General features: G+C 44.7%; 3 protein-coding genes and 2 long non-coding RNA genes across 17 annotated transcripts in view; 3 read left to right on the forward strand and 2 right to left on the reverse strand.

Moving 5' to 3' along the window:
* The window catches only part of GEN1 (GEN1 Holliday junction 5' flap endonuclease), an 88,341-nt gene extending 65,620 nt beyond the window's left edge, over positions 1 to 22,721 (forward strand). The window contains exons 3-15 of the mRNA XM_083495558.1: positions 4,452 to 4,646; positions 5,804 to 5,990; positions 6,643 to 6,819; positions 7,202 to 7,312; positions 9,935 to 10,008; positions 10,633 to 10,724; positions 11,944 to 12,094; positions 13,858 to 13,894; positions 13,991 to 14,071; positions 15,006 to 15,136; positions 16,229 to 16,290; positions 17,097 to 17,240; positions 17,489 to 22,721. Coding sequence (XP_083351684.1) covers positions 4,486 to 4,646; positions 5,804 to 5,990; positions 6,643 to 6,819; positions 7,202 to 7,312; positions 9,935 to 10,008; positions 10,633 to 10,724; positions 11,944 to 12,094; positions 13,858 to 13,894; positions 13,991 to 14,071; positions 15,006 to 15,136; positions 16,229 to 16,290; positions 17,097 to 17,240; positions 17,489 to 18,879 — 2,799 coding nt within the window. The 5' untranslated portion in view covers positions 4,452 to 4,485 and the 3' untranslated portion in view covers positions 18,880 to 22,721. The remainder of the gene's footprint in view (positions 1 to 4,451; positions 4,647 to 5,803; positions 5,991 to 6,642; positions 6,820 to 7,201; positions 7,313 to 9,934; positions 10,009 to 10,632; positions 10,725 to 11,943; positions 12,095 to 13,857; positions 13,895 to 13,990; positions 14,072 to 15,005; positions 15,137 to 16,228; positions 16,291 to 17,096; positions 17,241 to 17,488) is intronic.
* The window catches only part of LOC310703468, a 155,531-nt gene extending 131,005 nt beyond the window's left edge, over positions 1 to 24,526 (reverse strand). For 2 of the 3 annotated variants that reach the window (XR_014524158.1, XR_014524159.1), the window contains exon 1: positions 24,506 to 24,525. This is a non-coding gene — a long non-coding RNA (uncharacterized lncRNA). Of the gene's footprint in view, positions 1 to 24,505 lie in introns of all 3 variants that reach the window. The other variant, XR_014524160.1, reaches the window with a different exon arrangement.
* LOC310703507 lies at positions 13,039 to 13,871 on the reverse strand. Its single transcript, XR_014524203.1, has 2 exons — positions 13,800 to 13,871; positions 13,039 to 13,394 (listed from the first exon to the last, which is right to left on the reverse strand). It is a non-coding gene; the product is annotated as an uncharacterized lncRNA (long non-coding RNA).
* A 16,845-nt stretch (positions 24,527 to 41,371) lies between the features above and the next one.
* On the forward strand, positions 41,372 to 42,856 carry MSGN1 (mesogenin 1). The gene has a single exon (XM_083495001.1). It carries the CDS (start codon positions 41,690 to 41,692, stop codon positions 42,437 to 42,439), a length of 750 nt encoding a protein of 249 aa, XP_083351127.1. The 5' UTR covers positions 41,372 to 41,689; the 3' UTR covers positions 42,440 to 42,856.
* An 11,961-nt stretch (positions 42,857 to 54,817) lies between these two features.
* KCNS3 (potassium voltage-gated channel modifier subfamily S member 3) lies at positions 54,818 to 121,132 on the forward strand. Of its 11 annotated transcripts, none has more exons than XM_083495634.1 (4): positions 62,914 to 63,112; positions 88,646 to 88,818; positions 97,775 to 99,301; positions 101,264 to 102,208. In XM_083495634.1, exons 3-4 carry the CDS (start codon positions 97,831 to 97,833, stop codon positions 101,335 to 101,337), a joined length of 1,545 nt encoding a protein of 514 aa, XP_083351760.1. In that variant the 5' UTR covers positions 62,914 to 63,112; positions 88,646 to 88,818; positions 97,775 to 97,830; the 3' UTR covers positions 101,338 to 102,208. The 11 variants fall into 11 exon arrangements, 5 of the variants coding, with proteins under 5 accessions (XP_083351760.1, XP_083351762.1, XP_083351759.1 ...); XR_014524082.1 differs by lacking the exons at positions 62,914 to 63,112; positions 88,646 to 88,818; positions 101,264 to 102,208 and adding exons at positions 96,216 to 96,291; positions 120,415 to 120,599; positions 120,843 to 121,132; XR_014524083.1 differs by lacking the exons at positions 62,914 to 63,112; positions 88,646 to 88,818; positions 101,264 to 102,208 and adding exons at positions 96,216 to 96,291; positions 120,415 to 120,599; positions 120,997 to 121,132.
* Positions 121,133 to 121,896: the final 764 nt, after the last annotated feature.

Here is a 121,896-nt window from a genome sequence, read left to right on the forward strand (position 1 = left end):
ACTGCCAAGTTTCCCGGGGACATTTAATGAAATCTGGGGATGGAATTTGTCCAGGGACAGATTTGCAAATCCGGGGACTGTCCCCGAGAACCAGGTACATCTGGTAACCCTACCCTAACAGGTTTTTTATGGCATAAGAAGCTCTCATGGTCTAGAGTCTGCTTCACCAATGGCACTGCAAGGGGGTGGACTAAATTACCCTGGGGGGTGTCCCTTCCAACTCTACAATTGTGTGATTCTCAGATGTTACCCTCTTTTGGCAGATGCAGCAGGGAAACGACTCTAAGAGCGGAGGGGTGTTTGCGTGTGTTAAGCTGGCAAAGCTTTTGCCCAACGTTTTTTGAATCGCGCTACTGGGCTGCAACCTGATGTGCACTTACGGTACTTGGGAGTAATAATAATAATAATACCCTGCCCATCGGCTGGGTTTCCCCAGCCACTCTGGGCGGCTCCCAACAGAATATTAAAAACATGATAAAACATCAAATATTAAAAACTCCTCTAAACAGGGCTTCCTTCAGTTGCCCTAAACAAGTTAACACAGCCTTACGTGGCAATCTTCTGAACGCAGCAGGGCTTGCTTGTAGGTAAAAGCCATAGGATTATGCTGCCAGTTATGGATCCTCAAAATTGCAGTCTCCACGCTCGCATTTTACACAGTATTTCCAATTACACAGAATTCTCCAATGGAAACTAAATGGAGTTGACTGCCTGCTACATGCATTGATGTGGGTATCGTTGTTTTCTTTTAAGAAGGGCTAGGCACTTGTATTATTGTTATATGATGGGGGGCTGCTCTAGATATCATCTTAGAAGAAGAAGAAGAAGAAGAGTTTGGATTTGATATCCCGCCTTTCACTCCCCTTCAGGAGTCTCAAAGCGGCTAACATTCTCCTTTCCCTTCCTCCCCCACAACAAACACTCTGTGAGGTGAGTGGGGCTGAGAGACTTCACAGAAGTGTGACTGGCCCAAGGTCACCCAGCAGCTGCATGTGGAGGAGCGGAGACACGAACCCGGTTTCCCAGATTACGTGACTACCGCTCTTAACCACTACACCACACTGGCTCTCAAATCTTAGGGTTCCTCCTAAGCCTATGGTTTACTGTTCGTGAGGTGGGGCTCTGTAGAAAGAGAGAATATGAAAGTTGCCAAGCCAATCTCTTTGTCGAGTTAAGGGTTCTCGCCAAGTCCACTGAGTAGATCTTGTCATGGCCACACTGAAGACTCTTGAGTAAGCTTAGCAGTCAAGGAATAAGAGGAGAGATCCTCTTAGGAATCGCAGCTTGGTCAAGTTGAAAGGACTCTATGAATTGAAAACAGAGATGTCGTATGTACCCATGTTAACGATGAAAATCCGTTAATAAAAACAAATTTAATAGTTAAAGTTGCAGGAAGCAAAGAATAGGAATAAACAGATAGTTCTCCAAATGAATAACGAGAGGTAGAAAGTTGATTCCCACAAGGATTGGTATTGGCACTTACTTTGGGAAGTCAATTCACACAGGTGAATCATGAGCAGGCTGGTCTAAAAGCAACACCCCAGCAGGCCATGTGAGAGGGATGCCAGTCAATTCCTGTGCTTTTCTGTAGCTCTAATGCTATACACATTTGCGTCCATTAGATGGCACTGCTTCTATTTTTTTTGGTCTAAGGTGTCCTAGTGAATTCCTTTTTCACCAAATTTCATTTGTTTCAGTATACCAAAAGTTGGCCTCATGCTTAGACCCTGGGGTAAGGCTTGCTTGCAATATTGTATTTAATGTTTAGGATGATTTCTTATATTATGTGTTTTATGCACATGCATCAAAATGTGGTTTATTCACACAACAAAACACATGGACTACATCTCCCAAAGCCAGCAGTGCCAATAGTGAGGGATGATGGGAGTTGTAGTTCACAACATCCGAAGCATTGGCTGCTCCTGATTTGTAGGCTTGGCAAGGTAATGTTGTGCTGCTTTGTGACAATGTCCTGTAAAGCCCAAAAGCCTGGCGAATGGGAAAGTTTTCATTTGAACAGTTGCACATCTTAATTGTACTGTATTGTTTTCTGACCAACACAGCTACCACAATCGGGAACTTCTGGACATAACAGTTTAGGGAATGAGCTGGAGGCTCCCAGTTCAAGACTCAGCTCAGCCACAAACTTCCATGGGGTGGTTTTAAGGCAGCTGTGGGGAACGTTTGGCCCTCCAGATGTTGCTGAACTACAACTCCCCTCATCCCTGGCCATTGGCCATGCCTGCTGGGGCTGATGGGAGTTGTAGTCAGATGCATCTGGAGGTCCCACAGATTCCCCACACCTTGCCTCAAAGAGATGGATGCCTCTCATCTTCCACTTGCCTCACTCAGGATTACTGAGCTATGCATGCTAAATGCTTTATCCTTCTGTTTTAAGAAACCCCTGCTCTGTGCAGTTTGTCACAGTACTCGATTCATCTCCTGATAATCAAGAGTTTCTCAAAAGCAGCGATTTCTTGAAAGGCAAAGAGCCTGCCAGACCCGCCGTTCTAACCATCTTCTGACATACTGTCGCTAGTTTCAACAGGATGCTAATTGTGTGTGAGAGTTTTGTCTGCAAAGCTGTAATATAAGAAGTAATCATTCAGACTGTTTGCATAATAAGGTCGCTTGCAGTCTCAGGCTGCAGTCCTATACACAGAGACTTGACGGGAATAAGTTCGATTGAACTCAGTGGGGCTTAACTTCTTCGTGGTCCCATATAGGATTTCACTGTTACTGTAGTTTCTTCCCATTCATCAACTCTTAAGATCCTGTGCATAAATACAAAGCTGTGTTAACTTAAAAATATGTATATTAAAGATTTCCTTGGATCACAAAAGTGCATACATCATCTCTGTTTTCAGATCATAAAGTCCTTTCTACAGGCCAGTTCTATTCAATGTGAGAGACCAATGTTGTAGACAGTATAAGGTGGGCGGGGGGAGACGTTGAGAGGAAGAGACAAGGGGGATATTAAACTTTTATCCTTTCACATAGCGTACGTGCAAGGGTTTTGTGTCAGCGTCACATGGGTAGGTTCTCTTGTTTTTAACTACATTATTTCTGGCACAATGCAGAAGAATAGCCACACTTAGAGCAAGGCAGAGGAGAAAGAGAGCCCTAAATTAGGCTACTAATAAATAGGCTGCTATAAGAGGGTGGGAAAGGGTGAAGTGAGAAAAATAACAAGGGGAAATGGGCATCATCAAAGGCAAAAGGGAAAGTGCCAGAAAGGGAAATCAGGAATAGGAAGGGACTATTGCAAGGAAGGGTCAGGAACAGATGAAGGCTGCAATCCTTTACATATCCCTGAGTTCAAGCACCAATTAATATAGTGGGACTTACTTCTAAGTAAGCATGCATAGGGTTGTGCTGTAAAATCAGTTGGTGAAAGCCAATTCAGATTGATTTCACAAGTTATGCTTTAAAGTTTATTATGCTACATTTAGAATGGGCTGGGTGACAAATGTGCAATACAGAAGAAAGGATGATGTAGAGTAAGAAGCTCTGTTTAAGAAAAGCAGTTCAGAGATTGAAGGGAGGCGATATCAAGAGTTTAAAAGAGCTGTAAATGGAGATTGCTAAAAGAATGCTGAGAATTTTAAAAAAATATAATAATTTTTATTAATTTTCAATTACAATAATCCAATAATAGCCTCATTATAAAAATGCCAAATTATAATACAATTACTGATACCAATTGTTCAGATGCCAAATTATGTAATTTAGGTAATTTAAGTGTCTCTCCCCCCCTCCCACTTGCTAGAATTGATGGTTTGATTATTTACTTCATTTCCTCATTCCAAAATCTTATTAATTTCAATTACCTCCAGTCAAAATAGCAATCCCTTATACAACAACTGCAGTATTAACGAATTGCATTCGTAATGACACATTAAATGATTTATAAATCTACAGGTGAAGCATTAAAACTACCGTATATCCTTGTTCTTCCTGTGTGTGGCCATTATTCTGTCTGTGATGTTTCTTTCTGTCCTTGTAAAAGTATTATGTCTATCTTTTCCCAGTTGTTGCTGTTCTCCTTCATGCCTTGGGCGGAGCTACTATCCCATTGTTGTTTCAGAAGTTTGCTCGTTTGCTGCTTGTTATTTTTTATCATCAAATGCTATTTGAATCATTCGTACTGAACGGAACAGGGATTTTCCGTAGCAAAGTGTGCTTTGTCAATGTACTTTGGCACAATCCTGTACACGTGAGAGAGCCAGTGTGGGGTAGTGGTTAGAGTTTTGGACTAGGACCAGGGTTCAAATCGATAAGAATCCCATGTGCTCAGATTTCAGTCCCATTGTGTTCAATGGGGCTGACTCTCATGCAAATATATTTAGGATTGTAGCTTTATAATTTTTATTTCCTTAAAAATCCTTCTTTATTGTAATTTAAATTTCATCACAGGAGACCTCAATTATATTTTATGTTGATCTTTGCAGCTGATGTCCTCGTACTGCCAGAATATTTGTGACAATGGGAGTGACCAGCTTGTGGCAGATTCTGGAACCTGTAAAACAACACGTCCCCCTCAGCAGCCTTAAAGGAAAGACCCTGGCTGTTGATTTAAGTCTCTGGGTGTGTGAAGCACAAACAGTTAAAAAGATGGTTGGGATAGTCAGAAAACCTCACCTTAGGTACGTACAACGCTGCTGTCTTACATTATTGTCAGCGGCATACAGATTATTAAATTCTTTGCTTAACTGCTAGTGTTTTCCCAAATCTAAGGTATAGCTTTAATATTTTTCTAGAACTTGGAAGGAAGTTTATTTCCCTGTTCTCCCCGCTCCTCACCCAGTTCTTGAGCAAAACTCAAGGAGAAAACAGTGAATGTAACCAATCCCATATTTATTTGCTTATCTTCATTGCTACCTAGCAAGATAAGACAAGATGATCTTGGACTCTGCCAGATTGGTTAAGAAAAAGCAGTTTATATGCATTATATATGCAATATAATTGTGACAACAGATGGCGCTGTGGAGGCCTGTCTTTCCCTACCGGATTTCCCTGTATGAATTTACAACACGTTTAACTGAAGCGCGTCTTTGACGTGTCTAGATCCAGCCCTTGTTACTGGTGAAATTATTTTTGTTGTGCAGAGAATCCATGGCTCCCACAGCCATTAATGATAAGGAGTAAAGGACGAAGTATAGTCAAGGATGGATCACTCTCAGAAGCCTCTTCTCCAGTGAACTCCAAATACGGCTCTCAAATTCTTGCTGCGTGCCTCCTTTCCCAGCCCATATTTCCCTATGAAGTTTCACATTTCCATATGTAGTGATTGCTTCACATATTTGGGCGTGTTTGATAGGCAATATAAAAAATGGACACAGAGATAGTGACTGTTGATCTTGCATGAATGTTGTACATCATGGTTTTTTTGTTTGTTTTTTTTTGTTTGTTTTAAAAAAGTTAAATATAATTGATCTGTCTTAACAAATATTTGGCCAACTTTAAATCCATTGTCATCGTCATCATTATTAATGCTCATATCCTACCCTTCACCAGATGGGCCCAGGGTGAGCTACAAAAGCACCCACAATTAAAAGCAAGTACGTACGATATTAAAAATCTCAAAAGAAAACCACAAAACTATCCAATAGTAAAGTTTGTTAACAGCAGCAGGGAAAAGCGAGGCAGCAGGAGGCAAGATGTCAACTCAACCAAAGCCCTGGTGGGTCTTGACCAATAAGTAAACAGCACGTGAGACCGGTGTATGATGTACGTCCGAAGGGAAGCGATCCCACAGTTGGTACCCTTCCACAAAAGTGGCTCAACTCTCTTGCTATTGCAGGAATCTTTATTTTCGAGTCTCTCTGTTAACGCTAATGGGAATCCATTTGGTGTTTGTCATGGAGGGAGAGTCCCCAGAGCTGAAAGCAGACACAATGCGAAAGAGGACAGAAGCTCGCTTTGGCCCATCCAGCAAGCCCAGGAGGGCAAGAACAGGGAGATCTCGTTTTAAATCTCTACTGAAAGAGGCAAGTGTCCATGGGTGGCTGAATTTCAGTGTTCGGGGTACTGAATATTGCTGCCATTACCTTTATATATTCACAGGCATAAATTTATTTATAATAAATTTATTTATTAATAATATTTAATTATTTAATATTTATTTACTTTGTATAATGTTTTAAAAATATTTTAAAATAATATATTGTATTTGACCAAGTCTAGTTTGATTTGTTAATGTTTGTGAACTGCAGAATAAATATGCTTAATTGACCATGAAGCATTTTTCATTTTATTTTTTGGGAAGGCATTGTTTCAACGTTGCATGTCAATTTTATAGCTCCAGACCCGCGTTTGTAAGATTTAGGGTTTGTCCTGACTCTTGTCTATCGTTTATGAGCTTCACCTCCTATTGATTTAATGACATGAGAAGATGTTCTCTGATTTTATAGCGCTGTGCTTTCATACGGCTTGTCTCTTTTAAAGAACTTATGAATTATTGCAGAGCAGCGATCTGCACCTCAATGAAGTGTTTACGGAGCAGAGCACAGGGGGAAAGCTGGTTCAGAAGTTTGTGGCGATTCTCGTGACCATTTGATGGAAGCATGCATAATTTTGCAAAGAACTGAATTTCTGCTTTAGGTCTAACTGCATCTTCTTTTGGGATTTTTGCTTCCTTAGTGCCTTGAAATGTTGGAGTGCTTAGGGGTCCCGTGGGTTCAGGCAGCCGGTGAAGCAGAAGCCATGTGTGCTTATCTGAACTTGAACGGCTACGTGGATGCCTGCATCACCAATGATGGTGATGCCTTCCTCTACGGTGCTCAGACAGTTTACCGGAATTTTACCATGAACATAAAGGTACTTTATCGGGGCTTTGTTTCAAAGAGCTTCTTTGTGTAAATAAACTAAAAGATGAAAACCAAACCGGCCTAGAATCGTTCCACGGTCTGCTTAAAATAAGATCCAAAGCCCAGGTAAACAATAATGTTGTTTGCTGTATGCTTAAAGGCTGACTGGCATGTGGCAAAATTCTCTGGGGAAAGAGTTCTATAATTGGTTTGGAATAGAGTAGTTGCTTTGGAAGACGATAATCAGGCATCAGAACAACATGACCAGTCCAACGAAGTTGATGTTGAAGAATCACTGCTTCGACACTGATGATCTTTGCTTTTTTCCAGTGCACTGGCATTAGTCTTCCCAATGCCAGAGGGTGTCGCCATCTGACTGTGTTCTTTTGCAGGACCCGCACATCGACTGCTATTCAATATTAGCTATTGAGAAGACACTGGGCTGCAACAGAGAATCACTGATTGGATTAGCAATTCTACTCGGTTGCGATTATCTTCCTAAGGTAACAAAACGAAACAAAAAAATGTTGACGTTCTGGAGTGAACAGCTGATCTTTTTTCATTAGCTCGTAACCTTCCCCGGACAGGACACTGATCAGATTCTCCAGTTACAGTACAGATTGCTTCATGTCAACTGTCTTTGTATGCTGGTTCCTAGTCGTCGTTTCCTAATAGATTTATTTCCCTTCCCCCATGCTTTTCCAAGGCCCTGATCCTAAGCTCTAAGGCTCTGCTGAAATACTTGAGACTAGCATCCAAGTAAACGTGTGCGTAGTGTTGAGAAATGAGATTCCCAACCCATCTTTTGTTCTTAAAGGCGGGGAAATGGGGGTGGATCCTGAAGTGTCCCTTTTGTGAATGAAAGGACTCCTTCCATTCATTGAACAGACCAAGATGCACTGGAGCCTCTTGCTGGAGAGAGGAAGGAAGGTGATTTTCTCTGATTCAACCTGCAGTCCACCATATCGTCTCCCATACTCTTTTGTGGGCTCCTTCAGTCCTATGGAGCAGCTTCTTGGTGGGCTGTAGGCAGAAGGCGGAATCCACGAAAACGTTTTCCCCTCCACTTTCTCCAGCTGGGGTATCCCAAGAGACATTCATGGGGACTCTTGATCCAGCCAACAGACGAGTGCTAGTCAATAAGGATATTTTCATAGAATTGTAGTGATGGAAGGGACCCCAAGGGTCATTTAGTCCAGCCCCCTGCAATGCAGGAATCTCAACTAAAGCATCCATAGCAGGTAGCCATCCAACTTATGCTTAAAAACCTCCAAGGAAGGAGAGTCCGGAACCTCCCGAGGGAGACCGTTTTGGTGGCATATAGGTAAAGGTACCCCTGCCCGTACGGGCCAGTCGTGACCGACTGTAGGGTTGTGCGCTCATCTCACTCAAGAGGCCGGGAGCCAGCGCCGTCTGAGGACACTTCCAGGTCACGTGGCCCCCGTGACGAAGCTGCACTGGTGAGCCAGCACCCGTACCGCACACGGAAATGCCGTTTACCTTCCCGCTATAAAGCGGTACCTATTTATCTACTTGCACTTAGGGGTGCTTTCGAACTGCTAGGTGGGCAGGAGCTGGGACCGAACGACGGGAGCTCACCCCGCCGCGGGGATTCGAACCGCCGATCTTACGATCAGCAAGTCCTAGGCACTGAGGTTTTACCCACAGCGCCACCCGCGTCCCATTTTGGCGGCATATAGGGCTTAACATTTGAAGCCAGGGCATGTACATTTGGATTCAGAACAAATTTGCTTGTTTGTTCCTTTGGCACAAGCAGTTCTTTGGACTGTGTAACTTTTGCTGTCTTTAGTCGGGCTAAAAGGGCTCGGCTCTCATTTGTGAATCAGGCCAGCATTGAAAGGGAGTATATGCTTGCTGGAAAAAGAATTTATAAAGCAGGAAGGTGACTGAGCCTATACCCAGTTGAACAAATAAGTCACATTGGGTGAATTGCAGCCCATTCTGCAATTCCCTAATCGTTCTTCCTGGCCACACACACATTTTAATTTTCCATTGCTCTCTGCTTTAAAACAGCGATAATTGCAGTCAGACTACTCTGCTTTGGTCATGTGCGTACAGGCAAAGCACAAACTACTGCTAATTCTGTCTAGAGATCTCAGTGAGCCATACTGCGTGAAAGCTTTTGCAATGCCGCTGTTTCAATGCAGGCATACTCCTGCTGCAAACATTTGTGTCTCCTTTGACTCCCGCAACCTCCCTTCAGGTGATGCAGCTGTCTGAACAAAATCTTCCAATGTTTTGCTGCCAGCTTTCAATTGCTGCCAGCTCTTCATCCAGCCAGCTACTTGCCCTTCCTCCTGTTTCAGTCAATCTGGTTTTTGGGTTTTCTAGCATCAGACCCATGTTTTACTGCAAGATCTCGGGCATGCTTTAACAATCTGATTTGTGAAGCTTTTAAATCTGTTTCTTCCAGGAAGTTGGGTAAAGCAATTCAAAGCTCTTCTGTCTGCCACATGTTTGAAAGAGAGATTGAGCATCCTTTAACGTATTGATTTTACAAAACCAAAAAAATAAGCCTTTGCTTATAATAATTCTTTGCACATTCTCATAATAGTCACCTTCCCTGACCCTGTAAGGCTGTAACTGATTGCACTGTTTGTGAGCAATGCATCTCTCCAGTAATCAGTGTGCTTTTGTGAGAGGATGTTTGCCTTTTGATTCTCTTTAGTATTTGTTTCACTTTTGACCTTCCACCCCCATTTTAACTTTGCGTAGCATCGGGGAGTTGGAAAGGGACATTGGGGGTCATCTGCTCCAACTTTACAACATCCCAACCAGACAGAGGAGCTTCACACATAATTTGCTACAGGTCAAACCAACGTGAATGTTAGTCGCTCCTTTCCATGTTGACCACATTTTGGCTGCTGCAGCAGATAAATGTCAAAGCCGCCCATTGCATTTTAAAAAAATGTGTACAGGCATTTTTTTCATTCAGTCATTTGTTGTTTGGACCATCACTGTCATTTCAACCACCTGCCGCGTTGATGATTTAACAGTTTGTATGAAAGATACTGCAGGAAAAGTTTCGTATTTGCACTGCAGTGCTCAAAATGCTGCTGTAAATTGCTACATCAATGTGTGCGATATTCTCTTGTCTCTTAAAGGGAGTTCCTGGAGTTGGAAAAGAACAAGCTTTAAAGTTGATTAAGACTGTGAGGGGAGAGAGCTTACTGCAAAGGTATATTTTATCTTATCTTGTAGGCTAGAATTTACAAATTGTCAGCTGTACATTTGTGTGAGCAATGTGCGTCATACAGGCCTAATGCTGAGTTGCTTAGTGAAAATTAGCATCCTATAAACCCTGCATGAGTTTTCAGATACATTCCCCTGCTATGGATGACATCCAACATTAGTCATACTTCAAGCAGACTTATTGAAATCAGTGAACTAGCCCACTGATTTCAATGAGTGTAACAGTGGTACCTTGGGTTACAGATGCTTCAGGTTACAGACTGCTAACCCAGAAATAGTACCTCGAGTTAAGAACTTTGCTTCAGGATGAGAACAGAAATCGTGTGGCGGCGGCCCGGCGGCAGTGGGAGACCCCATTAGCTAAAGTGGTACCTCGGGTTAAGAACAGTTTCAGGTTAAGAACGGACCTCCAGAACGAATTAAGTTCTTAACCCGAGGTACCACTGTACTCATTTATACATCAGTCTTTGTCACCAGAGTTCACAGCAGTTTCTAGGTTGATCTCCCGACATACTGGAATACACCTACTTGCTTCAGCAGCAGGTGCCTCTGAGCAAATGTTCTACATGTCTAGCACTGGTGTACTTTCATCCTTTAAATATTATTTTAGATTTGCGTACTGGAAAGACCACTTCCAAGATGATGACATCCCAGCCCTGGCAGTAAACAAGGTGATTCATTGCGCCGTGTGTCGTCATCCAGGTGAGTCGGCCTGTGAACTTTAGAAGTGCAGTGCACAGAGGCCTCCCCTTCAACAGGTGTGCAGTAGCATTAAATGGTTTCTTAAAAGGAGACTGGATTGAGCCAGCGCCAATCCATGAAAAGTGAGTGATAACCAAATCCTTTTCTCTCTACAGAAAATCATAATCAGCCTCTCCCCGAAGGAACGTTGTGTAGCGCAACTGGCGTGTTGTTTGTTATTATTGTAATAATAATCTATATCCTGCTTTCTCTCACCATGGATAACTCAAAATGTCTGGTTTGTGTGACACGCTAAACCAGGCATAGGCAAACTTGGCCCTCCAGATGTTTGGGGACTACAACTCCCATCATCCCTGACCATTGGTCCTGTTAGCTTGGGATGATGGGAGTTGTAGTCCCAAAACATCTGGAGGGCCAAGTTTGCCTGTGCCTGCACTAAACCAAACCATAGTTTAGTGCAAGCATGCAGGCTATCAAGAGAGGGGTTCAGGGAAGCTTAGCTTCTTTCTGGTCGTTCTGCTGTTGTGGTGCCAGTGGGAAAGCCATGGTTTGGGTTAGTGTGTTGTCAAACCTGGGCTTGTCGTTTAGCTCTTCCACAAGCTGCAAACTGTAGAACAGACCTTGGTTACACCTTGTGGTTTGCCTGGCTAGAGCTAAACCATGAGTTTGGGTTTGAACAACAAGCTAAGCCAAGCCAGCACAGCAACCAAACAAACCCCTATACAGTACCTGGTATTTGGTTTGGTTTGGTTTGGTTTGGTTTGGTTTGGTTTGGTTTGGTTTGGTTTGGTTTGGTTTGATTTGGTTTTGGTTTTGGTTTATTGTTTTGGTTTATTGTTTTGTTTTGTTTTGTTTCATAAAATGTATATACCATTGATTGTAAGAAAAAACCCTCAAAGCAGTTTACAGATAGAATGAAACCTACAGAAATCTTCAGCTACTTGTGCTATTATACCTCATTCAGAACTTTATGGGACACAACTCTCCATTTTAAGAAGCCTGCACTCTCCTTTCCATTTTCTTTTCTTTTTTATAAATTTATTACAAATTTACAAACAATCCCCAAGCGCCCAAAACACAAAGAGAATTCCATAAATCCCCATGGACTTCCCTCCTCTCTTTTGTGGGTCCTTGGGTTAACTTTTTTTCTCCCGCATCTTCTCTGTTGATGCAACACTATGAAATCTCCATTACAACCGCCGTCACCATTTTCTTGCAGGAGCTTATAAAGATCATGAGAGCGCCGGGTGCCGTCTCTGCGGCAGCGCAGCATGCTGTGAACCCCACGATGCGGAATTCTGCTGCCCTTGTGACTGGCACTCCTCCGAGCAAGACCGGCGAGTCAGCGCAGTGGAGAATGGCATTAAAAAGTAGGTGCGCTTCGATGTGCATTTCTCTGATTTGCTTCAGGAAAAGGACGCCAGTTCTCTGGGGGTCTCACCTGTGCAGTCACACAGGTGGGTTCTGCACGTGTGCAGAGCTCTGTTTTGGAACTTTCTGATGCTTTAGCAGGAGGCAAGGGTGCCAACTTGAATTAAATTTGTTGGGGGGATGGGTGAGTTAGGAATGTCCTGCCCATCAGTCACAAGATGTGGCGCACGGGCACCAATTGATTGGCAATTGTCTCTATGGCAGTTGTCTCTGTGGCAGGAGGCCACAAACGTACACTCTGTGGTGTGGCTCTTGCCTTTTCACACAGCTCCTTTCCTTTCTTTTCTTGAAATAATTTTCATTCGATTTTACAAATACAGTGGTATTTTGTTGCTGTTTTTATGTGGTAAGAATTCAGCTCTACACCACCTTATTCATTACCCAGGTGAGGATATAATAATATTTTTTATTAAATTTTCTATTTTACAATTTCAAATAAATATTTTACAAACTTTAAAATATCCAATGACATTCCTTCTTCTCTTTCCATACTTCATTTTACATATCATGCATCCCTGCATATTTTACTATAACCATTCAAATCAGTTTCCCACTTTTACATCCTTCAAAAATGATTTACTCTGTTGAATTTATCTTAATGCTGCCAGCGTTTTCAGCTGTATACAGTTATTTTCCATATATTCAAAAAATGTTTTCCACTCTTCTTTAAACATATATTCTTCTTGTTCTCTTATTCTATATGTTAAATCTACAAGTTGTGCATATTCTGTCAACTTAAATTGCCAGTCCTCTTTAGGCAGGATCTCGCTCACTTTCCATTTTGGAGCTAACAAAGCACGGACCACAGTTGTTGCATACATAAATAATCTTTTCTTACACCGGGGAATTTCAGTCTGGGTTATCCCCAACAAAAAGGACTCTGTTTGGGGGGGGGGTAAGTCGTTTTGAACATTTTTTTCATTTCATTATAAATCATTTCCCAGAACCCTTTTACGTTTTTACATGTCCACCACATGTGGAAGAATGTTCCCTCCCCTTCTTTACACTTCAGGCACTTACCTGATTCTGTTTTGTAAATCTTAGCCAACCTATCTATGAATCATTTTCAAGTACTTCTCTTTCAGTAAATAGCATTCTGTAAATTTCAAGCCACCTTTTGAATAAACCGCAGAACCAAGGAAACTATTTCCGAGCCCAGAATCCAGACTGGTTTAGCTCAGTTGCCTGTCGCTTCACCTCTCCTGCCCTTTCGCAGGATGCTTACAGCTCTGAAGGCAGCTCCTTTTCACGCTTCACATTTCTTTTTTTCTTTTTTTATATAATTTTTATTGATTTTAACATATAAATTATAAAATGTACCACAAAACTTATCACTTATACAATCTTTTAAGACTTCCATCAGCACCTCTGATGGTCCACCGTTTTAACCACTTCTTATGCATTTCTTAACTTTATATTGCCTTTACATCTCTTAACAAATCATCTTTCCCCTATCCATTTTTGCAATACTTCCAATAATACTCCTCACAAATTTCTTGCAAACCTACAAACGTCTGATCTTCACAAATACTTTTCAAATAGTCCATAAATTTACTCCAGTCTTCCGTGAATTTCTGGTCCCGCCGGTTTCGAATCCTTCCTGTTAGTTTATCTAGTTCTGCATACTTACCTGGGAGGAGAGACACCCTGATCACACTTCACATTTCTAACCTCTTTCTAATGTATGCATTTTTATTCACAGGAAGGCTAAAGCATGCAAAGGATTTCCATTTCCTGAGGTAATTAGACCCGATTTGAAAATTTGAAAATAAATGCTTCCTAGAATCATCTTATCCAGAACCCTCCTTTTCACTTGTTCTTTTTTTCCTGCCAAGGTTATCCAAGAGTACCTAATCAGCAAAGATAAACCGATGAAGTTAAATGGGTGCCGGAGGCCAAATTTATTGTCCTTTCAGGTACAGATAGTAGATTTTGATGATTAAACCGATTGTATGCATTAGCATTTAGCCCAGCTAGTAATGATGTGTAGTTGCCATTTTGTTGGTTAGAAGAATCTTCATATAAATAGAAAAAATATGGAAAGTAAGCACCAAAAAATAGTAGGAATTATTGCGATGTCGTTTAATTTTTTCTGCATCTGAGCACTCAAATTAAGGAGAAACTTAAGCAGTTTTAGAAAATGAAGTACTCTGGGTGACTTTCAACAGATTCATGGAGTAACAAGCCACAAGGGCTATATTCTAACTCCATTGTTTGAGGCAGTTGATGGGAATCACAAGCACGGAGCATGCACTTGTGCTTAAGACTTTCTTTCAGGATAATGGTGGGCTTTTGGTGGTAATAATAATAATAATAATAATAATAATAATAATAATTTATACCCTGCCCATCTGGCTGGGTTTCCCCAGACACTCTGGGCGGCTCCCAACAGAATATAAAAATTGCAATAAAATATCAAACATTAAAAACTTCCCTAAACAGGGCTGCCTTCAGATGTCTTCTAAAAGTCAGATAGTTGTTTATTTCCTTAACACCTGATGGGAGGGTGTTCCACAAGGTGGATGCCTCTACTGAGAAGGCCCTCTGCCTGGTTCCCTGAAACTTCACTTCTCACAGAGAGGAAACCGCCAGAAGACCCTTGGAGCTGGACCTCAGTGTCCGGGCTGAACGATGGGGGTGGAGAGGTCCAGGTATACTGGGCCGAGGCCATTTAGGGCTTTAAAGGTCAGCACCAACACTTTGAATTGTGCTCGGAAACGTACTGAGCCTCTCTCATGTGCTAATGGCAAGTGAACTGTTTCATACACGGCACTTGAAAAGGTTTTCACCAATAATACTGTGGCACCAGTTTTAGAGGACACATGTTTAAAGCTTTTCTCACACTTACAGAAATTTGCTTTTGAGAAAATGGACTGGTCCAAGCATTACGCTTGTGAGAAATTGTGCATCCTCCTCACATACTATGACATGAACAGAAGGAAGTCTGGCCATTTTGACGCACAGCAACTGCAGGCACGACGGTAATTTTAGTTGGTATTTGGAGGAATTCTCACCCCCTGTTTCTTTTCATATCTGTTGCTGGAGAAAATCTGTATTCCTGATAGCCTTGTGGAAGTGGAAAATATATGGGGGTTTTTATACATGAGGGTTTAAATCAGTCCTATATTTCTGATGTAGTGTAAAATCCCCAGAACGTAACCCCCACATAAATGGTGGGATTGTTGTATTCTTTTACATATTGCAGCCACGTGGGAGATTAGCTCCATATGTGGTGGGTTTTTAAAGTTTTTATTTATTTTAATGCCATTCTCATATTTCCTAAAGAATAGTCAGTTAGCTTTTTCTGTTCTTAAATAAGCACTGGATTCACAGAAGATTGAACCCCCCTTTTTTTTAGTAACTTAAATTCTGAATTTCACACAAACTTTTAATTGCTTGGGCATTTTTCTGTTTGCATTCTTCTATTTTAAAATGGTTTATGTTTTTGCTTTTTGTGGAATATTGCAGCCAAATATAACCAGCAAGCACAGTGCTAGTTAGTGTATGAAGGGGTAAAGGACCACAAATAGACTCAGCCAGGTCACCACAAGAGGGAGGAAGTAAAGCCTTTCTTTCTTTCTTTCTTTCTTTCTCCCCCCCCCCCCCCGTCTCACTCTCTCCCTCCACATCATGTAATGGGATGGACATGTGTGACTTTCCTCACAAGGTTACAGCACATGTTTGGAATCATATTCTGTATTCTCTACCAAAGAGTATTTTGCCTTTATTATTGTTGCTGCTGCATGGCACAATGCATGACTGAGACCTTGAATCTGTAAGTAAAGCATTTTAAACTTACTTAACATTGTGTGGGCTGCTAATTGCAAGAGGGGAAGAGGTCAGTTGCTGTGTGTAGTTGGAACGGGATAAGAAAAGTAACAAGCTATATTCCTAACGCTATACTGCTGCTTAACTTTTGTGAGTTTCATGCTCTGCTTCTGGGGCTCTTTTGTGCAATCCCTGCGTTTTGAATCTAGGCAACCCAGCCAATTCTGTTCTTGTTCACCCACACATGTGGATCCACAGGGATTCCTATATTTCGATTTCCCCTCATTTTTATCTTTGTTTTACAGGATAATCAAGACACGGACTAAAAATGGCATTCCTTGCTTTGAAATAGAGTGGCAAAAGCCAGGTTGGTACTGTTTTTTTCTGCGTTCTTTGGGCTTATCATACAATGCCGCTTTAAATGCTGGTTTAATGAAAGGTTTCCTTACCACCTGGAAGGAAGGAAGGAAGACAAGGGTGATGTGATAAGAAACTAACTTTAGTAGTATTGGAATGTTAAAAATAAAAGACGGAATAGCCCTGTGTGTCTAGTGATCGCTGGTTGGGAGAATGTTTTTATATTTATTTTTAACTCTCTCACACACACAATTAATATATGTGCTTGCCACCCTGGACCCTGGATGCATATAAATGTCTATATGAGTAGCAGGGCAGTAATAAATGCATACATACTGCATTGTAGGGGGTTGGACTGGATGACCCTTGAGGGTCCCTTGCCCCGCTACAATTTTATGATGCTATGGAATGAAAACTCCAAAGCAGAGTCAACCAAGCCCTCCAAAAGCCTGGGAGAACACATGTCTTTTTACTGGGCAACAGAAGGCCATCAGTTACTTCCTGCCTGAAAGTCCTACCTTGGTGATGATACTTTTGGAGCAGATTGCATCCCCTCCTGACAATTTTTCTCTCTCTTAGATATTCATGGGAGGCGCAATGCGGGGGGGGGGAGCAATGTGGAGACCGGGGGGGTGGAAACAACCCCCCCCCTAAAAAAACAACAACCCACAGGGCTTAGGAAATGACAGTTCATTTGCTACTCCCTTGGGTCGCACAGTGCCTAAATGAGAACAGAGTTATCTTTTCTGCAGCCCTGAACCTGCCCATTTGTATCTGATAGTATTTTGTTTCCATGCTCTGGATTCATTGCTCCAGATCATTACGCTACAGCAGACGATCAGCCTGCAGAACCCTTTTTAATAACAACAGAAGAGGCGTCACTATTTCAGGCTGCGTATCCAGAAGTGGTTGCTCGGTACCATATGGAGAAGCTGGAAATATGCAAGGAAAGGAACAAAGGTAAATCTGAAGCTTCGGGTTTTGATTAAATAGACACCGTGCTCCTTTCGTTTTGTGAAATTGCCCATTATCCTCCCGAGATGTATGCATCTTAGTCAGCGAGGCATTATAATGTAAGCAGATTCTCAGTCACATTCCCCAGCCCTTGCTTAACTGCCCTTTAAATCACAGATTGCTTCTGTTAAGTTCATCACAAGGAACAAAGCCTCATTTTTACAAGGTGACTTTGTTTTGTCTGGTTATTTTAGGTAAGAAGAAGAAGCCTAAAGAGAGAGAACGCTTATCTGGGGACAGTGAAATTGCAGATCTTCTTTCTCGGCTGAACATGCGATCTGATGAGGAAGCCTTTCCCGGCAAAGATCCTAAGCCCCCATTTACAACTGTTTCTGGTTTTCAAACAGTCCCAGAAAAGGGCTCTAAAATTCAGGGCCTACCTGTCTCTACACATTTTCCTACTGCAGTCACGCAAAGTCAAAACCCACCATCTACCTTGCTTGCGACTACTTTGCAAAATACAGAGTATAATTGCATTCCTGACGGTTCTCTGAGCTCGCAACCTGAAAACTTGCATGCATCTTCCCAAATTGCCCATCTGCAGCTGAGTGACATTGACTGGGAAGGAACATCCTTCAGCATTTCTCCAAAGCGGGTTAATATTGCTTGTTCGGAATCTGAGTCAGATGCGAGTAATAATTTTCCAAATCAACACTCTTCACTGCACTGCAAAACAGCTGAAATCATTCCCCCGTCTTTGAATTCTGTGCGATATGATCCAAATCTACCAGGGAGTGAGGAGTGCTCTGTTTCCAAAATTGACCTTCATAAAGGTCAAAATGATTTATCTTCACAAGAGCGGGCAATTCTGAAGCCTTCTGCTTTGGAAGCTTCTCCCAGCCTTTCAGATATGTCTCTATTAAACTCTTTGCAAATGGTAGAACAAATCAATGTTACATCTAGCCCTGAGGGAAAAGTTCCATCTCTTTCAGCTCAGCTAAATGACAGTGCTCAGGAAGTTGAAAGTATATTACCAGGAAAATGTCTGCGGGGACTTGGCTTGCCAAACTTGCTCAAAAACTATGAAAATCCAGCCCAGGCGTCAGATAACCTCACCAGTCCAGGAACTTCAGTGTCTCTGGGCGCCGGAACACTAAAACCAACTTGCTTGGGAAACAAGTCACCAAGATTGTCTTGCAAGTCAACGGAAGTCCTAGATAGCTGTCAGGTGAGGGGAAAGCCCCTGCCGGCCACTCATAAAAGCTCGCTGAAGAAGAGCGTGTGCCAAAAGATTTACTCCAGTGAAGACAGTGATGATGAAAATGTGAAAGGTAGAAAGAAGGCTCACAGAAGCCCTAAGTGGCGAAGGAAGGGTCGCGTTGTTCAGCTGAAGGACAAGTGTAGGGACAAAAGGAGCAGCCATGAATTGGTGGCTGAAGTTGTGCCAGGAGAGAACTCTCTTAAAGGGCCTGCCATTAATTTACCAGTGGAAGAGCTTCCTATTGCACACATTCACAATTCTCTGACACTCTCAGAATCTAAGCTTTGTCGATCCTCTCCTCTTCAGGCAAGTGAGGCTGCCGCCTGGGCTGATAGCCCCCTTCCTTTGGCCGAACGTCTGAAACTAAGACTACAGAGCAGTTGAGGATCCCTTGGCATTCTGCTCTTCTGGGCATTTCTTAAACTCTCTTCTCCTTCTCCCTCCGTCACCTTTGTAAAAGCTCAACCGACAGATCTACGTAAAGAGACACAACTTTAATGAGTGAGGACGCAGGGAGAGATCCGGAATGAGCAGAACTAAATGCTGGTATGAAATTAACTAGTCTCTTCAGTCAGTCTTTATAGCTCTACCGTGGTTTCCTGTAGAACTGGCTGTGGATTGTGCTGATGGCTCATAAGCGTATTCTTCTTTTGTTGATGTACATCATATCTTCACACTTCAGATATCTTCACGCTTCAAGGTTATGCAATATGACTGGGTCTTTTTTAGAGCTTTCCATGGACCAAATCACAGAACATACCCCTACGGGTCTGGGATCTTAGACTGGGTTTGCAAGCAAACAAGAATGCTGTGGTGTGAGATACCGCTCTTGAATTCTGCCCCGTGTAAGAACCTCAGTACTCAGTTATTGCAATGTGTTCTATGTGGGGTTATCCTTGGGCCTGGTCTGGAAGTGGCACAAAAGGCTGTGACTAGACTTTTGATGGGGAAAGTCTATCAACAGTCCATAACTGTTCCTCAAAAGTTTGTACTGGCTGCCCACACACTACCGAGCCAGATTCAAGGTCCTTGTATTAATTTTCAAGTCCCTTAACAACTTGGGTCCAGGATTACCTCAGGGACCGCCCGATCCCTTATATCCCTGTCCAATTCCTGGGGTCTTTGGGGGCGTCACTATTAGTGGTTCCCTGTGGCTCAGAAACATAGCTCATAGACACCAGGGACCATGCATTTAATATTGTGGGCACAGTTTTTATGGACCTCCCTTCCATTTGAGATCAGACAGGCCCCCTCCCTGCTGAACTTTCAGCCCCTGCAGGCAACCCCATTCCAGCAGGCATTTTAAACTGATGTTTTTTATTTTATAGTTTTAACTGATTTTTATTTTTTGTATTGTATCCTTGTAAACCGCTCAGAGGTTGTTGTAGTTAAGCAGTATAGAAATTGTTTAAATAAATAAAGAAGAAACTCCCTGCAAATTAAAAAAAAAAAAAAGCCCGACACAACAAGGAGAATGAATCTTACCTATCCCTTTGCCTGTTGTGTTGGTTTTCTATTTGCAGTGAGTTCTTAACTTAGGGAGAAGGGACATAGGTTGTACCGCTTCAGTATACAGTGGTACCTCGGGTTACATACGCTTCAGGTTACAGACTCCGCTAATCCAGAAATAGTACCTCGGGTTAAGAAGTTTGTTTCAGGATGAGAACAGAAATTGTGCTCTGGCGGCGCAGCGGCAGCAGGAGGCCCCATTAGCTAAAGTGGAGCTTCAGGTTAAGAACAGTTTCTGGTTAAGAACGGACCTCCGGAACGAATTAAGTTCTTAACCCGAGGTACCACTGTACATCACTGCTTCTTAACCTGAGGTACTACTGTATACTGGATGCTTTGTGATGCTGCAGGCCACTGAAATAATACACGGGTAAACCAGATATAATGCCTTCAGTAATCATGGCAATCCCAGTTGCTGTAAAGATGCAATCTGCTCTCTTCAGTAGCTGGAAGCTGGGAGAGCGTTGGAAGAAAGCGAGATGTCATTGTTCAGGCAGCTTCAATGCAAACAGACAGTGGCATCTTGATTATTCTCTGCTTGTCCACTGTCACCCCCCCCCCCCTTTTCTCCAAGTTCAGCTAGATGCAGCTGTAGCTACTCACTTATAGTCAACCCTTTTATTCTCGGAGCGTACTGTAGCTCAGCTGAATTTACTGCTATGCAGTATCTTTCCCTGGAAAGTGTATACTACAAGTATATCAGCAGCAAGTCAATGGATCAGTGTCACATGTTGGCATTATATATTTACCACATCAATATTGTGCCCTTTCTTTTGATTTTGTGAGCTCTGGAGCCAAAAGCCTTTGAATTAAACATCAAAAAGAATGGCAGTTCACCTCCGGCCATGGGGTTAAATCAAGGCCTAAATTAAATCTAGGCAGTATTATGTAATAGCCAAACACCTCAACCCTTTTGATGATTAAAGTATTTTACTTCTTTATACTGGAGTCCTAAGTGCATTTGCCGGGAAGCAAATCCTATTGATTTCAGCTGAACTTTTCATATTAGAGTCCCTAGGATTGCACGCCTTATCCTACACTGCAATTCTGTACACGTCTACTCAAAATTAAGTCCCATTGTGTTTAATAGGGTCTGCTCCCAGGTATGTGGGTGTAGAATTGCAGCCCAAGAGAAGTGTCTGAAGCCCGTGACTATCTGTGGTTTTAACTGCCTAACTACAGCCTTATAAGCATTGTGTAATTGTATAAACCTTGTGTATAAATGCAGGGCTAGCTAATCTGCGGTTCTCCAGCAATTCCTAACAGCCCCAGCCAGCCCACTTGTCCCAAACAGAATTAATTAAATGGTGAAATGATGTGCAGAAGAATTTATAGTGCACTGTTACTCATGTTTACCTGGAACAAGCGTTGCTATGTCCATTGCACTCTTTCCCCCAGCAAAAAATTATCTGGTCCCAGATATTGCATGTCTATCATGTCACATCCAGCTGCAAACCACAGGTTATGGGAGGGAACCGAGGCAATATATATTTCTGCATTCCTATAAAGCAGGGGGTTTGCTGTAAAGTTTGCTACCTGATATATTATTTTGTAAGGTGGGAGAATTGCATGGCATTTTAACCTATAGACATGCACAGAAATGGTTTGTGGTGTGCCTAGGATGGTCGTTGCAAAAACTAGGAATTAAGGTGAAATCTACGTAAAGTTAATTAAGGTACTTTGAAATTGCACTGGAAGAGACTTACGGATGTATTTAACTCGCCCATTGAAAATATGGGGCTTGGGCATGCACAGCTGTGGCTGGGACATGCCCTAAAACCGGTTTGTAAGAAATTGGGAGGACTTGCTGTTTTAGATGTAAAACACACTAACCTGCAATGCAGGAATCTTTTGTCCAGTGTGGAGTTCAAACCCATAACCCTGAGATTAAGAATCTTGTGCTCTACTGACTGAGCTAGCTCAAGAAACAGCTGCACAGCTGTGGTTTGTGGGCTGTAGGCCCTCCAGAGAAGTCGCTGGAGAAGTCCCTTTTAGCTGCATGACCTGTCGGAACACGCCTGGGGTCACACGCAGCCCCCGGAATGAGACAGACCTCTCCGGGCGTCTTCCTGATGAAGCGCAGCCCGGGACGTTCACAAATCAGTCCCAGTGTGCACCAGCGACACATATCAAAAGACATGTGCATGCTCACTCAGGAGAGTATAGCAGAAACGACCGTGGAGCACGAGTATAGCATTCTAAGTGGTTTATTAAGCAATATATACAGGACAAAGCAACCATGGCGTCCTCTCACATCTTCTCCAAGAGAGAGAGAAAGAAAAGTACAAAAGTACAGTACAGCAGAAGACGGATAAGACTGACTTCCGTTCTCACACTTTCCAAGCCTAGAAAGTAAACACTAATGTGATGTAACAATCACACACCTAGCAACGGAGGAATGAAATGCTAACATTTCTCCTGAGATTGGGAGAAACTGACCATCGCACAAGGCAACAAGTAGCAATGTCACTACATCCCATCCTAAGTGCTCCTTTTCCAGCGCAAGGTATCTCATGAGTGGAAGCATCTCAAGCCTTCTGCCACTTGTGCGTTGTTGAGAAGAGTCTTGCCATGCAGAATTCTGCTCAGCTTAGAATAGTGAATTTTATCTGCTGTGGCAAATCACACTGCTGTTGGGCCAACAGACCTGCCATTAATGTTTGGCTGTGTAGTTCGCAAGTTTCAAATAAAAATACATGTTATTTCAGATACCTGTATCCAAGTTGTCTACTTTTTCTGACTTTTGCTATATGCGCAAGTTAGTTCGTCTTATTGGTCAGAAACGTGACAAAGCTGTGAAGGAAATTTAAGAACTTGGCACTTCTTAAACCTTCTCTCTAAACTTCTATTCATTACCCAGGTGTGTGTGTGTGTGTACACACACACACACACACACATATATATATATATATATATATACACACACACGAAATCTATTGTGGCACTCTGCAAATGTGAATATAAAAGCCTGAAAGCAGCTTAGCCAGCATGGTTTACCTTGTTCCCAAGGAATCTTAAGAAGGGATAACATTTTCTTGAAAACTGCATATCACAGGGTCTGTTAGAGAAGGTATTATATTTGTGTTTGCGATGTAAACGTGTCATGTTCTTTTAGGGTTTTGCCATAGCCTAGAATCCTATTTCTTCAAATAAATGCTGGGATTCTCAGTACTGTAACAACTATGGAAGGCACTGATAAAGCCTTGCAGTGACTAAATAAGATTGGCTGTTTTGTATTAGCAGATCAGTATATATATCTAGCAATGCATGCAAGTTTCATTTTCCTATAAGCCTTACTACTGTACAACTTTCCTCCGAGATCTAAGACTATTGTCCTCTGAATTCTTGGGGTTAAATCAGTGAGACTTTACCACATTATAATGAAAACTAAGGTTAAAGCTACAATTCTATGCACATTTACCAGGAAATAAATCCTACTGAACTCAATGGGACTTTTGAGCAGACGGGTCTAGACCCGTGCTGTATTATTATTATTATTATTATTATTATTATTATTATTATTATTATTATCATCATCATCATCATTATTGCTATTATTATTTATATACCGCCCTATTCCTGGAGGTTTCAGGGCAGTTCACAGAAAAGATCACAACATATATAAATAAAAACAACAACCCACTAACAACCCCCCCCCCCAAAAAAGAGCCACATTTTTAAAGGGCATAGGGTGTCAAACAGATCAACCAAAGGCCTGGTTAAAAAGGAACGGTTTTGCCTGGCGCCTAAAGGTGTCCAATGAAGGCGCCAGGCGAACTTCCCTGGGGAGAGCATTCAACAGATGGGGAGCCACTGCAGAAAAAACCCGTTAAAATGTGAGAAATGGGACTCGCAGTACACTCCTGATCTACATCCCTAAACTGGTTTGGGCATTCAGGACTCAAAGCTCAAGATGAATTCACTTTCCTAGGCATATCACAATGGGTATCCTGTGAAGAGAGTGCTTGAATACTGTAGCCAGAATAACACCCTCTGGATGTTATAAGACAATTATCATCTCATTGAAAGAGGTGGGTTTGCTTAGTGTGGAGAAGGGACATTTAAAAGGAAAACCTCAAATACCACATACTAATATTATTATAGAAGAAACATCAGCATGCTGAAGGGTTTTGTACCTTGGCTGTCCTTTGAAAGATGGGCCCTGGGAGGCAGGAAGGGGAGGAAGACAATTCAAGATATCACCCTCTCCAGAGGGCATGCTTAATGCTCCCATGGCAAGTTATCAAGCAAATCTTGTGTCACTGCCTAAAAAGAATACCCTTTTCCAAGACGTGACATGTTAGTTTTCCTTTTCCTAAATTGTAAGCAGCATCCACAGTCACTTCCCTTCACTGTTACAAAACAGTGGGTGGAGTCATAAAGATGCCGAGAAGGGCTGGCCGAAGCCTTTAAATTATTCCCAATCTTTTAATTGTTCCCTAAGACTCTCATGGAGCGTTACCAGCACAGAATGCAGATGCTGATGAGAAAGTCTACTTACATCTCCATCCACTTCTCTCTCACTCTCTGAATGATCAAACCAAAGGAGATGGCTATGCCTCTAGAGCCCTAGTGACCAAGGAGCCAGCAGAGGGAGGTGTCACAATGAAGGGCGTGTCACAAGGACCTCCGCAACCTAGCAACCACCAGCACTCAACTGACACTACTCTCAACTGACACTACTAAGTTTCCTTATATGGATTTTAATCCACGTTCAGCTTTTTACAAATATATAAAATCAAATTTATTCCTTTATAGTCAAGCTTCTGTTGTTCCTGCACGTACTGAGCATTAGCTATCTAATCTACCTATCTGCCTCTTTGGTCCTATACAGTGGTACCTTGGGTTAAGAACTTAATTCATTCTGGAGGTCCCTTCTTAATCTGAAACTGTTCTTAACCTGAAGCACCACTTTAGCTAATGGGGCCTCCCGCTGCCACTGCACCACTGCTGTACAATTTCTGTTCTCATCCTGAAGCAAAGTTTTTAACCTGAGGTAATATTTCTGGGTTAGCAGAGTCTGTAACCTGAAGCGTATGTAACCCGAGGTACCACTGTATTGCTGAACAGTGGAAAACCAGAAATCGCCCCTTTTGTATTTATTCATTTTATTACCCTCCTTCACCAGCAGGTCCTAGGGCAAGTTACAACCATCCAAAATTATTATTGTTGCTATTAATTAAATATGTATACTGTCCTATACCCAGAGATTTCAGGGCAGTTCACAGGATAATATCATAATATAAAAATACAAAATACATAATAAAAACAAAAACAGCCCAATAACACCCTCCAAAACAAAGGGCATTGGATGTCAACAGGGAGAGTTTGAAAATACAACTCTGGTGTCAAAGGCCAGGTAACAGACCCCCTAAGTGCCCCTATTTCTCAGGGACAGTCCCAGATTTACAGAAGCTGTCCCAGTTTCTGATGTGATCCCGGAATGTCCTGCTTTTCCTTAGGACCTCCCTATTTTAAACATTCCCTAAGACTGTCAGGGAGCATTACCAGCACAGAATGCAGATGCTGATGAGAAAGTCTACTTACATCTCCATGCACTTTCTCTCTCACTCCCTGAATGATCAAACCAAAGGAGATCGCTCTGCCTCTAGAGCCCTAGTGACCAATGAGCCCCCAGAGGGAGGTGTCACAATGAAGGGCGTGTCACAAGGACCTCCGCAACCTAGCAACCACCAGCACTGAACTGACACTACTCTCAACTGACACTACTAAGTTTGCTTAAAAGGTAAAGGTACCCCTGCCCGTACGGGCCAGTCTTGACAGACTCTAGGATTGTGCGCTCATCTTCCGGGTCACGTGGCCACCGTGACGAAGCTGCTCCGGCGAACCGGCACCAGAGCAGCACACAGAACGCCGTTTACCTTCCCGCTAGAAAGCGGTACCTATTTATCTACTTGCAGTTAATTGTGCTTTCAAACTGCTAGGTGGGCAGGAGCTGGGACCGAACGACGGGAGCTCACCCCGCCGCGGGGATTCGAACCGCCGACGATGCGATCGGCAAGTCCTAGGCGCTGAGGTTTTACCCACAGCGCCACCCGCGTCCCTAAGTTTGCTTATATGGCTTTTAATCCATGTTTAGCCCCAACACATTTTAAAAGGGCATTGGATGTCAATCAGATCAACGGAAGGGCCTGGTTAAAAAGGAACCTCTTTCCCTGGCGCCTAAAGGTGTATAATGAAGGCGTCAGGCAAACTTCACTGGGGAGAGCATCCCATAGATGGGGACCCACTGCAGAGAAGGCCTGTTCTCATGTTGCCACCCTCTGGACCTCTCAAGGAGGAGACACACAAAGAAGGGCCTCAGAAGATGATCTCAGGGTCTGGGTAGGTTCATATGGAGATAGGTGGTCCTTGAGTTATTGCGGTCCTGAGCTATTTAAGGCTGTATAGTGTCCTCGATCTGTTAGGAGTTGGTATGAAACTGCCTGTAGCTAGGAAAATGTCTACTGTGTTTAAACAAGTGAAACATGAAAGTTTCCGAAAACCTGAACTGTTGTAGATGTTACCTTTGATGTGCTGAAAGGCAACTTAGTTTAATATCCAGGTGCTAGACGGCTTTTCGCATTCCTTAGCAAATGATAAATATGTGGTAGCTATACTGCAGAAAATGTTTGTACGTTACAAAATCCATCATAAAAGGGATGTCTTTCCAGAAAAACCTTCCTTGGAAGGGGAAAAGAAGCAGAAATGTGGAGGTATTTAAAAGTGCCACTAGACTTTAGGGGTTTTTGGGGGGCTATACATAACTACTTTCTGGAAACTCCTTCCCAAGCCTTGTTTCCCCAAGCAAGACTCTAGAATTAAATTCTTATCAAATCTAGATGACCTTTCTTTTTAACAGAAAGATTTATGGGTTTTTATATACATATATAGTGAATCAACACTCTCTTTGACACAAAGGGAGGCTGGGTTTAGAAACTAGCATAGAAAGCTGCACTGCACATTGAGACAGTGTTAGAAATAAGACGTGTTTTCCTTCCTGAAGGGCAAAGTGCTAAATCTACCACTGAGTTTTATTATTTCACCAGTAGCACTTAGCCTATAACAGATCTAGTAATATTGCTAACTGCGGCTTCCTTTCATCTGCTGATGTAAAATGGCAGAGCTTCGACACCTCCTTAGACATGAAAAGATTTTTACCTTGACTCGTGATAACAGCTCCCATTAATCTTTCTCACTGTGAGCTGTCTGCATTTTATCCTAAAAGTGCTAATGCTAAAGTTTTCAGAGAAGGCTTCGAGATAGGAAAGAGGAGCCAGTCAGAAAATTCTTTCTAAAAAGATTTAAAATTCTCTTTCAGTCAATAAATGTGGTTTTCATTTTCTGCTTCAGCAAAATGCAATCAACTCTTTCAAAAAAACCCCAAGATTAATTATTGTTTCTTGGAGGTACGCAAGACAGCCTCCTGGTTACAGTAGCTTCCCTATTTATTTATATTTTTGTAGGGGGAAATGTTTGTAAGATAGCTAATTAGTTGCTGATGGACCTTCTCTTCACGTTTGCCTCTGGGTGACAACATAGAGCTAAAGAAGAATACAATAGAATTGGTAAAGGTAAAGGACCCCTGGATGGTTAAGTCCAGTCAAAGGCGACTGTGGGGTTGCAGCACTCATCTCGCTTTCAGGACAAGGGAGCCGGTGTTTGTCCACAGACAGCTTTTTGGGTCATGTGGCCAGCATGACTAAACTGCTTCTGGTGCAATGGAACACCGTGATGGAAAACAGAGTGCACAGAAACGTTGTTTACCTTCCCACCTCAGAGGTACTGTACCTATTTATCTACTTGCACTGGCATGCTTTCGAACTGCTAGGTTGGCAGGAGCTGGGACAGGGCAACGGGAGCTCAATCCGTCACGCAGATTTGAACCGCCGACCTTCTGATCAGCACCACCCGCACCTCCTTACTCTGTCCCAGCTCCTGCCAACCTGGCAGTTCAAAAGCACACCAGTGCTTACACAGCCCACTGCTCCATGGATGGAAGGAATGCATAAGGGCCCACCGGCCCCACCAGTGCACTTCCCATTGGGTTTGATGCATGATGGTCTATAGCTCCACTAGTAGTGCTTTGTCCACAGGAAGTCCCAAATTGAATCCCTCTCAGGAGAGCTGGGAAGGGTTCCTGCCTGAAACTCTGGAAAGATGGTACCATTGTTGGCAATGGATGGCATCTCCAGGGCTGAAGTCATCCAGCTATGTTAGCAGCAGCCAAGTGACCTCCCTAGGTAGTGCGTATGGAAGTCCTGGACTGCCCAGGCGGCCTCGCTGATGTTGTCCCAAGGAAAGCAAAGCAATATGTTTGGCAACAGTTGGGCTGCAGGAGTTGCCACAAGGATGCCTACAAGAGTCCACTCTGGATTTGTGTAGGGTTTACTCCTTAGCCTTTTTTCCTCCCAAATATACCCCACAAAGCGGCCGAGGTTTAGGATCAGAGTTTCCCTTCTGCTAGATGGGCTACCTTCCCAGGTGAATGAGCCCCATCTGCCCCTTCCTTCCTTCTACAACACAGGCAGAAACTGCCTTCTTGACCGCTGGACACACTACACTGGTACCTCAGGTTACAAACACCTCAGGTTACTTTGGGTTACAGACTCCGCTAACCTGGAAGTAGTACCTCGGGTTAAGAACTTTACCTCAGGATGAGAACAGAAATCGTGTGGCGGCAGCGGGAGGCCCCATTAGCTAAGGTTAAGAACGGTTTCAGGTTAAGAACAGACCTCCGGAACGAATTACGTTCGTAACCAGAGGTACCACAGTATTGGTTTCGTCCACTAACTCTGACTCCATATAAGGCAGATCTTTAAGTTCCCAGGAATAGGAATTGAATAACGGCCTTTCCCACACAGGTGGCAGAGAAACATTTCCATGGCAGGGATGTTGGCACAACATTATAATCCCCCATGCGTTCTTTCAACACATGGGAGGGCTGCCAAATATTTCCTGGTAAAATCGACATATAATGTCAAGCTGATAGAAATATAGCAGAAACACTTTCCAGCTACCTATGAAATGCAAGTTACCACACACAGAAAGTTATATACATCAGGAGCAGCTAAAAATGCCAGATCAAAAATCTTCATGATGAGTCGATGCCTTTGGAGAAATATGGAATATGTCAAAGTATAAGAGACATATTTTCTTTGCTGCTTTATGTGCAGTGGTGGTTTTCCCTCAAGCCCCAGTCTCTCTTCAGCAATTGCGTGCAACTTCACCATGAATGGATAGGTCACTTGACAAACTTAGGGAGAGATAATTCGGAATGATAGACTTTCATGCCATTGTCCAACTCAACTGGGGAGATAACAAATCTGAATAGGCGATAAATATGTTGTCTTTGGCCTTTTCTTTTCCATCAGTTCAACCTAATTGGAGCCTTTGACACTAAGGTGTCAATGCAGGAATTGCTCCTTCAACTTTGTGGCAGGTGATTTGCATTTCAGAGTTTGACACATTTATAGTCTTTGATCTTTTAACCACCAGCCTGCATCCCTGTTTGGGTGTTTTGTTTTTTAAAAAACAACAGGTGAAGTGATCAGCTCTTCTTAGGAACAACAAGAAAAACCTAGATCAACCTTCCATATCCAGATCCATATTTACCTGGAAATGTCATTCTTTGCTCAACAACACTTAATTATGTGAAGAGGATTGTAGGCTTTATACTACAACTGTATACTCGGAAGGAAGTCTCTGTATGTTAATGTTGCTTAAAGGTAAAGGGACCCCTGACCGTTAGGTCCAGTCGTGGCCGACTCTGGGGTTGCGATGCTCATCTCGCTTTACAGGCCAAGGGAGCCGGCGTACAGCTTCCGGATCATGTGGCCAGCATGACAAAGCCACTTCTGGTGAACCAGAACAGTGCACAGAAACACCGTTTACCTTCCTGCCAGAGCGGTACCTATTTATCTACTTGCACTTTGACGTGCTTTTGAACTGCTAGGTTGGCAGGAGCAGGGACCGAGCAACGGGAGCTCACCCCGTCATGGGGATTCGAACTGCTGACCTTCTGATCGGCAAGCCCTAGGCTCTGTGGTTTAACCCACAGTGCCACCCTCATCCCATTAATGTTGCTTACTCTCAGGTAATAAGGCTGCAAGCTTAATCTGATTTATATCAAACAAAGCAGCTGATTAGTAGTGATGCCAATCATGCTTTTCCAAACCTGGTTGGACTACAACTCCATCATCCCTGACTATAAGCCATTCTGGTTGGGAGTTATGGGAGTTGTAGTCCAAAATTTTTGGACTGGCCCAGAACACAAAACCACACGTTCTAACATTATGGTACTGTAGATATCTTTATTTTAAATAAAGTTCACAAAAGTTTAATACAACAACAAGGTACAAACCAAAGGTGTACACCGGTTCCTGTTGATTTTAACCCTCCAAGGGATTTAAAAAAAAATATTTCCGAAAGATAGGTCCCATATGATTCACTTAGATCGCACAATTTGTTCTGCAATGTGTACAATGAGGCACAATTTATTTTGGTTTTCCTAAGCATGAGAAGGAGCTGTACAGGGCACAGTACACTAGAACTGCTGTAGCTCAACATGGATGAGAGCATGAGGAAAAGGGGACTATTGTCCTTCCTGCTGTAGTCCTCTGTTCCCTATACAGGACATTCAGAATGTCCTCTGGGTGACGGCTTTTGGGTAGTGCAGAGATTTGCAGGAGAAAGAGAAAGTTCCTGTCATTAGTCTTGTCATCTGGGCAGGGACACAGGTGGAGCTGTGGTCTAAACCACTGAGCCTCTTGGGCTTCCCAATCGGAAAGTCAACAGTTCGAATCTGTGCTATGGGGTGAGCTCTCATTGCTCTGTCCTAGCTCCTGCCAACCTAGCAGTCTGAAAGCACATCAGTGCAAATAGATAAATAGGTACCTCTGCAGTGGGAAGGTAAACAGCATTTCCATGCGCTCTGGTTTCCATTACTGTGTTCCGTTGTACCAGAAGCGGTTGAGTCATGCTGGCCACATGACCCGGAAAGCTGTCTCTGGACAAACGCCAGCTCCCTCAGCCTGGAAGCAAGATGAGCGCCGCAACCCCATAGTCGCCTTTGACTGGACTCAACTGTCCAGTAGTCCTTTACCATCTGGGTTGTCCTGGGCTCTTGGCTTTGCTGATGTGGTCCAAAGGAAAACAGAGCAATACGTTTTGGACCAAGCTGGACTGCAGGAGTTGCCAGAAGGAGGCATACAAGATGCTATCTGACCGTCTTAGGGACTCCACTCCAGATTTCCATCGGGTTTGCTCCTTCTCCTGAAGCTATCCTGCAAGGCAGTGGAGGTTTACAGTCAGAGCTTTCCTTCTCCTAGACGGGCTACCTTTCCAGGTTGATGAGCCCCAACTGCCCCTCAAAAGAGGAAGACTGTACAGTGTATTGGACCCCAACATCAAACTGCTGGTAATTTTATCCAGCCACCCTTCTGGCTTCTGAGATCTCAGCCTGCATTGCCCACACATTTTCAAACATATCTTCAAAACCGTTCTAGACTAGAAACTGTTTCCCCCATAAATTAAGAGTAAGATTATCCAATATCTTCAGAACTGTGTCCTGGCGCACAGTCCTGACAACCATGTTAGGTGCATAGAAAGTTGCCTTATGCCAGGGGTCAGCAAACTTTTTCAGCAGGGGGCCAGTCCACTGTCCCTCAGACCTTGTGGGGGGCCGGGCTATATTTTTTTAATAAAATGAACGAATTCCCATGCCCCACAAATAACCCAGAGATGCATTTTAAACAAAAGTACACATTCCACTCATGTAAAAACACCAGGCAAGCCCCAAAAATACCCCAGAGGTGCATTTTAAATAAAAGGACACATTCTACTCATGTAAAAACACACTGATTCCTAGACCATCCACTGGCCGGATTTAGAAGGCGATTGGGCCGGATCCGGCCCCCGGGCCTTAGTTTGCTTACCCATGCCTTATGCTGAGTCTGCACAATGATCCTTCCAGATCAGTACAGTGTTGTCTTCATGTACTGTCCGTGGTCCTGAAGGGTTTCAGACAGAGGTCTTTCCCACAACTCCACTAGAAGATTGCAAGGATCAAACATGGGGGCCTTTGGCATTCAAAGCAGAAAGACCTATGGTCCTACGGCATCAATTTCTGGCCTATGTAGTCACACAGCACCCAAAGCTCCTTCACTTTTTAGCAGAAGTCCCTTCCAGTTCTGCCTCCAGGACATTACCATCACTAATTTTGATCTCCGGAAGACTGATGCATCTGTCTGTGTGGTTTCACTTCTAACCTTTTAGTGAATAAGAGAGCTATGATTGCCTGCCATGGTCTGATAAATATGTGCGGCAGAGCCTGGCAGATCAAGTCAAAGAAATTAGAGTTGAGCCAAGCTGTTTTTCATCTGCGTCTTCCCCCACAGCTGCCAATACTGGCATTAGTGAATTGCATTTTGCGGTGAATCTAGTTCCAGGTATATTAACAACAGAGCTGCCGATTTAAATGCAACTGCCTCGGGTTTCTCTACGAAGTGAGCAATTCGGGTGCAACCTCTAGGTATGAGACCAAAACTCAGGTATCAACCCAGATTTTGGCAGTACATTCAGACTCCTGCCTGACAAATGGAACCAGGATTACAGGAATCACAGCAGCCTCTAGCATGGCAGATGGGTCAAGGATGTCACTGTTGTTGTTTTATGCATTTGAAGCTCCCATCTGATTCCAAAACCAATGCAGACATTGCAGGAGGGTTCTGAGTGTGGAAATCTGTCTTTTCAATCACTATCCTCTTCTATGAACTGACCTTGGAAATCTATCACCACAGAATCTTCTGAGAAGGATTCTGACAATGTTTGGACTGGGGCTTTCAACTCATTAAATAATTTTAGCAGATCAATCTTTATGAAAGAACCAAGCTTGATTTTTCTAACACCACAGAAGCCCCTGTTGGAATGACAGTATATCATAAGGCAGCGTCATTTTAGGGGGCTGGGAGGGGGAGGAAATGTCCTAGATCATGCTTGGAAAATACATTTTTAAAATAATTATCAGATCTGTTTTGGAAGGCTGATTCTTTCGTTTTAAAAAGTTACGGATGGATTTGGGAAAGCTGCTTCTCTACAAAGCCCAAACAACTTGTCATGTAGCTTCCTCATCTGACAAGATTGCAGAAAGGAAAACAAATGGGAGACGATTGTTATTCTGAGCATACGCTTTATAAAAATGAAATGTCAGGGTAAAAAACTTTGATGGCAATAGGAGAGTACGTTTTGGAAGACAAATTCCTCATTTATATGGCAGTAGCCGCCAGAGGTTGTGGGGAGAGTGGAGCTTGCATTTTGTTTGTTTTTTGGACACACTCATCAGCATAAAATAGTGGCATTTTTTTGCATTAGGGAGAACTGTGGAACACAGCAATATCATATGCAAAGGCATCAGTCTATGCCTAAAAGACGAGAAGGAAGATCAGATTCCTACTCGTACTGCAACTTCCCACTATATTGTATATCAAGCACATTCAGCAGGGAAAACTTGCATGTATGGGGGCGTTTCTCATTAATCCAAGGGAAGCTTTGGCCCTCCAGATGTTGCTGAATGACCCCTCCCATCAGCTCCAGAAAACATGGCCGACAGCTAGGGATGATGGGAGTTGTAGTTCAGCAACATCGTTCAGCCCGGACACTGAGGTCTCCACCCCATCGTTCAGCCCGGACACTGAGATCCAGCACTGAGGGCCTTCTGGCGGTTCCCTCATTGCGAGAAGTGAGGTTACAGGGAACCAGGCAGAGGGCCCTCTCGCTAGTGACACCCACCCTGTAGAATACCCTCCCTTCAGATGTGAAGGAAATAAGCGGCTATCTTCTTTTTAAAAGACATCTGAAGACAGCCCTGTTTAGGGAAGTTTTTAATATTTAATGTGGTATTGTTTTTAACACTTGATTGGAAGCTGCCCAGAGTGGCTGGGGAAACTCAGCCAGATGGGCGGGATATAAATAATAATAATAATAATAATAATAATAATAATAATAATATATTATTATTATTATTATTATTAATATTAATAATAATAATATCTGGAGGAACCAAAGCTCCCCCACACCGGCGATAATTCCTTGCAAATTGCAGAGTGGATTTCAAGAACTGGCTCCCATGGGCATTCAAATCCTTTCTCACCATTTGGTCAAAAGGTAAACTGACTCCACTATAATGGAGCTGCATTTTAATGATATTTTATGCATTCATATCCATTCCCTTAAGGATTTGTTGTTACTTTTAATATTTAGATATCAATATCTGAGCCGCTGTCAACAAATTCCCTGCCCTTGCCCTATGGTTAATACATTGTATGTTATCTCATCCAGTCTCCCTAATGATGGCTTTCTTGGTTGTATTATGAATGTATTTTCCATAGTATTACCAATTTCCTTAATCAGTCTAAAATGCCTGTTTTAGTTGTAATAAGAAAATTGGCTTTAATTTGCAGCCGTGTAAACCCTGTGGTCTAAACCACAGAGCCTAGGGCTTGCCGATCAGAAGGTCGGCGGTTCAAATCCCCGCGATGGGGTGAGCTCCTGTTGCTCGGTCCCTGCTACTGCCAACCTAGCAGTTCGAAAGCACGTCAAAGTGCAAGTAGATAAATAGGTACCACTCCGGCAGGAAGGTAAATGGTCTTTCCGTGCGCTGCTCTGGTTCACCAGAAGCGGCTTAGTCATGCTGGCCACATGATCCGGAAGCTGTACGGCGGCTCCCTTGACCAATAAAGCGAGATGAGCGCCGCAACCCCAGAGTCAGTCACGACTGGACCTAATGGTCAGGGGTTCTTTTACCTTTACCTTTAAACCCTCTGCAAAGACCTTAATACAAACTAAGAATTGCTGTAGAATAATTATTATTAAATAAAAGCTGGAATGAAAAGGATGGACATTTGAGGTGACAGGGAGTGCTATGAATCTTCTAGCTGGGGTGTTAGATCTCTGATGACACAGACATGCCAGTTAACAGCTAAATGTTGCCATTACAAAATGGTAATGTGAACTAGATCTAAGCTGATCTGTATTGAGGTACCGGCATGGCCTTTAATTCCTATAACATTATCCTATTTACATTTGTGCAAAAATTGAAATGATAACTTACTTATCAAAACAGATGGGTAGCCGTGTTGGTCTGCCATAGTCCAAATAAAAAAATTCCTTCCTGTAGCACCTGAAAGACCAACTAAGTTAGTTCTTGGTATAAGCTTTTGTGTGCATGCACACGAAAGCTTATACCAAGAACTAACTTAGTTGGTCTTTTAGGTGCTACAGGAAGGAATTTTTTTATTTACTTATCAAAAGACACCTATGCGTACCATTCATACCAAATAAAATTTCAGACTATTCATCAGCTCACTTTAGCAAGTATTCCAGTTATGTAAAGGCAAGTGAGGAGACAGGATTGCTAAATTTGAAACCCTATACAATACATACTGAACTCTGTGGGGCTTACGTCTGAGTGTGTGTTTCAAAGATCGGGAGAAACTGAAGCTATTTTGTGAAGCAATGAAAGCTGGTGATTAAGTGTTTATACTGAATTTACCGTAGGTCTTTAAATCAGAGACGCAATATATCGTCTTTGGATTTCTTTGTTGAAATTGTGCTTGAAAAAAAGTGTACATTTTGACAGGAAGGAAACCTCACTCTTCTCTGCTCAAATAATAACAAGCTTGCACTCTGTACTATTTCTGACCCTTTTCCGTTAGTTTAAAACGAGAAGCAGACATTAAAGAAGACCAACCACACGGAGTCATCTCCTTTCAACTTCTGTTAACAGGGGCATTAAAAAGACCCTCCTCAATATCAGCTGGAAAATGCCAAGTCATAAAAGTTGTACTTAAAAGGTGAGTAGGTGTAAATTCGGCACATGAGACTGTTTTCATCTAGGAAGCCAGTTGATTAGAGGCCAGTTGTCTTAATGAATTGGGAAGTTGCTGTCACATCTCAGTCAGTTGAGATTGCCACTTCTGGGGGGATCAAATGTTCACATGGGAGGTTCTCAGATATGGCATATTGGCCCTGATCTTGCTAGTGTGTGACCAGAGGACACCGCCTTTGTGAGACACCAGTCAGGTCAAGAAACCCAACCTGCACGGTTGTGCGAATCAGATTCTGGGGCTGCTTCACACATGACCCTGAGACATTCATCTGTCCAAGGAAGAGGGTTTCAACCTTTTTGAGTCCACGGCTCCCTTGATCGGCTGAAGATTGAATGTTGCTTGGCTTGAAATTGCTGAATAAATTGTTGGAGTCATAAAAAAAAAACCAAAAACCTATCACTCAGGCAGGAAATCTTCTTGTTTTTTTATGGTGTCACCGAACGCGCCTACGATATGAGCTCCATGGCTCGAAAACCTTTAACATTATGAGATTACTGAGTGACCGAAAAGGTCTTTCCCCCTTCCTGCCCCAATTTTTATGAGGTGGAAGAAAATTTAGAGACCCCCAAATATGAATTCTACCTAGATATTATATATTAAAAACCCCTTAGGCCACAGGAAAACGGAATGAGTCTGTTTCTTGGTTCTTTCCTAACACCGACAGTGAAAAGAGAATGTTATGTTTTTATCGTGTGATAGTGACTTCAGTGGTGAGATGTACAAAGGGCAAGAGGGATCCAAGTGGCATAATTTATAATGGTAAGTATTAGATCATTTTTCACAAGCACTTTTCTTTTTCTTTTCTTTTTTACAAAGTAATAATCATAAATAAATAAGAATAAAAATGTGCGCCCCGCCACTGAGACCATTCCATTATAACTATCCAACCTCCCAAATTTTCAGCACCTCTTGCAATGGTTTGACCACTTTCCGTTCTAACAGTACAAATTCTACAAACAACCTCCATATTTCCTCAAAATAATTTCTCTTGCATATTCCCCATCTTACCTTAATGGCACATTAATTTATCATTAATAGCTATATCCCACACCTCTTTATACCATTCTTCCATTTTACAGTGTTACCTCGTGTTAAGAACTTAATTCGTTCCAGAGGTCTGTTCTTAACCTGAAACTGTTCTTAACCTGAAGCACCACTTTGGTTAATGGAGCCTCCCGCTGCTGCCATGCCACCGCCGCGCAATTTCTGTTCTCATCCTGAAGCAAAGTTCTTAACCCAAGGTACTATTTCTGAGTTAGTGGAGTCTGTAACCTGAAGCACTTGTAACCTGAAGTGTCTGTAACCTGAGGTACCACTGTATATTCTGCTTGCCCCTTCCACTTCTTAGCTATAATAACTCGTGCAGCTGTAAATAAATTTGTGAGCAAGTGCTTTGTAGCCTGTGAACCTTCCACACCATCGTAAATTGATAATAATGCTACCTCTAGACTTTCAATGAGTTTCAACCCAGTGGTTTCTGTTACCTCCTTAAAAACCCTTTGCCAAAAAAAATGTACACGTTTACACCTCCACCACATATGAACATAATTCCCTGTTTCCTGGTATCCCCTCCAACATAACACCAAATATTCCTTGTTTATTTGATTTAATCTGACTGGTGTTAAATACCACCCCCAAATTAATTTATAATAATTTTCTTCTTGGGAAGTATGAAACTGCCTCATACCAGGTTAGACTATTTGTGTCTCTAACCATCAGTGAAGGCGGGCCATTAGGGTGAATAGACACTGAACCACCAACCTCAGCTTGCCCTCAGCCAGCACCTAGTGCCATGCATTCACAGCAGAAAAAAGGTATCAAGACAATTCCTCCGTGTGAGGTATTTGGGGGGGGGGGCATTACAGGCTTCCACATTCTTCTGCTGGTTTTTCTATGTACATTTTGCTTCGTGTTCCACTAGGAAAGCCAAATGAGGCCTACAATTTCAGGAACGCTTTGTCTCTGCGTTCATATAAAACGGCAATCAAAGTTTAATAACCACAACCCCAAATGCTCAGATTTTAATTAGTCCATCTATTTTGGCTTATAGCTTGCTATCACAATTCGAGAGGAGTTCTGAGAAGCCTGTGTCATTGAAATTAACTCTTGCCCTGCACTGCCTGTAGTCCAAGGGATACATGACCTCCCACATTTCTCCATTGAAAGTAGGAACATCTTATTCCATAATAATAAATAATAATAATTTTATTATTTACACCCACCGCCCCCCATCTTACTGGGTTGCCCCAGCAACTCTGGGTGGGGTGGCTTCCAAAATATTATTAAAAGCATAATAAAATATTAGACATTAAAAAGAATACTTCTCTATACAGGGCTGCCTTCAGATGTCTTCTATTTTTTAAATAGAGATACCCTCCAAGTATCTCTATTTTACAGGGACAGTCCCAGATTTAAAGAAGCCGACCTTGTTTCTGATTTGATCCAAGAATGTCCCGCTTTTCCTTAGGACATCCCTATTTTCACTGGAGAACTATTGGAGGGTATGGAGTTATCCGACTCCCGAGCTGTCTGAAGGCAGCCCTGTATAGGGAAGGTTTTTTAAAAAATGTTTTATTACATCTTAATGTATGCTGGAAGCTGCCCAGAGTGGCTGGGGCAACCCAGTCAGAAGGGTGGAGTATGAACAGTAAAATTATTATGGAACAGAGTGTCTCTGTTTTCATTGTAGAAATGTTGGAGGGTATGTACTGGTACCTGCTCAGTATGAGAAGGGCAACACAGTCCCCCTCCCCAATCTCTCTCACTGCCAACAAAAACCAAGAAACGAATAGAAATAGAAACTACTTGCGTGACACTGACGCACAAACCCTATACATACACTATGTAGAAGAATGAAAGTTAGCCACCATCCCATTCTCTCCCCCCAGCTCTCGCCTCCCCAACTTTATATTGTCTATAATGTCTGCGTCTCATGCCGAATATGAACGATCTGTAGAAAGAAATCTATGAACTGAAAGCAGAGACGCTGTACAGACCTTTGTAACCCAAGAGAATATTTAATAAAAACAATTTTTTAAAATAATAGTTTTTTTTAAAAAAGGGCAACATGGAGAGGAAAGACCACATGAAAATTATTATTATTATTATTATTATTATTATTATTATTATTAGGACAGGAAGTAGGAATCTGTTGCACCTTTATCCCACCCATCTCAGAATGCAGCCACCCCTCCCAGGCCACATAACTAAGTGAAACTAAAACAGGAAAAGAAGTAGCCATGCTTAGCTTGAGACTTGCAGTCCGGCAATAGCTTTTAAAAAAATAATCCCGAGGAAAATTAAAATCTCCACTAATATTCCAAATCAATCAGATTTGCCTTTTAGCCTGGAATGGAGGAAGGTCCACTCTGATGTCAACCTAAGAGCACACCCAACACCCAACTGGTAAGCACCCTATTGGGAAACTGGGAGCTCTCCAAAAGGTAAAAGGGTCTCTATAGAACTTGCTAGCCAAGACTTCCTGCTTGGCAGGGGGTTGGACTCGATGGCCCTTGTGATCTCTTCCAACTCTATGATTCTATGATTCTATGATTCTATGATTATTAGTGATGGTGTTGATGATTATGATGATAACTCCGGCATTTCAGCTTGAGAGCTGCTTTTTGGTAAATGCCAGCAAAGGAAGGCTGCTTTCATAATCAGCTCGCTGAGTTCTGGCTGACCCCTTCCCTTACTTTTGAGGACTTTAGGTGGAACTGCTGCCTGGCTATGACACTAGGGAGGAGCAAGGATGAGCACATTACTTTCCCCCAGAGAACCCAGGAATTGTGGTTTACCTCAGCATTCTCGGGATTCCTGGGTGCATGCTTTTAATGCATGGTGTGTATGGAGACAGCGTAATTTTTGTTCCTGTACAAGGTTTCATTTTGACAGCCTCTCAGGGCCCTAAAGCGGGGTAGAAGTATTCTAAATAAATGAATAATCTAAAATCCTTGCAGCAATTCCGGTAGGTAAGTTATTATTCTCATGCCCGCATTGCAGATGACGGAGCTGTAAAAAAAAAAAAAAAAAGTTAATGGAAGCCCTGAATGAGCTCAGAGCAAAGACACAATTCCAACCAGAGACTTCCCAACCTGTAGTACAGAACTATGCACGTCTACTCAGAAGTAAGCCCCATTGAGTTCAGTGGCACTTACTCCCAGGTAAAAAGGTTAGCGGCTGTAATCTCCTAAACCATTATGCTACATCCGCTAGAAAGAGTCAGCTAAGCTCTGTCTAAATAATGTGACACTACTGTTCCTGCTAAATGTAGATAATGGGATTGATTGAAATGCCTTCAGAAAGAATTCCATTATTTTACCAAGCCATCCCGACCAATATGAGAAAATTATTCCAAGTAGAACATCTGTACTATTCTGTGGTGGTGGGTAGGCAAAAGGCAATATTGCCTCTAAAAGCTAATATATTTGCATATTACGATATTGTTTTGTGCAAGGAGCTGTAAGTGCTGTATAGGGGTTATAATAATTTGGAAGGCTTTTAATGCTTGTTTTTGGTGTGTGCTTTTAAAAGGAATGTTCATCATAATGGACATTTAGAATGTTTAGATCTACAAAGAAGACAATGTGAACGTTAAAAATCTGAAATACATTTCTCCAGCCCTCCATTTTGGTATATTTGGGGAGTAAAATGTGGGAAATCAATTCTGCGTTTGTGGGGTGTGTTTGTGTGTGAGTGTGTGACATAGTGGAACACATTTTATTGGAAGCAATTCCACGAGGAATATTTTATATATAGCATAGCATAATCTCCAACATTTCTCCAATGATAATAGAGACATCCCATTCCACACCGGGCATCTTCCAACATATATAAAAACATAATAAAACAGTTTTAAAAAACCTTCCCTATACAGGACTGCCTTCAGATGGCTCAGGGGTCAGATGACTCCATGCCCTCCAACATTTCTCTAGTGAATATAGGGACAGCCTAAGGAAAATGAAGGACGTGGGTGGCGCTGTGATCTAAACCACAGAGCCTAGGGCTTGCCGATCAGAAGGTCGGCGGTTCGAATCCCTGCGATTGGGTGAGCTACAGTTGCTTGGTCCCTGCTCCTGCCAACCTAGCAGTTTGAAAGTACGTCAAAGTGCAAGTAGATAAATAGGAACTGCTCCGGTGGGAAGGTAAATGGCGTTTCTGTGTGCTGCCCTGGTTCGCCAGAAGCGGCGTAGTGATGCTGGCCACATGACCCGGAAGCTGTCTGGGACAAACCCTGGCTCCCTTGGTGATTAAAGCGAGATGAGCGCCGCAACCCCAGAGTCGTTCGCGACTGGACTTAACTGCCAGGGGTCCTTTACCTTTACCTTTTAAGCCCTACAAAATAAATTCCTAACACTGATTTATTCTTCATGAAGCACCATAGTCACTTTTAAAATATATATACTATTTTGTTAAAGTCCGCAACTGGACTTAACAGTCAGGGGTCCCTTTACCTTTACCTTTAAGGAAAAATGGGACATTCTGGGATCAAATCAGAAACTGGGATGGCTTCTTTAAACCAGGAAATAGGAGCACTGGAAGGGTCTGTAATAGGAGTTTGTTGTCGTCCTGTCCTTGTCAGCCAAATTACCACTTTAAATCCAATCCAGTCAAATAAAATTGAAACCTAGGTGTTGATCCTGCAGCCCTGTTTTCTATATTTCCTTTCCCACTGCCAGTTATTCCACAGGACACTGTTAAATGTAGATAAGAAGGCTAGATTGGTTTTGCTACAAGATGATAATCTCTCCCCCTCAACCACCACCACTTTTCTTTCTCACTATGGCCTGTTAGCTTAAATGGGTTTTAGCCAAAGGTTGATAATTATCATAGAGAGGAAAGTAACACCGCCAGGAGTTCATTTTCCATTTTGGCACTTGCCTTCCTTTGAATCCTCCCCACACCTTGGCCCCCTCCCCGTTTCCCATTTTGTCACTTCTTACGCCACCCCTCCCTCTATCATAAAAGGGTCTCCGCAGACTGGGGAGGCCCTGCTTGCAGCTTTGACAGGAAATCGTTCCTGCTTTTCCCCTTGCCACAACTCGGGCCAGGCTTTGGTGAGCATGGAAGGGAGCGCGGAGTCAGAGAACTCCTCCTACTTCTCCTCATGGGACTGGAAGACTGGGCCTCTGGAGCTCAGCCAGAGCTCCTCTCCCCACAGCATCTCTCCATCCCCTTCCTTCGAATCCTATGCATCCTCGCCTTGTCCCCTTGTGATGGAGATGCCCTGTGCCAGCAGCAGCGACAGCAGCAACAGGAGCTATAACCTGATGGACTTTCCTCCTGTCTATCTCCCAGGCCCTGGCCAGGGCAAAACCCTCTCCAAGGGCTCCAAAGTCAGGATGTCCGTTCAGCGCAGGAGAAAGGCCAGCGAAAGGGAGAAGCTGAGGATGAGGACCTTGGCCGAAGCGCTGCACACTCTTCGCAACTACCTGCCTCCCGTCTACAGCCAAAGGGGTCAGCCTCTGACCAAGATACAGACGCTGAAATATACCATCAAGTACATCAGTGAGCTCACAGACCTGCTGAACAGCGTCAAGCAAGTATAGAGAGACCTGGGAGACTCTGGGAAGGTTTCCTCACCGAGAAAGCGGGAGTCTTTTCTTTCTTTCTTTAAGGAGTAACTTTCCACCGGGCAAGCGTGGACCTGTTCAGAAGCTGCTCTGCAAACAAGCTGATCTAAAGGGAGCTGCCCACAGTTGCGTGTTTGTATCGGACGTGGCAAAGGAGGACCAGATCTCAGTCAGGAACAATGGTGACAGTTGTGGTTTTGAAAGGATCATGATTCCACTGAACAATTTTTTTCAATTAATTATAGCTAACCAAATTTCTTCTGCTTAGGTATGCTTTTGAGTTGGTGTGTCTGTGGACTTCTTTCATTTTTTTTTTCTTTTTAAACCCTGTATGTTTGCTATCATGTCTCTTTGCAGTTTGTAGGCACTTTATATTAGCAGCAGGATAAATATGTGTATGATTATTTGGAGAAATGCTTCTTCGCTTATTTTCTACGGTAGCTTTGGTGGAGGAAAGGAAACAACAACTTTGAAATAAAAAGCTGCTTCCATATGGGTTTATTATATCCCTGAAAATGATTAGAGTTGGAATTCTAACCCGAGATTGTTTTTAGTTTTTACTATTTAGAAAATATTTTTCCCCTGCTGTCAAATAGTCCCAGGATGGTTATATTTCCAACACAGAGTACATTGCTATGGTTCATTTCAATCTAAAAGCATCTGCGCTTCTGCAAATGTAGAACTGCTGTCTATTGGACAGAGCTCAAAGCAAATGTATGGCAACCAGGAACAAAGGAAAGATGATTAGTCTATTGCATGGGTAGGCAAACTAAGGCCCGGGGGCCGGATCTGGCCCAATCGCCTTATAAATCCAGTCCGGGAATCAGCATGTCGTTACATGAGTAGAATGTGTCCTTTTATTTAAAATGCATCTCTGGGTTATTTGTGGAGCCTACCTGGTGTTTTTACATGAGTAGAATGTGTGCTTTTATTTAAAATGCATCTCTGAGTTATTTGTGGGGCATAGGAATTCGTTATTCCCCTCCAAAAAATATAGTCTGCCCCCCCCCCCACGGTCTGAGGGACAGTGGATCGGCCCCCTGCTGAAAAAGTTTGCTGACCCCTGGTCTATTGGTATCTAAACGAAAATAACTGATGCAGGAGGCATGTGTCCTCAGGGCGCATAAAGTAAGCTTAGTTCCAAGCAACGTACAAATTTCCTGGCAAGCAGTTCATGTGCTTTACAGTTGAGATGTGTGAGCTGTTAAAACAGGACGGGGCCCCTGTCTCAAAAGGGCTCCTGTGCAGACAGCATTGCGCAATCCATGTCTAGACCATCACATGTGGGGTGTGTGTGTGTGTGTGTGTGTGAATGTACACGTGTCCCCAGTGTGTGTTTATGCAGTGATATACATGTACACTCAGCAGCTGGCTCATGTGATTACCTGCACACTGCTTCCATGCTATCCCTGCATTTAGGCTGCAATCCTGCACACACTTGCCTGGATTCACAGGGTTGCCATATTTCAAAAGGTTGTTGAGCTTTTCTGGTGCAAAGTTCTTGCAAAATCCACACACACCCTCCCCCATGAATTTTTTAAAAGCCATTTTTTAAGGAAATCATTACTTATGATTTGGGTTGCCACATACCCAGGTTTCCCCAGGCATTTTTACTGATTTTTGGAAATTCCACCCGGACGCTACTTCCGCTGGAAAAATACCAGATATGTCCAGGAATTTTCCAACGTATGGCAGCCCTAGCCTGGAAGCCGGTCCCATTGAATTCAATGGGTTTGGCTTTTGAGTAGACTGGGCTGAGCTTAAAAGTTCTTTGTTGAGTAGCAACTGCATTGCATTTGAAGGAGACCCCACATACCTGGGTGACCAGAAAGCCTTTAGTATTACAGAATAAGGATTTTAACTGCTGAGTGATAAAATGTAACAGGTTTGATCCCCGTCTGGGACAACTGCACATTCCTGAATTGCAGGGGGTTGGACTAGATGATCCCTAGGACTCTTTCCAATTCTACAATTCTCTGATCCCTTGGTGATCTGCTTGCTCCATTATTAGCCTGTTGGACCAGTGATCTGCTCTTTGCAGAATCTGCAGCTGGGAAATAATGCCTTTTTGGGACCAACTTTGGGGCAAGCTTTGTGTTCTCCTGAATTCTTGGATCAAGCAAGATGTTACACAAAGCAGGGCAACTAAATCTGCCTGTGTCTTTTTAAAAGTTGCTTCCTTCCTTTCTTGTTTTTTCACCTCCTTCCCCCATCCTGTTTTGTGTAACACCTTGCCTGAAGAAACAGTCTGGGAAACTCGGAACCTTATCGCACTTTTGTGGTGGAATCTACACACATAAAAACCGTTCTGAAAAATTTTTTTTATTATTATTATTTTAAAAAGCGTTTTTAAAAATACACTGAATTTTCCATAAGACTCACCATCACCATCTAGTGTATCATACTTAAAACACGCTTGAAATGTTTTATTTGCAGCATTATAACTGAGTCCTGTGACATTTCCATGAGGGTATTGCTCAGCTGTGAGTTTTGACTTCCCAACTCCTTAGGGGTTAGTACAGCTACATTTGGTTTTATATAATCTTCTCTGGCTGCAATCCAGATTGTTTAGATGCCTGCCACTGTTGTGCTTTCCACTGACATCAAGGAGCTAGGGATCTCAGGACTGCATCCATAACAATCTTGTGATTGCTACCCAGAGTCCAGCTCAGGAAGGCAGGAGCCCAGTGCAGAGGTTCTCCAAAGTGCATGGCTTCCCTTTCCTTGCATGGGTTCCAATATAACAAATGTGAAGTGTCCCATCTTCCTCGGTGCTCTGTATTGTGATGGCTAGCATATGAGACACAGCTCTGTCACACAGTCAGTCATTCCACAGGCCCAACCACAGAATCAGAATCAGAAGAATGTTTATTTTCATCAGCCACTAGCCATAGCAATAAAATAAAACACAACGTACAGTGGTACCTCGGGTTACATACGCTTCAGGTTACATACGCTTCAGGTTACAGACTCCACTAACCCAGAAATAGTACCTCGGGTTAAGAACTTTGCTTCAGGATGAGAACAGAAATCGCGCTCTGGCGGCAGGGCGGCAGCGGGAGGCCCCATTAGCTAAAGTGGTGCTTCAAGTTAAGAACAGTTTCAGGTTAAGAATGGAGCTCCGGAACGAATTAAGTACTTAACCTGAGGTACCACTGTACTGAAGATAGAGGCAAGAAATTAACTATACAAAATACATTTTGGAGGTTTACATCAATAATCAAATAATAGATCTTATTCTAATTGCCCCTGCTAATTTTTTTGCAGTTTTGGCTGTCACCTGATTATCTTGATCCGCTAGAATAAAGGACACAGTAGCAAATGGTTGAGCAACCTGGTCTGGATAGTAGCAGAGGGGTAATAACCTCACTCCTCAAATCGTTATAAAGAGAGCAAGCCAAAAACACACGAGCTACTGATTCAATACTGCCATCTCCACATGGACATAAGCATTTTTCTAGCAGGATTTTTTGAAATCGACCCTCAAATACAACCAAAGACAGTATATTTAAGACCCAACCATACTGGGGTGAGAGGAAGGATTTATCAAGCAGGTCCATTTTGTGTTGTGGTAAAGTGCTTTTGGGGTAGCTCGCTTGGTAAAAGGTAAAGGGACCCCTGACCATTAGGTCCAGTCGTGGCCAACTCTGGGGTTGCGGCGCTCATCTCGCTTTATTGGCCGAGGGAGCCGGCGTACAGCTTCCGGGTCATGTGGCCAGCATGATTCAGCCGCTTCTGGTGAACCAGAGCAGCGCACGGAAACGCCGTTTACTTTCCCACCAGAGTGGTACCTATTTCTCTACTTGCACTTTGACGTGCTTTTGAACTGCTAGGTGGGCAGGAGCAAGGACCGAGCAACGGGAGCTCACCCCGTAGAGGGGATTCGAACCGCCGACCTTCTGATCGGCAAGTCCTAGGCTCTGTGGTTTAACCCACAGTGCCACCTGCGTCCTAGCTCACTTGGTAGGGCACTCTTAATCTGAGAGTGATGGGTTCGAGCCCCACATCAGGCAAAAGATTCCTTCATTGCAGGGGGTTGAGCTAAATGACCCTCGCGGTCCCTTCCCACTCTCCAATTTTATGATTCTCTGGTTCTATGTAGGCTGGAATTCAAGACATCCCTACTTAGAATAAAGGCCCGTTTATTTCAGGAGCCCTTACTCCAAGGTAAGTGGGGTTATGATTGCAGTCTAATTCTTCAGTTGTACAAAGAGAATCAAAATTTAAGGGAAATTTACATACCTGCGAATAAATCTCCACCCAAGCATACTTTGAAATACTGGGATGTTCCTTTCTTATTTATTTTATTTGTTGCTTTTGCTAAATAATTTCAGTTGCAAGCAATCTTTACACGTAGTAAGAACAGAAAAATGCAGGATGGCATTCAACTGGATTTTAAACAGAGTAGAGCCACTGAAATTAATGAGCGCGATCAAGTCAGGTCCATGAATTTCGGTGCACCTACTCTTGAGTAAAATTGAGTTGAATACCACCCACTGTCCTTTGAAATAAAGTGTGCTGTAACGTTTTAGTATCCATCCATCACTTCAAATTATAGCAGTGCTCAACACATCCCCCCAAAGTGTAGTCAGAGCCTAGGAGGTCTCTCTAGCCTTTGACAATGTTGTTGTAAATTGCTCTTTTTATTTTCTCCCTAACCACCCACTATCACCCTGCAAGGAACCTCTGCATGCAAGTCTTAAGTTCCTGTTAACTTTAAGTTAATCAATGTCAAAGGCTGCATCAGGCTGCAACGCGCAAAAGAAAACATTTGCATTGTCAATTTTGCTTGAAATTGATTTCGCACGACCCTGTTCTGCCCTCTGAGAGCAGAACATGGGGAGGGGAACGAGAAGGATCTGTATAATGCTGCAATGCAGATACGAAGAGAAGGATGCCAGGAGTTCACCTTTCCTTTTGCCTGGGACATGGCACACAGGGACAGGTACACAGAATAGCTTTGAAATGCACACCGCACAGTGTGAAAGAAAGGTTGGGAAAGGTACTAATGAAGACACAGTCTTGGATTGTCTGGTTTGCAAATAATAGCATGACTTTAAAAAATCGGATCACTTGTTCCTCCACCATCAAGCCTTTTTTTTTTTTACATGTCAGTATATGGGCACAGAAATGTAATTGTCCCTTATTGTCTCAGCTCTAGAAATATTTACATGGAAGGAGCGTCTTTTAAATGGCATGGAGGTACGTTGAAAGCATGTGGCTCTTCCTTAGGTTATCAGCAACTGCTGTACAAAGAAATAACCCCCTCTTCCCAAACACTGTTAATAATGCACAACCTTTTTACACTTTAATGTTGGCTATATCTTAGAAATATCGCTTTTGGCGCTGATACCTAATGTGAATTTAGAATCCATACTAACAACAAACTCTATCTCCTGAGCGCCTAGTCTTATGAAGCCAAAACAGCACTATCCACAAGGGGGGCAGGAACGCGGGTGGTGCTGTGGTCTAAACCACTGAGCCTCTTGGGCTTGCCGATCAGAAGGTCAGCAGTTCAAATCCCTGCGACAGGGGAGCTCTGCCCCAGCTCCTGCCAACCTAGCAGTTCAAAAGCACACCAGTGCAAGTAGATAAATAGGTACCGCTGCAGTGGGAAGGTAAACAGCGTTTCCATGGGCTCCGGTTTCCATCACAGTGTCCCGTTGCACCAGAAGCGGTTTAGTCATGCTGGCCACATGACCCAGAAAGCTGTCTGCTCCCTTGGCGGAGATGAGCGCCTCACTCCATAGTCAAGTTTGACTGGACTTAACCTTCCAGGGATCCTTTACCTTTACTTTTTTACCTACCCACAAGGGGGCAATGCTATATGTCAGCAGGCTAGGGGAAAGGCAAAGTACAGGAAATCATTAGGGTCTCGGACACACCATCTGTTTGTTCAAAGCACATCTGAACCACATGACTTTCCCCCAAAGAATCCTGGGAATGGCAGTTGGTTAAGGGTGCTGGGAATTGTAGCTCTGTGGGAGGTGAACTACAGTTCCCATGATTCTTTGGGGGAAGGTATATGCTTTGGATGCATGGCATGGACATGACCTAGTCCTAGGGGGAGAAAAGTGGGGGAATGTTGTGGATAGTAGGGGAGGATATATGGATTAAATTCAGTGGTACCTCGGGTTACATACACTTCAGGTTACATATGCTTCAGGTTACAGACTCCACTAACCCAGAAATAGTGCTTCAGGTTAAGAACTTTGCTTCAGGAGGAGAACAGAAATCGTGCTCCGGCGGCATGGCGGCAGCAGGAGGCCCCATTAGCTAAAGTGGTGCTTCAGGTTAACAGTTTCAGGTTAAGAACGGACCTCCGGAACGAATTAAGTACTTAACCCGAGGTACCACTGTATTATATTTCCTCACTCATGCTAGAGTGTCAGTAGCAGAGTACATACCCCAGTATATTGCAGCAAGCTAGTTGGTAGACTCAACTAAATCTCTTTAGTTAAACAATCCAGTCTGGCTTGTCCAGATTGGATTATTCCTGGTAAATCCCCTTTGTTCCCTCTTAAAAAGAATAAAGACACAACAGTCTTTTCTTAAAAGTAATAAGAAGTTTACTTACATTCAGTTCACAGTAGGATCCTGAAGGCAGGCTTTAGCTTGTAGTTACAGATACAGAGAAAGGTGTGGAATCATCCTTTTGTGAGGGATGAGCCCATGCGCTGTTGACCGAGAGCCAGCACACAGCAAATGCATCAGTATTAGAAGAGAGCAGCAAAAGAAAAGAAGAGCAAGGGAAGATGACTGCGTGACTGGCCCTTTTGCAAGGGTCTCACAGGGTCACACCCATCTACCTGGTCACATGCAGGAGGAGGATGCTCCAGACCAGGTGTGACAGGAAGTCCTCCTGGCTGGAGTAACATCCCCCTGTGTGTTCGGGTTCCGAAAGGTTCGGCAATGGAGATGTTCAAGAGCCGAGGTACCACTGTATTTATTTGCAAATTTCCTTTAACCGCTTGCCAACGTCAAGACTTTCCTCAGGAGAAACCTTAACCAAAAACACACACAGAAAAACAAACAAACAAAAAACCCAAACAAATCCAAAATTAACTATATCGGTTGCTTTTGTAATCGGCGGTTGTTGTTTTGTTGTGCCTCATTTGACATAATGTGAGGAGAATCAGGTGCTTTTACATTACTGGACATGCTGGGTTGCATTTCCAAGGACGCCCACCAGAGAGAGCACAAAATCTCTTGAAATTAGTGCGTCTAGCGCTGCTATAGAGAGGAATCTCCCGTTGTTTGCTTTTATACGAATCCCCTTCCCTACCAAGCCAAGCATCCCAGACAGAGCTTGCTTTATGATGGCTGGTTCTGCTTTAGCAGTGCATCTCTCATTTTCTCTCTGGGTTGAACTTCCTCCCCCCCGGTTCTTGGGACACCCCTCCAGACTATCACTGTCTCAGAAGCGATGCCAGCTGAATAATACATGAAAATAATTAATAATTCTCTTCAGACGGTTTACATTTAATTATTGAATAGTTCAACAGATCCATATCGACGATTGCACCCGAGGCATTTATTTATTGATGACTGCGCCGCCCGTTTGGAATGTAATGAATTGTTTTAATTTCCACATCCTTCTTCCGAGTCCCAGGGGTCGGTTGGGCGTGGGTGGCTGTGGTCCTGTGCAGAGCTCATCTCGTGGGCTTAGTCTGAATGGGAAACTTAAGGCGCATCCACATTGCAGTGAAGCTCCGGTTCATGCGCAGAGGGCACCTTCGTGAACCAGAGTTGGGCAAGCTCAGGTGAAGGCAAACAAAATGGGCAACGCGTGTCAGGGGAAGACATGCTCTGGTGTGGACAGTAAAATGCAAATGGGAGTTGGACACAGCAGAGAGAAAAACAACCTTGCAGCATTTCAAGCCCGTAATATGTACATAGCCGATTTGGAAGCTATGTGGTCTAAACCGCTGTGGTCTCAACCACTGAGCCTCTTGGGCTCGCCGATCAGAAGGTTGGTGGTTCAAATTCCCACAACGGAGTGAGCTCTCGTTGCTCTGTCCCAACACCTGCCAACCTAGCAGTTCGAAAGCATGCCAGTGCATGGGTAGGCAAACTAAGGCCCGGGGGCCGGATCCAGCCCAATCGCCTTCTCTATCTGGCCCGTGGACGGTCCGGGAATCAGCATGTTTTTACATGAGTAGAATGTGTGCTTTTATTTAAAATGAACCTCTGGGTTATTTGTGGGGCGTAGGAATTCATTCATATTTTTTTTTCAAAATATAGTTCAGCCCCCTGCAAGGTCTGAGGGACAGTGGACCAGCCCCCTGCTGAAAAAGTTTGCTGACCCCTGTGCTAGCGCAAGTAGATAAATAGGTACTGCTGTGGTGGGAAGGTAAACAGCGTTTCCATGCGTTCTGGTTTCCATCACAGTGACCTGTTTCGCCAGAAGCAGTTTAGTCATGCTGGCCACATGACCCAGAAAGCTGTCTGTGGACAAACATATAATATTATTATTGTTATTAATTAAATTTGTATACCGCCCTATACCCACTGGTTTCAGGGCAGTTCACAGGATAAGATCACAATATAAAAATACAAAATACATAATAAAATTAAAAACAACCCAATAACCCCCCCAACACGTTTTAAAAGGGCATTGGGTATCAACAGGGCAAGTCTTGAAAATACAACTCTCTGGTGTCAAAGGCCAGGTAACAGACCCCCGAAGTGCCCCCATTTCCCAGGGACAGTCCCAGATTTACAGAAGCTGTCCCAGTTTCTGATTTTCTCCTGGAATGTCCTGCTTTTCCTTAGGACCTCCCTATTTTAAACATTCCCTAAGACTTTCAGGGAGCATTACCAGCACAGAATGCAGATGCTGATGAGAAAGTCTACTTACATCTCCATCCACTTTCTCTCTCACTTGCTGAATGATCAAACCAAAAGAGATCACTATGCCTCTGGAGCAGGGGTAGGCAACCTAAGGCCTGTGGGCCGGATGTGGCCTAATCGCCTTCTCAATCTGGCCCGCGGATGATCCAGGAATCAGCGTGTTTTGACATGAGTAGAATGTGTCCTTTTATTTAAAATCCACCTCTGTGTTATTTGTGGGGCATAGGAATTCATTCATTTTTCTTTTAAAAATATAGTCTGCCCCCCCCCCCCGCTGAAAAAGTTTGCTGACCCATACTCTAGAGCCCTAGTGACTAAGGAGCCAGCAGAGGGAGGTGTTACAATGAAGGACGTGTCACAAGGACCTCCGCAACCTAGCAACCTCCAGCAGTGAACTGACACTACTCTCAACTGACACTACTAAGTTTCCTTATATGGCTTTTAATCCATGTTCAGCTTTTTACAAATATGTAAAATGAAACCTGCATGTGCTGTAGAGGGAAGTGAGGAGCAGATGGGGCTGGTCCACCTTGGAAGGTAATCCACTTAGGAGAAGGAAACCTCTGACCCTAAACTTCCACTGCCTTGCGGCTATACACATCTGTGAGAAAGGCTTCAGGAGGAAACTCCAAGGAGAAACCCATAGCTGCTGCCTTGTGGGACATCTTCAGGAGAAGGAAAAGCTAAGGAGTAAGCCCTATAGAATCTGGAGTCCCTAAGATGGTTGTATGCCTCCTTCTGACAACAACTGCCACAAAGCTGGGGCCAAATGTCTTGCCCTGCTTTCCTTTGGACCACATCAGTGAAACTGAGAGGGTGGTCTTGTTGCTAGGGCTTCCATATACTATGGCCAGGTGTGCTGGTTCCGGGGGGTTACCGTGCGGCATGGTCCGAGGCAGAAGTGGGGTCCAAGGTAGGGAGTCGGGCGTGGTCAGCAACTCTGGCAGAAGAGCAGGAGAGGGTGCAGGCAGGAACAGGCTACCAACAATGTTGCTCCCGCAACCTGGGACTGGGCTGACTGGCCTTTATCTCCTCTGAGGTCTGGGGCGGTCCCGGCCCACCGGTGACTCGCCTCCCGTGGCCTTAAGGCGAGCACTCCGCCTGAGAGAGCTTAGTTCCCTCCGCCTCTCTGCCCTGAGCGTCTGCAGCTCAGGAGAGGCTGGAGGGTTACCGGACCCAGAGGCAGCCTCACCTTCCCCTGACAGGGCTGGGAAAGGAGCACCTGCAGGCAATGGGTCCTCGCTCACCTCCGGAGCCAGAGCGGATTCAGCTGGTGTCTGCTCCTGAGGATCTGGCACAGGTGAGGGCCCTTCAGATTCAAGCCCCTGCCCCGGCTCAGCCGGCCCTGGAGGCGTGGACTCCTGTGCAGGCTGGGATTCCTCTGGTTCAGCCTCTGAATCAGATTCCCAGGCCATCACAGCAGGCTTGTGCCCGGGCAGGTCACTTTGGTGCTACTAATGTAACGTTACCAGATTTTTTTCAAAGAATCGGGGGACTTTGAGGTCTCTTCCAAGTCTTACAGTTCTAGGACTTCAACAAAAACTTTTCCTCTGCACTTCTCCCATTTATTTGGGGATATATATATATTCTCACTACATACATCATTACTGCAACAGCCGGAGTACATCAGCGGAGACAAATTAGCTGAACGTAAGCAACACTTAGATGAATAAAGTGACTGAGTGGCAATTAAGTCGAAAAACACACGGAGCCCATTAAGACAACATGCATATCTATTGCCAATAAGCATCCCTTCTGCTCGGCCTGAGTGGCAATCTTTGAGCGATTTTGCAGCCGTCTAATTTCTTTTGTCTAGTCATCACCGGCTTCGTTGGCTGGGAAGTATTAGGAAGTCTTCACGCCACATTTGGCAGTGTCTCATTATGGCGCATTGTAAACCAATCCGCAGAAAACGAAGGCTGAATCTCGTCGGTGATTGGGGTGGTTGTTTTCTCCCTCGCTCGTCTGTTCCTCGTGATTTAAGTGCACCGTTGTAAAATTCCGCCTGGCGTCATTGCTTTTGTCGCCGTAAAGTTGCTTAATGCCCCATTGTAGAAGATGGCTCATGATCCTGGCCGAGAGCGAACAGGCCAGAAGGACAGCCTATAAAGTCCTTGACGCAATGGTTTTGTATACAGGTGGTTGTCGTTGAAAACGGAGACAATTGCCGTGCTTGCTCCCCACACCCCATTGTCTGAGAGGCTCCTTCTATGCTATTACACTCCCTCCCAGCCCCCTAGAGTAGGGGGAAGAAGAAGAGTTTGGATTTGATATCCCGCTTTATCACTACCCAAAGGAGTCTCAAAGCGGCTAACATTCTCCATTCCCTTCCTCCCCCACAACAAACACTGTGAGGTGAGCTGAGAGACTTCAAAGAAGTGTGACCAGCCCAAGGTCACCCAGCAGCTGCATGTGGAAGAGCGGGGAATCGAACCCGGTTCACCAGATTGCGAATCTACCGCTCTTAACCACCACACCACACTGGAACCGTTTGAGCCTGCTAGGCCAAGATACTTATCTCTGGCAGCCCCATGAACCACGTTTGACAGGTGGCAGGCATGCCAACTCCAGAGGGTCTTCAGCCTTCCTGGAATGCCCAGTGGCAACCTCAAAGGAACAGGGGGCCTTGCAGAAGAGGAGGAGATCCAGCGTGGCACAGTGGTTAGAGTGTCGGACTAGGACCTGGGATATCAGGGTTCGAATCCCTGCACCTCCATGAAGCTCACTGGGTGACCTTGGGCCAGTTGCTGCCTCTCAGCCTAACCTACTCCACAGGGTTGGTGTAAAGGTTAAAAAGGACGCGGGTGGCACTGTGGGTTAAACCACAGAGCCTAGGACTTGCCGATCAGAAGGTCGGCGGTTTGAATCCCCGCGACGGGGTGAGCTCCCGTTGCTTCATCCCTGCTCCTGCCAACCTAGCAGTTCGAAAGCACGTCAAAGTGCAAGTAGATAAATAGGTACCTCTCCGGCAGGAAGGTAAATGGTGTTTCTGTGCGCTGCTCTGGTTTGCCAGAAGCGGCTTAGTCATGCTGGCCACATGACCCGGAAGCTGTACACTGGCTCCCTCGGCCAATAAAGCGAAATGAGCACCACAACCCCAGAGTCGGTCACGACTGGACCTAATGGTCAGGGGTCCCTTAAACCTTTACCTTTAACCTGCCCTGGGACCTGCTGATGAAGGAGGGTAATAAAATGAATAAACACGCAAGGGGTGTTTTCTGGTTTTCCACTGTTCGGCAATATAGGACCAGAGAGGCAGAGAGGTAGATTAGACAGCTAATGCTAAGTAGGTGCAGGAACAACGGAAGCTTGGCTATAAAGGAATAAATTTCATTTTACATACTTGTAAAAAGCTGAACATGGATTAAAAGCCATAAAAAGAAACTTAGTCGTGTCAGTTGAGAGTAGTGTCAGTTGAGTGCTGGTGGTTGCTAGGTTGCGGAGGTCCTTGTGACACGCCCTTCATTGTGACACCTCCCTCTGCTGGCTCCTTGGTCACGAGGGCTCTAGAGGCATAGCCATCTCCTTTGGATTGATCATTCAGTGAGTGAGAAAGTGGATGGAGATGTAAGTAGACTTTCTCATCAGCATCTGCATTCTGTGCTGGTAATGCTCCATGACCGTATTAGGGAACATTTAAGAGATTAAGATCACGAATAATTTAAATGCTTCAGCCAGCCCTTCTGGGCTTCTGTATGACTCCACCCACTGTTCTGTAACAGTGAAGGGAAGTGACTGTGGATTCTGCTTACACTTTAGGAAAAGGAAAACTAATAAGTTGTCACGCCTTGGAAAAGGGCATTCTTTTTAGGCAGTGACACAAGATTTGCTTGATAACTTGCCATGGGAGCATTAAGCATGCGCTCTGGAAAGGGTAATATCTTGCATTGTCTTCCTCCCCTTCAATCAAAATTTATTTGATTGATATCCTATGCCCTTCTAAAATGTGTTTGGTGGGGGTTATCGGGTTGTTTTATTTTGATTATATATTTTGTGGCTTTATATTCTGATTCTATTCTGTGTACCGCCCTGAGACCTCCGGTTGTAAGGCGAGATATAAATTCTAATAATAATAATAATAATAGTAATAGTAATAGTACTTGTGAATCATTAGAATTGCCCAACTCCCCATGTCTAATACAGATACTTGATCTTTACAGTGCGAGTTATAACTAAGTACAATATACAGCTGCAGAGTTTAAGTAAGTGGAAGGCCAACATATATTTTTTTAAGCAAAGGAGGCTTGCTCCTAAACAGCACTGTGCGTGCCTCGTGAGATCAATCTAAGTGTTCTGTTTCCAGTGTTGTTTTATATGAATATCGCAACAGTTCCTAACCAGTCCCGGAACTGCTGACGCAGCACTTAAAGCTCGCCGTGCATCCCGAACATATTCCGAGCACGACCGCACGATTCCCAAAGCCACTCTTACAACAGTTGCGAGATGTCAGTGAATCCTGTATTGTTACAAAGAAGTCTGTTCTCAATTCCGCCGAGGTCTCTTTAGAGAACAGAACTTATTACAGCACCAATACCTTCCAGGGGAAAAAGCAGTACAAATACTAGGAAGATTGATTTTTTCCCTTCTTCCCTTGAATGCCTTCTGCACTTCTGGGCTAAGAATGAGCCGCGTCAATTATTATTATTATTATTTTCTGATTAAGCAATGCTGCTTCAGTGCTCAGCGAGCTGCTTACTCATGAAATGGGCTCACAAGGAGAGGTGGTTTGCCTTTGTGGCATATTGTGGCCTTCCAGGTCACATCCGTGCCATACATTTAAACCAGGGGTTTTCAAACTCTTCAGCAGGGGGCCGGCCCACTGTCCCTCAGACCTTGTGAGGGGCCAGAGTACATTTTTTTGGGGGGGGGGAGGAATGAGAAAGGGACGATGAGCTGCTTTAAATGGCAGCTGCTCGGGCACTCAGCCAGTGTGGTGTAGTGGTTAAGAGCGGTGGACTTGTAATCTGGTGAACTGGGTTCGCGTCCCCACTCCTCCACATGCAGCTGCTGGGTGACCTTGGGCTAGGCACACTTCTTTGAAGTCTCTCAGCCCCACTCACCTCACAGAGTGTTTGTTGTGGGGGAGGAAGGGAAAGGAGAATGTTAGCCGCTTTGAGACTCCTTAGGGTAGTGATAAAGCGGGATATCAAATCCAAACTCCTCCTCCTCCTCAGCCAACCGCGGCTCCTGTGTCTTGCGAGCGGCGGGGGTTGGCGGTGGTGGAGGAGGGACGATGAGCAGAGAGCGAAAGGGCACTGGAGAAGGGCTGGTACCAACAAAGCCCAGCTCCCTTTCTCCTCTAGGCAGGGTGGGGAGAAACCAGGAGGAGGGAGGGAGGAGGTGCTGGCGCGGCGTGAGGGAGAGGGACGGAGAGGGAAAGAACAAGTGCGCTGGCGGTCCATGCGGCGATTCCCGGACCGTCCGCGGGCCAGATTTGGAAGGCAATCGGGGCTGATCCGGCCCACGCGCCTTAGTTTGCCAACCCATGATTTAAACTTTCCCCCAAGGAATTCTGGGAACTGTGGTTTCTTTGGGACCGTTCCAGTGCTATTCCCACTGCCCCCAGGAGGCTCACTCTCAATTCCTTCTTGCTCTCTCCTACCAGATATTTTACACTGAAATAAGGGACAACGCTGTATGGGTTAACTGTGCCCCTGAAGGACCAGGTGTGCAGCCTGGGAGTCATTTTGGACTCACAGCTGTCCATGGAGGCGCATGTCAATTCTGTGTCCAGGGCGGCTGTCTACCAGCTCCATCTGGTACGCAGGCTGAGACCCTCCCTTCCTGCAGACTGTCTTGCCAGAGTGCTGCGTGCTCTGGCTATCTCCCGCTTGGACTACTGCAATGTGCTCTACCTGGGGCTACCTTTGAAGGTGACCTGGAAACTACAACTAATTCAGAATGCAGCAGCTAGACTGGTGACTGGCATTGGCTGCCAAGACCATATAACAGCGGTCCTGAAAGACCTACATTGGCTCCCAGGCGTTTCCGAGCACAATTCAAAGTGTTGGTACTAACCTTTAAAGCCCTAAATGGCCTCAGCCCAGTATACCTGAAGGAGCGTCTCCACCCCCATTGTTCTGCCGAGGGCCTTCTGGCGGTTCCCTCACGGCGAGAAGTGAGGTTACAGGGAACCAGGCAGAGGGCCTTCTCAGTAGTGGCACCCACCCTTGGAACGTCCTCCCAGCAGATGTCAAGGAAATAAACAACTACCTGACTTTTAGAAAACACCTGAAGGCAGCCCTGTTTAGGGAAGTTTTTAATGTTTGATGTTTTATTGTGTTTTTCATATTCTGTTGGGAGCCACCCAGGGTGGCTGGGGACACCCAGCCAGGTGGGTGGGGTATAAAAATTATTATTATTATTATTATTATTATTATTATTGATAGGTGGCAACCCTAGAAAGCCTCCACTGCAAGATGACAACTCCTCAGATGTTTTCTGCCTGTGCATTGAATGGCTGCAAGGAATTGCGTCTTTGCCCGACAGCAGGAGTGCTTCACGTTGGGACCAAGTCCCAGGACTTTTCGTTTTAATTATTGCAGAACATTAAAGCGTTTTGTGGTTTGGCCACGCTTTCTTTCTCCATCACTGTGCTATTGTTTATGATGCCGTTTTACGGAGGTCGGTTTGATTGTTAGGTTTGCTCTTAATGCTGTTGCGCTTCATATGTTTCCTTGCAAGCCGACTTGATTTTTATCATAGGAAAGCGAGATCCATCTGTCTAAAACAAACTTGTGTGTCATAAACACACAAGATAGCAAAGATGATCTAAAGGAGACACGTCCAGCCCCTGTTGCCAAAGGGGCTGTTGCTCTGGTTTTGCCCATCTGGGATGGGAATTTGGGGTTAACAAAAGAGCCTTAAAGCTGCTTTGATGACTGTGTGGATATTTCCTCCTTTATTGTAAATAATTTTTATTAAAAGTTTTTCAAATAGCCATTTCCACAATTAAAATCTTTCAGTATACCAATGCATTCAACGACTTTCCTCCTTCCCCTTCCAAGGCTCCTTTATTTTAACCACAATTCTTGTATATCCATTTAATTCAACCCCCCCCCCCCATTTTAATATCCCTTTTAAATATGCTGTGCTGTTGAATTTACCTTAATGCTGTCAGCGTTTTCGTCTGTGTGTGATTATTTTCTATATATTCACCAACAAAATTCCACTCCTCTTTAAATACTTGTTCTTCTTGCTCTCTAAATTTGCTTGTTAACCCTGCTAGTTGTGCATATTCTAATGTCTTAAGCTGCCCATCCTCCTTATTAGTGACCTCACTCACTTTCCATTTTGGGGCTAACAGTATCCAGCTGCTGATGTCTCATACATAACTAGATTTTTTTCTGACTCCTGGGTACCTCTGTCTGAACCATTCCTAAAAGGAATGCCTCTGGGGTTTTTTTTTGGGGGGGGGAATAGTTGATTTCAGCAGTTTTTTCATCTCATTGTAAATCATTTCTTAATACCCTTTAACTTTTTTGCATGCCCACCACACGTGGAAAAAAGTTCCTTCAGTTTCTTTACACGTATCTGATTCAGATTTATACATCTTAGCTAATCTACTTTATTTTCTTACAGCTGTACAGTGGCTCCTCAGGTTAAGAACTTAATTCGTTCCGGAGGTCCGTTCTTAACCTGAAACTGTTCTTAACCTGAAGCACCACTTTAGCTAATGGGGCCTCCTCCTGCTGCTGCGCCGCCGGAGCACGATTTCTGTTCTCATCCTGAAGCAAAGTTCTTAACCCGAGGTAATATTTCTGGGTTAGCGGAGTCTTGTAACCTGAAGCGTATGTAACCTGAAGTGTATGTAACCCGAGGTACCACTGTATAGGGAAGTTTTTAATGTTTGATGTTTTACTGTGCTTAATGTGTTTAATTTGTTGGGAGCTGCCCAGAGTGCAACCTAGTCACATGGGTGGCATATAAACAATAAATTGTTGTTGTTAAGAAAAAAGATGGCATAAGGGGGAGGACCTGATCAGGAATATGACAAAGGCAGATTTAGGGGAGTGTGACTGACCAGTTTGGTTGCACGAGGTGCAGAGCCTCAACAGTACCACAACTCTGAGGTAGAAGGTGAGGGGCGAGGGGCCGCCAAATTTTGGCACCACACAGGACACAGCTGAAATTTGAGACCCTATGGTGTCATGGTGGTGGGCTTTAAAGCGGGTGGCACTGTGGTCTAAACTACTGAGCCTCTTGGGCTTGCCGATCGGAAGGTCAGCGGTTCGAATCCCCATGACCGGGTGAGCTCCCGTTGCTCTGTCCCAGCTTCTGCCAACCTAGCAGTTCGAAAGCACACCAGTGCAAGTATATAAATAGGTACCGCTGTGGCGGGAAGGTAAACAACATTTCTGTGTGCTCTGGCTTCTGTCACAGTGTTCCGTTGCGCGAGAAACAGTTTTGTCATGCTGGCCACATGACCTGGAAAGCTGTCTGTGGACAAATGCTGGCTCCCTCGGCCTGAAGCGAGATGAGCTCCGCAACTGCATAGTCGCCTTTGACTGGACTTAAATGTCCAGGGGTCCTTTACTTTTTTCTCTCTTTTTGCCCTCACACGTCCCTTTTGCAATGGGAGGAAAGCATCCATTGGCACTGTTTAATATGGTTTTAAAAATAGGTGTGCAAGGGATAAAGGTGGAAATAACAGTCATGCCCAGCTTGGCCCTTCGTCTAGAAAATCTGGGGTGCGGCACTGCAGCCGATTCCCAAATCTGGGAATTTTGAGGCTGGCTGTGCCGTATAGGCATATATACTTGCCTTCATCATCTGCCTCTTTATGCATTTGTTGACAGAGCAAACACTACAGAGATGTTGCGTAAGTTGCTTCATTGTTGTCGCGACCTGCTCCGGGACCTTATAGTGAAGGACGGATAATAAATCAAATTGACAACAACAATGCTGTCCCATCCAGAAGACAGCTTACATGTGTCTCCTCAAAAGCAAGCCCCGCAGAGTTCAGAGGGACTCAGACAAGTGTATCTGTAGGACATCTGCCTGAACTGGGTAATGCATCTTCTCCAGGGATGTGGAGAGTCTGGAAGAGTTCGGCATTTTATGTGCACTCCCTCATCCAGATACAAAAGAAGGGGGAAGGAAATGTTTCCATTATTCATGAGAGCAGAGTGGGAATGTGACTAAACGCTCTCAATACACAAGGACTCTCATCTCTCTCTCTGATCAGCACCACTTGCCTGCACGGAATTATTGATTCCAGGTTTCCATCCTCCTGAAGCACTGCTAGGTAAATTTCCAGAGCTATTTCCCCCTGCGATGATGCCTCTAGTCTATAATCTTGCTCTGGCAAGCCGAGGAATCGCTCAGTGACAAGTGGCACATTGCTGCCTTACCCCCAATTTCCTTCATTGTCTCTGAGCGGTTCCCCGAGCTTGCCAAAGCACGATTGTGGGCTATAGGTATTGTCACAGGGGAAAATAGCATCCCCAAAGGATGAAGGAAGTATGGCCTAAGGTAAAGGTAAAGTAAAGGTAAAGAGACCCCTGGCCATTAGGTCCAGTCGTGGCCGACTCTGGGGTTGTGGCGCTCATCTCGCTTTATTGGCTGAGGGAGCCGGCGTACAGCTTCCGGGTCATGTGGCCAGCATGACTAAGCCGCTTCTGGAGAACCAGAGCAGCGCACGGAAACGCCGTTTACCTTCCCGCCAGAGCGGTACCTCTTTATCTACTTGCACTTTGACGTGCTTTCAAACTGCTAGGTTGGCAGGAGCAGGGACCGAGCAATGGGAGCTCACCCCATCGCGGGGATTCGAACCATGACCTTCTGATTGGCAAGTCCTAGGCTCTGTGCTTTAACCCACAGTGCCACCCATGTCCCTTAACGTGGCCTAAGGTAGGGATGGGTGAAATCTGTGATCCTCCACCAGGCGATGTGATGGGGACTCCAGCTCCCATCAACCACACACCCAGCTCAGCACAGCTGTTAGGGATGACAATGGGCACAGGCAGTGGCGCAGCGTGGGTTGTCAGCACCCGGGGCAAGGCAAGTAATTTGCGCCCCCTAACCCATGGATTTGCGCCCCCTAACCCGTGGATTTGTGCCCCCTAACCCTAACCCCCAGGTGTTGTGCCCGGTGCGGCCGGGCCCCCCCTGCACCCCCCACGCTACGCCACTGGGCACAGGGCAGGGGTGCCAACTTGAGTAGATTATTGGGGGGGGTGCCCCACTCCACATAATCAATCACAAGATGCACCACACATGCACAATTTGGATGGCAATGCTCATCAACTGGGGGGGGGGCTTGGCCCCCTCGAGTAATTTACGGGGACGGGACCTCAGCTCCTAGGAATTGGCTCCTATGCTGTAGGGTCCAACTTTGGTAATATGGTGCCTTGAACCAGGACCAAATCTCCCCCCCCCCCCAATTTTGAGTAGGTACCCATATAAATATAAGTTGCTGTTATTACTTAGGGCCCCATTGGCTCATCAGTCTCTGTGGGGGAACCCTAAATCCAGGGCAATAACCACACTACAGCCTATCCTCCCCCCTCCCCAGGAATCGTGGGAACTGTAGTTTTTTAAGGGTGCTGGGAATTGTAGCATTGCGAAGGAGGGAACTGAAGTTCCTTTAAAAGAGAGAGAGAATGAGGAAGTCTCGTGCTCTAAACGTTCGGGATGCGGCTTAACTTCGGAGCGTTTGACTTCTGTGGGACTTGACTCCTGCGTCGTCACGATGCGCAGCGCGGCGCGTTACATTTTTGCCACCTCTCCTTTTTCTCTCCCTCTCTCTCCGGGCAAGCATCTCGCGTGGCCTTCCTCATCGGTCGGGGCGCCCGCAGCGAGCATCCCTGGCGCGCCTCCTTCCCCGCAATGTGGGGCTTGCAGGAGACGGTGGGGGGGGGGAGCCGGGAGGCCGAAGGACCGCCCTTCTTCTGTGTCTCCTCCTCCTGCCGCTGCTGCGGGGCTGCCGGCGAGCGCCTGCCAAAGCCGCGCTGCGTCCTGGGGAATCGCCACGCGCGCCGGGCGCCGCCAGCTGCTCCACGGAGCAGCTCCCTTTTCCCGCGCGCCACGCTTCCAGTGCCAGGTATTTCCCCCCTCCATCGCGGTGCAGAGGGTCAGGGAGGGGGGTTCCCCTTCTTCTCCGCCCCCTCCGCCCCCTCCGCCTCCTATTTGCCTTCGTTTGGGTCCGCCTTTTCGCCGCAAACTTTCCCTGGGGTCGCCTCGCCTTGCCTCTCCAACCTTTGCTTCGTGCGCGCAAAAGAAACTTGGCTGTATCCGCTCCGCTTTTCTTTGCGCCTCCCAAGTTTTCAGTTCACGTTAAGGGGACTGGGAAGAACAATGTTTTTCCCCCTCAATGCCCCCCCCTCCTCGGGCTCCCCCGCACCTTACTTCTTCTTCTTCTTCTTCATCATTATTAACTTACTTATTAAACTTGTAGAGCACCATCCCGCCCCCCACACCTTGCGTAAAACTGAGAGCGCCGCTCCGTTTCTTATTTGCAGCGCCAGAGGGTCCCATAGGACACACTGTTGTGGAAACTCAGCCCTGCAGTTTAGGGGTTGTGTCGGGGCGAGCTGTGCTTCCTTTGAGAAAGGAAGGCACCCTGCACACGCTCAGAGGCAGTGACCTTGCCATCTAGGCTGCAGGTGGAGTGTGCAAGTACTGGCTAAGGCTGCAGTCTGAATTCAGTGGGGCTTGCTTCTGAGTAGACGTGGTTAGGATTGCAGCCTGGGTATCTCGCATGAAGCCTACGAACAGATTTCCAGGGCTGAGCTCTAGCTCAGCTTCTCATGCTCCGTGGATGTCCTTTCAGAAGAGTGAAGCCTCACGGATTGTGTGTGTGTGTGTGTGTTTTAAGGGTGGGTGTTTTGCTGAGATTGACTTGGAATCGTTTCTCCCCTTTGAAATGGAGTGACTTTTTCTCTTTGAAATGTGAATGTTGTGTAATTCTATGGGGGACGTCTCAGATACAGAACTTGGTTTTCTACTTTAAAGTACTGTAGTAATTTTGGTCTTTTACTAGGGAATGTGTTTGTTTTTTTTAGCATGAAACTGCATCAGATTGGACTCTGTGTCTCTGTGTGCTTAGTAAGGGGAATGACAAACTCTTTGAGACTTAGAGAATGGTAGAGTTGGAAGGGTCCTCCACAGGTCATCTAGTCCAACCCCCTGCAGTGCAGGGATCTTAATTCAAGCATCCATGGCAGATGGATCAAGCTCTTCTTAAAAACCACCAAGGAAGGAGAGTCTGTCACCTTCTGAGGGAGTCCATTCCCCTGTCGAACAGGTCTTACTGTCAGAAAGTTCTTTCTGATGTTTAGTCGGATTCTCCTTTCTTGTAACTTGATTCCATTGGTTCAGTTCCTGCCTTCCAGAGCAGGAGAAAACAGTTATGTTTTCAATACGGGTCACATTCTGCTGATCTTGGCAGACCTGCAACTCAAGGTTTGCCATCTGCAAGGGAGATGTTCCTTAAAATGTGGGTGCTTCCAGGCTACTGCTATTTTAGGATGAGATGCAATCAATATATTGTTCAATTCAAGTCGGGCAATTAAATGCTGTGTTTATACCGTTGTATAACACATCCCCCACTCCAAAGAAACAAACAAACCCCAGACTTTTTGTGGTAAGGAACGTGATTGGAAAAAGGACTCGAAAACGCTTGCTTTGACATAATGCCATCTAACTTCCTTTGCAAACAAATTGGGACGAATGCTTGATAAATAGCTGGCGTTTTCTAAGCTCTCCCCAAACTTTGTGCAAACAAATCAGGACAAATGCTGAAATAATAAAAGAAACAACGGTCACCTGGAAGCCCATACTGCAGAGATCCACCCCGTCTTTCCAGAATACAGATTTTAATAGTAGTCTAGGTTCATTTTCTTTGAAGTATTAGTGTACTATGGTACATTGGATGGTAATGGTATTGCTGCACTCAAAATGGATTTATTTCTCAAAATCAAGGTGCATTAATTGTCTTTTTTGTAATGCCCTTCAATTTCCTAAGTGTGTTTTAAAGGGACAGTGGAAGCTGGCTCCTTCTTATCCCATTAGTGACCTGATCAGCCTTCTCCCTTCTCCTTTGTTTTTTCATCAGATATTACAAAAATATTTGGAAGCAACTCTTTAACTTGGCTTTGGTTATTTTTGGTCAGGCTTCACAACACTCTTGTTTAATCTTTCCTCCTAAAAAATATACAGTCATGCCTCGTGTTGCGTCCGCTTCATGTTGCGTCTTTTCGCGTTACATCCCGCGGCAACCCGGAAGTACCGGAACGGGTTACTTCCGGGTTTCACCACTCGTGTATGCGCAGAAGCTCCAAATTGCGTCACACACCTGCGCAGACACAGCGCTTTGAGTTTTGGGCATTTCACATTACAGACGGGCCTCCGGAATGGATCCTGTCTGTAACACGAGGTAAAAGGTAAAGGGACCCCTGACTATTAGGTCCAGTCGCGGATTACTCTGGAGTTGTGGCACTCATCTCGCTTTACTGGCCGAGGGAGCTGGTGTACAACTTCTGGGTCATGTGGCCAGCATGACTAAGCCACTTCTGACAAACCAGAGCAGTGCACGGAAATGCCGTCCCACCTCCCCACCTATTTATCTACTTGCACTTTGATGTGCTTTCGAACTGCTAGGTTAGCAGGAGCAGGGACCGAGCAACGGGAGCTCACCCCATCGCGGGGATTTGAACCGCTGACCTTCTGATCGGCAAGCCCTAGGTTCTGTGGTTTAACCCACAGCGCCACCCACGTCCCTGTAACACGAGGTACCACTGTAATAATAATCCAGTTAAGCCGGAAATCATCTTCCAAAAGTTGAGCTGTGCAGCAGCACCCTGTAGAAGAGAATTGATGTGAACCCTCTTTCAGTTGGGATGCTTTAGGCATTGATGTCCTCAGCTAGTTCTTTCTCTTTATTTTTTGGGCTACCTTGATTGTTTCATGTATTATATTTCTAGGTTACACTTAAAACAAGAGAAGGGCTCCTCAGAGACCCAAGTGCATCCCACTGTCCATGTAGGAAATCCATAGCCACATTATCTCTTGATAGGTAGCCTTCAGCATTTGCTTAAAAACCACAATCAGGGCAGCCTGTTCCACAACTGAGAGGCTAATTCCATCAGGAAGTTATTTCTAGTGGTACAAACCTTTTGTTGCTTTACCTTAAAATGCATTAAGGTAAATGTATTTTGGAGGGATGTGGGTGGCGCTGTGGTCTAAACCACTGAGCCTCTTGGGCTTGCTGATCAGAAGGTCAGCAGTTCGAATCCCCACAACAGGGTGAGCTCCCATTGCTCTGTCCCAGCTCCTGCCAACCTAGCAGTTCAAAGCACACCAGTGCAAGTAGATAAATAGGTATCGCTGTGGCAGGAAGGTACATGGCGTTTCCGTGCACTCTGGTTTCCATCACAGTTTCCCGTTGTGCCAGAAGCAGTTTAGTCCTGCTGGCCACAGGACCCGGAAAGCTGTCTGCGGACAAATGCCGGCTCCCTTGGCCTGAAAGCAAGATGAGCGCTGCCACCCCATAGCTGCCTTTGACTGGACTTAACTGTCCAGGGGTCCTTCACCTTTACCTACAGTGTATTATGTAAAGACTGTGAAGCTGGCAAATGGAAACATCAGCCTCGTGCAGGTACACTTGCCAAGAAGCGATTGGCTGTAGCTGTACAGTGACAAAAACTTGAGTTTGTAGCCTTCGGTTGGTTGCAGTGTGGATTGTGTTTGTATGAGTGATTGGGGATTGGATTGTTGAGTCAGATTAGCAACATTGATTCGTATGCTGGGGGGGCGGGGGCGGAATAGGCCATTGTCTTGTTGTGCTGCGTGTGTGATAAAGGGGAGACCCACCATGGTGAAGGCATCCTCCTTTGTTTGTCCCAAGTTTGTTGGTTAACTTTTCTAGTAGGGCAGTTTCCCATACGTTTTGGAACCAGTGGGCTATATTCACTCCTGATATCTCCTTCTCTCCCCTCTCTTTTCCCTCAGTCGCATGATGTCTATGACAATAGTGTCTCATACCAAACGTAAATGAACTGTGAAAAAGATTCAGAGAATAGAAAGTAGAGACCCTATATGCAGTGCTTTTTTCTGGGGGGACGCAGGGGTATGCATACCCCTAAACATTTGTGAATCAAAATTTGGCCTCATTGAGGGACAGTATTTCAATATGAGTAGGAAAATGCGGGAGGCAGTGGAAGACAGGAGTGCCTGGCGTGCTCTTGTCCATGGGGTCACGAAGAGTCGGACACGACTAAACGACTAAACAACAACAACAAGGAAAATGAGAGTGCACCTAAACATTTTTTTAAAGAAAAAAAGCACTGCCTGTATGTACTTTTCCTGGTTTATTTGGCTGTTTTGTAACACTATAAAATCTTTAATAAAAACCAAGAACTGAGTTTGTAGTGAAGCAAACCCGCAACTTGATTTAAATGTGCACATTGAACAGTAATTGCCATTAACAGACTCCCCCCTCCATGCACAACCACACACCGTATGTGTAGACAGGAACCGTTTTCAAGCATCCTTGTGGGGGATGGATTCTAAATCCAAGAGGGGTTTTCTAGACTTCTTTTGCAGAGAGCAAGGGTGTGAACACGTTTCTTAAGAACAGGCGAGGGGAAGAGAACCAGAGAAGTTCGCCACTGGGGGTTTTGTCTTCATTAATTCCACCCCCACCCCGGCTGTGGAATTTTTACTGTATTACAGCAACCCATTAGTGTGAAATCATCTCTTTCTCCAGCCCTTGGCTAGCGTTCACGCAGAGCAGGATTGGCAAGGAGCGGTGCTGGGTTGCACTACTTTGCTGAGAATGTGGTCCGGTTTGTCAGCAAAAGTGTCGGAGAGTAATTAATTGCACGAAGAAGTTTCGCTGGGAAAATAGATTCTCGCTAGTCCTGGTGTTGGAAGGAGCCGAGGGGCCTGCAAGAGGAGAACAGCCAGGTTGGCTTAGTTGTGTGTGTGTGTGTGTGTGTGTGTGTGTGTGTGTGTGTGTGTTTGCAGACGTTCTTGGTGCAAGCACATTCTTTAATGTTAAAAAAAGCTGGCATGGTGTCTGTGTGTGTGTGTGTTTGCTTGGGGGGGGGGAATCTGGAGCAATCTTGCAGCGAGTACGTTTTCAGAAAACAAATAGTATCTTGGTGGGGTGTGTGATTTAATGGGAAAACATCACGGATGCAATGATCTCTCCCGTTCGCTCACTCCCTTGCACACTGTGGTTGCTTTTAGTTAGAAACGATCGTTCCCGGGCAAAATACATTAGAAGAAAGGCATCGTTAACGTAGGAATGACCCTAAGAAAGTATGTTTTGGGTGGGAGTACTTGCCACATGTCTCCCTCTTGGATGCGATGGGTACCCAGGCCAATTCTCGTGCAAAATTCCAGAGCTTAGAAGATTTTAGCGGTGTCCTTTATGAAGAGCAAAGGACTTCAAAGTGAGGGTCTGATGGACAGGGATTGCCAAATGACCAGTGGATAACACTGAATGCGCTGCAGTATTTTACATTTATAATCCACTTTTCCTCCAAGCAGCTGATGGTGGCGTGAACTCCTTCTTCCGCTACCCAATTTGTCCTCACAACAACTCTGTGAGGTGGGGAAGGCTGAGAGGCTGTTCCAAAGCCATCCAGTAAACTTCATGACTGGGTGGGGATTCGAACCCTGCTCTCCCAGATCTGAGCCCAACAGTTGGACCATACTGGGTCTCTTGATAGGATTTCATGATATCTTGTGATTTGCCTTCCAGGCATTTGTGGCGAGATACAGTCCAGTCCTGGGTGTATTTACTCAAAAGTTCTCAAAGGAAATGGGCCAAAACTGCATTCTGGCTAGTCGTCACCACTCAAGATGCCATGTGGCAAGGGCTGGTGGACTTAACAGCTAGAAGGTTGTGTGTAGGGATTACTCCTTAGCCTGTTCTTCTCCTGAACATATCCCACAAGGCAGCTGAGGTTTAGTATCAGAGTTTTCCTTCGCCTGGTTGGGCTGCCTTCCCAGGTGGACCAGCCCCATCTGCCCCTATCTTCTCTCTCCAGCACATGCAGAAACCTTCTCCTTGACCTTTGGACCCACTGTTGGTCCCGTCCGGTCAATCCGCCAGAGCCTGTCTTTGCATGCAGGGGAAGTTCCTAACTCACTGAGGGTTTGAGGCCCACTGGCTACCCTCACCTGGTTTTGACTTGTACATATGGGAATAATAAAAGATGATGACCTGGCATTGTGAATCAATAGATCTTGCTGAAATCGTTTCTGTTGCTGGGCATGTGAAATTTATGACTGATAAGGTTTTTTTATAAAGTGAGGTTATGTGTAATGAAGTATTTTTGCTGAATCAGACAAACTTCCATGCATCTCAGTATTGTTTACACCAGTGTTTCCCAAACTTGGGTCTTCAGTTGTTTTTGGACTACAACTCCCATCATCCCTAGCTAGCAGGACCAGTGGTCGGGGATGATGGGAATTGTAGTCCAAAAGCAGATGGAAACCCAAGTTTCGGAAACCCCTATTTGCACAGATGGAGAGCAGCTCTCTAGTTTTCAGACAGATGCAATCTCACTATTTGAGATTGAACCTGAAACCTTCTGATTGCAAGGCAGATGCTCCAACCACTGAGCTATATAGCCTCTTTTCCCTTTCTCCTTTTCTTGCTATATCCATAGTTGTCTAAATAGGGTACAGCGGTACTTCGGGTTACATACGCTTCAGGTTACAGACTCCACTAACCCAGAAATAGTACCTCGGGTTAAGAACTTTGTTTCAGGATGAGAACAGCACGGCAGCAGCGGGAGGCCCCATTAGCTAAAGTGGTGCTTCAGGTTAAGAACAGTTTCAGGTTAAGAACGGACTCCGGAACGAATTAAGTACTTAACCTGAGGTACCACTGTATCTGTAATCGTTAGCAATAAGCAACAAAGAGGCTTCCAGTCTGCAAAACCAGGACTTCCCCTCGAAACAGTAGGAGAGCTTAAGAAATGAGAATGGCTGGTTAAAATTAAAAGTAATTCTCTGGAGGCAAATTTATAAACCAGAGGTCAGAATTTGTCCTGCCTTGACCCTGTGGAGAGGCAGAGTGGTCCTATATCAGGGAACATTCCCACACAGACTGTTCCAAGGACACGTCAACATGGAAGAAGGAAAAGCACATTTAGAAGACCCGGCGAATAATTGGCACACAGCCCTCAAGGTAATCCTAATTATTGAACTAAATCTTCCAGAGCAGTGAAAAGTAATAACGGCCAATTCAATGTCACTTAGGAAGTGGCGTAATATGGGATCGGTCAGTTTCCTGGCCGTGATCCAGACCTCATAGAAAACAGCGAATAAGACAAGAGAGCTTCACACGTTTCTGCTTCTGCCGAGCACGGTAACCGATGATATGATGGCTCCTCAAAACGGAAATCGGTGTTTGAAACCTTCCCCCCTCCCCCCGACATCTTTATTTAAAAAGTACATAATTATATGTGCACTAAATATGGTGAGATGTAAATAAAAGAGAGAAAAAGAGAAACACCACCCATATATAGTGGTACCTCGGGTTACATACGCTTCAGGTTACAGACTCCGCTAACCCAGAAATAGTGCTTCAGGTTAAGAACTTTGCTTCAGGATAAGAACAGAAATCGTGCTCTGGCAGCGCGGCAGCAGGAGGAGGCCCCATTAGCTAAAGTGGTGCTTCAGGTTAAGAACAGTTTCAGGTTAAGAACGGACCTCCGGAACGAATTAAGTACTTATCCTGAGGTACCACTGTAGAATGGAAAGTAAAGGGGAGGAGGGGAAACACCCAAAACTGTGTACTTTACAAAGTTGTTACAAAGATCTTAACCTATTACAGTATTTGAAAGAATGGATTCCAAACGTAGTTGAATTTGTCCATGACAAGTCTTCGTTTATATGCAAGTTGTTCATATGTTGCAAGTTTGTATAAGTCTTCAATCCAATTGTAGAAGGAAGCCGCATTTTTATTTTTCCAATTCATCAGTATCAGTCTTTTTGCTGTGGTAAGGGCATGGAGAGTCCAGTCGTATTGTCCTTTTGTAAGGTTCCATGTGCTGGGTATGTAATTCAAGAGGATATTTTGCTCTGCAAATGTAAGGTTGTTCCGCACAGTTCTGCCGATAGTTTCAGTTTGTTGCTGTTGTTTAGTCGTTTAGTCGTGTCCGACTCTTTGTGACCCAATGGACCAGAGCACGCCAGGCACTCCTGTTTTCCACTGCCTCCCGCAGTTTGGTCAAACTCATGCTGGTAGCTTCAAGAACACTATCCAACCATCTCATCCTCTGTCGTCCCCTTCTCCTTGTGCCCTCCATCTTTCCCAACATCAGGGTCTTTTCCAGGGAGTCTTCTCTTCTCATGAGGTGGCCAAAGTATTGGAGCCTCAGCTTCACCATCTGTCCTTCCAGTGAGAACTCCGGGCTGATTTCCTTCAGAATGGATCGGTTTGTTCTTCTTGCAGTCCATGGGACTCTCAAGAGTCTCCTCCAGCACCATAATTTAGTTACCTTCTGCCAAAAAATCTTTCAATATAGGACAATGAAAAAAAAATGTTTTAGAGAAGCAGTATCCCTATTGCATCTCCATCAGTTAGGTACCTTAGACAGCCCTTTTTAAACAAACGTTATGGGGTCCAGTATATTCTAAATATTATTTTTTGTTGCATGAGCCTCAGTTTAAGGTCCAGAGATGCCCTTGTTATAGCACTTAGAAAAGTTTCCTCACTCTGTGGTCAAAACTGAGATCTCTAATTCTTTATTCCATTCCACCCCCAATACCTGCATATCAAATTGGTTTGCTAGTAACAAAGATTTATATATGTTGATGGCTGGTGTTTTGTTTTCTTGTTGCGTAAGTATTAATCAGCCGCTTCAATATCTCTGGGGTCTCTGAGGCTGTAAAAGCTGCTGTTCTGTAGATGGTGGTTAAAGGTAAAGGTAAAGGGACCCCTGACCGTTAGGTCCAGTCGTGGACGACTCTGGGGTTGTGGCGCTATTCTTGCTTTACTGGCCGAGGGAGCCGGCCCACAGCTTCCGGGTCATGTGGCCAGCATGACTAAGTCGCTTCTGGTGAACCAGAGCAGCACACGGAAATGCCGTTTACCTTCCATTGGAGCGGTACCTATTTATCTACTTGCACTTTGACGTGTTTTCAAACTGCTAGGTTGGCAGGAGCAGGGACCGAGCAACGGGAGCTCACCCCGTTGCGGGGATTCGAACTGCCGACCTTCTGATTGGCAAGCCCTAGGCTCTATGGTTTAACCCACAGCGCCACCCGCGTCCCGTAGATGGTGGTTAGGAACTGTTTTCTTTGGAGAGATTGCCACTGAGCATTTGTAGGTAATCTGTATTTGTCTCTTAAGACAGAATATGTATAAAATTCATCCTCTTCGTTTCTCAGATGGTCTAATGATAATATATCCAAATTCACCCACTTTTTCCATATGACCATTTGTTTCCTGATTTTTAAAGACGGGTTTCCCCACAAAGCCATTTTGTCATTGGAGAAAAGATCATATATATATATGGACATGTGGTGACGTATCGTTCAAACAGATGCTGTTGTTTCAATAGCATCTTGAGTATTAATGTATTTAGACCCAAGTGCTGCCCATCTTTCTAGAGTTGCTAGATAGGAATATTCCAAAGCAGCCCAATTTGTGTGGTGGAGTGACCTTCTCTGTCCCTGCCTTCAAGAAAGGGGCATCTCTGTTGTTTTTGCTGTCTGTGCTGTTTAAATCTCACTATCCCAGAAGGGCCTATTGAAGCTTTGTGTGCTCAGCAACATTGCGACATCAGTCTTCTGGAATGCATCAGCTAGCCAGGCCAGGAGGTGATGCTGACAAAAGGTACAGATATTCCCAGTTGCTCTATAACTGTTGAGCACCTTGCCGCACTAGCTTCACCTCAGCCATTGCTTCTGCTTCTGGCTGCAGTTTTTGAGAATATTTTTCTTCCTGCTGTGGGACCGAGCCATTGTGGTGCAGTTGGTTAGAGTGTCGGAAGAGGACTGGGAAGACCCAGGTTCAAAACCCCACCTAGCCATGAAATTTGCTGGGTAGCCTGGGGTCTGTCAGAGTCTCTCAGCTTAACCTACCTCATAGGGTTGTTGTGAGGAGAGTCATGGATGCCACCTGGAGATTCGTGGAGGAAAGGTGGAACTCAATTGGAATGAATCAATAAAGCTGTGACAAATACTAGATAGATTCAAAACCTGAAATTCGAGTTTTGCTTTGTGAGACTTGCAAGCGAAACAGGAAAGACAGACAGAAGTTACTTTTTAAAACAACAACGTATATTTATTGGAATCTTACATACAGAGGAAGTTGACATAGATGGCAATAGGCCATCGAAAGAGGAATGAAATGTATGAAAATAATATGCAACATATGTATATACACAAAACCATTTTGTATGGAATGAGTTGCTATTTTTGTTGTGGCTGTATTTCCCCCTTAATTGTTTTGTAACTGAACTCCATATCTAGGCTACTATATGATATTGTGATTTTTCAAAGCGCATGCACACCATGATTCGCGATATATTGCCAGGGCAAAAATGATGACGCTGATATCACGGTATGGACTTCAAACCGATTTTGAACGATAGATCACCCAGCCCTATTGTTGCGCTTCCTTTGTTTCCTTTGAGGTCTGTCAGATTCTTCTCCTTGCTTTCTACTGTTCCTTCCTCCTTTGTATCTGCATTTTCTCTTACCTCTCATGCTTCACTTTCCTGCCCTCTAAATGCTGGGAGCATTGGAAGCAACTCGTCTTTGCAGAACCTACAATGGTTCTGTACAGTATATTTTGGGGGCAAGCTCAGGGGAAGGGCCAGAGGTGACAAACAGCGAGAGGAATTCTGCCACATCGTTTGCATGTGCCAAGCAAAGTATCCTTTCCCCCAGTACTCCCATTTGTGGGTCTTACATGATGTTGTTGTTGTTTAGTCGTCTTCGTCGTCTTTGGCTCTCCGTGACCCCATGAACCAGAGCATGCCTTGGAAACTATCACTTTCTTCTCAAAGCTGCTCCTTTTTTATGTCCATGGAGTTTTCTTGGCAAACTTGGTACCTCGGGTTAAGAACTTAATTTGTTCTGGAGGTCCGTTCTCAACCTGAAACTGTTCTTAACCTGAGGTACCACTTTAGCTCAGCCGCAGCCACGCGATTTCTGTTCTCATCCTGAAGCAAAGTTCTTAACCCGAGGTAATATTTCTGGATTAGCGGAGTCTGTAACCTGAAGGGTCTGTAACCTGAAGCGTCTGTAACCTGAGGTACCACTGTACTGGAGTGGATTGCCAGTTCCTTCTCCAGGTGGATCACATTTAGTCTACACCATGGGTAGTCAAACTAAGGCCCAGGGGCCGGATCTGGCCCAATAGCCTTCTAAATCCGGCTCACAGACGGTCCAGGAATCAGCATTTTTTTTACATGAGTAGAATGTGTCCTTTTATTTAAAATGCATCTCTGGGTTATTTGTGGGGCATAGAAACTCATTCATATATATCTTTTCAAAATATCGTCCGGCCCCCCACAAGGTCTGAGGGACAGTGGACCAGCCCCTGCTGAAAAAGTTTGCTGACCCCTGGTGTACACTCTCACCTATGACCTGTCTGTCTTGGGTGGCCCTGCATGGCATAGCTCATAACTTCTTGGAGTTATTCAAGTCTCTTCACCGCAACAAGGCAGTGATCCATGAAGGGGATCTTACATGATAGTAGGGTGTTAAAGGGCATGGAAACAAGTGACTCCAGTTTGCTTAGTTTTAGTTAGCTCTAGAGAGGATTGCATCTTGGTGCAAAAAGATTCCTGTTAATGGGCCACTTGACCTGCGGATCCGACAGCTTATTGCAAAGTCCATTATCAGCCTTATTGATATTGTGCCATGTTTTATCTTCACTGGGAAAACACACACACACCTTCTCACCACCCCACCCTGGCTAAACCCTATTAAAACATCCTGAGCTGTCTGTACCATTCACTGCCGTCACTTCAACATGGTACCAGACTATTACATGATGTATCCATTGCGGTGGTTTATTATTATTATTTCCAAATCCATGACAGCATGCCGTAAGGCACCCACGCAATTGTGTGGCTCCTGAATCTAGCTGAGTAGACCTTTGCTTCCTAGTTCCTGTGGTTTGGCCTTTTTAAGAAAGAAAAAAAAACGTGAGCACCATACCATTAACACTCAGTTATGCAACCGTGATGCGGCATGTGGATTGCAAAGGCTGCTTGCCCATCAGCATTCGGCTGGTGTAGAACCAACCTATGCTTTTGTGCTGCTGCCGACTGGCTGTAGGCAGAACATGCAATGTCAGAGTACAAGGTGCTGTTATTCTGCATTGGCAGAGGGGGTGAGGCTGGGCGGAGCGCTCTCACTGAATCAAAAGGGGGAAGAGATATACCCAAAGCACCAGGTATTAAAGGAGTCTCCTTCAGTTCAGTTCATTTCATTTATTGAATTTATATGCAGTGGTGCCCCGCAAGACGAATGCCTCGCAAGATGGAAAACCCACTAGACGAAAGGGTTTTCTGTTTTGGAGGTGCTTCGCAAAACGAATTTCCTATGGGCTTGCATCGCAAGATGAAAATGTCTTGCGAGTTCCTGCGGGTTTTTTTTCCTTCCCCCCCCCTTTTTCCCAAGCCGCTAAGCCGCTTATCAGCTGATCCTAAGCCGCTAAGCCGCTTAACATCTGATCCGCTAAGCCGCTTATCAGCTGATCCGCTAAGCCGCTTATCAGCTGATCCACTAAGCCACTTATCAGCTGATCCGCAAAGCCGCTTATCAGCTGATCTCCTAAGCCGCTTAACAGCTGATCCGCTAAGCCGCTTATCAGCTGATCCGCTAAACCGCTTAACAGCTGATCCGCTAAGCCGCTTATCAGCTGATCCGCTAAGCCGCTAAACCGCTTATCAGCTGATCCGCTAAGCCCACTAAGCCGCTAATAGCGCTAATCCGCTAAGCCGCTAATGGACTTGCTTCGCAAGACGAAAAAACCGCAAGACGAAGAGACTCGCGGAACGGATTCTTTTCATCTTGCGAGGCACCACTGTACCACCCTATACCCGGAGATCTCAGGGCGGTTCACAAAAAAAATCACAATATGTAAAATAAAAATAAAAATCTAATAATACCCCCCCCCCAAAAGAGCCAAATTTTAAAGGGTGTAGGATACTGATTAGGTCAGCCAAAGGCCTGGTTAAAAAGGAACGTTTTTGCCTGGCGCCTAAAAGTGTATAATGAAGGTACCAGGCGAATTCCCCTGGGGAGAGCATCCCACAGATGGGGAGCCACTGCAGAGAAGGCCCCGTTCTCGTGTTGCCACCTTCTGGACCTCTCGAGGAGGAAGCACATGAAGGAGGGCCTCAGAAGATGATCTCAGGGTCTAGGTAGGTTCATATGTTTTGTTTACTGAAGCTTATGGGTTGCTAGTGTTTTAAATGAGTAGTCCTCTGCTAATCACCCTCGCATCCTATAATATGGAGGGGAGTGACCTATACCAGACATACCTCTTTCAGGGGTGGTGGTGCCATAGATTCATGTCATATCAAGCAGTATTTGAAATTTGCCAGGTGCAAGGTGCATTTTGCACCTGGCTATCGGCCAGTTGCAACCAAGTGAAGATGCCCGGTTGTCAGGATGACGCCTGACGTCTCCACCATCCGGAGGTGCTATGCCTGGGGATCACTGGATGTTGACTGTTTTCACACACTAGCAACACATCCTGTAGAATTCTCCCTGTGATATTTTATCTTGCACAACCAGAATGAATTTCAGGAACCAGAAAGTCGTATGGAGCAACGCAACTTTTGAGCTGTTACAGTCACCAAACAGAATGCCTAATTGCCATTTTGGGGCTCTGATTTTCAAATGATGGATTGACCGTGATTGATTCTCAGTTAAACATCTGGCTGGTTCAGATGACAACCTTGAGCTAGGTTAAGAGGCTTGAGAACTTAAAGAAGAAAAATCACCTGACCCAGGGACAGTCCACATATATATTGGCCTATTCCGACCTCTCTTTTTCTTAATGGTGACACAGACCATTCATAACATAAGAATATCCTTTACAAATGTGAGCAGGGCAGTGGGGGGGGGGGTAAGTGAAGACGAGTGATGGCAATTCACTATAGCATCATTCACCGCTCCTACTCAGGCTGCACAGAAAAAGCATTTTGGTTCCTGAAATTCATGCCGATGGTTCAGATGAAGTATAACCGATAGAATTATACAGGATATGCTGCTAGTATGTGAAAACGGTCAAGATCCAATGTTCTGCAGGCATGCACCTCCAGATGATGGAGATATCAGGCATCCTCATTTGGTCACTACCAGTTGATGACAGGTGCAAAATGTGCCTGGTGCCTGGCTAATTTTGAATTCCGGCTGTAACATGAAAAGGTGGTTAGTTTTCAGAGTTGTTCCACTGTGGAGGGGAGAAAATCATATATATATATATATTAACTTACCAAACTTACCAGTTAATTGCACATAAACTGCTGCTGGGTTTATTGATTCTTCAGAAGCTAATTATAGGGTGAAACCCCCTAAATTTGCTGCGTCGGTGACAGATGTGTTGGCGGAATGACGTCGTCCAACGGCCTATTTGATGTGGAAGAGAGTGACGGTTGCAGTTGTGCAGAACGATTCTCAAAGGTTTAGCGATCACAGCCTTCTCAACAACACGCATGGCTGTTTTGTGCAAAGTACCGTATTTTTCGCTCTATAACACGCACCAGACCATAACACGCATGTAGTTTTTAGAGGAGGAAAACAAGAAGGAAAAAAATATTCTAAGCGAAATAGTGGATATATGATTTTTGTGGTTCATGCTGTGGCCACAGACATGTGATCTGACAGTGAGTTTGGAGTAGCCCAATGCAAAAATCCTGAGGATCCATGTGGATCCATGCTTTGTAACCATGGAGGAGGGAAGGAAAGGGAACTATGGATCCTCTGCTCACGACTGCAGCAGATCCCCCCCGCCACCCGCAGGCATTCGCTCCATAACATGCACAGACATTTCCCCTTACTTTCTAGGAGGAAAAAAGTGAGTGTTATGGTGCAAAAAATACGGTAACTCTTGGGAGCTGTTCAGGAGATGGTTTTGTAACATAAAGTCTGTGCACAGTGAGATCACAAGCATGTCTTAGATTCCCCTGCACCACTCCCCTCGCAGAACTACAGTTCCCAGAGAGTGGTTTAGCAACCAACCCCTCTTTGTAGGAGGAACTCCAGAAACTTTGCTTCTGTGGGGGGAATCAGGGTCTCCTAGCAGCTCTCAGCACCCTCAACAAATTACAGCTCCCAGAATTCTTTGGGGGAAGCCATGACTGTTTAAAGGGATATCATAGCGAATGTCCCATGTGAGTGTTTGGAGGTAGTTGGAGGATGGATGGCCGTTAACAGATTGAGGTTGAATCCTGACAACACAAAGTACAGTGGTACCTCAAGTTACAGGCGCTTCATGTTACAGATGCTTCAGGTTACAGACTCCACTAACCCAGAAATAGTACCTCAGGTTAAGAACTTTGCTTCAGGATGAGAACATAAATCGCGCATTGGTGGCACGGCGGCAGCGGGAGGCGCCATTAGCTAAAGTGGTACCTCAGGTTAAGAACGGTTTCAGGTTAAGAACAGACCTCCCGAATGAATTAAGTTCTCAACCCAAGGTACCACTGTACTGTTTTGGGGGCACGGCGAGTGGACAGGTGTGGGGGACTCCCTGGTCCTGAATGGGCTAACTGTGCCCCTGAAGGACCAGGTGTGCAGCCTGGGAGTCATTTTGGACACACAGCTGTCCATGGAGGCGCAGGTCAATTCTGTGTCCAGGGCAGCTGTCTACCAGCTCCATCTGGTACAGTAGCTGAGACCCTATCTGCCCACAGACTGTCTCGCCAGAGTGGTACGTGCTCTGGTTGTCTCCTGCTTGGACTACTGCAATGCTCTCTGCGTGGGTCTACCTTTGAAGGTGACTTGGAAATTACAAATTATCCAGAATACAGCAGCTAGACTGGTGACTGGGAATGGCCGCCAGGACCATATAACACCGGTTCTAAAGGATCTACGCTGGTCCCCAGTACGTTTCCGAGCACAATTCAAAGTGTTGCTAGCAAAATACATCCTTAGGATGTTCTGTTCCGTGCTGTTAGTGGGAACAGCTGCTCCTTCAAATTCCGTTGCCCTGAGTGTAATTTGGTAAATAAATCTTAGCAAAAGCACCCTAAGATTGGTACTCTTTTCTCAGGAAGTGATCAGACGTTCCAGGGAAAGTTTTGCATGAATCATAGAATCATAGAGTTGGAATAGACCACAAGGGCCATCGAGTCCAACCCCCTTGCCAAGCAGGAAACACCATCAGAGCACTCCTGACATATGGTTGTCAAGCCTCTGCTTAAAGACCTCCAAAGAAGGAGACTCCACCACACTCCTTGGCAGCAAATTCCACTGTCGAACAGCTCTTACTGTCAGGAAGTTCTTCCTAATGTTTAGGTGGAATCTTCTTTCTTGTAGTTTGGATCCATTGCTCCGTGTCTGCTTCTCTGGAGCAGCAGAAAACAACCTTTCTCCCTCCTCTATATGACATCCTTTTATATATTTGAACTTGGCTATCATATCACCCCTTAACCTCCTCTTCTCCAGGCTAAACATGCCCAGCTCCCTTAGCCGTTCCTCATAAGGCATCGTTTCCAGGCCTTTGACCATTTTGGTTGCCCTCCTCTGGACACGTTCTAGTTTGTCAGTGTCCTTGAATTGACAGTGCCCTGAAAATCACCCTGTGAAGCTTTTCAGTGGAATCTCTCTCCAAATGGTTAAAGCAGAAGCAAAACAAGCAAACAAACAATAACCAGACCCTGTCGAAAAACTGCAGTCGATGTATGTAAAGGAATACCTCTTTGTTCATTTGTTTTAAGCCAGCCTTGGTGGGATAAGTAAGCACACAGCCCATTCCTTGGGGGCAGAAAGTTTGCCGGCTCTTAATTGAAACGGCTTGTTCAATAAAAGGTTATCACATCTCCTCTCTCCGCAACAAAATAAAATCAATCCAATAATGACAAGTGTTGCAGAACGGACGTGAGCTAATGCTGCTTGACTTTAGCCCATGAGGAACCTGGGTGCAAATCTGTTGTAGACGAAGCAGGGACATTTAGCATTTCACTATGGTACTACTTGCAGTCTTCAGCAATTAATCAGCCCAAATGGACGTATATTGACGGGGATGCTTAAATCTTGTGATGGGTTATTATGGCAATAAAGCTGTAAACTAGGACTTGCTGGTCTTCCAGGTATTGTTGGACTCCAATTCCCATCAGCCATCTCTTTGTCTTTAGCAGCTTGTGTCAAACAAGAACATGAAGCCATTCCACCACTCCTTTAAATTGTCCTCAGTGAGGGCTGAATGTGACTTTTTAAGTACCCGGAAGCCATCAATTCAAGCCCTGCTTGGTGTAAGTTGTGTTTCTGAACTATTTACTCTTCATCCCATTGGCTTCAATGGGAGCAGTTTAAATGAGTGGCTTTAACAGCCCGATCCTGTTAATGTTTACTTGGGAGTAAACCCCATGGGGACCATTGGCCATAGCTGTCAAAGTTTCCCTTTTTTAAAAAGGGAAATTCCCTTATTCCAAATAGGATTCCTCGCAGGAAAAGGGAAAAGTTGACAGCTATGCCATTGGCGCTTACTCTGACATGAACAGAGGTCAGACTGGGCTGCAAGTCTCCCACTGAACTTAAAGGCATTTAAAATGCTTAATTCATCCAGTTTTATGTCGTCGATAGTGATGATGTTGTTCTCTTTCTCTGTATGGCAAGCATTCGAAATGAAACCAGATATGGGTTTTTCAAGAAGGAAGATATTAAGGCTTGCTTTAAAAAAGAAGACCTATCTTCTTAATTCTTAACATTTCATTTTTAAACAAAATTTAGGAAAAAATATATGAGTTCTGTGGAGTATGCATTTATTAAACAAATCTGGCATCATTTATTTTTCAGCATTGTGTGCTAGGTAATAATCATATTATTATTTACATATATTTGCCCTCTTTCTCAGCAGCAACCCAAGGTTGTAATTTTAAGCATTGGGCTGGGGGGGGGGGGCGGTTTGGAAGCTGAGAGCATTTTGTATGCTCAAAGCATAAGGGGATGTTTAGATATAAGCAGCAGAAAAATCATTGCAGCTGTCCCTTATACCAACAGCAAACTCATTCTCAAAGTGTGGATCCTTATGTAGCCGAAACATCACCATCCCTACACAGCAGGGAGTATCGGCAGGCTGGAGGGGATCCCAAGGTTTGCAGAAGTACAAAAGTGGGGAGATTATAAAATGAGGAATGAAAAATCCCATCTCCCCCCTCCCTCAAAAAACCCCCATGCAGCCCAGTAGTGGACTGAGCTTACTCATTGACAAGGGAATCCTTGCAGTTGGAGAAGGGATGGAAAACTGGGTGATAGAATGGTGATTGGATGGAATATTCTGGAAGAAGGCTTAGCTAGCTGGCTGGAACCCTGAATGGGAGCACCGCACAATGCAACAATTTGTTGCAGTTCTCCCTTGTTTATGGTTTCTGTTGCAGGCCTTTGGAAGAAATGCTATCCCACATGCAGTCAGTTAAAAAGGACCCTGCATAACAAATTCTGTATTTCATCCATTTTCAGTAATTTTCTTTCAGAGGAGGGCTTACAGATGTAACGTAGGCTGATGAGGGTTGAGGTCGTATGGATGTAACATGGATTAATTCTGAGATATGCTCTCAGGAAGGTAATTTACGTCAAGTGGGCTGGTGTCATCTCTGGGATTTTGAAGCACCTGAGAGGGAAACATAATCAACTCATATAATTCCTCATAGGGGTGGGCTTGGTTTTTGTAGAAATCTGAGGGGGTTCGGTCGCCATTTTAGAAAACCAAAGCTTTGCAAATGCCTGCACATTTTCTCAAAGCCTTGTGACATGTTGGCTCTCACTATAATGAACTCATAAAATAAACGACTTTTGCTTATACCAAATGACATAAAGCCATTTCTCCCATCGGTTAAATTCTCCTTTGTTGACTTCAAGATATAAAAGCTGTTGTTTATGTGAATGCAACTTAGACATTTTAAGAATCACAAATATATTAATTTATGGCATTTTTCAATATACGCTTGGTTTTTAAACCTGCAGGCATGCACTTTCCAAATTCAAGCACTTTCAATTTTATGGGACCAATCTTTCTCTCTTGGGGGGGAAATTAAAGCTAATGGCCCATATATAAATGCAATGAACAGTGTTATGCAGGCTATTCTATCCTACATTTCCCCCTGTCTATTTTACTGCTTACCAATCCATTAACCTTCAGTTATGTTATGGTACATGGAAGGCAAACAAGCCTTGCCTTGCCAACCTAAGGCTTTTCACATTTCCTTTTGTAACGATGAAGTCGTCGTGTGATTTTACAATTCCTACGTTCTTCTGAATGTCCCCCCTTCATGATGAAACAAGACATTTACTATAGGACGCTTAACTATGAGACACTAATTTTTACTCAAGAGTAGACCCACTAACTGGATCTACTCTGAACAAAAGTTCCTAGAGTATCCCAGAGATCCCTCAAAAATGAAAATTCAGATACTGGAGAAGTGGAGGTGGAGGCATTAATGAAGTACAGTGAGCCGGCAATGGAGAAGAGGGTGACATTCCAGGGATTGTGACTGATGCCAAAATTGCGTACGGTGAAAACTCATTGGGTTCAATGGCAGGTGAGATTGCCAAGGACATTTTGCCACATGCACAAAGTTGAATGTGCACGAGTTAAATGCGCATACGTTGCTGTATCGTTCTCTGCTTGGAAATGACACAAAGAAAACTGATCTAGTACAGTCATACCTTGGGTTCAGGTTGCGCGTTTTTGGGTTACGGATGCGCCGAAACCCAGAAGTACCGGAACGGGTTACTTCCGGGTTTTGGCACTCGCGCATGCACAGAAACACTAAATCGTGCTTTGCGTATGCGCAGAAGCACCAAATCGCAACCCGCGCACGCACAGACACGGTGCTGTGGGTTGCGGATGCTGCGGGTTGCGAACGTGCCTTCCACACGGATCACGCAACCCGAGCATCCACTGTACTGGGATGACTTAATTGTAGCTTCAGATGAATACATCTGGCCAAAATTCTAAAAGGAAAGGGGCGTCACACTTCATGAAGTAAAAAAAATTGTCTCCTTTAAGGTTGACATCTGGGATAGAGGTTATTTCACTGACCACAAACTTCTGGCTCCAGTCTAGCTTCTCTGCCCCCATCCCACTGTCAGATGCAAAGAAAATTCTACCACTTCCAGTCTTAGGACCCACCCTTTCTCTTGCCCTGGAAGCTGACTTCACTTCCACCATATTAAGAGAGGGTGGCTTCGGACAGCCATGTGTCTCTAGGCGAGCCCTGCACTTTTGCATGTGTTGCAAGTTTGATGTGCAGCCCTAAATCACACAGAGGTGGGGGTGGCTGTTGCATTGCCAAGCTAATCATTTCTATACCCCCAGTTCTGTATCACCACATAGTTCAAAATTTCCAGTGTGGCTTATGATTGATGCAGTGGTGGACCTACATTTTGGGGGGTCCTGAAGCCTGAATGTTAAGGGGCCCCCTTCACAACCAGCAATGAGGTCTGGGTGACCACTGTCATCATCTTCAGTGAGGTTGTCTGCAACACCTGTGCTACTGACTCTCAAACTTTGGGATTGTTGAAATATATAAAAGAAAAAATAAATTGATTTGAGTCTACTAGCCCCATTTTTTTAAAAAAACAAACCAATGTGGATTAAAGTCACTTCTGGGGGCCCTATGGAATTAGGGAGGTCTAGAGCTTAAGCTTCATCCGTTTCACAGCAGATGAATCCTTGGGGAGATGAGTTTATGGAAAGCATCAGATAGTTTTGATAAGATTTTCAACTTGCTTAGGTTCTAGAATGGCGTGTAAAAAGTAAGGGGAAATGTGTGTGCGTCTTATGAAGCAAATGCAGGCTGCGCAGCTATTCCAGAAGCCAGAACAGCGAGAGGGATTGCTGCTTTCACAGTGCAGTTATCCCCCTTGATGTTCTGGCTTCTGAGATTCAGAATATTTTTTTTCTTGTTTTCCTCCTCCAAAAACTAGGTGCGTCTTGTGGTCTAGTGCGTCTTATAGAGCGAAAAATACGGTCCATGGAACTGTCGTGGATTCAGGAATCCAGTCTAATATAATATTACTGTATTATGGCCTCACTTGTAAAAGTTCAAGTAACAGTCGAAGGCCGTCAACCTTATGCGGTGGTTGATGAGAGGATAAACTAGAGAAGAACGGTCCATCAGATTCCTCACTGAAAATGGAAAGGAAAAAAAAAAGTATTTCATGCTAATTGAATTTCTTGAAAGTGTTGGGCCAAAATACATTGATTTTCAATTGTCACTGGAAACTCTATCCTTTTTAAGGACCTAGCTTTCATTGTTCACATTGGGCAGCATTGATTTTCTTGTTGTTCGTCGCTATTAGAAGCCGTGTATTGTTGAAAGTAACTGAGAAATAAGATTAGTGGTCTTTAAAACTGGTCTGAAGGGAGACATTTTATTTTACTGCCGGAACAGGCTGATCTTGATAAGGCATAATGAGGTACTCTGCTTATTCTTGCCTTTCTCGGTCACTCTGCAGAGTCGTATAACTGAAGGACAACCATTCAAGAAAACTCATTATGGAGTTTTCCACCCCAAATGGAAGCCTCCTGCATATTGCTCAGAGGCAAAGATTCCAGGTGATCTTTAAACTAAGCCCAACTATCTTAACTGACCCACTTTCCTTAGGTCAGGGTGATAGCGATCTTTCAATTTTCCCGAAGTGCTCAGTCACTGAGCCAGCTGCGTGTAGCCAGAACAGAATACGGATGAACAGGTCATCACTTCTAAGTGAACGGCTCATTAAAGTCAACTTTATCTACAAGGAGGGGGCTAGAATATTTGTGTTAAAACTGTAGACTTCCGATCTTCTTGGGAATTGTATACAGTGCAATAGAAAAATTAAGGTATATATATAATAAATGTTCATAAATGTACCAACCAAGCATGTACATAGATATGTGGACCACATATCTGGAGCAGCACTGGAAGACCATCCTGAAACCATTTTGACTACCCAACTGACCAAATGTTTTCTCTGCAAGGAGGGAGGGGGTGAGGGAACCTTCCCATTGTCTCAGGAATTGGGTAATCACCATCTCAAAGGAATGGCCAGACTACCAGGAAAGGCAATCAGATAAGGCATTATCAGATAACCTGGCAGCCAGGAAAAACAACATTCAAATTTCTGTGGTAGACCACATTTTCTGTGATATAGGTATGATGTTTGTGGGGGGTGGTCTTGGGTTACACCCCTTCTTTGATGTATGTATGATGTATGGAGGGGTGGTCTTGAGCTCCAGGGAAGGCAATTAAAAATGTCTATATAAGGGTGGGCACACCTTTGTTCTGGGTCCTCCTCCTTTCTTCTGCGTGTGAGGGGAACACCCTGTTTCAACAGTTCCATAAAGATCAGGCTTACTAGCTGCTTTGCTTATCAATATTCTCTGGTTGGCCTCTGTTATTTTCTCCTTCTGATGGAGAACCTACAAAGGACTCTATAAGGGCTCTTGTGTCCCCCATAAGGGAATAAGGGCAGATCTTGTATATAACAACAGACAATTCTGCAGTGTTCTCGCAGGTAATAAAATATACGGAAAATAAATACATATGTTGGATTAAGATCACAGCCAGCTTCTTATTAAGCTGTCTTGATAGCTATTATTATTGTAGTAACTCAACCCATTCATCTGTCAACATCTAAATAATGTACGTTAGTGGACTGCAGACACTCACTTTGTTATTTGTATGTATCTGTTTAAGGAATTTTCACAGACCCCCAAATCCTTTATGGTGTATGAAATGGACTCTCTGTCGCAGTGAAGTAATATTGCTCATGAACATCAGTGAGGAGGAGCCCCGCCTGGTTGGACACAGAGGAGTGATGGGAGGAAACTGTTGGGGAACCTCCATGGGAAGGAGGCTCAGAGCCACCGGTGGTGGGGTCAGAGCGAGAAGACTGGGAGGAGGAGGTGTCAGAAACTGAAGGGGCAACAGGACTTAGTGAGCTGGGAGAGTCTGTGGCAGAGAGGCAGAAGCTGAAGTAGGAGTACTGGAGGAGAGAGGCCAAGAGACAGAGATGAGTCAGGCTGGTGAAGAGTCATGGGTGTCACCCTCTCCTGCTGCGATGAGGTCCCCTCCACTCTTGTCCCCCAGAACCAGAAGAAGCATGAAGTGGGAGGAACAAAGGTAGGCACGCAGGTGCAGTCTCCGATCGCTCGGAGAAAATCCTAGAGAGGAGGAGACATAGACGGCTGTGGGGAGACAGGGACCTTCAGTCCCGGCAACTGCTTCATGGGGGCCAGACCTGCATGAAGATCCAGTTTTTGCTAATAAAGAGTTAACTCCAACTTGCTCGGTGTGGATTCTTGCTAGCTCAGCCTGGCCGGCAGCAGAGACATTGCAACTTAACCAGAGCGGAGAGGACCAGTCAATGGAGATATCAGCACTGTGTAGGTTCAATCTAATATTGCCCACCACCTCATCCCCGCCCCTCTCCCACTAAGTTAGTAACTCCCTGTTGCATACCTCATTCATCACTACAGATGATGCCGAAGTAGTCCGTTGATTTTAATGGGTCTATTCTGGGTATTCCGAGTTTTGAGTATGAGTTCTCCATTAGTATGTAGTATTTTGTTACAGAAAGCCCAGATATATCTGGTCTCTGGTCATGTAACCTTCAGAATAAAGGTTTGCACAAGAAAATACGTAGAGGCCTGCTTGATCTGGCCAGTGGACAATCTAGACTAGCCTCCTATTCCCACAGTAACCTAGATGCCTATTGGTAGCTAGCAAAGTAGTGCAACAGCCATCTCTGATTCCCACCCACTGGTTTTCAGGGGTCTGCTTCTTCTGACAGTGAAGGTAATGCCTAGCCATCATGGCTAGTAGCTGCCTTCTCTTCCTTTAATTGAGTTGCTGCCATTGAACAGCAATGAAAATTGAAAAACCTTTGGACAAAGATGGATACAGGCCACCATCTTGGATCTTGTTTTCTTGATAAAGTTGGCTTGGAATGCTTTTGGAATCAAAAGAACTTGCCACGTTGCCTAAACCTGTGTCTGTTAATTAACTGAATGGATGCGTCGCACTAGGTAATCACAGTGAGTAATGGGTGGTATTAATGTAATCCGAGCAGTGAATCATAGCCTAGTACTGTGGAGGATTGCTGAGCCCTGATTTTTTCCCCCCTGAAGTGAAATTGGCTTTAACAAGGTGCATGCAGATTTCTCTGTTGCTACAAATCTAGTGCACAACCCCTTTTAATTCCATTTTGATTAAATAAGAAACAGGAGGCTTAATGCTCTTTGACCAGTCTACTGTCAATTTTGGTTCTGTTTGTACCTGCCCTTCCCCTAAAGTAGGGATGGAGAACATTTGGTTCTTGAGATGTTGGGCTACAACTCCCCCTGACCACTGGGCATGCTGGCTAGGGGTAACTGGGGTTGGAGTCCAACGGTATCTGAAGAACCACGTATTCCTCATCCTGGTTATACACGTCTTAGCCTAATGGAGTTTGTGACTGGTGACTGGGGGCGGCCGCCGAGACCACATAACACCGGTCTTGAAAGACCTACATTGGCTCCCAGTATGTTTCCGAGCACAATTCAAAGTGCTGGTGTTGACCTTTAAAGCCCTAAACGGCTTCGGCCCAGTATACCTGAAGGAGCGTCTCCACCCCCATCGTTCTGCCCGGACACTGAGGTCCAGCGCCGAGGGCCTTCTGGCGGTTCCCTCATTGCGAGAAGCGAAGCTACAGGGAACCAGGCAGAGGGCCTTTTCGGTGGTGGCGCCCACCCTGTGGAATGCCCTCCCATCGGATGTCAAGGTGATGGACAACTACCTGACATTCAGAAGACATCTTAAGGCGGCCCTATTCAGGGAAGCTTTTAATGTATGATATTTTAGTGTTTTTTGGTTTCTGTGGAAGCCGCCCAGAGTGGCTGGGGAAACCCAGCCAGATGGGTGGGGTACAAATAATAAATTATTATTATTATTATTATTATTATTATTATTATTATTATTATTATTGTGACATCTGAACTGAGCCAATCTGCTGGAACCTCATATTCTCCCTACTTTTCTCCTGTACATGGATTCCCTCATTTCCATGATTTTCAATATCCGTAGTTTGCTGCAGAATTCAAATGGCACAAACTATAGCACACGCAAACCAGAAAGCCGCAGCCTGACAGCAAACCGGCTTCAAACCATAGCTTTGAATCTCCCTTCACCCCAAACCTAAATCTTCCACAACATCTTAAATCGCTTGATTGCCTATCAATCTCCTGCTTAATTTCTTCCCTCCTGCCGTGCTCAGGCTGGCCCTCCCGCCCACGAAAAGTGGCGAGGCAGTTGCCGCATGGTGGCAGGCTCTTAGTAGTGCCACTGGACATTTGCTGCCAGGCACCCACCGCCTGGCACTTGCCACTGGTGGGCGCTGGCTGTTGCTGGGTCTTGCTCAGCTTCAGCAGTGAGAGAGCCCCCTGCCTCCACAACCATCCCCTGCAGCTCCCGTGGCCCACCTGCCGCTGTGTCTCCTCCGCCGCCACCTGGAGGCAAGCTGCAATGGGTGCCACAGGGTGACTGGCCACAGGGGGTTACAGTAGTGGGGTGTGTGGCCACGGTGGGACATTGAAGAAGAAGAAGAGTTTGGATTTGATAGCCCGCTTAGCGGGTGGCGCTGTAGGTTAAACCACAGAGCCTAGGGCTTGCTGATCAGAAGGTTGGCGGTTCGAATCCCCGCGACGGGGTGAGCTCCCCTTGCTCGGTCCCTGCTCCTGCCAACCTAGCAGTTCGAAAGCACATCAAAGTGCAAGTAGATAAATAGGTACCACTCCGGCGGGAAGGTAAACGGCATTTCTGTGTGTTGCTCATGACCCAGAAGCTCCCTCGGCCAATAAAGCGAGATGAGCACTGCAACCCCAGAGTCGGCCACGACTGGACCTAATGGTCAGGGGTCCCTTTACCTTTTAAGGAGTCTCAAAGTGGCTAACAATCTCCTTTCCCTTCCTCCCCCACAACAAACACTCTGTGAGGTGAGTGAGGCTGAGAGACTTCAGAGAAGTGTGACTAGCCCAAGGTCACCCAGCAGCTGCACGTGAAAGAATCGAACCCGGTTCACCAGATTACAAGTCCACCGCTCTTAACCACTACACCACACTGGGCCAGCCCTGCCTATGCTCCTAGCCTACTTTTATTGGAATATGTGTAGATGACAAAATGGTCAATGCCTTTTCTTTCTTTCCTACAGGTATCCTCTCATTTTGCCGAACGTGAAACTTTCTGGCCTTTGCCTAAACCAGGAAAGTTGTTTCAGTCCTCTCTTGTATGCAGTACCGCCATGCTTGTAAACGCAAACTGCTGCGACAGGAAATGCTTCTGGAACTGACAAGTACCCTAAGAGAAGGCTTCAGATCACTTCTGGTAAGTAGCAAAATCAGACAAGTTCAAATATCCCCCCCCCCCCAGGACCAGAAGAGGCATGAAAAGGGCAGGAGAGAGACTAGCAATGTGCAGAGTCTGTGATATCTTGGGAAAACCCCTGGAGAGGAGGCAGCTGTAGGAAAGTGGGGATCTTCAGTCTCAGCAACTGCTTCATGGGGTAAAACCTACCAGAAATGAGTTGCTGTGCTTATTGTGCTGTGCACAATTAGTTTTGGCTAACAAGGAGTTAACTCCAACTTTCACAGTGTGATTTACTGACCGGCTTGCTCTGTGACACACAGGTTCCCCGTCCTTGAGATCCATGGTCATCATCCTCATTATGATCACAGAAAAGATCACAACATATATAATCAGAATAAAAACAACAACCCAACAACAACCCCCCCCCCCGAAAAGAGCCACATTTTAAAAGGGTATAGGATGTCAATCAGATCAACCAAAGGCCTGGTTAAAAAGGATCATTTTTGCCTGGTGCCTAAAGGTGTATAATGAAGGCACCAGGCGAACTTCCCAAGGGGGAGCATCCCACAGACGGGGAGCCACTGCAAAGAAGGCAGTGAGAAATGGGACTTCCGGTTGGTGCCAGCGCTTAATGGCGGTCCTAGCTCCGAGCTCCGGAGAAGGACTGCTTCGCAAGTTCGGGTCTTACCCGCTACGGCAAGCGGGGGACCCCTAAAATCCCAGGCGCTGAAGCCTGAGAACAAGGAGACTCGGTGGGCACCTTTGCGCCCCCCAGTACCGTGAAAGAGCCTTTTTAAAGGCTACGGATCGACATCGGGAGTGAGCGCGGTGCTGAGAGTCGCTACCCAGCCTGCGAAGTGAAGCCGCGTCGCCATAAGCGGAGAGCGCCGATTCCTTCCTGAAAAGAAAATTTGGACTGAATCCCCGTGAGTAAGAGCTGAAAAAATAATCGGGACCCTTTAAATTCTAAAAATTGGGCTAAAAACGGGGGAGACTTAAACAAAGGAAGTCTGCCTCCCCCCGACTGCATGAAAGCGAAAGCAACGGAGCTCTAAACCTGCATCCGTTTAAACCTGCTCTTTGATCAGCTAAACCGGACATTTAGACCTTTGATCTCCCCTCTAGCTAGCAGGGCAGAGGGGAGGTGAATTTGATCAATAACTGCATGATCTATTGGAAGTAAAAAACCTCTGCTGTCTCACCCATCTGAAAGCATGAAACGGTCTGCCTTCTTAGCACACTGAACTGACTTTTCCCTGTGAAGTGATACTTTGATACAAAGTTTCCACAGTGCCTGGCTACTGTATAATATAAGAAGAAATAGCATAAATTGGGCAACTGTGGCAATTTGAAGTTACAAGTTCTTAGTAACATTGACTTTGACTGTGTTAATCTCCTTTTTTACATTTTGGACAGTCTCCTTTGTTTTTGTACTTGGAAATTTTGCCCTATGGCCATTTTGATTTGCTCCCTCTAGAGGACAAAGTGAAGTCCGGCACGGCCTAAGACAGTGGAATTTTCCAAGGGAGAATAAATCCCGTGGGAATTGACCTTGACATGAGTGGCGCACAAGAAGAGATAGTTACAAGAGCCAAGACCAAACAACAACAACAACAGCTGCAGCAGCAACAGGTAAAGAAAAGAGGCTCAATCTCAGGCGCAACAGCCGGATCAGCAGGAACAACAGGACAAGACAAAGGAGCAGCCGTCTCTATGGAAGCTGTGACAGACGCCCTGCTCAAGATAAACCAAACTCTGGAGTCTTTGACAAAACAGACTTCAGAGAATACACTAAAATTAACAGAAATTTCAGCAAGATTAAACCAGAATACAGAATCTATAAATAAATTGGTGGAGGAAAACGCCACTACGCGCCAAATTGCGGAAGATGCCAAAGCTACTGCGGGAGAGACACAGGAGAAATTAGAGCCGATTGCCAAGAAGGTCTATGAGCATGATGCAACCTTGGCCTTGTGGGAGTTACAGAGGAAAGAGAGAAATTTAAAAATAAGACTGATTCCGGAGAATGAAAGAGACAACCTTGTGGAATATTTGACACGGGAGTTTGTGGATTGCTGGGACCTTGAGGAAGACGAATTCAAAATTACGACTGCCTTTAGATTGGGTAAAAAGCAACACAGAAAGACCCCGAGAGACTGTTTGATTACACTCAGATCCAAGGAGGAAAGAGACAAAATACTAGGACTACACTTTGAAAAGGCCTTGCAAATCGGAAATTCAGCTGTACAGATCTTTAAAGACATCCCAAAATACATTCTGGACTTAAGAAACTTCTACAAGGACTTAGCCCTTTTACTAAAGAAAAATTCTATCCGCTTCAGGTGGGAATTCCCACAAGGACTGTCATTTGACTACAAGGCAAACAAGGTGAAAATAAAGACAATTCAAGATAAAGACAAATTTTTGGCAAGATACCAGGAGGACCTACAGAAGGGGACTGTGGACGTACTTGCAGAACAGAGGAGAGCACTGGATCTCCTGAATCTCTCGATTGGACAAAAACCACCACCATCAGAAGAAGAGCAACAACTGGGAGCTGTTGGAGGAGCCTCAGAAAAATAGCAAGATGGCTCTGCAATTCCTTAGTTGGAATTGTAATGGGCTCAATGGGCCTTTGAAGAGAAGACAAGTATTTCATATATTGAATAGAGAACAACTGGACTTGATATGCTTACAAGAAACCCACATAACCAGAGCCCACAGGAGATTACTTATAAATAAAAGGCTAGGACAAGAATTTATTTCATCAGACAAAGTTAAGAAGAGAGGAGTTGTAATATATGTGAAGGAGAAATGGGCTCCAAAAATGATATTCAAGGACGAACAAGGGAGATATCTGGCAGTGGAGATACAAATACAAGGAGAAAAACTTCTAGTGGTTGGAATTTACGCACCAAATGAAGGCAAATCTGACTTCTTTAAGAGACTCCATGAAACCCTCACTGACTATCTGGACTACAATATGATAATCATGGGAGACATGAATGGCGTGGTCTCCACTAACATGGACAAGGCACAAAGACTAACAGTTAGCAAGGAAGGGAGACTCCCTAAGACTTTTTTCGAAATGACAGAAAATATGGACTTGATAGACATATGGAGAACAAGGAACCCTCTGGAGAGAGAGGGAACTTTCTTCTCCCAAGCAATGATGACCTGGACCAGAATTGATCAAATCTGGGTTACTAGTGGAATGGCTCCAAAGATCAAGAAAGTGGAAATCTGCCCAAAAACTTGCTCCGACCATAACGCCGTGAAGATGGAGATGAAACTCACAATAACTGGTCAATTTAGATGGAAAATGAATGACACCCTCTTTCGAGATAAGGAGATTCTCACGAAGGCCCAAAAGACCCTAAAAGACTATTTTGAAATAAATTTGAGGACCGACGTGGAGAAAAGAGTGATCTGGGACGCAAGTAAAGCGGTTATGAGAGGATTCTTGATTCAACAAAATTCAATAAAGAGGAAAAAACAAAATGAGAAAAAAGAGAGGATTTTGGAAATGATAAAGGAAGGAGAGAGAAAATTAAGAACAAAACCAAAATCTCAGGACATTCTAAGAGAGATCAAGTTATATCAAACACAATATATGGAATTGATGAACCAAGAGATTGAATGGAAGATAAAGCAAATGAAGCAAAAGACTTTTGAATCAGCAAATAAATGTGGCAAACTTTTGGCATGGCAACTGAAGAAAAGGCAGAAACTAAATACAGTTACAAGCCTAGAGGTGGATGGAAAGAATATATCCAAACCTAATGAAATTAGAAATTGCTTTTTAAGTTATTTTAAAAAACTCTACACTCAAGGCCCGCAAAATGAAGAAGATATAGACAAATTCCTTGGAAAATATGGATTACAAAACATCTCTCATCAAAGTAAGATGGACTTGAACCAGAGAATCTCAGAACAAGAGATAGAGGCTGCCATTCAGAATATGCAACTGGGCAAATCTCCGGGACCAGATGGACTGACTTCCAGATACTACAAATCGCTGAAGGAATGGCTGACTCAACCACTAAGAGAAGTTTGTAATGAGATCCTTGAGGGAAAAAGGGCACCTGAATCGTGGAAAGAGGCATATATTTCACTCATACCAAAGTCAGAGACTGAAAAGACCCAACTCAAGAACTACCGCCCAATATCACTCCTTAATGTGGATTACAAAATTTTTGCAGATATTTTGGCAAAAAGATTTAAAAGAGTCTTGATGGAGAAGATTCATAAGGACCAAGCAGGTTTTCTCCCTAAAAGACACCTGGCAGACAATGTAAGGAATGTAATAGATATTCTGGAAAAGCTAGAGGTGAATATAAACACTAAAGCAGTATTGATTTTTGTGGACGCGGAGAAAGCCTTTGACAATATTTCTTGGAGTTTTATGAGGAAGAATCTTCATGGGATGGGGGTAGGCCAGGGTTTTGAGAATGGTATGGCTGCAATTTATTCTGAACAAAAAGCTAAACTGATTGTAAACAATGTTGTGACTGAGGAACTTAAGATAGAAAAAGGAACACGACAGGGGTGCCCGATCTCCCCATTACTCTTTATTTCAGTTCTGGAGGTGTTGCTGAACATGATAAGAAATGACCAGCAGGTCAAAGGTGTGCAGGTCGGAGCTAAACATTATAAGTTAAGAGCGTTTGCAGATGACCTAGTATTGACTTTGCAAGAGCCAAACACTAGTACGAAAAAGGTTTTAGAAATAATACAACAGTTTGGCCAGGTAGCTGGATTTAAGTTGAACAAGCAAAAAACCAAAGTTTTAGGGAAAAACTTAACAGATATGGAAAAGGAGAAATTTCAAGAGGAAACAGGTTTGACTGTGGTAAAGAAGGTGAAATATCTAGGGGTATACTTAACATCTAAGAATGTGAATTTGTATAAGGACAACTATGAAAAATGTTGGTCAGAAATTAAAAAAGATCTAGAAATATGGTCAAATTTGAAATTGTCAATGTTAGGCCGAATTGCAGTAATCAAAATGAATGTATTGCCTAGAATGTTATTTTTGTTTCAGACCTTGCAGATTCTTGACAAGATGGAATGTTTTAAGAGGTGGCACAAAGACATTTCAAAATTTGTCTGGCAGGGCAAAAAGCCCCGAATTAAATTTAAGATATTGACAGATGCTAAAGAAAGAGGGGGTTTTGCCCTGCCGGACCTAAAATTGTACTATGAGGCAGCAGCTTTTTGCTGGCTGAAAGAATGGATGCTCCTCGAGAATACGGACATCTTGGATCTGGAAGGTTTTAATAATGCTTTTGGTTGGCATGCATATCTTTGGTATGATAAAGTTAACAGTGCCTTTAAAAATCACATTGTTAGAAAAGCATTGATTAATGTTTGGATAAGATATAAAGATCTATTGGAAAACAAAACCCCTAGATGGGTCTCACCAGTGGAGGCTAAAGCAGTGAAGAAACTCAATATGGAGGTCGGATGGCCGAAGTATTGGGAAATTTTAGAACAGGATGGAGATAAGTTCAAACTACAAAGTCAGGAGAAATTGAAGCATAAAGTAGAAAATTGGTTCCAATATCGTCAAATAATGGAATTTTTTAAACAGGACAGGAAAATCGGTTTCCAGGTGGAAAAATCAAAATTAGAAACCGAACTGTTAGAACCCAATACTAAGAATTTATCTAGAATGTACAACTTGCTGTTGAAATGGAACACACAGGATGAAACAGTTAAATCGGCTATGATCAAGTGGGCTCAGGATGTTGGACATAACATTATGTCAGCTGACTGGGAATGGTTATGGAGCACCGGTATTAAATTTACGGCATGTAATGCCTTAAAGGAAAACATTATGAAAATGGTATACAGGTGGTACATGACCCCAGTCAAGCTGGCAAAAATCTATCATTTGCCCGATAATAAATGTTGGAAGTGTAAAGAGACTGAAGGTACCTTTTATCACCTTTGGTGGACATGCCCGAAGATTAAGGCCTTCTGGGAAATGATCTACAATGAAATGAAAAAGGTACTTAAATGTACCTTTCCTAAAAAACCAGAGGCCTTTCTCTTGGGCATGGTCGGCCAATTGGTGACAAAGAAAGATAGAACTTTTTTTATGTATGCCACAACAGCAGCAAGAATACTCATCGCAAAGTATTGGAAGACACAAGATTTACCCACTGTGGAAGAATGGCAGATGAAAGTGATGGACTATATGACATTGGCCGAGATGACAGGCAGAATCCGTGACCAACGAAAAGAGACGGTGGAAGAGGAGTGGAAAAAATTTAAAAGCTACCTTAAGGACTACTATAAACTTAATGAATGCTAAAATGTTGTGGTTCCCAGAAGCAAAAGGGTACAGGGATATAAGGTTAGACTATAAAAGAGGACTAAGATGATAGAGATTGGAAAGTAACAATTGGGAGTTGCTAGTTGAACTATGGACATTGGGATGCAGAGAGGGGGGGTATGGGGAAGTCCAAGAAAAGAGGTTTATGAAAATATGTTTGAAATTATACGTGTATGTTTGTCTTTTTTAATGTTTGTTTGTTTTTCTTAAAAATGTTGTAAAACCAATAAAAATTTTATAAAAAAAAAAAAAGAGAAATGGGACTCACCGTACTCTCCTGATCTACATCCCTAAACTGGTTTGGGCATTCACGACTCAAAACTCAAGATGGATTCACTTTCCTAGGCATATCATAATGGGTATCCTGTGAAGAGAGTGCTTGAATACTGTAGCCAGAATAGCACCCTCTGGATATTATAAGACAATTCTCATCATCTCATTGAAAGAGATGGGTTTGCTTAGTGTGGAGAAGGGACATTTAAAAGGGAAACATCAAATACCACATGCTAATATTACTATAGAAGAAACATCAGCATGCTGAAGGGTTTTGTACCTTGGCTGGCCTTTGAAAGATGGGCCCTGGGAGGCAGGAAGGGGAGGAAGACAATGCAAGATATTACCCTCTCCAGAGGACATGCTTAATGCTCCCATGGCGAGTTATCAAGTGACTCTTGTGTCACTAGCCTAAAAAGAATACCCTTTTCTAAGGCATGACATCTTATTAGTTTCCTTTTCCGCAAGTGTAAGCAGAATCCACGCTCACTTCCCTTCACTGTTATAAAACAGTGGGTGGAGTCATACAGAAGCCCAGAAGGGCTGGCTGAAGCCTTTAAATCATTCCCAATTTTAATCTTTTAAATGTTCCTTCTCATGGAGCATTACCAGCACAGAATGCAGATGCTGATGAGAAAGTCTACTTACATCTCCATCCACTTTCTCTCTCACTCGCTGAATGATCAAACCAAAGGAGATGGCTATGCCTCTAGAGCCCTAGTGACCAAGGAGCCTGTAGAGGGAGGTGTCACAATGAAGGGCGTGTCACAAGGACCTCCGCAACCTAGCAACCACCAGTACTCTCAATTGACACTACTCTCAACTGACACTACTAAGTTTCCTTATATGGCTTTTAATCCATGTTCAGCTTTTTACATGTATGTAAAATGAAATTTCCCCCTTTATATTCAAGCTTCCATTGTTCCTGCACATACTGAGCATTAGCTATCTAATCTACCTCTCTGCCTCTGTTTAAAAGGCCTGTTTAAAAAGGAACCTTTTTGCCTGGCAACTAAAGGTGTATAATGAAGGCGCCAGGCAAACTTCCCTGGGGAGAGCATTTCACAGATGGGGAGCCCATTCTTGGATTCCCACCCTCCAGACCTCTTGAGGAGGAGGCACACAAAGGAGGGCCTCAGAAGATGATCTTGGGGTCTGGGTAGGTTCATGATGCTTTGGACAATTATTTCCCCCTAGAAAGTACAGTGGTACCTCAGGTTACAGATGCTGCAGGTTACAGACGCTTCAGGTTACAGATGCTTCAGGTTACAGACTCCGCTAAGCCAGAAATAGTACAGTGGTGCCTCGCAAGACGAAAATAATCCGTTCCGCAAGTTACTTCGTCTAGCGGTTTTTTCGTCTTGCGAAGCAACCCTATTAGCGGATTAGCGCTATTAGCGGATTAGCGGCTATTAAGGCTTAGCATCTTAGCGGCTAAAAGGCTATTAGCGGCTTAGAAAAAGGGGGGGGAGCGGAAAAAAATCGGAACACTCGCAAGACGTTTTTGTCTTGCGAAGCAAGCCCATAGGGAAATTTGTCTTGCGAAGCGCATCGAAAAACGGAAAACCCTTTCTTCTAGCGGGTTTTCCGTCTTGTGAGGCATTCGTCTTGCGGGGCACCACTGTACCTCGGGTTAAGAACTTTACCTCAGGATGAGAACAGAAATCGCGCGCCAGCGGCGTGGCGGCATCATGAGATCCCATTAGCTAAAGTGGTACCTCAGGTTAAGAACAGTTTCAGGTTAAGAATGGACCTCCAGAACGAATTAAGTTCTTAACCAGAGGTACCACTGTATATGAATCAAACACAAAAATTTCTCGTTGCAGATTAATGGGAAGTGTGTGATGGAGGTGTGGGGCGGGGCACCCACCCACTCTTTCCCCATAGGAAGGGGTCTTGGTAACCTGGTAATTGCAAAGACACAGCCATGCATGTATAAACAGGGGGAAATGTATTACAGACTTAAATATTGTTTTCTTGTGAGATTCATTATAGTTAAGCCTACCAGAGATACGCTTTAATTCTTGGAAGGATGAACATTAATTTAAATATGGTTCAGCTACAGGACAGGACAAGCTTAATGAATTAACCATCTTTTCTCCACAGCAGGGTGTTTATCGGGGGCGGGGGGAGGTAGTGCTAACCAGACTTTATTTTAATCAAGCTTTATAACTCTGACTTAATAAACCTTGTAAGTAATTTAATTTTGCCTCGCTGAATTGTTTAGTGCTGCATGTGAGATTTTTATTTCTTCCCCGTTTCCTTTAATATAACTACTCGCAGTAAGCAGAGATGAGAAGCGTTTGCATTGAGAACAAAACAAGATTGAATTACCTAAGTGTGCCTTGTGTTGCTTTTTAGGTGCGATGTAATATTATGTGCCTTGCCGGCCGGCCACAACACTTACAGCATTCAAAATGGTGTACGGCGAATTCTTCCACAGGCCGGGACAAGATGAGGAGCTTGTCAACTTGAATGTGGGTGGCTTTAAGCAGTCCATTGGCCAAAGCACATTGCTCAAATTTCCCCATACGAGACTCGGGAAACTGCTCAAATGCCATTCGGAAGAAGCTATTCTGGAACTGTGCGACGACTACAGCGTTGCAGAGAAGGAGTACTACTTTGACCGGAACCCTTCCTTGTTCCGCTACGTGCTGAATTTTTATTACACAGGGAAACTCCACGTCATGGAAGAGCTCTGCGTCTTCTCCTTCTGCCAGGAAATAGAGTACTGGGGAATCAACGAGCTCTTCCTTGACTCTTGCTGCAGCAACAGGTACCAAGAAAGGAAAGAAGAGGGACTTGATAAGGAGTGGGACCAGAAAAGCAATGCCGGAAGCCTGGATTCTTCTGACGACGAGTCGTCCATCTTTGAGAAGGAGCTCGAGAAGTTTGATAAGCAATGGTTGGGGGAGTTGCGCAAGAACATATGGGTCAGAATGGAGAACCCTGCCTCTTGCTTGTCCGCCAAGTTGATTGCCGTTTCCTCCTTGAGCGTGGTCCTAGCATCCATTGTCACCATGTGCATCCATAGCATGCCAGAATTTCAGAAGCTGGATGCCAACGAAAGGGAGATAGAAGACCCTATTCTGGAAATAGTGGAGATCATATGCATCATCTGGTTCACCTCTGAGCTTATGATCAGGTTGGCTGCTGCTCCCAGTCAGAAAAAGTTCTGGAAGAACCCGCTGAACATTATAGACTTTGTCTCCATCATTCCGTTCTACGCCACTTTGGCTGTGGACACCAAAGAGGAGGAAAGCGAAGACATCGAGAACATGGGGAAAGTGGTCCAGATCCTGCGTTTGATGAGGATCTTCCGTATCCTGAAGCTGGCTAGGCACTCTGTTGGGCTGCGGTCATTGGGTGCCACTTTGAGGCACAGCTACCACGAAGTTGGACTTCTGCTTTTGTTCCTGGCCGTTGGGATTTCCATTTTCTCTGTCCTGGTCTACTCTGTGGAAAAAGATGATGACACATCCGAGTTGCAGAGCATCCCAATCTGCTGGTGGTGGGCCACCATTAGCATGACCACCGTTGGCTATGGAGACACCTACCCGGTCACTCTTGGAGGGAAGATCATTGGCACAACATGCATCATCTGTGGAATATTAGTGGTAGCTCTTCCCATCACGATCATTTTCAACAAGTTTTCCAAATACTACCAGAAGCAGAAGGATATTGACGTGGACCAGTGCAACAACGACCCCAAGGAGAAGACAAACGAGCTCCCTTATTTTAATATTAGGGATATTTATGCAAAAAGGATGCACTCCTTTATTTCTAGCCTTTCTTCAGTAGGATTTGTAGCCAACGATCAAGATTCAACCGACGCCTCAAGCATCCAAGATCTTGACGATGTTTATAACACAACATCTTTGCAGAATGGTACAGGAAAATGAGTTGAATCTCTTTTCTTTACTGTTTCCTTCTAATATTAGCACAGCTTTGACAAAGAGCACTTAAATTCTCAGGGTATCTTAACTCTCTGCCATATTAGGGCATTCTTGCCTCTGATGATGTTGCACATTCTTTACGGTTTAGATGGGGCTTAAGGATAGATAGACTGTGTGTGGTGGATTAGTTTTTTGTTTTCTTCACATGGCTTCAGAAAATGGTATCGAGTGTGCTTGGTCCAGCAACCAAGTCCGATAACCTTTTAAAGAATGTGTGGTTTGAATGGATTGTGCGTTGGGAAATAGTGGGTTACTAGCACACGGGAAATGTGCTGGGACAAATGTAATTTTTTATTTGGGTGATTATACCTGAGAATGAACAGAACTGCATACGAAACCATATTTGCTAAGAAACCAAATAGTCCTAAACTAAGCCAGGGGGCCTGTTAGCATCTGAGGTTAAAATTCAATATTATATAGGGCTAGGGAAAGGCTTTGCTCCTCAACCATAGTTCACCCAGGCCTCCTTTGGTGTTATGGGTGGGTGCAATTCACTTGTGCTTCCTGTAGCTTGCATACAGCCCTCAGCCTAATTCCATGCCAGTGGAGGAAGCCTGGTGAGAGGAAGGAAGGGAGTGGAATGGAAACTAATGGAGTGACAGAGAAGAAATTGAAAGCCCCTTGCAAGCAATTTACAGTACAGTGGTAGCTCTGGTTGCGAACGGGATCTGTTCCGGAGGCCCGTTCGCAACATGAAAAGAGCGCAACCTGAAGCGCCATATCTGCGCAGGTGCGTGGCGCGATTTGGCGCTTGTGCGCATGCGCAAAGCATGATTTAGCACTTGTGTGCACGCGCGAGCTGCAAAACCCGGAAGTAACCCTTTCCAGTACTTCCGGGTCGCCGCGGGACGTAACCTGAAAGAACGTAACATGAAGCAAACGTAACATGAGGTATGACTGTAGTGTAAACATCTGGCGAGTGGGATCTGTCCTTTCTCCAGCAGCCTGCTGGGCTGGGAGAAAGAGGAAAGGGATGAAGGGGAACAGGGAGCGTGATTGGTCCTGGCTGGTTTTGGGTGTAACCCCATCCAAACCCAGTTTAACCTTGCCCGCCCCTGGCTTTCCCTACCTGCCAGATCCAGGGAGAGAAAAAAGCTTCCCAACTCCCGCCTTTTGATGTGCAAAATGTCGGCACTTTATTTTGTTTTGCAGGCACAGGCACCTGTTTCAGATGCATGTCTTGCTTAGCTGCCTGATCTCAGGAAAGATGTGCTCATTGCCACTTGATGTGCCAGCCATTCACCCTTCATTTCTCACCGCAGGGTTGGGCAACCTTTTTTTTTAACCTCCCTACTTGTCTACACACACAAACACGCACACAGGCAAGCAAGAAGCATTATTCAAGGGCACCTTCCAATTGGCAGAAGCACTTAAGGTGTTGAACAAGCCTGGTGTGAGATGTGGTCCACTGAGAAGACTGTGGGTCACTAAGAGAAGCCGGGGAAAGGGGCTGCGTTCAGGCCTCAGGCCTGAGTTCCTCCATCTTTGATTTAGTGTCTGAACCTACCCTTAAGCCATAGATCAACATGGTGGATGGCAGGGTCAGGCAATGAGTCAGCCATATTATTCCTTCCAACTCACTCAGTTCAGTTCGCTTTTTAAATGGACGCATAACAGAGCTGGAAGGAACCCAGAAGCTATATCATATATTTCCTTGGCCCTAGCATAAAATTAAGCTGCCAACTTCCACAAGTCCGAATAATAGCATTCCCCCGGTCAGAGAAAAGGTACACCCCATAATAGTGTTGGCCAAGCAGTTGACTTGAAGCAATTTGTACAAATTTGGCAGTATACTTCTGTCTTAATTTCTGGATCCTGGGACTTCTTAAGTGAATCCATCCTCGCACATAGAAACACATTTCCATTTATTTTTCTCTTTCCAATTAATTTCTAGTTTGGGGGAGGCAGAGTGCTCCCGCAACTTGCAGTGCGACGGACTATGTCAAGCTGACCACGAAACCAGTCTAAATGTCAAGTCTTGCCCCTGTTTATGGGCTCAGGGTTTTATATCCTCTGTGTACTTCCTTTGTTTTGGTGATGGTGACAGCAGGACGCATGACAAAGCAGTGAAGCATTTGCTTGGTTCTCCGCTGATTGCAGTAGGAGGAATTCATCAAGGCTTACTATAAATGGAATAGGGGTGCTATCATCTTTGTACGTGAGATTGCAAGTCGAAATTCTGATAGCCACCTGGCCACTAAAGCCCACAGAGATCCTTGTAATCACCTGGAGGAGGCTAAATTATCTCATATGAAATCACACATTGTATACACACAGCAGGAGCTTCCCAGAGCTGCAGAACCTACTACTGCAAGGGAGATTTGCTGGTGCACTCCATTTTTGGTCTTCACAGCAGAATGGCTGAGCCCCCATACCTCCATTTAAGGCAGCCAAATTGCTCAGCCGACACTAAAAAGCTTAACTTAAGCAGCCTTCTCTTGTCAATCATTCTCACAAACCAGCCTGGTGGTGTTTAAAACAGAGAGACCAATGATTCAGATACTGTTAAGAGTGGTGATGAGGAAAACTCTGTAATATCAGCTGAGAGGAGAAGCTGAAGCCTCTTTTTATGCTTTCTGAGTATTTTTTATTATTCTGACGCTCGTCTGCTGTTGAGGGGTACCTGCCAAAAATGTTCTGAAGTCTTGTGAATCTACTTTGTTTTTTGTTAGAGCTCTGAGATCCACCAAGCAGAATCAGGTGGAAAAGACGTACAATTCAAGGATTAAATAACACCGAATCCAGGAATTTGTGTTGAGTACCTGAACTGAACTTTCTGCACTTCCACACAGAATCCATGATTCCGTGTACTCAAGCTTTCTTCATTGCAGCAGTATAATAGTATTTTTTTTTTGGGGGGGGGGGATATGTGCCATTTTATTATTCCCACTGTCAAATGCCTGGAAGTCAAAAGTCTTTCCTGATCTGCTTTGGGTTACCCAGAGGTGTGCTTGTAGCTGCAGATTGGCTGTCTGCCAACCCCTTCTTTAAAAGTCATAGGAACTAGGAGAAGCAAAACATGGGGCTTTCTGACTTAGATATATAGGGGCTAGTAGACAGCTTTCAGTGTAAAGACTGGTTTGGGGACAGGGATTTGCTGGAATTCTGGAGGATGGGGTGGTAGGTTTGCAGCTTAATAGCTTCTGGTTTAATACAGAGGTAGTAGCTACCAGTGGGGACGCAGGTGGCGCTGTGGGACGCGGGTGGCGCTGTGGTCTAAACCACAGAGCCTAGGGCTTGCCGATCAGAAGGTCGGTGGTTCGAATCCCCGTGACGGGGTGAGCTCTCGTTGTTCGGTCCCAGCTCCTGCCCACATAGCAGTTCGAAAGCACTTCAAGTGCAAGTAGATAAATAGGTACCACTCCAGCGGGAAGGTAAATGGTGTTTCCGTGTGCTGCTCTGGTTTGCCAGAAGTGGCTTAGTCATGCTGACCACATGACCTGGAAGCTGTCTGCGGACAAACGCCGGCTCCCTCGGCCACTAAAGCAAGATGAGCGCTGCAGCCCCAGAGTCGTCCGCGACTGGACCTAATGGTCAGGGGTACCTTTACCTTCACCTTTAGCTACCAGTGGGCTAGACACTTCTAGCTGAATTTGTATAAGCAACTCAAGTTTTCCCCAGTGGCTAAGAAGGGGTCTTTGAGGGAGAAGCACAGGCATAAACAGTGGACATTAAATTGATAGCACTGACTAGGGCTGGGGGGATATCTGGTTTTCAACATCATGATATATCACCAGCTAAACATCGCAATATACCAATATGCCATGATGTCTGAAGTAAGGATGGTGCTATGCAGAGGCATTGACTGGCCTCACAGTTTTTCCCGCATCGTGATTTTTGCCAATGCTGCTCTTGTGATTTGCTGCACACCCCCCCCCCCAGGAGGCAGAGGAGAACTGAGCTGGCGGAGTTAGCAGGGGCTGCAGCAAGCAAGAGAAGCATTGGCTGGCTTCATGGTTTTCCCTACGTTGTGATTTTTGCATAACACACACACACACATCATGATTCAAGTCAAAAATGGACTTCAAACTGGTTTTGGATCATATTTCGCCCAGCCCTAACACACATCGTGATTTGTGATATATTGCCAGATCAAAAGTTACGAAGCCGATATCGCAATATGGACTTCAAACCGGGTTTGGATGATATGTTGATATATCGCCCAGCCCTGGATAGCTGGTGGTGGGGTGGGCAAGGCAGACATATGCAGCTTTATTTTCTGTTTCATGTGCCAGCACAGACATTATCTTGGCCGAAGGCAAGTGAAGCATGCAACAGTTTTCTTGGAATACCTGGCAAGGCTGTTGTGCAGAGACGCACCCTGGAAGACATGATTGGCTAGAAGTATCATTAGTTACCAGGTTCTTCTTGGTTCAGCTGGTATATGCAGTCATGAGTATAGCAAGTCCCTTCTAAACCACTCCTTTTAAACAGCTTTTGTGAGTTTTGAAGGACAATGTCAGTGCAGTAAGTTCAGCCTCCACAAGCGCAGCCGGCTTACAGCATGCTGACTCATCCCGCCTGTGCCTGAGTCCCTTATTCTTTGTGAAATGACCAAGATCTGCTAAAAGTCTGGATAAAGTTCTTTTAATGCTCTCAGATTAATCAATAGCTCTTATAAACCCATTACAACTTTTCAGTGCGCTGAGCACCTCTCTGTCTCTGTCTTTTATTATTACTTTTTAAAGCCCCAAAGAACCACATCCTGCAATTTGTGTGGCACACTGATAAGCGCTCAGAAATATTGCTGTGACTGATGCTACAGAGCGTACACTTCCTACTCTTTCCGAATCTTTCAGTCTCGATGCTGTGCAAATCCTTTAAAAAGTTGCCTGTTTTCTGTAGTGCTGTTTTCCTTTCCTAAGATCTCTGCTTGTGTGCTTTTGTCTGCAGAAAGACACAGAGGACGGGAAAGTCTATGGAAAGCCAAGGCTTCAGAGTAGCCCTTGTCAAAACAACAAACCCATCTCAGTGGCTTTTATTGTTAACTTGAGAAATCCCTGTGTCACTTCACAGGAGAGATGAGTGTTTTGGGAGAGCTGGGCACCTAGCCTTTCTCCTTTCCTCTACTGTGCTTCACTTTAGACCCTGACTATTTCCATATTGGGATGCGGGTGGCGCTGTGGGTTAAACCACAGAGCCTAGGACTTGCCGATCAGAAGGTCAGTGGTTCGAATCCCCACAACGGGGTGAGCTCCAGTTGCTCGGTCCCAGTTCCTGCCAACCTAGCAGTTTGAAAGCACATCAAAGTGCAAGTAGATAAATAGGTACCGCTCCAGCGGGAAGGTAAACGGCATTTCCGTGTGCTGCTCTGGTGCGCCAGAAGCGGCTTAGTCCTGCTGGCCACATGACCCGGAAGCTGTACACTGGCTCTCTCGGCCAGTAAAGCGAGATGAGCGCCGCAACCCCAGAGTCGGCCACAACTGGACCTAGTGGTCAGGGGTCCCTTTACCTTACTATTTCCATATTGGCAAGATTGCCCCTACTGTTAGCCAGAGTGAGGCAACTGCCTCAGGCGGCTGGTTTCGGGTATCATGAAAGGCCGAGAAAGACCAACATGGTTCCTGCTAGATCTTGTTGGTGGGTGAAAACTCCCATCGGCCCCAGCCAACATGGCTGAAGGTCAGGAATGATGGGAGTTGTAGTTTCTGCAAGACGTCACATTGTCTACCCCGGAACAGAATAAGAGAGAGTAGCCGACCAAATGAGTTTTGTAGTTAAGCAGGGATTTAAGCCCAGTCCTAGTCAGACGCTCTACTCCAGAACTGGAGAACCTGAGGCCCATGGGTCTAATCAGACTTCCCCATTTACTCTCAAGGTTGAGGCCATTTTGGCCAAGCTTTGCCCACCTGATCTTCACCTGGTGTCAAACTGGTTCTTTATTGTTCAAGTCTACCTAAAGGGAGCTGGCTTGCTTTTGAATATGAAATTGCTAAGTTTTGCAAAATGTTAAAGTTTTCCCTGGTGCTATGGATTGGGACTGCGATTTTGGATGTAACAACTGGCTGTGAGCCTGAAAGACTGCAAGCGTATATAATGTTGGATTGTATCCAAAAAAGAGTGATATGTTTTTCTTGCTTTAACCAATCATGAAGCAATAGCTGTGGGAGTTCATATGACTTGAGTAAAAATTATCATTTCACTTGGTGCAAAATTGCATCTTGACTCCAGCCGCTTCCAGATCATAATACATTAGGCAAAATATTTGGGGTGGATGAATTTTGGCAGGAACCGATAACCTTATCTGAAATTATTTCTACTCTCCTGATCTTTCTAAAGCACGCTAATCTTTGCAATGTGAAAGTAGAAAGAGTATCAAGTTTCTGTTTGTGGTGGAAACTCAAGAAAGCAAAACTTTATTCCCTGGAGTAAAGTTAGAGAGGCTTACTCAGAACTTCATGTAACCTGGGTCAAGAATGTATACATGGGATAAGAAAAGCTGGATTCTGTGACTAACAAATTGTCAAAAATAAGGAAAGGTGCATATTCTGCATAGTTTGGATAATTCCTGTTTTATTATTTATTATTATTCCTGCCTTATTATTTGGTGAGTCATTGTTAAGTTCTCTCCTTTAATCATTACACATGCTTTATAAACTTTTTTTTTAAAGTTCTCCAAAGCAGTTGCACAAAATGTTCTAGCTTTATCTACTAGATTGTAGTGGTGGCCAGCTGTGGCCCAGGGGCTGTAAAGGAGGCAGTGGTGAAGTTTTGCACTACTAGTTCAGGGCATAAGAATTCATAGCCATGGTGACAGCAAATTGTTAAGGGAAGCATGTTGGTGTTCAATCCGGTTGGTGTTCAAGCACTGTGATGTCCTTTCTCAGGCAGGCTAGAGACAAAAAATCACACTATGGCACAGGAGAGGGGGCATGTTTTCATTTATTTATTTTGAGCATCTCTGCCCTTCTCTTCATTGTAACGTAACAACCCAACTACACCGGCTACCAGTTAGTTTCCGGGCCAATTCAAAGTGCTGGTTTTGACCTATAAAGCCTTAAACGGCTCAGGACCGCAATACCATAAGGACCGCCTCTTTCCATATGAACCCACCCAGACCCTGAGATCATCTTCTGAGGCCCTTCTTTGTGTGTCTCCTTCTTGAGAGGTCCGGAGGGTGGCAACATGAGAATGGGCCTTCTCTGCAGTGGCTCCCCGTCTGTGGGATGCTCTCCCCAGGAAAGTTCTCCTGGCACCTTCATTATACACCTGTAGGCACCAGGCAAAAACATTCCTTTTTAACCAGGCCTTCGGTCGATCTGATTGACATCCAATGCCCTTTTAAAATGTGTTGGGAGTGGGGTTATTGGGCTTTTGTTCTTATTATGTATTTTGTGATCTTATCCTGTGAACTGCCCTGAAACCTGTGGGCATAGGGTGGCATACAAATTTAATTAATAACAACAATGATAATATTTTTAGATGGTTGTAACTTGCCCTGGGACCTGCTAGTGAAGGAGAGTAATAAAATGAATAAACACACAAGGGGTGATCTCTAATTTTCCACTGTTCGGCAATATAGGATGACACTGAAAAGAAGGAGAGAGTTGCTGTGCATAGCTGTCAACTTTTCCCTTTTCTTGTGAGGAATCCTATTCGGAATAAGGGAATTTCCCTTTAAAAAAGGGAAAAGTTGACAGCTATGCTGCTGTGGAGCTACAATGAATCATTTTGTGAATTGTTGAAGACACAGGGCCCTTTCCATACCATTTTGGTGTGTGGCAGTTGCACCAGAGAGGTAGATTAGATAGCTAATGCTCAATAGGTGCAGGAACAACAGAAGCTTGAATATAAAGGGGGAAATTTCATTTTACATACTTGTAAAAAGCTGAACATGGATTAAAAGCCATATAAGGAAACTTAGTAGTGTCAGTTGAGAGGAGTGTCAGTTGAGTGCTGGTGGTTGCTAGGTTGCGGAGGTCCTTGTGACACGCCCTTCATTGTGACACCTCCCTCTGGGGGCTCCTTGGTCACTAGGGCTCTAGAGGCATAGCCATCTCCTTTGGTTTGATCATTCAGCAAGTGAGAGAGAAAGTGGATGGAGATGTAAGTACACTTTCTCATCAGCATCTGCATTCTGTGCTGGTAACGCTCCCTGACAGTCTTAGGGAACATTTAAAAGATTAAGATCAGGAATGATTTAAAGGCTTCAGCCAGCCCTTCTGGGCAACTTTATGACTCCACCCACTGTTTTGTAACAGTGAAGGGAAGTGAGTGTGGATTCTGCTTACACTTTAGGAAAAGGAAAACTAATAAGATGTCACGCCTTGGAAAAGGGTGCTCATTTTGGGCTAGTGACAAAAGAGTCACTTGATAACTGGCCATGGGAGCATTAAGCATGTCCTCTGGAGAGGGTGATATCTTGCATTGTCTTCCTCCTCTTCCTGCCTCCCAGGGCCCATCTTTCAAAGGCCAGCCAAGGTACAAAACCCTTCAGCATGCTGATGTTTCTTCTCTAGTAATATTAGTATGTGGTATTTGATGTTTCCCTTTTAAACATCCCTTCTCCACACTAAGCAAACCCACCTCTTTCAATGAGATGATGAGAATTGTCTAATAATATCCAGAGGGTGCTATTCTGGCTACAGTATTCAAGCACTCTCTTCCTCTTCACAGGATTCCCATTATGATATGTCTAGGAAGGTGAATCCATCTTGAGCTTTGAGTCGTGAATGTTCAAACCAGTTGAGGGATTTAGATCAGGAGAGTACTGTGAGTCCCATTTCTCACCTTTTGATGGGCCTTCTCTGCAGTGACTCCCCATCTGTTGAATGCTCTCCACAGGGAAGTTCGCCTGGCGCCTTCATTATACACCTTTAGGCACCAGGCAAAAAGGTTACTTTTTAACCAGGCCTTTGGTTGACCAGATTGACATCCTATACCCTTTTAAAATGAGACTCTTTTGTGGGGAGGTTTATTGGGTTGTTGTTTTTGTTTTGATTATATATTTTGTGGTTTTAAATTTTGATTTTGTTCTGTGAGCTGCCCTGAAACCTCTGAGTATAGGGCAGTATATAAATTCAATAAATAACAACAACACCAGTGTAAGTTATAGTAGAATATATTGTTGGAGTTTGGTATGTGTAGCAGCCGAGTCAGGAAATAGTTTGGTGAGACTGCTGGTTGTAAGAATATTTCTTTAAAAAAACTCCTGGCAAGCAAAGGCATTCTGAATTCATGTTTACAGGATCCTTTAAGGCTTCCTCTCCAGGCAGGGATGGGAATGACTGAGGTCTGAAATCCTGTAGGGCCGCATCCAGTCATTGCAGACAGTATTGATCTGGGTGAGCCAATGGTCTGGCTCAGTGCTATTTTTCTAGAAAAAGAGGTGCCAAAACTCTCCATGAACACCTCCCTTGTTCTCTTACACACGGGATGCAGGTGACACTGTGGTCTAAACCACTGAGCCTCTTGGGCTTGCTGATCAGAAGGTTGGCGGTTCAAATCCCCTCAACAGAGTGATCTCCCATTGCTCTGTCCCAGCTTCTGCCAACCTAGCAGTTTGAAAGCATACCCGTGCAAGTAGATAAATAGGTACATCTGCGACAGGAAGGTAAACAGCGTTTCCGTGCGCTCTGGTTTCTGTCATGGTGTTCCTTTGTGCCAGAAGCGGTTTAGTCCTGCTGGCCACATAACCCGGAAAGCTGTCTGTGGACAAACGCCAGCTCCCTCGGCTTGAAAGCGAGATGAGCTCTGCAAACCCATAGTCGCTTTTGACTGGAGTTAACTGTCCAGGGCTCCTTTATCTGTTCTCTTATAATGGCAGAGGGGCTGAGAGGTGCCAGAACTGAGTTTCTGCCCTGGGTATAATGTACTTTCCTATCTTCCCTTGGCTGCCGAGACAAATAGCTGTAAGCTTTAGGATTGGATGACTGTCTCCAGCACAGACAGAAAGCCCATGAATGTGGGAAATGAAATCACCTATGATTCATTGTGGGATAAACTAACTTCCTTAAGTGAGCGTGTGGCCAGTAGTATAGGTTTGTTCCGACTCCCCATCCCCTCACCTGGAGGGCTACCCCCCCCCGCTCCCCAATGAAATGCTAATACGTGCAAGGTTGCCTAATAGATTGCTACACGTGCTGGCTGGGTACCTGTCAAAACATTGCTGCATTTCCTTAAGAAAGGTTGGCACAAAGCTAATCGCTGCTAATGTGCGGTGTGCTGAACTGCGCCCAGGGCTTTGGTGCATTACAGGAATGTGCGGCTTATGCAGAGTGCTCTTGTGAGAAAACAGTGCTTGCTGCTGCTGCTGGAATCCCTTGGGCCAAATCCTGAAAACTTAATAGTTTTGGGGGGGTTGTTGTGTGTGCGTGTTCATTAGTCGTCTGTGCAAAGCAGTACCTGCGACTCTGCAAGAAACGGTGCAGTTAGCATTAACTGCTAAGGAGGAAAAGCCTTTGAGGTTGCAGATTTGCTGTTCTTGTATCCTTTGTTGTTGTTTTTTGTTCTTCGATTATGGCATTTGTGGTTTAATTGTTTTAGACTGCAGTCTTAATCCTCTGCCCACTTTGCTTGCAGTAAGTCCTCTTGAACTCAGTGGAGTTCATTTCTGAATCAACACGCACAGGACATTGCGAAGATATTTTTCTGAGCTGCCTTGGGAAAATTAGTTTTATTCTATGTCCTCCCTGGGAGGCTCTTGGGTGGGTGCCACCACCCATCCTTGCTCATCCTGACAGTTCAGATGCTTGAAATTTCTCTACAGGGAGCTGCCTATGTACCGTAATGTCTTAGTTGTCTACACAGTTGCATAGGGTTGCCATATGTCCGGGAAATCCAGGGCATGTCCTCTTTTGAGGTGCCTACATGTGCATCTGGGGGGATTTTTACAATTTTAAGCAAATCGGGCTTTTGGAGGGTTAAAAAAATTTGTGTGCGTATGTGAGTAGCTTGGGTTCAGGTGCGGATGCGGACAACCTGGTGTCTGGCTGTTTTTTGGGCTCTGGTGTGGACGGCTTGGCCGGGGGGCAAGTGGATGATTGTTTTTTAAAAAGCTCAGTACTTTTCTTCTTGAAAATATTTTTTAAATTAATTTTCAATTACAAAAGTCCAATATATGGCACATTGTATCAATACCAAATTACCATTCCAATTCAAATACCAATCAGTTAAAAAGCCAATTACACATTTTAGATGTGCTAGATTTCAAGGTATGATAGTTTCGTTTAATTCTGCTTCCAGAGTCTTATTTAATCCAATTACATTTCAGTCTTCATCGTAATCCAACAGCTACAGTATTTTTAACTTCCGTTTGTATTAACACATTTAATAATTTGTATTCCCGCAACTTTTTTTGTTCATGTTTTTACCTCAGGAAATATGGCAACCCTACAGTTGCATAAATGCTATTCCCTCCCCCTAACAAAACAAAAAAACCCCACACTGATTTAGGGCTGTTTACGCGTTATTATTTACTCTGGCACCATCACAAGCCTGCTGTTGGTGTTTGAAACCATGTACATAGAACGTTTGCTGCAATATGTATCTATCCTATAGTTTCTTGAGAAACGCTGCTATTTGATGCATTTCCCGCCTTGTTTGAAAATGTAAGCCTCGTTCACTTCACAGTTAAGCTGAGGTGTGTACAGTAGAGACAGCCATTGCACGTGTGCACAGACTGCATCTTCATAAAGAGGAGTTAGGAGGAGCTTCCAGGGAGACCAAGCAGGTAATGCACATTGCATGAGGACATCTCTGCCACCCCTCTGTTTTCCAGTGGTTTTCCTGTGGTGAAAAAACAACCTCTGCATTTTTAGCTGCAAATGCGTACGTGGTCTTCATTTTGCCAAGGCTTTGTTGAGGACAGAGAGAGAAGGCAGGGCCTAGCGTATCATACCTCTCAATTGGTTTTTCTGCTGATGCAGAAACTGCTGATAGAATTGCATTTTCTGCTGATCTTCAGAGGTGGTCATTTTGGAACCTACCCTCATTTCACATCCTGCCAAAATGGCCATTAGTACTTTTTCTCCTTTCATCATTTCGGAAACGCGGCCAAGCTTTTGCCTGCCACTAAAAAAGATCCTTGCGGTTATTTACTTGAATTTTCAAACTCTTTAAGTCATGTTATTATAATGTTTGTCTACAGTGGATCATCAAAGAAAATGCTGTCTGGGTTGCAGCTTAAAAAAACACACACACATCAAACAGTTCTTAATTCTTTTCTGAGAGCAGCTACAAGTATGGTGATTTCATATAAACAATGAAAATCACACTAAATCAAATTGCAACCTTTCCCCCTGTTCAACATTCAGAGGGAGGATCTGAAAGTCTTTGCATGAAGGCTGTTCCAAGCAGTAAGAAGTTCTAGGGCTGCAGTTCTTACCTGGGTTTGTCTTCCTTTGGAAAGAGGTCATTGGAGGCTTATGGTGTCTTGGAATATCTGAGTTTTTTTTTACAAATATTACAAGAAATGCAGCTTAAGAACTCCAACCACAAGGCAGATCCAGTGCCTCGGCCCAGTATACCAGTGTTCAGCCTGACCACTGAGGTCCAGCACTGAGGGCCTTCTGGCGGTTCCCTCACTGCGAGAAGTGAGGTTACAGGGAACCAGGCAAAGGGCCTTCTCGGTAGTGGCATCTGCCCTGTGGAATGCCCTCCCATCAGATGTCAAGGAAATAAACAACTATCTTGACTTTTAGAAGACATCTGAAGGTAGCTCTTTTTGGAGAAGTTTTTATGTTTGATGTTTTATCGTGTTTTTAATATTCTGTTGGGAGCCACCCAGAGTGGCTGGGGAAACCCAGCCAGATGGGTGGGGTATAAATTTATTATTATTATTATTATTATTATTATTATTATTATTATTATTAGCATTCTGGTGACATCCAGCTAAGTCATACTCAGGGTATGACCCACTGAAGTAAGTGGACTTTGATACCACTCTCTGTATCTTTTGAGTCTTGGACTCAAACCACAGTTTCTGTTGTTTCTTTTCACACAGAGGCATGGATGGCATCATCTTCTGCATGTGTGTCTGTTTGTAGAACCCAAGGAAGGCATGTATCAAGATTCCTATCAGCCACAGCCATTACGGCAATAGTTAGAATCGTGGAATTGCTGAGTTACAAGGGACCACCAGAATCATCTAGTCCAGCGGTTCTCAACCTGTGGCTCTCCAGATGTTGTTGGACTACAACTCCCATCATCCTTGAGCTCTGGCCTTGCTAGCTAGGGGTGATGGGAGTTGTAGTCCAACAATATCTGGGGACCCACAGGTTGAGAAAGGCTGATCTAGTCAAACCTCCTGCAATGTAGGAATCTTTTGCCCAATCTGTTTATCTTCCTTGCCTCCCGATTCAATCATTCCTACCCGTCTCAGCAAAGTAAAGAGAAGGTGTATGGGCAGACAGATTCACGGGGGAGTGGGACATGATTATAGATTTGGCAATGACTTGCCTATTTTTGGACAGAGACTGTGAATATAGAAAGGGAACGTTCTCATTCTAATGAGGCCTTTTTGAATATACGTTTTAAATAGCCACACATATCGACACCATCACCATTTCATTTCATCTTTTCAGAGGGAGCCTAGGCAGTGAGAGGGAGGAATCTAAGAATAAAACATGCTTGCTTTATTTTAAAGTTTCCGTTTGTATGCACACGCATGCTTTTGGTTTGCACGGAAGATAAAAAGTCATTACAGTTATTGCCAGTGAATCTCTCTTTATGTCTAGTAATTGCCTTCCCTCCCTGGCTTCTTTTAAATGAGCAGGCAAGGGAAAGCTCACTCAGAGCTTGGCACACAATTGCCCATTAATCGTGAAACTAAGCCCCATCCTCTAAAACCTTTTCAGTTTCAACACCCAGTGCTCTTCAGCCCTCTATGGGGTTTAAACAGTAGAAGCAAGGGTGAGTATAAATGAATGAAAAGAAATTGGTTGGAAATACGTGCATCCAAGAAGACTCAGCTCCTTTGGAAATCTTGGGCAGTGTTAGAAAAAAATGGAATGTCTAGTTTCCATTTAGGGGCAAGACTGCTCTCAAGCCTTATTTTTCAAAGGATGGACTGACTGTGATCGATCCTCAGTGAAACATCTGGCTAGTTTAGAGGGCAACCTCGAGCTGGGTTAGGAGCTTTGAAAACCGAAAGGCTGCGCAGAAAAAGCACTTTGGTTCCTGAAATATACTCAGAGTCGAGTGTGAATTTCATGCTCTTTATTCAGCTCATAGTAGCAATGAATGAAACTTTCCCCAAAACGTCTATACATTATTTACACAATGGGCCCCGCGTGATTGGCTAATTCCGGGCTGCTCCTGTAGGCCAATCAGGTTGCAGATTCACTTCATCCAGGAGTCTGATTGGCTGCTCCTGCAGGCCAATCAGGTTGCAGATTCACTTCATCCAGGAGCCTGATTGGCTAGTCCTGCAGGCCAATCAGGTCACTGATTCACTTCACCTGGAGCTGGATTGGGTGGCTCCCGTGGGCCAATCAGACTGCTGCATTCTGGATCCTATTGTTCTAGAATTCAGCTCAGCACATAACAGTTCCTGAAATTCATTCTGATTGTGCAGATAGGATATAACCGATAGAATTCTACAGGATGGGTTATTAGTGTGTGAAAACAGTCCAGGTCCAATGATCCCCACATGGTGGAGATGCAGCTGTCATCCTGGCACCCAAACATCTTCAGTTGGTCGCAAGTAGTTGGAGACTTCGGGTAAAGATGCATAAAGTTTTGCTGCAAAATTGGGTTAAATAGAGATGATAGAGGTCAAAAATAGGTCCCTGGGTATGACAAGGCTATGTAAAAACGGAATGCAATTTCTGGTGTTTCAAAAAAGCTTTAGACACAGACTGTCCAATGCTTCACTTTTTATTTGAAGGGAAATATATCTGGAAGAAAACATTAGGACTCACATGATGCTGAAAATGTGGTTAGATTTGGGGTTGCAATGGATAATGTCATGTGGTTAAGTGTGCCAATGCAACGTATTTTTAATATTTTTTTATATCTACTTTTAGGTTAGGTATTTGGTGTGTAAAGAAGATGAATACAGCTATCACTCAGTTTATTAAAAAAAAAGTTACTAGCAAGTTGGGGGAGGGCGGATCTGGATTACGACCCAGGTAGGAAGTAAGGGGCTTAAACCCTTTGCCTCCCACTGTATTCATGAGCCAGATTAGGGCCCCTGCAGCTTTTTGCTTAGGAAAATGTGCTCCCATTCCTACCAGTTGAAGCTTTCCTTCAGATTCAAACAAGTGTGCCTCCCTCCTTGATCTGGAACATGGTTAAAGCCCCTTGCCTCTCCATTTCAATGTTTACTTTGTAAACATTATTTTTAAAAATGCTAAATTTGTGAATTGCATGCATTTCATCTCATTTGGCCTTTAAACCAAGGGATTTGTGGATCCCTCTTGCATTAACTTGATGGATTTGTGTCACTTTTCCAATGACCTGTATGAAACCAGTATTCAGGGTGCTTCCAACTTCACAAAATGAACGTTGGCAGCTATCCTCCTGAATTCCAGTTGCTTGGCAGTTTCCAAAGGCATCTATCTGGCCACAGTGAGAAAAGGCTTCTGTCTGACCCAGCAGGCTCTTCTTAGGCCCATATGTTATAATAATAATAATAATAATAATAATAATAATAATAATAATAATAATAATTTTATCTACACCCCGCCCTTCTGGCTGGGCTTCCCTAAACAGGGCTGCCTTCAGATGTCTTCTAAAAGTTTGGTAGTTATTTTTCTCTTTGACATCTGGTGGGAGGGCATTCCACAGGGCAGGTGCCACTACCAAGAAGGCCCTTTGCCTAGTTCCCTGTAACTTGGCTTCTCGCAGCAAGGGAACCGCCAGAAGGCCCTCGGCACTGGACCTCAGTGTCCGGGCAGAACGATGGAGATGGAGACGCTCCTTCAGGTATACTGGACCGAGGCCATTTAGGGCTTTAAAGATCAGCACCAACACTTTGAATTGTGCTGGGAAACGTACTGCAAGCCAGTGTAGGTCTTTCAAGACCGGTGTTATATGGTCTCGGGGGCCGCTCCCAGTATATTAACGTAGTTCTCGTTGTTTCCTGCAAACCTTGGGAGACTGTCTCTCTGCTCCCCTCCGCACTGTTCTCACACAGCTGCATTTACAGACAGTAGCTGTGCCAATAAGTTGCATGATGCTTATATCCTGATAGGCATCTTGGCCATGCATTTCCTGGTCTGCTGAGGCTGGCAGTGCGGATGTGTGTTGGTTACTAGGCACGCAAACAGATCTGATAGGAGGCCGAGGATTAGTGTAGCTGCTGCCGATGTCACAGAGAAACTGATTGTGAATCAAAAGGGGAAGCGGTGTTACTGTCCAAGGCAGTTCTGATGGGGAATGTGTTTTGGGAGTCTCCCTTGGGTGCAAGGTTACCCAAACACAGTCTGTTTTCCCCCTCTGCTGACTTCCCATTCTCAGACACCTTCAGTATCACTCCTGCCAATACTGGCAAGCGCAGACAGAGAAACTGGCAGCCACACAGAACATCAAAAGAGACACTGGTGCACTTTCTCAGTCACCAGTAAGCAAGTTCTAGACATCAGCACCGAACCTTCTGGGTTGACCTCAAAATGAAACTACATTTTAAGGCTAAACATGACGCTCCTCGCCCTGTGTTGGCCTCGTGGTGCTAATGTGGACATGCATTTGCAGAGGGAAATCTGTGATTACAGGTTGGGGCACATAACCTTTCTCACCACATCTATCTTGGGGTTTTTTGTTTGTCTCTGCAAAATTCCTCACCCACTTCCCAGTATGTTTTTTGTGTTGGCTTTCTTCCTGTTGGGCTTCAAGACTGCAAGTCCCAGCTGTAGGGAAAAGCATTTTTTCAGGGATAGCTTCATGTTCACGAGAGATATTAAGCCCCCATCTCCATCTCGCCTGTTCACATGTGTTTGTAAAAGGTGTTAGACTGCATTGTGCGTAGCTCGGATCTCTGGAAGGGAAGCCGGGAATTAGGTCGGCATTGATTATAGCAAGTCGTAAGAAGCGATGCACTTTATTGCATTCAGACAAAGGTCCTCAGTATATTCATACTGCAAATGAACACTTACCAGATTAAAATGCGCAATTGATAATGTTAATAAAAGCTGTCATGTCAGCGGCAGAGGCTGCTCCGTTAGGGTGAATGGGCACTGTCCCAGCGGCCTCAGTTTGACTCCCACCAGCCCCTCACCTGCCTGCCTTCTTAAAAAGGTAAAGGGACCATGACCATTAGGTCCAGTCGCAGATGACTCTGGGGTTGCGGCACTCATCTCGCTTTATTGGCCGAGGGAGCCGGCATACAGCATACGGCATAAAAGGTCATGTGGCCAGCATGACTAAGCCGCTTCTGGTGAACCAGAGCAGCACACAGAAATGCTGTTTGCCTTCCCACCAGAGCGGTACCTATTTATCTACTTGCACTTTGACGTGCTTTCGAACTGCTAGGTTGGCAGGAGCAGGGACCAAGCAACGGGAGCTCACCCCGTCATGGGGATTCGAACCGCCGACCTTCTGATCGGCAAGTCCTAGGCTCTGTGGTTTAACCCCAGCGCCACCCGCATCCCTTTTAGCCTGCCTTCTTACTTGCAACCAACCAACCCAGAAAGTAGCACCCTTTAGTTTTAGTGTTAACCTGATGGAACTCAGCAGGGAAGAGTGGGAGGACAGAACTACAGTGGTGCCCCGCAAGACGAATGCCTCGCAAGACGAAAAACTCGCTAGACGAAAGGGTTTTCCGTTTTTGCGTTGCTTCGCTAGACGTATTTCCCTATGGGTTTGCTTCTCAAGATGAAAACGTCTTCCGCTTTTTTAAAAAAGCCGCTTGAAGAGGCACAGTTGCGACGGACCGTGCTTCGCAAGACGAAAAACATCGCAAGACGAAAAGACTCACGGAACGAATTCTTTTCGTCTTGCGAGGCACCACTGTAGATTTAGTTGGTTCTATCTGCCATTGTTTTTGGCTCCACCTGCTTGTGGTCACCCTGCCTTCCACTCCACCAATCCCAACAGGCCTCAGCCACCACCATTCCAAGGTAAAAAGCTAAAAGGATTCTTAAGGTCAGTCAAAGGTGACTATGGAGTTGCAGCGCTCATCTCGCTTTCAGGTCGAGGGAGCCGGCTTTGGTCAGCAGACAGCTTTCTGGATCATGTGGCCAGCAGGACTAAACCGCTTCTGGCGCAATGGAACACTGTGACAGAAGCCAGAGTGCACAGAAACGCCATTTACCTTCCCGCCACAGTGGTACCTATTTATCTGCTTGCACTTTGACAGGTTGGCAGGAGCAGGGACCGAGCAACGGGAGCTCACCCCATTGCGTGGATTCGAACCACCGACTGTCCCATTGGCAAGCCCAAGAGGCTCAGTGGTTTAGACCACAGCGCCACCTGCTCCCATATATCCAATCCTTGAGTCCCTGCTAGCATCTTCCATACACCTATGTACCCTTAGCCTAGGTACTTTGACCTGGATACTTAGAGCACATGAAATGGATCCTGCCTCTGGAAAACACACCAGAGTCTAACCTTTCATGTGTGTTTTTCCACTGCATCATTAGCAGATAAGAAATAAGTACATGGATCTGAAGAAAAGGGTGATGGGTGTGTAAGAACATGGTTTTTAATTACAGGAGGACCATAGGAGTCAAATCCTAGGGGCCAAGGTCCTTCACCCTCCTCCTATAAAATATTTGAGGGGGCTGGCCCTCCCCCAAAAAAGTTGATGGGCATTGCCATTCAATTGGTGTATGTGTTCCACATCTTGTGATCGATAATGGGGGGCAGGGCTTACCTGGGCGCCCCCGTAATTTTATTCAAGTTGGCACCCCTGAGTAGGACAGTCTAGGATGTCTCATCAATTGGTTCAGTACTTGTGTGTATGAGGTTAAGCACTTTCAAGTCCCATTGATTTCTGTGGGAGACATTTAAGCACGTTCCCCCGTTGAGATGAATGGCATTTAGATTACTTTTGGGCTGTGCACAGTAAATTGCAAATTGCAAATTCAAACTCAGGGATAAAACTCTGGATTTATTTATTTTTGTCTAAATGCAATGGGCACGCCACAGTCCATTGTAAGAGTGTACCGCTGCTGTGCAATGTGTAGGGTCCAGCTTACCCCTTCTGCGCATGCAAACAAGACTGCATGGGCAGGTAATGCAAGAGGCCATCAGGGTGATTTGGAGGGACATTCATGCCTCTTAGATCCCTATCCAGTTCTCCCCTTCCACTTGGTGCAGGTCACTTGTGCCACGGAGCCCAAGTGACTTGTATAAAGCAGAGCTGCCTGATGAACTCATGAGGCTGAGCTTTCATCTCCCCCAGCTGCTCATACATGATAGGGTGGAGGGCGGGGGAAACCCAAGGGCATTCTCTGCACATGGGCACTGTATGGAGTTGATTATGCTGAATAGTAAGAGTAATATTGAGTTTTATCATTGTAATGTTGTTGTGATGATTATATACACCAGTGTTCTTGACAAGTGTTGAGGAGGGCTGCACTGAGGAGAAATGGTAGGAGCCTCCTCCTGATCCTGATCCTGAATCTTCCCAGGAGCAGGAGGACGGTATAGATTTGGAACAGTGGTTTGCAGAGGGGCATAGTTCAGAAGGCAGAAGCTGGGAAATACTGGATGGGGAAGAGCTAGGAGAAGAAACACTGGGAGAGAGAGGGACTAGCCAATCTCTAGGAGAGGAGTTCTTTGTTCTCTTACTGTGATTATTAAAGTTTATAAGACTCATTTTCCTTTGTTCTGCTTCTCTGCTGCCATGGGGGGGGGGGAATTCCCCGTAGCCTGACAACCAGACAGAGAAATGCAATTCAATTTCACACTTGTTTGCTTTTTGTGTGTGTGTGTGTATATATATATATATATATATATATATATCAACATAGAACCAAAAGAAATGTTCCACTGATATTCCGTGGCTGAAATTTCCCATGGATGTAGTTTGGAATTCATTGTGCTGGGGGAGGGCAGGGCAGGGCAGGGGCAGGGGGCCAGAAGAACAACCACATCATGGTGACATGCTAGGGCTCGGCGATATCATCCAAAACTGTTTTGAAGTCCATATTGTGATGTCGGTTTCATTATTTTCAACCTGGCAATATATTGCGAATCAGGGTGTGTGTGTGTGCACGCTATGCTATGCAAAAATCACAATGTGGGGAAAACTGGAGCAAGCCGATGCCTCGTGATGTTCAGCTGGTGATATATCATGATGTTGAAAACCAGATATCGCCCAGCCTTAGTGAGATCATCCATAGGTTATATAACCTTTCTCAGTGCCTAAAGGTTTTGAAAGTTGTATTATAGCAGGATTGAGGAATCTCCACTTGGATTCCAGCTCCAAGCAGCATGGTCCAACAACGGTGGTAGATGTACAGTGGTGCCCCGCAAGACGAATGCCTCGCAAGACGAAAAACTCGCTAGACGAAAGGGTTTTCTGTTTTTGCGTTGCTTCGCTAGACAAATTTCCCTATGGGCCTACTTTGCAAGACGAAAACGTCTTGCGCTTTTTTTTAAAGCCGCTTGAAGAGGCGCAGTTGCGACGGACCGTGCTTCACAAGACGAAAAACATCACAAGACGAAAAGACTCGCGGAACGAATTCTTTTCGTCTTGCGAGGCACCACTGTAGTTTGACACCTGCAGCTTCCCCACCTGCAAGACGAAAAACATCACAAGACGAAAAGACTCGCGGAACGAATTCTTTTCGTCTTGCGAGGCACCACTGTAGTTTGACACCTGCAGCTTCCCCACCTGCAATAATACAGCTTGTCCACAGGAAAACGGCAGGGGAGGAATTCATGTGCAGCTTGAAAAGCACAGGCCTTTGGGGTAGGGAGTAAACAACTTTTGAATGTGGTGTGTGTGTGTTTATACAGAGAGGTGTGCTCTTCTTCCCGTCTTCCGACGCTGTTGGTGCTAACTTAATTCTCAGTACGAATAGATTAAAAGCCCCATCGCCATGCTAGTTTCCATGATTTCCAGGCACGTCGTGGAACCGGCCGTGTCTTGAGTTGCTTTTTGAAGAAACCCGGGGCTCAGCATTAAAAGAAAATATGTTTGTCTCCTTCATATAGAGCGTGCATCTTTAGTCTCTTCGAAGACCCACCTGTGACGGGACCTGTAATCTGCTGGTTACCCTCTGGCACTAAGCACAGCCAAATGAAATCCATGCACAGTGAAGAGAGACTTCAGCACCCAACTAATCAGAATGGTGAAAGGGAGCTCTCTTACACAGCACTAGGGGAGATAATCAGAAGCAGTAAGTGGCAAACACGAGGCCGTACGCTGACAGGATTTTGCTACAGCTTATTGTGCATTTGCTGCTACAGCTTCGCACCAGTCCCCCATCCCACTAAGAATAAGCCATACATGCCATTGATAGCCTCATTTTATACTTTCGGCCAGCAGGAGAGTTTCTGTAGAATCACCTAACCCCCATATGACCTAATAATGTCCATTTGTTTCTGTGTCCCTTCCCTCTCCCCTACATGAATTAACAAAGCATCGGTCCTCGGGGGGCTGCCTAACTCTGCCAAATGCTTCCTCTCATGATGATTGCCGCCATTTCCTCCCGCTGCCGAACGATGACGATAATAACCATGTATTGTGACTTATACTTGATACTGCTTGCTCTTCCTTTGCTTGTTCTTGTTAAGAAATGTCCATTTTAAAGAAGAAGAAGGAGAAGAAGAAGAAGAAAAACTTCCAATAGGCCAACTGGGCAAATATCCCGGTAAACTACTTCACGATATGGCGGGCTACCTCAACACCAATAAAATTTTGTCATGACCACCAGTGTCCTTTTGTTGGTCTGTGTGTGTGCTTGTATACGCAGCAGCAATAGTTAAAACCAAACCCGCTTAAAAAACACAAACCCGGTCTAATAACAGCTTTCAGTTCTCAGTCCTTGGTTCCTCAGCAGACCATTCACTTCAAGTGAAGTGCCAAGAGTTCAATCCTTGGCATCTCCAGCTAGGGTGGCCTAAAATCCTGGAGGCCTGCCACCCGTCGGTGTTGACAATAACTCAACAAGATGGACCAATGGTTTGACTCAGTATGAAACTGGTATGATGTTTCCCCAGCCACTGACAGCACATTTACCTCACGCCTGCCTGCCTGGGCTGGTGGCAGTTGTGATGTACTGCCAGCTCAAATTGCCTCGATTAGCTGGGAGGCGGGCGGCTTAAGGAAGGCCGCTTCTTGGCTGATCAAGCAAAAGGCGAGGGGACAGCTATCTTAAAGTGCCTGCGCCTCAGCAGAACAGTTTAACAAAGCTCCTATACAGCTCCTGCTCATGGGAGCCTGAGTGGTAGGGGGCTTGTTCATCTCGGCGAACTGGGCAAGCCCCCATACCACTCTGGCTCCCGCGAGCAGGAGCGATATGGGGAGGGATGGGCAATTTCAGACCTTGTGACATATCAGCACATCACAATATTTTGTGGTTCTGTGATCTGCCTTCTAATGTCCTCGGGACGTCCAAACTCTCCTAAATGGCATCCACGTTGTAGTTGGGTGAGGAGGAACTATTGAATATGTGCGTGTAAACAAGACCGGAA

Source organism: Podarcis liolepis (assembly GCF_965112155.1).
Source record: "Podarcis liolepis genome assembly, chromosome: 3".
NCBI lineage: Eukaryota > Metazoa > Chordata > Lepidosauria > Squamata > Lacertidae > Podarcis > Podarcis liolepis.

Excerpts from the sequence above, each read along its gene's own strand:
- MSGN1 (XM_083495001.1), top strand. The coding sequence starts at position 41,690 with ATGGGTTTTAGCCAAAGGTTGATAATTATCATAGAGAGGAAAGTAACA.
- KCNS3 (XM_083495634.1), top strand. The coding sequence starts at position 97,831 with ATGGTGTACGGCGAATTCTTCCACAGGCCGGGACAAGATGAGGAGCTT. Across the intron at positions 99,302-101,263 it reads CACAACATCTTTGCAGAATG|TTTGGGGGAGGCAGAGTGCT; the intron begins GTACAGGAAAAT and ends ATTAATTTCTAG.